The sequence below is a fragment of the Scyliorhinus canicula genome, chromosome 9 (genome assembly GCF_902713615.1).
Source record: "Scyliorhinus canicula chromosome 9, sScyCan1.1, whole genome shotgun sequence".
In the NCBI taxonomy this organism is placed as follows: Eukaryota; Metazoa; Chordata; class Chondrichthyes; order Carcharhiniformes; family Scyliorhinidae; genus Scyliorhinus; species Scyliorhinus canicula.
Window position 1 is genome coordinate 77,680,068 of NC_052154.1, and position 144,179 is coordinate 77,824,246.

The 144,179-nt window shown below is 46.4% G+C and overlaps 2 protein-coding genes and 1 non-coding gene across 8 annotated transcripts in view; 2 read left to right on the top strand and 1 right to left on the bottom strand.

Annotated features, from left to right (window-relative positions):
- The first annotated feature begins 6,198 nt into the window (after positions 1-6,198).
- Positions 6,199-106,376, top strand: wdr59 (WD repeat domain 59). Of its 5 annotated transcripts, none has more exons than XM_038806983.1 (27): positions 6,201-6,317; positions 16,659-16,708; positions 18,008-18,143; positions 21,165-21,250; positions 23,586-23,666; positions 29,053-29,090; positions 31,860-31,948; positions 33,674-33,790; positions 34,100-34,177; positions 34,933-35,092; positions 37,923-38,002; positions 38,875-39,010; positions 41,845-41,972; positions 42,876-43,040; positions 46,592-46,687; positions 56,668-56,833; positions 61,750-61,819; positions 62,199-62,352; positions 65,476-65,532; positions 72,371-72,504; positions 74,687-74,768; positions 81,188-81,300; positions 86,747-86,894; positions 87,676-87,748; positions 93,312-93,435; positions 94,947-95,089; positions 102,458-106,376. In XM_038806983.1, the coding sequence occupies exons 1-27, from the start codon at positions 6,264-6,266 to the stop codon at positions 102,691-102,693; spliced, it is 2,994 nt and encodes a 997-aa protein (XP_038662911.1). In that variant the 5' UTR covers positions 6,201-6,263; the 3' UTR covers positions 102,694-106,376. The 5 variants fall into 5 exon arrangements, 3 of the variants coding, with proteins under 3 accessions (XP_038662911.1, XP_038662912.1, XP_038662913.1); XM_038806985.1 differs by having other exon boundaries at positions 6,210-6,317; positions 18,037-18,143; XR_005461834.1 differs by lacking the exon at positions 102,458-106,376 and having other exon boundaries at positions 6,199-6,317; positions 87,680-87,748; positions 94,947-95,038.
- On the bottom strand, positions 56,263-56,452 carry LOC119972037. The gene has a single exon (XR_005461972.1). It is a non-coding gene; the product is annotated as a U2 spliceosomal RNA (small nuclear RNA).
- A 24,877-nt stretch (positions 106,377-131,253) lies between the features above and the next one.
- Positions 131,254-144,179, top strand: part of slc7a6os (solute carrier family 7 member 6 opposite strand) — a 15,802-nt gene continuing 2,876 nt past the window's right edge. For both annotated transcript variants that reach the window (XM_038806986.1, XM_038806987.1), the window contains exons 1-2: positions 131,254-131,482; positions 141,577-141,855. In XM_038806986.1, coding sequence (XP_038662914.1) covers positions 131,315-131,482; positions 141,577-141,855 — 447 coding nt within the window. In that variant the 5' untranslated portion in view covers positions 131,254-131,314. The remainder of the gene's footprint in view (positions 131,483-141,576; positions 141,856-144,179) is intronic.

Consider the following 144,179-nt stretch of genomic DNA (forward strand, 5'->3'; position numbering starts at 1 on the left):
GGGCATCGTGCGACTATCAACAGGCAGGACTGTTCCCTTCCAGTTGGGGAACACTTCAGCAGTCAAGGACATTCAGCCTCTGATCTCCGGGTCAGCATTCTACAAGGAGGCCTTCAGGAGACGCGACAACGCAAAATTGCTGAGCAAAAACTTATAGCTAAGTTCCGCACGCATGAATGCGGACTCAACCGGGATCTGGGATTCATGTCGCATTACATTCGGCCCCCACCAACAAGCCTGGACTTGCAGAGGCCTACCGACTGAACTGGCTTGGGACAATTCACACCTCTTTAACCTGGAGTTACCTCTCTCTCTGCATCTTTGATGATTTGATTGCCTGCAGGTGCTCGCATTCCGGGGCATCTCTGACTGTGTCTATATAAACATTTCTGGAACAAGCCTTTCCATTCACCTGAAGAAGGAGCCGTGCTCCGAAAGCTCGTGTTTGAAACAAACCTGTTGGACTTTAACCTGGTGTTGTAAGACTTCTTACTATCTCTTTAAGTAACTCTCCCCAATCTATCAAGGCCAACTCACGTCTAATTTCTTCGTAGTTCCTTTTATTAAGATTCAGCACCCTAGTCTCTGAATCAACTACTTCACTCTCCATCTTGATAAAAAATTCTATCATGTTATTATTGCTCATCCCCAAGGGGTCTTGCATAGCTAGATTAGAATGATTCCCTTCTCATTACACAGTACCCAGTCTAAGATGGCCCGTTCTCTAGTTGGTTCCTCCATATATTGGTCAAGAAAACCATCCCGTATACACTCCAGGAATTCCTCCTGTACGGCATTGTGGCTAATTTGATTTGCCCAATCTATGTGAAAATTATAATCACCCATGAACACCGATATTCCCTTATTACATGCATCTCTAAAGAGAGAGCTGAGACGAGCAAGGAGGGGACATGAGAAGTCTTTGGCAGGTAGGATCAAGGAAAACCCAAAAGCTTTCTATAGGTATGTCAGGAATAAAAGAATGACTAGGGTAAGAGTAGGGCCAGTCAAGGACAGTGGTGGGAAGTTGTGTGTGGAGGCTGAGGAGATAAGCGAGATACTAAATGAATACTTTTCGTCAGTATTCACTCAAGAAAAAGATAATATTGTGGAGGAGAATGCTGAGACCCAGACTATTAGAATAGATGGCATTGAGGTGCGTAGGGAAGAAGTGTTGGCAATTCTGGACAAGGTGAAAATAGATAAGTCCCCGGGGCCGGATGGGATTTATCCTAGGATTCTCTGGGAAGCCAGGGAAGAGATTGCTGAGCCTTTGGCTTTGATTTTTAGGTCATCATTGGCTACAGGAATAGTGCCAGAGGACTGGAGGATAGCAAATGTGGTCCCTTTGTTCAAGAAGGGGAGTAGAGATAACCCCGGTAACTATAGGCCGGTGAGCCTAACGTCTGTGGTGGGTAAAGTCTTGGAGAGGATTATAAAAGATACGATTTATAATCATCTAGATAGGAATAATATGATTAGGGACAGTCAGCATGGTTTTGTGAAGGGTAGGTCATGCCTCACAAACCTTATCGAGTTCTTTGAGAAGGTGACTGAACAGGTAGACGAGGGTAGAGCAGTTGATGTGGTGTATATGGATTTCAGTAAAGCGTTTGATAAGGTTCCCCACGGTCGTCTATTGCAGAAAATACGGAGGCTGGGGATTGAGGGTGATTTAGAGATGTGGATCAGAAATTGGCTAGTTGAAAGAAGACAGAGAGTGGTAGTTGATGGGAAATGTTCAGAATGGAGTTCAGTTACGAGTGGCGTACCACAAGGATCTGTTCTGGGGCCGTTGCTGTTTGTCATTTTTATAAATGACCTAGAGGAGGGCGCAGAAGGATGGGTGAGTAAATTTGCAGACGACACTAAAGTCGGTGGAGTTGTAGACAGTGCGGAAGGATGTTGCAGGTTACAGAGGGACATAGATAGGCTGCAGAGCTGGGCTGAGAGGTGGCAAATGGAGTTTAATGTGGAGAAGTGTGAGGTGATTCACTTTGGAAAGAATAACAGAAATGCGGAATATTTGGCTAATGGTAAAATTCTTGGTAGTGTGGATGAGCAGAGGGATCTCGGTGTCCATGTACATAGATCCCTGAAAGTTGCCACCCAGGTTGATAGGGTTGTGAAGAAGGCCTATGGTGTGTTGGCCTTTATTGGTAGAGGGATTGAGTTCCGGAGCCATGAGGTCATGTTGCAGTTGTACAAAACTCTAGTACGGCCGCATTTGGAGTATTGCGTACAGTTCTGGTCGCCTCATTATAGGAAGGACGTGGAAGCTTTGGAACGGGTGCAGAGGAGATTTACCAGGATGTTGCCTGGTATGGAGGGAAAATCTTATGAGGAAAGGCTGATGGACTTGAGGTTGTTTTCGTTAGAGAGAAGAAGGTTAAGAGGTGACTTAATAGAGGCATACAAAATGATCAGAGGGTTAGATAGGGTGGACAGCGAGAGCCTTCTCCCGCGGATGGAGGTGGGTAGCACCAGGGGACATAGCCTTAAATTGAAGGGTAATAGATATAGGACAGAGGTCAGAGGTGGGTTTTTTACGCAAAGAGTGGTGAGGCCGTGGAATGCCCTACCTGCAACAGTAGTGAACATGCCAACATTGAGGGCATTTAAAAATTTATTGGATAAGCATATGGATGATAAGGGCATAGTGTAGGTTAGATGGCCTTTAGATTTTTTCCATGTCGGTGCAACATCGAGGGCCGAAGGGCCTGTACTGCGCTGTATCGTTCTATGTTCTATCTCTAATTTTGTGTTTAATGCCATTCCCAACATCAGAACTACAGTTTGGGGGTCTATATGTAACATCCACTCATGTTTTTTTGCCCCTTGGTATTTCTCAACTCTACCCATACAGACTCCACATTGTCAGAGCTAATATCCTTTCTCACTACTGTGTTAATTTCCTCTTTAACCAGCAGTGCCACGCCACTACCTTTTCTTTCAAGTCTGTCCCTTCCTAAATACTGAAAACCCTGGGACATTCAGTTCTCATCCCTGGTCACCCTGTAGGCACGTCTCTGTAATCCCAATTATATCTTACCCATTTATATCTATATGCGCAATTAAAGAATCCACTTTATTGCAAATGCTCCGTGCATTAATGTGTTTGTCTTTTTCACATTGTTTGTCTTGCTCCCAATATATTATTCTCTTTTGCCCTGTGTGTATTTTGCCCTTGGTTTCTCCACCTATCACTTTTCTTATTCACTTTTCTACTTTTTGTTTTTGTCCTTGCTCTCTCTTTCTCTGACTCCTTGCATAGGTTCCCATCCCCCGGCATAGTTTGAACCCTTCCCAACTGCTCTCACAAATAGCTCCCCGAGGACATCAGTCCCAGTCCTGCCCAGGTGTAACCCATCCAGTTTGTATAGATCCCACCTCTCCCAGAACCAGTCCCAATGCCCCAAGAATCTGAAACCCTCCCCCTGACACCATATCTTCAGCCATGTATTCATCCAATATATCCTGTCATTTCTATTCTGACTAGCACGTGGTACCGGTAGTAATCCTGAGATCACTACCTTTGATGTCCGATTTCTTAACTTCCTTCCTAGCTCCCTGTATTCTGCTTTTAGGACCTCATCCTTTTTTTACCTATGTTGTTTGTACCGTGTGTACCACAGACACTGGCTGTTCACCCTCCCCCTCCAGAATGTCCTGTAGGTGGGGTTACTGGGTTTGTCAATTCTATGTCCTTCTCTCATCTCCTAATGTATCAATTCTGATTAAATCAGAAGTTTACTCTTGAAGAAATTTGTTTTTTTGGAAGTGGCTGTTGGAAATTGAACATTTTGGTTCACAGATTGTCACCACCCTTTGAAAGTATGCACCACAGGATTGCTTTGCAGAACAGTTGGATTGCAAAAACCCTTTGGACGGGTATGTGACTGCTGTCTAACAGCAATGTGGTCGATCCTTCCTTGTTCGAATAGGGACGGATAACATATAGCGGCCTAGCGAGGACTCCCATACTCATGAAAGCGGATGCTGGAATCTGAAACAAAAACAGAAAATACTGGACAATCTTGTGACAATATGGATATTATATGATAAATGGAGGGTTAACAATTTTATGTCAATGCATCTAACCACCAGATGGTGATCAAGAGCAGTCACCTCGATCACATGACATCCTTGATTCGGGGAGCAGGTGATTAGGCGGGATAGACAGTATTTGTGTGTTCAGGAGATCTCTAGATAAAATTATAGTTTAGTTTATTTAGCAACCGTTGTGTCTTAGTAAGACGTTCGAATCTAGTTTTAAGTATTGTTAATAAATTAGCTCTGTTAATCACCACAGCTTGATGTTCTTTGTTGAACACCACACATCAAAGATATCCTTATCCAGAAAGCAAAGAACATCACATGGTACCAGGAGAACTTGCTAAGGTAAAATAGAAAGGTTTAGTGAGAGAAGAAATGTTAAATAAAAATATGTGCGAAAAACTTGTGAAGAAAGAAAAAAAAATTTATATCAGGCTCCAATCTCAATGACCTAGTTGAAGCAAGTAACGTCGAAGAACTGCTTAGTCGAAGCAAGATGGAAGGTTTGCAAACTCCATGGCAATTTCAGACATCGGGTAAAGATGATGTTAACTGGCGAAGTTTCAAACAGCAGTTTGAATTATATATCTCTGCCTTTGACCTCAAAGCCGCCAGTGACAGTGAAAAATAGCGCTGTTTCTAACAGTGACTGGATCGCAAGCCCTAGAAATTTTCAACTCATTCCCGGTTTGAGGATGAAGCTGATAAAAAAAATACAGTAAAGTAATCAAAATGTTCGACAAGCATTGTGAGCTTCAGCTAAATGAAATTTTTGAAAGATACATTTTCAGGCAAAAATCCAGAAACAGGTGACACATGACTTTTTCCAGATCCCAGGCTTAAAGTGCAGACCTGCAATTTTTCCATTCTCTTCGACTTACTTCTGCACGATCAGATAGTCTATGGAGTTAAAAGCAAAAATCTGCATGAGAGATTATTGAGAGAATTGAAGTTAACGTTAGAAGACACCATTAGGGACATAGAGGTGGCGCTGTGGTTGACATTGCTGCCTTGCGCCGCCGAGGTCCTGGGTTCGATCCCGGCTCTGGGTCGCTGTCCGTGTGGAGTTTGCACATTCTCCCCCTGTCTGCGTGTGTTTCGTCCCCACGGTCCAGGAATGTGCAGGGTATGTGGATTGGCCACACTAAATTGCCCCTTAATTAGAAGGAATGAATTGAGTACTCTAAATTTATTTTTAAAAAGACATCTTTAGTACATTTAGAGGAAGTGAACTCAGTATGCTGAAATGTTGGTCCACGAAAATGGGACGAAACCGAACAACGTGGCTGCGCCATTAATGCTATGGCACACTTGAAAAAAAAGTTCTCCAGATCGCCGCCATTTTGCGCATGTCACCAGTGTCATGACTTGCAAACATTGTGGCAATGCTAACCAAGTAAAAAAATGCCCTGCATTCGGTAAAGCCTGTGCGAAGTGTCACAGATTGAATCATTCACAGCTCAGACAGGATCTCAACCAATGGCAAAGTAGTGTTAATAAATTAGCTGATAATCAACATAGCTTGATGTTCTTTGTTGAACACTACACATCAGAACCATCCTTATCTAGAAAGCAAAGAACATCACAAATCTCAGCAGGTCTGACATCAGTGGAGAGAAAAGGGAGCTAACGTTTCGAGTCTGGATGACTCTTTGTCAAAGCTGCTTTGACAATGCCAAAGGTTTCTTTCCACAGATGGTCAGGCCTGCTGAGATTGTTCAGTATTTACTGTTTTTGACACCCATACTTATAACCACCGCTGCAACCTGAACACTTTGACTGAGTGTCTCAAAAATGAAGAGCATCAATTTGCCACATGTCTGTGTCTGATTTGCCACATGCGTTGGGTACACTGCAAAATAGGGACAACCGGGGCGCCATAGTGGAATAATATGACTGTTGATGTAAGTAGCTAAGCACAGGTCAACATTATTCTGTTTACATTGTCACCAGAAATACGTAAACTAAAATATTAATCTTGTTTTTGTTAAAATATTCAAATTGGGCTTCAGACGAAAGTTTAACTGAAGAGCTTGTTTGTACACTATTACTGATTAATTATATGAATCAATGCCTGAAAATGATAGGAAAGCGCTGCGCGCGCACCACAGACCCCACCGGGGCGGGTCACGGTTGACGTCAGAGGTCACGTACAGCGCGATGACGCAGGGTGTTGTTGTTGGTCACTGGCTCCGTCCGTCCGTGACATGGCGGCTCGGTGGAGCAGCGAGAATGTGGTGGTGGAAGTCAGGGACTCGCAGGTAACTTCCACGCCCAGCAGTCGCTGGCGCTGCACAGAGCTCCATGATCGCGCGTCTGGAGAGCGGGCGCTGCTGGTTGAGCGGCCGCCTAAGCTGGAGCATTTCCCTCCGGCTGGGCCCAGGCACTGAGGGCGCCTGCTCGCAGTTTCCTGACAGACGCAACCCTCCGGTTGTGGGGGTCGTTTAGCTTCGAACCACTCACCAACAGCAAGATTTGAGACTTGGCTAATTGAAGCTGTTTTTGTGCGCGGTCTCATGATAATACCGAGGAAAGGTGCTGATGACAGGCTGCACGGTAGCACAGTGGCTAGCACTGTTGCTTCGCAGCTCTAGGGTCCCAGGTTCGATTCCCAACTTGGGTCACTGCCTGTGCAGAGTCTGTATGTTCTCCCCGTGTCTGCGTGGGTTTCCTCCGGGTGCTGCGGTTTCCGCCCTCAAATCCTGTTAGGTGAATTGGTCATTCTGAATTCTCCTTCGATGTACCCGAACAGGCGCTGGAGTGTGGCGACTCGGGGCTTTTCACAGTAATTTCATTGCGGTGTTAATGTAAGCCTACTTGTGACAATAAGGATTATTATTATTAGGTAGGGCTATTTTTTGCTTTTTAAAAAAAACGCAAGCAGTAGCATTGAGCAACCCCACTTGTGCTCCTGTTTCCCACTTTAATCCAGTGCCTGGTAATCAATAAGAACTGAAATAAAAATACACTACTGCGGATGCTGGTGTGCTGAATAAAAAATTCAGCAGGCCTGGTCAGACTTGTGAAGAGAGAAATAGAGTTAACGTTTTGAGTCCAACATGACTCTTTGGGACTGATTGAAGAGTTGACTTTTGTGGCTTCCTAATGTGCGCTCTGGGAAAATGCCATGCAATCCAGAAGCTGTTTAAGTAAGGGTTCAGAATAAGAGGAAATGCAATAAAATCTAAAGTAGAGTTAATGGGCGGGACTCTTCTGCCGCGTTAACCCGGCGACTGGAGAATCCCGCCTGAGGTCAATTGATTTCTCCATTGTTGGCATCTCGCCCACGGTGTTGTTGCGGTGGGTGGGGTGGAAGAATCCAGCCCATAGTGTATGTATGTAAAAATGTAATCCAGTCTCTTCTGCCTTTCGCCTGGATCGCAAAGCCCTCACTCTTACTCGTATTTAATTTGTATCCAGAAAACTGTCCGAATTCCTTTAATATCCCATAATCCCTCCAATTCCCCTCGTCTGATTATATACAGAAGACGATCATTCACGTAGAGCGAGACCCTGTGTTACACCCCCCCACCCCGTACTAGCCCCTGTTAGACCCTCGACGCTCTACATGCGACGCTCTCAATGCCAATGCAACAGCTCTATAGCCAAGGCAAACAACAGTGGGGAAAGTGGACATCCCTGCCTCATCACCTGTTATAACCTGAAGTCGTCCGATCTCACCCGATTCGTCTGCCCACTCGCCACCTGAGCCTGATATAGCAACCAAACCCAAACCACAAATCCCTGCCCAAACCGCCCGGGACCTCCTATAAGTATGCACCTGATTAAAGGCCTTCTCTGCGTCCATGGCCACCACCACCACAACCTTGTGCCTCTCTGGAGGCATCAGAATTACATTTGGCAATCTCCTAACGTTGATCGCCAAATGCTGCCCGTTAATGAACCCCGTCTGGTCCAATTGCCCCGGGGACGCAGTCCTCCATCCTTGTGGCAAGGATCTTCGCCAATAATTTGGCATCCACATTTAACAGGGAGATCGGCCTGTACGGCCCACAATTTTGCAGATCTTTATCCCGTTTTAAAATGAGAGAGATCGACGCCTGTGGCAACGACGGAGGGGAGCACTCCCAAATCCTTTGCTTCATTGAAGGCCCTTTCCAATAGCTGTCCCAACACCCCCGGGAACTTCTTATATAATTCCACCGGGTACTCATCAGTCTCGGGGCCTTGCCCGATTGCGTCGCCTCCAACCCCTCTACCACTTCTACAAGCCCAATTGGTGCCCCAAGCCCTCAACCAGCTGCTCATCAACCTTCGGGAACTCTAACCCTCTCAGAAACCTCCTCATCCCCATCTCCCTGGCTGGGGTTTCTGATTTATACAATTTGCTGTAAAACTCCCTGAACACTCCATTCACCCCCGCCGGGTCCAAGACCGTATTACCTCCTGTCTCCTTCACTTTCCCAATTTCTCTCTGCGCCTCCTGCTTACTCAACTGGTACGCTAACATCCCATTTGCTTTCTGATATACCACCCCTCTCTCCCTTCGCAACTGCCCTACTGCCTTACCTGTGATTAACAACCCAAATTCCATTTGGAGCCTCTGGCATTCCTTTAACAGCGCTTCCTTCGGGGTCTCTGTATATCTCCTGTCCACCTGCAGGATTTCCTCCACTTGCCTTTCTATCTCCACCTGCTCCGCCTTTTGCCCAATTTGGGGCATAGATGCTGACTAACACCACCGGCGTCCCCTCCAATTTCCGGCTTACCATAATGTACCTTCCCCCAGCATATATTTCGGCACTATATTTCCCACCTCGAACGCCGCCTGTTTATTTACCATAATCACCATCCCCCAGCCTCCGACCCGTGCCCTGTACCTCCCCAGGCCGCCCTCGGGCGCCCACCATCATCGATCCTCCTCCCCTTACACTTTAAAAGCCCTACCCCTGTCAGCAGTACTTCCTCCCACCCCAGAGCCCCCAGCTAACAATCCCTGCCCCCATTCTCCCACTGACCTTCCACTCACCTCCCATAGCGCTTCTGTGAATTAGCCTACCTCGCTAGTCTGGCGGCCTCTGCCCATGTCACCTAGCATCCTATCCCCCGCTGATTTCTCCCCACTATACGCTCGAACATTAGTGCAAACAAACCAAAAACAACCCCTTCCCAAACCCAAACAAAGAGACCAACACCCCATTCCTTAACAAAGGACAAAAAAACAAACCTGAAACCGAAAAAGAAAGAAATAGCCCAAACATAAGTTAACAGCAACATCATAGCAACATCGCCACCAAAGTCCACCTTCTCCTGCCAGTCCACCGTCTCTGACAAATTCTAACGCCTTCTCTGCCAATCCAAAGTACAATTCCCGGCCTTCGTAGGTCACCCACAGATGAGCCGGGTGCAGTAGCCCAAACTTCCCCCCCTTCTTGTAGAGGGCTGTCTTGACCTTGTTGAAACTCGCTCTCCTCTTGGTCAACTCTGCACCCAGGTCCTGGTACACTCTGATTTCATTGCCCTCCCAGGTGCAGCGCCTCGTCTGCCTCGCCCACCTCATAATTTGCTCCTTGTCCAGGTACCGGTGCAGCCTCACCACCATCGCCCTTGGCGGCTCGTTCCCCTGGGGCTTCCTCATTAGTGCCCTGTGCGCTCGATCCACCTCCAAAGGCCGTGCAAACACACCCTCTCCGAACAGCTTCCGCAGCATCCTCTCCACATATGCACCAGCATCGGCTCCTTCACTCCCCTCCCCTCCGTCAGGCCAACAATCCATATATTCTCCCTGCGTAACCGGTTCTCTAGGTCCTCGACCTTCTGAAGCCGCTTCTGCTGATCGCGCATCAGCCCTATCTCCACTGCCATTGAGGCAAACTGCTCCTCGTGTTCCCCTACCACCACCTCCATCTTCTGGATCGCCTGACCCTGGGCCGCCAGCTTTGTTTCCACGAGGTCTACCACTGTCCGAATCGAATCCATCGCCCGGGCCAGTTCCTCCAGACTCTCCTTCCGTTGCTGGGTGAACTTCTCGTTCAGGAAGCTCACCAGCTGGCCCGTCGACTACTGAGCCGGCAGGGTCACTCCCTGACCCTCCGCCACCTCCACATGCGTTGCGGGTGCCGCATCATCTCCAGCTGACTGATTCCTTCTTTTTTGACTGTTTCTGGCCCTCGCTCAATACGGCAGAGGGTAAATCTTTTCCCCTCACTCTCCTGCACCCTTTTCCACCTCGCATCCACCTGTTAACCGAGGAAAAGGCCCCAATAAAACGGCACGAGCGGGAGCCACCAAATGTGCGACCACTCACTCCATGGTCGCCACGGAAGTCCGACTGATGCACGTTCTAACAGGATTAGACAGGGTGGATTCAGAAAGAATGTTCCCGATGGTGGGGGAGTCTAGAACTAAGGTCATATTTTGAGAATAAGGGTAATCTTTATGACAGCGGTGAGGAGAATTTGCTTCACCCAGAAAGTGGTGAATCTGTGGAATTCACTGCCACAGAAAGTAGTTGAGGCCAAAATGTGTAATTTCAAGAAGGAATTAGATATAGCTCTTGGGGTTAAAGGGATCAAGGAATATGGGAAGACGGGATCAGGGTATTGAACTCGATGATTAGCCATGATCACAATGAATGGCGGAGCAGGCTCGAAGGGCCGAATGATTTCCTATTTTCTCAATTTCTATGTAAAGGGTGGTAGAGGTTGGAACTCTCTTCCATAAACAGCAATTGATGCTAGATCAGTTGTTAATTTTAAATCTGAGATAGATAAATTTTTGTTAAGCAAAGGTATCAAGGGATATTGGCCAAAGACAGGTATATGGAATTAGGCCATAGATCAGCCATGAATGACTGAGCAGGCTTGAGGGGCTGAATGACCTACACCTTCTCCTATGTTAACCATTTATTAATATTTTCTTTCTCTTTCCACCACCTGTTCCAATCTGTTGTTTGTGTGTATGTCTGTAGAGAGTGGGGTGAGTTAGGAAGGGAACATTGGGAAAGGGATAGTAGAATGTTACATTTTCTGTCTGCTTAATTATAATACTGTTTATAATAAACGGTTACTTGTGTTCTAAAGTTACAAACCTGGTGTCTAGTTTATTGGGCTCAATCAAGGACGTCGGGTATTTTGAATAAAATCTAATTTCATCATTGCGACTCTGGGCCATGTGGGGCTGGAATTGACCACGCACTAGCCCAGGGGGCACCATGTAACTGAAATTCCTCAATCCTGGATACATTCTTGTAAATCTCTTCTGCACTCTTTCAAATGACTTCACATCCTTTCTAAAGTGTGGTCCCAGAATGTTAGAATCTATTTGATTAGAGTTAAGAATCAATAAAGGTGCCGTTACTCGACTGAGTGTAGTTTACAGACTACAAACTAATGGGAAAGATATAGAGGAGCAAATTTGAAGGAAAATTAGGTGGAAAAACTGTAGAGTAGTACAGTATAATGAATCTTTAATTGTCCAAATATAGACTAGGATGCTAATAGTGTAAAGGGCAGAAAGAGAGAAGAGTTTCAAGAGAATTTTCTTGATCCGTGTGTTTTTTCTTTTGTTTTTATAAATTTAGAGTACCCAATTAATTTTTTCCATTAAGGGCCAATTTAGCGTGGCCAATCCACCTACTTTGCACATATTTGGGTTGTGGGGCGAAACCCACGCAAACACGGGGAGAATGTGCAAACTCCACAGTGACCCAAAGAAGACCAGGTTAAGAGGCGGTTTGATAGATGTGCTCAAAATCACGATGGATCCAGACAAAGTGGACAGAGATTAACTGTTCTCATTAACCAAAGGACACTGATTTAAAATAAATATTTGCATTTCTATAGCACTTTTAATGATCACCCAATGTCTAAAAGCACTTCAGAGCCAATGATGTACTTTTTAAGGACAATGGAAAAAGTGCCAATGGCGACATGCGAAAAAACTTTTTCAAGCAACATGTGGTTTGGATCTGGAATGCATTGCCTGAGAATGATGGAGGCAGATTCTACCTTAGCTTTCAAAACAAAATTGACTAAACACCTCGATAGAGCAAATTTGCAATGCTGTGTGGAGTGAGTGGAAGGAGGGCTACCTGAGTTTCTCTTGCAGACAGCTGGTATGGACATGGATGAGCTGAAAGGCTTTCCCCTGTGCTGTAACCATTCTTTGTTTGAATTTTCAGAAATGAAATGTGCCATATTTGTCTGACATACCTCATTAACAAGGGTTTTATGTATATTTATAGAGATAAATGCATGGGAGTGGGTATACGAATCAAAGTACGTGGACCATTTTTCTGTAAGGGGAGAAAAACCTCAATTTCTTTGGCTCCCTCTTAAAAACTTTATAATCTCTTATTGGTGCTTTTTCCAGATGGCCTGTGTGAATCTTGGTGGGTTATTCAGGGATTGGCAACACAGCTGAGTATTATTCTGTCACTAACCAATATCCCATGCAGTGTTCCTGAGTAGAATCCTTTCCTCATTTTCCCTTCCTAGCTCAAGTGATTTCCAAGGCCACTTGTAGCTTTGCACTGCACTGGACTGGTTAGAGCCATCAGACTTTGTACAGAATAAGAATTCCGTTGGGGATATTCCTAATTCTATAACAGATCGGAGGAGTTTCTTACACATCAGTTATTGGACTGAGCTAGACCTTGGCTTCACATCTGGTTCATCCCAAAGTTTGGGGAAAAAATGCTATGCTCAGGGATGAGAAATTCTTGACATTTTGGAATTCCATCCTTTTAAATTTGTCTCGGACCATCACCTCATCTGTAATCCACATGGGGCAGAATGATTGAAAGTGCAAGCGCCAGTCAGTGGGAAAATATTGAAAGTACGGAGTTGTGATTGGAGGAATAATAGCGAGTATGGGAGAGTTGAGAATCTGCTTCTCCAATCGCAGATTCTGTCTCTTCCAATCTTATTGCCCCAGCTTACCCAATCACATGTTCCTTTTCTCCTTCTCTTGCTGCTCTTCAAGGGATAGAATCTGTGATTGGAGGTTGAGGAGCAGTTACTCTGGCCGAACCTGAGCTGCACTGTCACCAATTACTTCAACCAGCTGCTGGGTGTTAAGTCAGACCATTTCACATCATCTGGGAGGCTGAAGAGAAGTGGTAATAGAGGAGCTGGAATGGGAGTAGGTCCTCCAGCAATTCTTCTTCTTCCAATGTGACCAAAGCCAATGTGACCAAAGCCGGGCAGCATGGTAGCATGGTGGTTAGCATAAATGCTTCACAGCTCCAGGGTCCCAGGTTCGATTCCCGGCTGGGTCACTGTCTGTGCGGAGTCTGCACGTCCTCCCCGTGTGTGCGTGGGTTTCCTCCGGGTGCTCCGGTTTCCTCCCGCAGTCCAAAGATGTGCGGGTTAGGTGGATTGGCCATGATAAATTGCCCTTAGTGTTCCGGGCCAGCCGTTGCTCTGGATGTACAAGGCTTTGTATTTGAGAATGGGAACCTGGCTGTGATTGTCATTGCAACACCAGGGCAACTCTTCCTTTGGTTAAGTGGTTCCCAGGCACCATCTTTTGAGAATGGGGCTATAATCGGCCTAGTGGTATTTGAAATTTTAAGTGAGAGATAATATACTGTTGAGGAATGTGTCAGCTCTCACTGGTGTTCCATCAAACAGAATTTTGATTCTTGGCAGCACTGAATATATCAAGATCTGTCAGTTCAGCAGAGATAAGCAATTGAAGTTGGGAACTCGCTGACTTGTGAGATGAATGGATAGGTTGCTAGATCTTTAGGCTCTTGGCTGCTCTTGACCCTTAAGTGAATAAAGCTGTGGTGGTTGTGGGGAGGCAATGACAAATGAGGAGAAATTATCAACATTTGGGTTGGTCATGAGGCAAACCAACTCCATACTCCCAGAATGCTGAGGTCCACTGCAATTTGCATACCGCCACAACCGGTCCACAGCACACGCCATCTCCTTGGCCCAACACTCATCCCTGGAGCAACTTGACAACAAGGACTCCTACATCAGACTCCTATTCATTGACCACAGCTCTGCCTTCAACACCATAACCCCAGCCAAGCTCATATCAAAGCTCCAAAATCTCAGACTTGGCTCCTCACTCTGCAACTGGATCATTGACTTTCTGACCCATATACCACAATCAGTAAGAATAAACAACAACACCTCCTCCACGATAGTCCTCAATACCGGGGGCCTAAAGGCTGCATTCTTAGCCCCCTACTGTACTCCCTATGCACACACAACTGTGTGGCAAAATCTGGCTCCAACTCCATCTACAAGTTTGCTGATGACACAAGCGTGTAGTGTGTCTGATCTTGAACAACGATGAATCCGAGTACAGGAGGGAAGGAGATAGAGAACCAGCTGGAGTGGTGTAACAACACCAATCTCTCCCTCGATGCCAACAAAACTAAAGAGCTGGTCATTGAATTCAGGCAGCAAAGTATCATACACACCCCTGTATTGATCAATGGTGCCGAGGTGGATATGGTTGACAGCTTCGAAATCCTAGGTGTGCACATCAGCAATCTATTCTGGTCCACCCACCTCGACGCTATAACCAAGAAAGCACAACAGTGCCTATACTTTCTCAGGAAACTAAGGAAATTCGGCATGTCCACATTGACTTTTATCAACTTTTACAGATGCACCATAGAAAACATTCTATCTGACTGCATCACAGCCTGGTATGGCAACTGCTTGGCCCAAGACCGTAAGAAACTACAGAGAGTTGTGAACACAGCCCAGTCCATCACGCGAATCCCCCCTCCCATCCACTGACTCTGTCTACACCTCCCGCTGCCTTGGGAAAGCGGGCAGCATAATCAAAGACCCCTCCCATCCGGCTTATTCCCTCTTCCAACTGCTTCCACCGGGTAGGAGATACAAATGTCTGAGAACACGCACTAACAAATTCAAAAACAGCTTCTTCCTCGCTGTTACCAGACTCCTAAATGACCCTCTTATGGACTTGTGGACTGATCTGATCTCTTCACACACCTTCTCTACTGAGTAGTACCACACTCCTGTATGCTTCCCCCGATGCCTGTGTCTATATATTTGCATTGTGCATTTTATGTTTACCCTATTATGTATTTTCTTTTCATGTACGGATTGATCTGTCTGAACTGTACGCAGAACAGTATTTTTCATTGTACCTTGTACATTCGGCCTTTATATAAATGGCTTTGGCTTGTCTGATTTCTGTTTCATTGTATCAAATAGTTGGAATTTGAGATGAATCTGATCTTAATTTTGTGTTTGTAGACTTGGAATTTTATTTAGAATCCAAATATGAGAGAAAATGACAAGGAACTAAGAAAAATCATAGCCTGAACTCCTCATATTCTCTATTTTGAATGACTGGGACTGAATCACCTTGTCTCCATACATGATGAATAGAGACATTTCAGATAGCCATAGCTCACAGGTGGTGACACCTTTTCCTCCTTACTAAAGCTTCCCTTCCTAAGTATACATCATCCAACCAGTTCCAGTTACATCGTTCCTGTTGTTACTGTGGACTTCTACTGTATTTCATGTTCTAACTGCATGAAATGCTGAGATCATCTTGAATTTCGACAAATGCATTGGTCCACAGACTTGATGTTAATAGAAGCTAAGCAAAGGGAAAACTAAACTTTCTATCCACTTGTATTTCCATTTCATTACAGAACAGATAATAAAAATAGCTATAAATTTCCAGCCCTTCAGTGACTTGTCACTTTGCGCTACAATGTCTGTGTGGAAATGAAAGCCATCATAGTCCCTGAGGACTATTGGCTGCTCTCTTGAGAGAAAGAGCTGACTGGTGGTGATTTAACCTGAGAGTCACTACTCCTCTGGCTAGGGGCAAGGTTACATGTCTAGCAGATATATCCTTCAGGGTATTGCAAATTAGAGTCTTAACCATGTTTAAAGAGTTGGAACACGAGAACAATTTTTGGATATGGCCTGGACAAAAGCGTTAACAGGGAACTATCTCCCTCAATTCCATCCTCGAGTGGTTGCTTCTTGGTTATAATACACCATTAATTGTAACCATTGCACAAGTCCTTCTTATAACCAGGGTGATAGCTGCAGACTTAGTACAGAACCATATAGATGGTTTTAAAACTATTCTATGTTGTGTTACGCTTTGTGCTCACTTGCGGTTTGTTATCCAAGTTGCATTTTGCGTAACCAGCTTGAAATAATCTTTATTGTCACAAGTAGGTTTACATTAACACTAATGAAGTTACTGTGAAAAGCCCCTAGTCACCACATTCTGACGCCTGTTCAGGTACACAGAGGGAGAATTCAGAATGTCCAAATTACCTAACAGCACATCTTTCGGGACTTGTGGGAAGAAACCGGAGCACCCGGAGGAAACCCACGTAGTCACGGGGAGAACTTGTACACTCCGCACAGACAGTGACCCAAGCCGGAAATTGAACCTGGGACTCTGGAGCTGTGAAGCAACAGTGCTACCCACTGTTCTACCGTGCTGCCCAGTTGTTGAGGTCGTGTTGGGTCTCTGCAAAGTGACAATCTTCAAGATTAAACAGTTTTAACATTAAAATCGAGCAATTACTTCCATATTTATGTTGTTCAGTGAAGTTTTTCAATGCACTTTTGTTTTAAGCCTTTTGATTTGTGATTTCTTTTTTACACTAGGCAACTGCGATGTCTGTGAACTGCCATGGCCAGCTTGCAGTTCTCTCTGGGTAAGCAGCTGTTTAGGGATGGAAAGTAACTGAATGTATATTAGGTGTAATGTATATTGCCCGTGTACGGTTATAGCATGCAAGAAACAATACTTTTCACTGTAAACTAATACATGTGACAATAATAAATCAAATCAAGGTCTTAGTTTTCACCCATTAATATATCTTCAGTTTTGATGCCTACCAACCTATTTTCTGTGATGTGGCAATGTTCAGAAGTCCAAGACCCTGCTTGCTATTGTTCCTGTTACAATTAATCGTCATAATTGATCCACACCTTCAGTCTTAAATAAATTAGAAAATGGGGAGGGAGGCTTTATTTAGGCTGTACCTACCCTGTGAACTCCAACAAAGTGCAAGTTTCTGCCTTTTGCTTCAAGTAATGTACTTTATATGATTAAGTAGCTTCATGAAACTACAAAGCTATTTCCTACTGAGGGATTGCTTACCATTGAACAGCAAATCAGTGCTGCGAGAAAAGGATATTGATAACTTGGTGTCTCCTTTCAGGAGAAAATCAGGACCATCACTAGTGTTTTGCAGTGCTATAGCTGTTTCATTTTATGCATGAAAATTGCCAGATAGAGATGACCTTGGAGAAGTAGTTTCCCAGCTTGATTCCCGCTAGCATGGTATCCAGCTTACTTTTAAAAAAATTATTACGGAAGTGCTGCTTGATGTAGCCATGAGCAGTCTCATTGTATTGTGTGAGGCAAGTTACTTTGCATTCTCAATCTGTGTGGACATGGGGAATGGTGTAGGATTTATGATTATTACTCTAAGATTGGGAATGGTCCTTGCACAATGAAGGTATCCATTGCATCTATCCACGTTTATTCAAACTTCCCAAGTGCCCCCAATTATATCAGTGTAGTTTTCTGTGCTTCATACCTTGTTCCCCATCTGACTGTGATTAAAAATTGCGGACCAAAGTGCTTTGAAAATTGATGTTAGGGCGATTGTGTGCCCTGCATCTGTGCTGAATAAGAATTCCCCAGACCCCTTTCACCCAGTTGTGGCCAGATGAGCAATCCACAGCAGTTCATGCTGACATTGCCATTCTGAAGCAACCACTTGACGCTGAGTGATCTTCCTCATCCATTTCTGCCTCTATCTGTTGGGAGCTGCTCGACTCTGCTGGGTGCTTCTGCACAGGCCAGTCTGCTTGTATGCAATTATGATCATTAGAATACATTAGTTTTTCATTATAGATTGGGGTGTGTGTAGAGGTGGAGAAAGCTGCCTTTTTGTGGATGTAGGAGTATTGGTTTGTCACTGCCAATGTTTATTTCTTCACAGGCGCCGTTTCTTGTATGTTATAAATTTAGATGCACCTTCAGAAGTACCAAGAAAGATTGCAAGACAGAGCAAATGGGACATTGGAGCAGTGCAATGGAACCCACATGAGACCTCCTCCCACTATTTTGCAGCTTCAGTAAGTATCAAATCAGGTTTAACTCATTGGGGATCTGGGCATGTTAGAATAAATATAAAAGTATCACAAACTTCCTTCATCTTTATTGCTGAGCTGAAAAGGAAGAACTGTAAGCATTGGAAGTCTCAAATATGAAATATTGGAAATGCAAAGCTGGTTGATCAGCTTGGTGTCTTTGGCAACATAGTAGAGAATGATGAAGATAGACTTCATGATGCCCTGCAGGATGGTGAAATGGGCAGAAACATGGTAAATGGTGTCCAATGGGGAGAATTTTGAAATGATGCATTTTGGTAGGGCTAGTATGGAAAAACAGAATGCTATAAATAGCATGATTTTGATAATTGAAGATAAGCAAGCAGACAAATTATTTAAGGCGGCAGGGCAAATTATAAGGTGGTTTAAAAAACCCATGCTGCTGTCCTTGCTTTGCATTACAAACCAGCTGCCTGTGAGCTAAACCAGCTCACTTGTTGGATCATATAAAAAATTAATGAACAACAGGTTAGGTTTCCACTGGAGTGTTGTGGACTATTTTGGGCACCACACTCCGGAAATGTGTAACGGCATTGGAAATGTTTCTGAGGGGTTTTACCAGGGAGAAGGGAATTCCATTATGAGGAAAGTTTAGAAAAGTTAGGGTTGTTAGCCTTGGAGCAGACAAGGTTAAGAATTGACCCCGTAGAGATTTTAAGAAAAAACTGTTGCTTTTAGTGGGTCAATGACTAGAGGTTATTGGCAAAAATCGAGAGGGAGAGGAGGAGAAACCTTTTTACTCTTGTTGGGATCTAGAATGCTCTGTCTGGAATGGTGATTGTTAAAGGGAATTGCATAGGTACTTGAAGCTTGGAACTTGGAGAGGTAAGAGAGGAAAAAGGAGTGAGGTTGCTGGTGATGGAACTAAGCTTTATGGTTCTTTCAAAGAGCAGGTCTAGGGTTACCTTCTGAACTAAATATTTCTATGATTCTCTTTTAGGTTGTGATCCTTCATCATTTCTGGTATTTGAGTGACTTCAGGCAGTTAGTGGGCTTAAAAATAAGGCTACTTTTTCCAGTTATTATTGGCCACATTGGGACAAATATACTTTCAATATACCATGGGCAGCATGACAGCTGTTGCACGTTTTACTTGAGTGTAATATGCGTTTATTGGAGTGTATTAACACGCCTCCGTTTAAAGGCCGTGTGCTTAACACTGCTAGGCTCTGTATGTGTAATTTCAGCTCGGAGTCGCCAGGTGTCGTATATAAACACCTCACAAGTATCTCAAGGTCAGGTTCAAAGTAATAAAACTATACACCGATTAGTAAGTTCCAACGATCAATATTTATTATACAAATATTATAAATACGCATGCACACGCTAAAGACTAATACCTATTTCTACTATTAAACGACTAAATACTTATCTAAGTGGGAACCAGCAAGGTCAGGGGACAAGGCCTTTGTTCCTTTCTGGGCTGCACCTTCTGTTCGTTATTAGTCGAGTACTGTATAAGTTCACGTAGCGAGCGTCGTTTTGGGACTTACTGAACGATGGCTGGTGCTCAACGGCTGGTGATGGAAGACAGGATCTGGAGGCTGGAGTCGGAGTCAGGATACAACAGCAACGGAGTCAACAGCGGAGCCGGAGCAGAGCAGAGCAGAGCAGGCCGGAGCAAGAACAGATCAAGCCGGAGCACGAACAGACAGGACCATGTGCGGGGTCTATCTTTATAGTGGCCCCCAATGTCCGTGCCTTTTCGGGGCGGGCTTTACCTGCCATGCATCGATTGGATCATTTCCCAATCGATGCCTCACAAATCACCCAATCTGAGGGTCTCTTCTTGATGGGTGGGGCGGTCTCTAGGGTCTTTTGTGATGGATACTTCTGGTGCCGTTTTGTCTGGGCGTCCACTCAAAGTATCCATTCAAAACCAAATGTTGCTATTGTGTGTGCCCAGATCTGGATTGCCTCATTAATATGCAAAGCGTTTTGCTATTAACACCTTTGGTTGAGATCTTCCACCTGGCCATAAACTAGTTTTGCTACGTGCAGAATGCTAATCAGCCTTTGCAGACTGCTTGTCTTGGCTAAACTGCTTTCTCCCTGCAGTCTTAGCAGTTCTCCATTTTGTTAGCCCAGTGTCCATCTTAGGTGGCTACACAGCAGTGATTAGCACTTCACAGCTGCAGGGTCCCAGGTTCGATTCCCGGGTTGGGTCACTGTCTGTGCGGAGTTTGCATGTTTTCTGCTTGTCTGCGTGGGTTTCCTCCGGATGCTCCGGTTTCCTCCCACAAGTCCCGAAAGACGGCTGTTAGGTGAATTGGTCATTCTGCATTCTCCCTCAGTGTACCCGAAGAGGTGCCGGAACGTGGCGACTCGGGGTTTTCACAGTAACTTCATTGCAGTGTTAATGTGAGCTTACTTGTGACGATAAAGATTATTATTATTATTACTGTTTCTAAACCTCCGTAACAAAGAGGGAATATAATATATTTTAAAATAAAAGAGAATTGGTATCTAAAGGTTTACAAAATGTGGTCTTGGAGTTGATGGAGGTCTAGGTAAAGACACAATGTTTATAAGTGATGATGCAATATACTCAATCAATCTCATTACTTCAGGATTTTAGTCTGTCTCTTAATGAGTGAGTGGTATTGCTGCAGCATGAGGTGTGGTTGTTCAGATCTGTTATACGATAGTCCAAACACAGCTCTCACGTGCCTCATTAATTTGAGCCATTTGAGAGTAAACCATATCTGTTCTTTCATTATTATCAGTCTGTCAGTTCTCATGCCCCAATCTGATATCAAGATTGCCCCTTTTGGTGTCAGCGTACCTCCTAGAATTTGTAAGTAAGACGTACACACAAGTAGGATTGTTCAACCCTATTTGGGGTTTTCGGATTAAACATCAATATCTCACAAGTATAAATGTCTTGACCCCAATACTTGGAGATGGTGGAGTGGAGATCTAACCCTGACTCAGCTAGCTGAGACAGTGCATTGATGTGTGGTAATATTTCGATGTGTATTTCAGTGTAACCAGCGAGTGGACCTCTATAAATGGCACGATGGAAATGGCGAGATCCACACTTCACTGCAGGGTCATACTCGTGTTATAAGGTATTTTGTTTAGTATTACATCCTCTGCATAAGTAATGTGGAAATATTACACTGACACCGTTTACATTATTACAGATAGTGTTAAATAAGTAACTTTGATTTGAAACAATTGATTTATCTTTAATTCTAATTTGAGTAACAGCCACATTGATATACCTCATCAACAAAGGTTCACCAAACTAATTCCCAGGACAGAGGGATTGTTCTATGAGGAAAGATGAACTAGATGGGGCCTTTATTCTCTGGCGTTTCGAAGTATGATAGGTGATCTCATTCAAACATACAAAATTCTTGGGGCTTGACAGGGTAAATGCAGGAAGGATGTTTCAACTGGCTTGGTGTTCCAGTAGAGTTTGGGCCTAGGCCGGGTGCTCTTTCAGAGGGCCGCTGCAGACTCAATGGGCCGAATGGCCTCCTTCTGCACTGTTGGGATTCTATGATTCTCATCAGAGGGTGACCATCTCAGAATAAGGGGCAAGCCACTTAGGACTGAGATGGTGAGGAATTTCTTCACTCAAAGGATGGTGAATCTTTGGAATTCTCTACCCCAGAGGGCTGTGGAGCTCAATTATTGAGTATGTTCAACACTGAGATTGATAGATTTCTACATATTAAAAACATCAAGGGATATTACCGGAAAATGGTGTTGAAGTAGAAGATAAGGCTTGATCTCGTTGGATGCTGCTTAGGCTCGAAGCACTGAATAGCATACCCATCCTATTTCTTAAGTTCTTATTCCTGGACTGGAAAGAGAGGGATTGTTTTTGTTTTGTTGGCTACAGTGACTCTTCCTGTTGGATATCGTTTTCAATGCTGTAATCTTGAGCAGGGGAAACATCCTTGCTGCATTTACCTCATCGAGCCCTAAGAATTTTGTACATTTGAATGAGATCACCTCTCATACGTCTAAACTCCGGAGAATAATGGCTCCGTCTATTTAATATTTCCTCATAGAACAATTCCTCTGTCCCAGGAATTAGTTTGGTGAACCTTTTATTGATGAGGAATGTAAATGTGACTGCTACTTAAGGAACTGGGACATGCAGGCTGTTCTGGGAGCCAAAAACTGCTGTTCGTTTCAGTATTTGCATTTGTGTCGGAAGGTGAGCAAGACTAGGGATGGGATCAGGATGCTGATTGATTGTTTGTGTGTTTCCATCCTGGAATGCAAAGGCAACCCTCAACTTCTTTTCCACCTTTGCCTCCAATGATGTGGGCATAACTGACAAGGCCATCATTAATTGTCCTTGAACTGAGTGCCTTGGTAAGTTAAAGTTTCCCTTGGTAAGGGAAGTTAAAGTCAACCATATTGCTGTGGGTCTGGCGTCACATGTAGACCAGGCCAGACTTGGTACGGTTGGCCTATCCTAAAGGACTTTCCTAAACTGGATGGGTTTTTAGAATAATCAGCTTTTTATATACAACTAGCTTTATATTTCAGATATATTTATTGAATTTAAACTCCACCACCTCCCATGGTGGGATTTTAACCCACATTTCTGGAGCATTAGCCTGGGTCTCTGGATTACTAGTCCAGTGGCATTACCACTACACACAGCGCCTCCCCAGACTTGACTTTCTCAAGGTGCTCTTTGCCACATACAGCATCAGTTTGAAGCCATCCAAATCTCTGTCCCAGCTCTCACCAAATTCCATTCACCCTTTACCACTGTGCTTGCTGACCTACTCCATAGTGATTTGATTTTAAAATTCTCATCCTTGTTTACAAATTCCTCCATGATCTCACCCCTCCCAATCTCAGTAATTTCCTCCAGCCATACAACTCTTAGGCATAGCTGTTCTACTTGATTTTCAACAACATGCGCATCCCCAATTTTAACCACTTCACCATTAGTGGCCTACCAGTAGCTGCCTACCCCTAAGCTCTGAATTCCCTCCCAGCACTTTTCCACCTCTCGTTCTTGCCTTTCCTCCTTTAAAGCACTCATTTATACCTAATTGACCAAGCTTTTGGTCATCTGCCCTAATATATGTAGCTCGGTGTTATGTTTTGTTTTATAATGTCTCTGGGATGTTCTATTACCTTATAGCTGCTATGTAAATGTGTCTGTGTTCAGATGATCTTGGAGAAAGGGTTATTCTCACAGAATGTGATATACATAATCAAAATATACACAGTGCAGAGAATTTGAAATGTATGATTTTCCTAATGTTAGAAGTGATACTTGGTTGGGATGAATACAATTTCGTTTGAATTCTCTTTTATATGTTGTAAGGTACCTGCTTGCGAGCATGTCGGGTCCTGTTCTTTTACTGACATGTTCTCTGCAAGTCAGTTCTTCAATTTGTTTTCTTTGTCTGCCCTTGTTTGTAGTGATTTGGAGTGGTCTTGGTTTGAACCGGAGCTGCTTGTTACGAGCTCTGTTGACACTTACATCTACATTTGGGATATCAAGTAAGTTTGGGAGGGGAGGTGGGTAAAAATTACAAACCTTTGTTGGTGTCATCAGGAGGAGTTATTTTTCTTTATGTTCTGAATTATGAGCATATAAATTAGAGAAAGATGTTCTGCTGAATTAGGTGCTAGATATAGTGGTGATTGATCCGCATGGTAATAATTACAATGAATTACTTTGAATTGCATTTAAAGAGATTATCTGAACTACTCTGTCGTGGTAAATGCTCGGGATGGTGGAGGCACTAGATGTCCTTCTCAGTGATAGATGCTGGTGTAACCATCACAATCCTGTTTAATGGTGGAGGGAAGAGTTTGAAATCCATTTTAGTGGCGGGACGGGGATCTAATTCTTATATAAACATACAGAAGGAAGCTATTTGCCCTCTGCAGGCTCTTTGAAGAAGTTTTCTAATTAGACCGACACCCCTGCTTTTTCCCAGAAGCCTGCAAATTTGTCATATTTTGGTCATGGATGTTTTTTTTAATCCAGCTTGGGTAGATTTGCAAGATATTACTAGGTTCTTTACTCGGAGAGTAGTAAGGGCGTGGAATGCCCTGCCTGCAACAGTAGTGGACTCGCCATCACTAAGGGCATTCAAATGGTCATTGGATAGGCATATGGACGAATAAGGGAATAGTGTAGAGGGACTTTAGAGGGGTTTCACAGGACGGCGCAACATCGAGGGCCGAAGGGCCTGTACTGCGCTGTAATGTTCTATGTTCTACTAAGCTCGCTCTCGATGAAATTGATTCATTACTTGTCAACACCATCTATAGGTCACATTCCTTTAGAAAGAAGATGGGATCACTTGTTTCTGATGTATCATTGATACATAGCTGTTTATAATGTTGTGTTAAGATAGATAGTGTTCTTGAGATCCCAAATAGCATTTGATAAGATGCCATATCAAAGAACTCCTAATGGTTGGGGGGAGGGTGCTCGCTGGCGAGCCGATCGGCTGCAAACACAGGAGAGAATCGGTCTCTGATTGCACAAGCAGATACTTGCAGATCTTTTGTTGAATTTAACCGTAATTTGGGGCAAGTCTGCGGGCTGGATACTGAGGCTTTGAAGGTCCGGTTCTGATCCCCAAGGGTTGGACAAGCCTGATTTGTGTAAATGTTTTGGATGAAGGAACTGAATGTATGGTTGCTAAGTTTGCCTTTTGACACAAAGATTGGTAGGTGAGCAAGTTGGGAAGAAGACATAAGGTGTCAGCAAAGATGTGATTAAATGAGTGGGCAAAAATTTAGTTGATGTTGGAAAATATGAACTTGTCCACTGCCAGTAAGAGCAGAAAAGCAGTGTATTATTTAACTGGAAAGAGATTGCCGAACTCTTCAGTACAGTGGGATTTGGGTGTCCTGGTACATATATTACAAAAACCTGGGGGCAGGCACAGCAAGTGATTTGGAAGGTAAATAATGTTGTCATTTCTTGGCAGGGGAAGGGAATATAAAAGTAAGGATGTTTGTTGCAGTTGTACAGGACGTTGGTGAGATCCCATTGTGTACAATTCTGGGTCTCCTTACTTCAGAAAGGATATAATTGCTCAGAAGCAATTCAGAGAAGGTTCACTTGAGTGATAAAGGGGTAATTAGGAAAAACTGGACAAGTTGAGCCGATATCCATTGGCGTTTAGAAGAATGAGAGGTAATCTTACTGAAATATACGTGGTCCTGAGGGGACTTGACGGGGTGGATTCTGAGAGGATGATTCCCTTTATGAGAGAGACTAAAACAAGGGGACACAGTTTAAAAATAAAAGACCACTATTTACGACAGATGAGAAATTCTTTCTCTGATAGTTGTTAATCTGCAGAATTATTTTCCCAGGGAGCAAAGAAGGCTGAACCATTGAATGTTAAGGCCTAGTTAGATTATTAATTGACAAAGGAGTCAAAGCATAAAAGGGGAAAGGCAGGACGGTAGAGTTGAGACCACATTCCCATCAACCATGATCTTACCAAATGGTGTAGCAGGCTTCAGGAGGCAAATGGTCTACTCCCAATCCTAATTCCTATGTTTGTGTGTAAGGCACTTGACAAATTCAGGTTCTTGTTGCAAACAGGAAAGTGCTGCAAGCATTATACCATTTATGGAGGTGGCTGATCTTGTTGAGATTTAGCCCACCGCTTTGTGACTGGGATTGGCCTACTTAAGACAACGATTTAAAGCAAAATGTTAAGAGATACTGGAAATCTGAAATAAAAACAGAAAAAGCTGGAAGAACCCAGTAGGTCCGGCAGCATCTGTGGTGGGAGAAACCAAATTTGTGTTTCAATGTCTCAGATGACTCTTCATCAAAACTGGGGAGAGATTGAAATGTGATGGGTCCTATGCTGTTCAGAAAGATGAGGAGGGGCAGGTAGAATAAAATAAGTAATTGCTACTTTTCTGGAAAGAGTGTTTAGGGCCTTGGACGGTGAGAAGTGAGGAATACATCGATAAAAGCAAATTACTGCGGATGCTGGAATCTGAAACGAAAGAGAAAATGCTAGCAAATCTCAGCAGGTCTGGCAGCATCTGTAGGGAGAGAAAAGAGCTAATGTTTCATGTCCAGATGACCCTGACCACTTGGACAAGTAGTAGGAATCATACTGTTGCTTCCCAACTGCAGTATTGGGAAACTGCAGTTTAATCAGGTTAAACTCACTTAACACTGCCCTACAGTTATGACTCCCTGGGAAAGAATGCGGTCAGTTCCAGCCCCACTTGACCCGGATTCGCTACAGTATTGATTTTATTAATATTAGTAACTATAATTAAATATGCAGCAAATACAACAGGCTAACTATTATCTAATTCTTAACCCCTTACTTAAACTCGACCCAGCTTCTAAATATTTTATAGATGCAGAGGCACACATTAGACAGACAAACACCGGGGAGAAGGGGGGGGAGGTGTGACAATAATAATGAAAGTGATAAAATTCTTTGTTTCAGATGAATGTCTATAGCACACCTTCCTTAAATTTATGCCTTCAGTTTGAGGTTTTCTGTTTCCAGTTTAATGATTTTCACTAGTTTCATTTAGGTCTCTGCAGTTTCAGAAATACATGATTGGACCCGATTTCATAAATTGAACTTTGCAAATCAGGTGGACAGGGTTAAGTGCAATCTGCAAAAATGGGACAACCTTCCCCTATCCCTGGTGGGCAGAGTCTAGTCTATTAAAATTAATGTTCTGCCAAGTTTTTTGTTTCAATGTCTCCCTATTTTCCTATCTAAATCATTTTTTGTGAGGGTAAGTAGGTTGATCTCATCTTTTATATGGGCAGGCAAGACCCCAAGGGTCCATAGGGTAGTTCTTCAAAGGGATAGGCGGTCGGGGGGGCCGAGTATTGCTGAATTTGGTTTATTATTATTGGACGACCAATGCTGAGTAGGTGCTGGGAATGTTCAGTGACACAGGTTCCATATGGGGACAGATAAAGACGAGGTCGGATAGGGGATCTAATCTGGGTACACTGGTGACAGCCTCGCTTTTGTTTTCTCTGGCTAGGTACTCCTCAAACCTGGTGGCCGTGTCCACTTTAAGGATATGAAGACAATTTGGGCAGCATTTTAAGCTTAAATTCATATCCAGGATGGCCCCTATCTGTACGAATCACTTACTGAGCCGTCGTGGTTGGACACCACGTTCAGGGTGTGGGAAGGGACTTGAGAGATTCGGGGATTTGTTTGCAGAGGGTTTGCCAGTTTGAAGGAGTTGTTGGCAAAGTTTGGGTTTGTGGAGTCAAACTGGTTCAGGTACCTCCCAGATAAGGAATTTTGCACGGGTGGCCTTCCCAACATTTCCCGTGGCACTGTGGACGTCTCTTGTTGGAAAGGATCCCTTCGCTGGTGGGGTTGGAGGAGGGTAACATGTCTGGTATTTATGGGCGAATTCTGTCTGAGCATTCAGACTCGGCGGATGGGGTGAAGGCGAAGTGGAAGAGAGGAAGTTAGAACCTATATTGAATGAGGTGTGGAGTGAGTCCCTTGTTATAATCCAGCTGAAGGTGGTGCATAGGGCGCACCTGACCAAAGCAAAAATGAGTGTTTATTTTCTGGAGATAGCAGACAGGTGCGAGCGGTGTTCGCGCGGGGGGGGGGGGGGGAACGAATCTCACACACGTTCTGGCCTTGCCCCAAACTGGTAAGCTTTTGGGCCTCCTTCTTCAGCATCATGTCAGCGATTCTGAATAGCAATCTGGAGCCTTGTCCTCGGGCCATCTTTGGGGCATCGGACTCGCATACAGACTGGAGTGAAGGCAGATGTTCTTTGATTGTTTTTTTAAAAAAAAATTTTAATTCAAATTTTAACCGACAAAACAAAGAAAAACAGTAACCCCCCCCCCCCCCCAATACAAAAGCAATAAATTAACGAAAAGAATGAACATAAAACCATGAAACCACACCCCCATAGCAGACAAGCAGATGTTCTTTGATTGACCGGAGGTAAGTTCTGCTGGGACATGGTTGGGTGACCTGATGGAATTCGTCTACCTGAAGTAAGTCATGTACACCTTTATGAGGTCGGGTGAAGAATTCTACTGGAGATGGCAGACATTCATGACCAACTTTAAGGAATTAGTCGCCATTAGTTGCTGGGGCGGGGTAGGGTTTGGGGTTTGTTTTATTTGTTTTTGGTTTCCTTCTCTTGGTGGATACGGTTGGTTGGGGGTTTTGTTATGTTAGTTTTGTGTATCACCTGCTGGGATAATATGTGTTTTGTTGTAAAATGTATAGTAAAATGGAAAATCTCTAAAAATATATTTAAAAAAAAACATACATGGATCAAAATGATAACAGCAAAATTAAAGAAAGGGGAAATAAGGGAATCAGAAGGAAGGACCCTGACACTGTGCAAACCTAGGGGGTGGGATTCTCTGATCCTGAGGCTGTGTTGACGCTGCCGTAAACGCCGTCACATTTCCGGACAGTGTCAACACAGCCTCAGGATCAGCAATTCTGGCCCCGCACAGCACTGGAGCGGTTCACACCTCTCCAGCTGCTGATCCCAGTGTCAAATGGGCGCCGCGGGATCCGTGCATGCGCAATGGCCCCAGCGTCAACACGTGCATGCACGGTGTCACCCTTCTCCATGCTAGCCCCGAAGCAACATGGTGCAGGGCTACAGGGGCCGACATGGAAGAAAGGAGCCCCCCAGCCAGGGAGGTTTTTAACCATAGTGATGGGTTTCTGTACATATTAAAAAATAAGATCATTGTTAGTGTGAAATTGACATTTGGGCTTTCTATTTGCTGGAGTACTGGAGACTTGCACATAAAATTGCCAGTTTGTAAAAGTCAGTTTTGAATTGATGTTCCTGAGTGTCACCTGTTACTATTACAGTCAAGGATCAAGTTCCCTCACCAGATGTTTTTCTGTCTCTTTAGGGACACACGGAAGCCATCAGTGTCCCTATCAGCTGTAGGTGAGTAGACATAGACATAGAACAGTACAGCACAGAACAGGCCCTTCGGCCCTCGATGTTGTGCCGAGCAATGATCACCCTACTTAAACCCACGTAACCCGTATACCCGTAACCCAACAATCCCCCCATTAACCTTACACTACGGGCAATTTAGCATGGCCAATCCACCTAACCCGCACATCTTTGGACTGTGGGAGGAAACCGGAGCACCCGGAGGAAACCCACGCACACACAGGGAGGACGTGCAGACTCCACACAGACAGTGACCCAGCCGGGAATCGAACCTGGGACCCTGGAGCTGTGAAGCATTGATGCTAACCACCATGCTACCGTGAGGCCCCACCTCACGGTATGTATGTAATATATGAGTAGGATGGGAATGGAAGGATACGGACTCCGTAAGTGTATACGGTTTTAGTTAGGCACATGCTTGGAGGGCCGAAGGGCCTGTTCCTGTGGTGTATTCTTCTTTGTTCTTTTAATGTGTAGCTGCACAAAAGTAGCAGTGAACGTTTGGGAGGCTGTGTTTGGTTCTAAAGCAGTGCATGCGTAGTCGTACTGCTTCATTCCATGACAGAACTGCCCATTTCCCCAACCTCAAACTTATACTCTCCATTTAGTTTCTCTTTTTGTTTTAAAAATAAAATTCAACAACTCACAGAAATCTTAATGTGAACGGAAACTACAGAAGAAAATTAATAATCCTGGATAGTGGAGCTTGGAACTAGAAAGAGCTATTTTATTCAGAACAAAACACTACCCATATTTCCCTCGATAATCTTTGAGCTTCTATGGTGCATTTTCAAAGTAATCCTGGCAGCTGACATCAATACCTGCAACATGTTGCTATTCTCTGCACTCTGTTTTTAAAAAATAAAATAAATATAATACACTTTTGTTCCTTTACATAATCTGTAACATGCATAGCTTTGTTAACAATATTCTAACTATTTTTAACTGCATTGCTGCCGGCGCGTGGGCCAATGTGTCATTTGTTTTCTGCGCGTACGTGGACAGTGAACTTACGCAGAAATGGATAAAAGTTGTGGGAAATTGTCAAATGGTGGGACAGTAGCGTTTCTTGGAATGTGAAATTCGATTGAAGCTGATGCATAAAATGTGACTGATCAGCATTTATTCTTTCCTGGATTGAAATGGTGTGCTTGTGTGCAAGAGTGTGTTCTTCCATACAAAAAGAAAGTTTGTAGTCCAGAAAAGAAGTGAGTTTGTGCTGGTTCAGTTCCAAGTGCCCAAGATACCACAGCATAAAACTGTTCTCCCCTCTTTTGCCAGTCACCTTAATATGTGTTCTCTGGTTACTGATCTTCCTGATATTGGAAACAGTGAGCGAGAGGAACTTGTTAAAATGTTTCATGATTTTGAACATGACCATTAAATCTTCCCTTCTCTGCTCGTAAGAACAGCTCCTATAGTATCTCCACATAACTGAAGTCGCTCATCCTTTGTACCATTTCATTAAATCTCTTCTGCATTGCTCTCTGAGGCCTTCTTTAAATGCAGTGCCCAGAATTGGACACACTGTTCCTGCAGGGGCTTAACCAGTGATTGATTTTCTCACATCTGTGCCCGGTGTCTCTATTTATAAAGTCAAGCCTGTATGGTCTTTTAACTACCGTTTCAACCTGTCCTGCAATCTCTGAGGATTTCTGTATGTAAACTCTCATGTCTTTCTGTTTGTGCAGTTGATACAGCTAGTTCTACCAAATTGACTTGTTCAATAGTCTAATCTTTATGTCAAACAAGCCCTTATAGGGCACATAACTTGGTGTTCATTAACTGGTGACTTCTAAAGAGTTAGCCATCAAGCATTTGGATAAACCATGCAAACCAACTAAACATTTGGAAGCCCCTAGTCCCTGCGTGCAGGAGCTAACCTGAATCCTGACTGTTGTATGAAAGTTGAATGATACAACTCAGAGGTTTATAATGTTGCTTGGGTTTCCTCCCACGATTAATATTAGCTGACCTCTGCACCAAATATCTGTAATGACTTGAGGTTTTACCAAAAGGTAAACACATAAGAACATAAGAACTAGGAGCAGGAGTAGGCCATCTGGCCCCTCGAGCCTGCTCCGCCATTCAATTAGATCATGGCTGATCTTTTGTGGACTCAGCTCCACTTTCCAGCCCGAACACCATAACCCTTAATCCCTTTATTCTTCAAAAAACGATCTATCTTTACCTTAAAAACATGTAATGAAGGAGCCTCAACTGCTTCACTGGGCAAGGAATTCCATAGATTCACAACCCTTTGGGTGAAGAAGTTCCTCCTAAACTCAGTCCTAAATCTACTTCCCCTTATTTTGAGGCTATGCCCCCTAGTTCTGCTGTCACCCGCCAGTGGAAACAACCTGCCCGCATCTATCCTATCTATTCCCTTCATAATTTTAAATGTTTCTATAAGATCCCCCCCTCATCCTTCTAAATTCCAACGAGTACAGTCCCAGCCTACTCAACCTCTCCTCATAATCCAACCCCTTCAGCTCTGGGATTAACCTAGTGAATCCCCTCTGCACACCCTCCAGCGCCAGTTCGTCTGTTGCTCTGCTGAAGCTTGTCCAGTGGGAATATTTTTCATGGCTTTGTAAGATTGGTGAACTCACTACTGCATTGTGTCAAGGGGATTAGGGGAAATAGTTCTAGGCGATTTGGATTAAACAGTACAATCGACGAGTAAGGGGTTGTAATTTACCTGCGTTGCACAAGTGGCCTGTTTAGGTTTCTTTATCGGTTTTCCACATTGTGTAGCTGGAGCTTCTCAGGTGAAATGGAACAAAAAGAACTCGTGCTGCTTGGCAACGAGCCATGATGGAGACGTCCGAATCTGGGACAAGCGGGTGAGTGTTGCTTTGGAATGGCTGAACTTTAGACATTGTGCTTGTGTGTACCTGCAGATTTAATGTTAAACATCTGGACCTTTTTGAATTCGTTTTTTGCATAGAGTTCATGAGCAGCGAGTTCTAGTTTGGTCTAGTTCCCAATGCGTAGAATCACTGAATGCCATGCTAATTACACCTGACTAATTTAATTATTTTTTGCTTTGAGAGAACTGTAACGATGGTAAAAGACATTTCTCTCTGAAAGATGCTTCAGGCAGACATCAGATCTAATGTATGGTCATGCTGCCATCTCTAGCATCATCCAACTTCCCATTGCCAGATGTGTGAACTGGAAGAAGGCTAAATAAGTAATGGTTGTCATGAAAAACCAGGGCTGGACTTGTGCAGGACAGTAGGTTTCTGGACAAAGCTCCAGCAACTGAAATTTTAATCGCATCATCTTAGAATACCTGGACGGTTGGGGGAAAATTGTGTTACTTTTTATATATTAAATATATATTATGTGTGTGTGTTTACATAGAAACAAACATAGAAAATAGAAGCAGGAGGATTCAATTTGGCCCTCTGAACCTGTTCTGCCATTCATTATGGTCATGGCTGATCATCAAATTCAACACCCTGATCCAGCCTGTACCCCTCATGTTCTTGATTCCTTCAGCCCCAGGAGGTATAATCAACTCCTCGAAATTGCACAATGTTTTGGCCTCAACTATTTTTTGTGGTAGTGAATTCCACAGATTCACCACTCTCTGGATGAAGAAATTTCTCTTCACCTCAGTTCTAAAATGTTTACCCCATATCCTCAAACTGTGACCCCTTGTTCTGAACTCCCCCACCATCGGCAACATTTTTTCTGAATCGACCCTGTATAATCCTGTCAGTCATTTATAAATATGTATGAGATCCCCCCTCACTCTGTTAAACTCCAATGAATAAAATCCTATCCGACTTAGTCTCTCCTCACATGACAGTCCTCCCATCCCAGGAATCAGCCTGGTAAACCTTCGCTGCACTCCCTCCATAGCAAGAACATCCTTCCTCAGATAAGGAAGTATAGAAAAAGAACGATGAGAAGGCATGGAGCTTTTTTTTCTGCACTCAAGAATGAAGATCAAGGGGGATTCTCTAGTATTTTGGAGGAATACATAACAGCAAACAAAGAGGACCTCTGAGGGAAAAAACTTACCTTTTTTGAGTAAACCATGTGGGTACGGAGTTAGTAGCAAAAAAATGGTTTAAATGGGCAGTTCAGTAACATCAGCCAACCAGCCAGCAACCAAAATGTTGAACAAAGAATAGCAATTTCCCGAGAAGTTTTCAGCATCATGACTCTGTTAACGTGGAATGAAAGCTTTTGAATCTAGGTGATAATGTATAGAATGCTTAAGTGTAATTGATAGCTGTGCATAGGAAAATTGTTGGGGTTGGCATTGTCTTGTTATTTGTAAAGATCGAAGCTAAAAAATGACAACAATGCTGAAGGATTAATGGAATAGACAAGTGTAACATCAATGGGTGGGTATAATCTACATTTAAATTGATGGAAAGTAAGACATGTACGTTAGCTTCTTCGGAGCAGACAAGGTACATTAACTGATCAGGGAAGTTATGAAGCTGGGAGAATGGATAATTAAGGCTGAGTGAAAAGACTTTTGCCTCAAGCACAGAGTTTTTGCACGTATTTTAATATAATACCTTGACAAAATGTATTTTTTTCCCTAGAAACCTAACACAGCTGTGGAATATATAGCTGCTCACTTGTCAAAAATCCATGGACTAGACTGGCACCCAGAGAATGAGCACATCTTTGCTACGTCGAGCCAAGACAACTCTGTCAGAGTAAGTGCTCGTTCCCATGCCCGAGTTCTTAGTTCATACCTGTTAAGAAGAAGATATACAGGCAGCACGGTGGTGCAGTGAGTAGCACTGCTGCCTCACGACACCTAGGTCCCAGGTCACTGTCCGTGTGGAGTTTGCACGTTCTCCCCGTGTTTGCATGGGTTTCGCCCCCGTAACCCAAAGATGTACACGGTAGGTGGATTGGCCACGCTAAATTGCCCCTTAATTGGAAAAAATTAATTGGGTACTCTATAAAAAAAGGTGTACATCTGTTGAACCCAAATCCATTTTTCTCTTCCTGGTCTCTAGTTCTGGGATCACCGACAACCACGGAAATATCTGAACATCCTTTCCTGTCAAGTGCCAGTGTGGAAGGCCCGGTACACAGTAAGTAGTTTTCCCATTTGGTGTCATTGGGTGAAGGATGGTTATGTTTCTCTCTCTCTCTCGCTCTCTCTCTCTCGCTCTCTCTCTCTCTCTCTCTCTCGTGCTCTCTCTCCCCCCGGCTCTTTTAATTTTGGTATTAACTATATGTTTTGTTGAGTATTAAACATATTGATGAACTTGCTCTAGATCTTGAACAGTTAGAAATTAGAAAGGACTACCTGTTTGTGTTGATTCAAGTACAGTTTGAATTAACTGGAAAATGAATAGATTCTTATGATCTATGACTCTTCCTTTCTGCACTTCTTCTCAACTGCACAAAATTAGGGGCGATGTCTGTTGAGATGTAGCTGTTTTGGGCATAGGGTGATGTTAAGACCAGCTGAGGATAACTTTATTTTCTTTTTGCCTTTTTCTCTGGTAATTATCCAGCTTCCACTTAACTCCATCCTTTCAAAGCACAGCAGAAAGCCCAACTTGCATATCCTACCAAATTTAGTGCAGTGCATTGCATTGTCATGTGGTAGATTCCCTGGGGATGTTCTACTCGAGCGCTGACAGGATGCACTGAAATAAATAAATTTGATTAGTTGAATGACTTCATTGGCTTTGTATCTTTGATCCGGTGTTTTTGTTATCCTGAAGTAGGTACAGTAGTGATTTTTGTGTTTGAAAATTAGACATGGCGTTTTCCTTTAAGAATTAACTGCAATTTGCCTGTTGTAATTCACAGTAGAATTTTTTCCTGTCCTTCACAGCCGTTCAGCAATGGCTTGGTGACAGTGATGGTTCCACAGCTACGTCGTGGTGAAAATAGTCTCCTTCTCTGGAATGTTTTAGACCTGAATGTTCCAGTTCATACCTTCGTTGGACACGATGATGTTGTGCTAGAATTTCAGTGGCGAAAACAGAGGGAAGGTAAGGGCCCCAAAACAGATGTAAGCCTTAAGTCCAAGGTGAGGTCAAATCAGATGCAAGACCTGTGAGATGTCTTTCTATTCTAACCTTAATCTGTGAATAAGGTTCTAATTTTTCTCTTCTAATCTGTGGGAGAAGTCTGAGTGCCGTACAAAATGAATAGTCCCTAACTTATGTGCTCCTTAAATACTTGTTAATTTAAAAATCAACATGACATTCAAAGAAGAAAGGGCTACATGAGTAACAGTTATAGTTGCTACTGTGTTTTTATATGTGGGGAAGGTTAACAGACCAATTTGTTAACCTGGCTCAGGCTTTATGACGTTAAATGTTCCCCTTCAACATTGACCTGCCCAGCCTGTTATCTCCAATAGGTTCATCCTTTCAGTTATGAGATTGGGTTTAATTTCTGTTCTTGCAAACAATCAGCGCGCTCCTCTCTGGCATTCAATCTGTTGTCCCTCTGATTTATGCTCGTCTCTTGCAGCTGCTTGTTTGAATTCCTCCAGTCAGGTTCCTGTCTGAGGTAAAATTACAAATAACGTTCTTTATGTGGGCCATTGTGCAAAATTCCTCCCCTGCCACCTTTGATGTGGTCAAACACATTGTCTTCTTCCAATGCCTCTTCTCTCTTGTCCTGTTCGATGGGATTGTTCCAATATGTTTTCTTTCTTGTGTATTTGTTTATAGTCAGAGCATCTCTTGCGTTAACATCCCGTTCCTGTATTGTCAGCCTCATAAGTGCATCTACATATATGCTGATTACATCAATATCTTCTTGTTCATTGTCGCTCTCAGCTCCTGCACAGTGAAGAAATTTCCCTTCATCCAAGTCATAGATGGACGGAGTCTTATCCTGAGATTATGACATCCTAGTTCTAGACTTGTGAACCAGTAGAAACGACCTCTCAGCATCATTCCATCACACCTTCTTATGAATTTTATATGTTTCAGTGAGATCTTTGCTCATTCTTTTAAACTCCTCAGAATAAAGGACCATTCTACACTATTTCTCCTCACGGGGACTGTCCTCTCATCCAGTAATCAATTTAATGAAACTTTGTTGCGCACCTTCCAAAGAAGGTATATATTTTTTGGGGGAAGGCATCCAAAATGTTACACAATACTCTAGGTATGGCCTCACCCAAAGTCCTCTGCAAATACAGCAAGACTTCCTTACCCTTTTACTCCAATCCTCCTACAATAAGAGCTAGCTGCTTGCTGTACCTGTGTTTTAACTTCCTGTGATTTGTGTACAAGGATCATCAAATCATTCTACATGCCAACATCTGCTCTTTCAGCTTTTTAAAAAAAATTCTGTGTTTTCCAATTTTTTGAATATAAGTGCCACTGGCAAAACCATCCCTAAAAGCTTCAGCAGGCAGGGTCGAGCTGCTTTTTTGAATCACTGCACTCATACTGCTGTTAGATTGGGGTAGTTCCATGATTTTGACCCAGTGACAACGAAGGCATGGCAATATTGTTCCAAGTTACTCACCAAGACTTCTCAGACTGCACCTTCCAAACCCACAGCTGCGAGTACTAGAAGGACAAGGGCAGCAGACACATGGGAACACCACCATGTGGAAGTTCCCCTCCAAGCCCCTAATATACTACCTGCATTCTCATGAGCCCTAATCTTTTTTCCCCCAATTAAGGGGCATTTAGCATGGCCAATCCACCTACCCTGCACATTTGTGGTTGTGGGGGTGATACCCAGCAGACACGGACATGAAGTTACCATGTGCAAACTTCACATGGACAGTGACCCAGGGCCGGGTTTCGAATCAAGGTCCTCCATCGATTTGCTAGTCACCTTTGCTGATTTATGAAACCCTCCCTATCCTTAGACCTGCTGCCCTTTTTGGCAACTTGAGCCACTTTTAATCTAGTTCTGTCTATAACCTGTCTAGTCAGTTGTGGCTGTGGCATTTTTCCACTGGAGTCTTTATTGTTCAAGAGAATGTACGTTCGTTGAAAATTATTTTTTGTAGATGTTAGCCATTGCTTCTCTACCTTAATATCTTTTACTCTAATGTCCCAGTTTTCTCAGAAAATGCACTCCTCCTATCATCGCAATTGGCGTTGTTTAAATTTATAATCCTAGTTCTGTTCTTGACCACATCACTCAAACTTAATGTAGAATTCTAACATTTTCATTACTGTTTCCAAGTCGATCCTTTGCCACAGGATTGTCCCATTATGCAGTACCAAGTCTAAAATTGCCACAAAACCGTTGCAAATACTTTCCCTGAGCAGCTCCTTCAAACTACGTTTGCCAATTTGGTTTGCTCGGTCTGCATAAAAATTTAGGATGATTGTTTTATCCTAATTTCCTGAATTGTACTCTATCAAATAATTACTGTTAGGGGACGTATAGACTATTCCATCCAGTGCTTTCTGTCCTTTATTTCATGGGTACACCCATACCGATTCTACACACTGGTTTTCTGGGATTCTGATCCTTTCTCTTCGCAGTCTTTATCTTATCCTTTATTATTAGGGTTGTCCCACCACTTGCAATGGGAGGAGCCCAATATTGTTGTAAGAAAATGTGGTGAGTAGCTCTGTGTTTCAGAAACAGATGGTTCAGACTTGTCCATAGATATGGATATATGGTCTGGTAGAGTAATTGTTGATTATCCAAGCTTCAAACCAAATTACTCCAAACTCAATTGTGCCTGTGTTAATAATTTGTGCCCTTCAAAGTCTGCCGCCAGGTGGTCCTCCTTGTTCACAGTTCATTTCACAGTGATTGCAGATGTAAGGAATGTTTAGACTGAACTGGAGTCTGGCTATATTCTAAATCTGGTTTCCTGCCTTTTTGTAGAATTGAAGGACTATCAGTTGGTTACCTGGTCACGTGACCAGACGTTACGGATGTGGCGGATCGATACGCAATTGCAACGGGTAAGTGGTTTTTCACTTAATGTCTCATCGGGTGGTGTAAACTGTTGTTCCAATAATGACGTTGCCATTTGTGCATCTCATCCCTACCTTACATATTAATGATAAAATATTTGGCAGCTCTCCGTGCAGTAATTTTGTACAGAGTAAGGGCCATGTCAGGTGTTTATATGTAGATTTCCTCCCTCAATTATTACTCATAAATACGCATGACTGAGAGGGGAGGAATAGGGTAATGGTATATTCCATTTTACATTCCATCGTTTGAATGCAATTTTAGGGGGAGATTGACTTGTAAATGGGTGAATGTAACTTCAGCACATCCCCTCAACTAAATATCTGAAACTAGGGACTGGAATTGATATCAGTTATATATGATAAGCTGAGATCTTCCTCAAAACCTTGTTCTGCGATGCATTAGGCTGTATTGCGCATGGAGCTTTCACCTTCGCCTGCCCTGCATTATTTACTGTGTTGATAGCAGTAAGAAGGTCATCAGGAGATGGGAAGGAAAGGGAGGCAGAGCAAATGAGAGGTAGTGAATGTCTAGTAAAGGTACTTTTCTCTTGGGTGAGGTGGGTGGATGATTATTTTCTATTTAGTAACAAATTTGAGCTTGTTGGGGAAAATGGAGAAACTGGAGGCTGGGTAGCATTTCAGTGGAGAAATGTGGCTGTGTGCATGTTAGGGTGCTGAGGGTGTCCTTGTATGACCTGGGGAGGGATATAACTATTGTACTTGGGAAGAGGGTGATTTGCAAGGCTGCAACTGTGCGGCACTTTGGTGTGAAAGGTGTGGTTATTTGACTTTAGTAGTAGTTAACTTCTCAATGTAAGTTCACCAGCAGCATGTTTTGATCAGCTGTTTTGTTCCAGCTCTGTGCAAATGACATGCTGGATGGCGATGACTTAACTGATGGCATTACCCTGCTCCCAGAGACAGATAAAGCCCTTCACCCACAGGATACTGATCCTCACCCAACGCTAAGTCATGTAAATGAGGAGGATGAAGGTAAAGTAGTCACTAACTTCAAAATTGACTTCTCTACACTGTGTTGCTTCAGTGGACTACCGCTCAAGCAGCAGCGAAGTGGAGACTGGGAGACCAAATGTTAGCATTGAAACCGATTAAAGGAGTTTTCTGAGTATGATAGGCATTTGAAGTATCAGAACCTGGGGGTCTAAACTATAAGGTTTCTACAACCAGTCCCAGCTTTTCTTTACTTGCAGGTAATTGTCACTGTTTCTCAATTCTTTATTCAGTGTCCTGACACTGCCATCATGTGGGAATTAGAACATAGAACGATACAGCGCAGTACAGGCCCTTCGGCCCTCGATGTTGCACCGACATGGAAAAAAAACTAAAGGCCATCTAACCTACACTATGCCCTTATCATCCATATGCTTATCCAACAAATTTTTAAATGCCCTCAATGTTGGTGAGTTCACTACTGTTGCAGGTAGGGCATTCCATGGCCTCACCACTCTTTGCGTAAAAAACCCACCTCTGACCTCTGTCCTATATCTATTACCCCTCAATTTAAGGCTATGTCCCCTCGTGCTAGCCACCTCCATCCGCGGGAGAAGGCTCTCGCTGTCCACCCTATCTAACCCTCTGATCATTTTGTATGCCTCTATTAAGTCACCTCTTAACCTTCTTCTCTCTAATGAAAACAACCTCAAGTCCATCAGCCTTTCCTCATAAGATTTTCCCTCCATACCAGGCAACATCCTGGTAAATCTCCTCTGCACCCGTTCCAAAGCTTCCACGTCCTTCCTATAATGAGGCGACCAGAACTGTACGCAATACTCCAAATGCGGCCGTACTAGAGTTTTGTACAACTGCAACATGACCTCATGGCTCCGGAACTCAATCCCTCTACCAATAAAGGCCAACACACCATAGGCCTTCTTCACAGCCCTATCAACCTGGGTGGCAACTTTCAGGGATCTATGTACATGGACACCGAGATCCCTCTGCTCATCCACACTACCAAGAATTTTACCATTAGCCAAATATTCCGCATTCCTGTTATTCTTTCCAAAGTGAATCACCTCACACTTCTCCACATTAAACTCCATTTGCCACCTCTCAGCCCAGCTCTGCAGCTTATCTATGTCCCTCTGTAACCTGCAACATCCTTCCGCACTGTCTACAACTCCACCGACTTTAGTGTCGTCTGCAAATTTACTCACCCATCCTTCTGCGCCCTCCTCTAGGTCATTTATAAAAATGACAAACAGCAACGGCCCCAGAACAGATCCTTGTGGTACGCAACTCGTAACTGAACTCCATTCTGAACATTTCCCATCAACTACCACTCTCTGTCTTCTTTCAACTAGCCAATTTCTGATCCACATCTCTAAATCACCCTCAATCCCCAGCCTCCGTATTTTCTGCAATAGCCGACCGTGGGGAACCTTATCAAACGCTATTAAAAAATATTTTTTTCTATTGGGAGGTGGGGAAGGATATTTGCCTTTCTTTACCTAAATCTAGTCTATTAACAAGCATTGGCCATCTCGAGATCTGTCTCTGGTTGCTGCTGAGGGATTGGGGGAAATTGGGGCAGAAATGCCAATCGTCTTACTATTATTTGAATACTTTGTCGATTCGGTAAAGTACACAGGACTGTACAATCACCCTGTAGCATTAACATTTCAGCGCAGAGATGAACAATTTTCTGTCCATATAGCACCATAGGCCGCGTTATTACAATTTAAAAAGTAACCTGTCCTTGCCCCAGTTATTCAAGAAGACTTGTGCAGTGATTCTGTATTGACTCTTGGAAGTGGAGCTGATGAGACCAGTGCTAGTGACGTTGGGCTATAGTTAGACTTTGTATCAAAAACCTGAGAGTGTGAGCTAAAAGTAGAGTGGATGCACAAGAACCCATCAAGGCACAAGTTTTCCTCTTGACATTGCCCTGATTTGAAGTTGAATGCAATTTTGCATTTTTTTATCTTCACTGCGGATTTAAAACAGTACTTTGAAAAATAGATTGGCCGTTAAAAGCCATAGCCTGTTTTAGAGAAAAAACTGCAGGCTATTTTCATGCTTTTTTGTTATAATTCAAAAGAAAGATATTTGGAGGCATATATCCATATTGGATGCTTGTTTCTGTTTAGTTCAGTTAGGTTGATAGTCTTATACACAACAGTTCCACATTGCCTGCCATTTTGAGAATGCATGCATGACCTACCAGGGAACACAGGAGGGAGGAGTGTTTTTATAATAGAATCTTGGTGCTGTATGTCTATGTAAAATATATGCAGGCTAAGGAGCTCTTAATGGATGTTCTCTGTTTTCTCTGGGCAGCACAATGGTTAGCATTGTTGCTTCACAGCGCCAGAGACCCGGGTTCAATTCCCAGTTTAGGTCACTGTCTGTGCGGAATCTGCACGTTCTCCCCGTGTCTGCGTGGGTTTCCTCCTGGTGCTCCAGTTTCATCCCACAAGCCCTGAAAGATGCGCTTGTTAGGTGAATTGGACATTCTGAATTTTCCCTCAGTGTACCCGAACAGGCGCCGTAGTGTGGCGGCAAGGGGATTTTCACAATAGCTTCATTGCAGTGTTAATGTAAGCCTACTTGTGACAATAAAGATTTATTATTATTAAAGATTATTATTATTTTCTAGATTAAACTTGTTTAACTACGAGCCGGGAGCCTGACTGAGTCTTTATACAGTCAGTCCTTCTCCCACTGTATTTTACATGACAAATGTCTGTTTTCCCATGCTTGTTGATAACCACCCTTTGCCCTGCCCAAATATGTTTCCTTTGGAAAGGTATTTTGCATTGCATGAACTGCAATTACACTCTGCATGTCCTTTTTTTTTATACCAGTATTAAGGGAAGATTTTCATAACCATGTCATAATCGGCTCCAAACCTGATTACCCAGGACTACCGCAGACCTTGCAACAAGAATTCTCATTGGTTAATCTGCAAATCCGCAATGTGACGGTTGATGAGGTAAATGTGAATACAACAAATTACTGCTCCAATGGTTGGGCTCTCTTTGTTTGGCACTTCCTGCTCTCCTATTCTTGAACACTGTTTTTGGTGATCATGTCCTGTAACATTGACTGATAAGAATGAAATTATTTGACAGAAATCACAAATTAAAATGTTCTGTCTTTCCCTTGTATTCTGGTTAATTGCTCACATTAATAGTACCACGGAAATAATCCACTAATGAAAATGAAAGAAAACGGAAAATGCTGGACAAGCACAGCATGTCTGGCAGCATCCGTGGAGAGAAACAGAGTTAATCTTTTGGATCTAAATGACCCTGCTACAGAACCCTGAATGAAAATGAAAGTATCAGTAATATTGATTTGAAGTTATTTGCATATTACTATGTAATGTTGACACGCTTTACTGTTGAATTGTAGCCTACTAGGATGCCTTAAATTAAAAAAAAGGTACTGGGCTTAGCTCTGCGGCTATGAATTAAACTTCTGGTTTAGAATATCAGATAATAGGAATTTCAGTCTGGGTTTAGAGTAATGTATGTTTTTCACACTGCTGTGTTTTTGTCTCTCTTCCCTCTCCTCCCTCTATTGCTTCTCAGAGCAGTGAAAAAAGGGTAGCCATTTTTAAAAACCCAACAGCTATACTTGGTAGCTATAAGAGAGAATTAGGTGTAATAAGCTCTCAGTATACCCACACCCAGGCTTGTGTTTTAAGTTTTTTATTTTTCTTTGCAACTCTAAAGATATTTTAGCTGCACACCTGGTGCAAGATGAGTTCCATTTTAGTCTTGAGTTTAATGAAAATTTTGTTTTCCCTGAAAACCTTTTGAATCATGGTGACTTTCATCATTGTTGTAACTGTCCGAATGGTATCAATACTCTTGTGTTCTGTATGGTACAGATGGATGCTGTAAATCGCAACTGCACAGTCTCAGTGAATTGTGGAAATCTACGGGTGAAGATGGTTGTGAGGTTTCCAGTGCAATATCCAAACAACGCTTCTCCCTCGTTCCAGTTCATTAATCCCACCACCATCAGTTCAAGCATGAGCACAAAACTCCTTAAGGTAAACTGATTATGTGTGTGAAAAATAATTCATATAAGAACTGGCCACTGTAGAGTTTTAAAATTACATTCTTGATTATAGAATGTTTTGTCATGGTGGAAAGAAATGTGTTAACTTGTGTATTGTTTGAATGAAATATTAAATTGGGATTCCATCTGCCTGTTAATGAAGAAGAGCATGAGTTCTCTTGGTGACTTGACCAACTGCATTTCCGCAGCTACCAACACCAATTGGTCAAATTTATATCTGTGCTTCAGGTGGAATTTTGCTGTGCACTAAATGGTTGCTTTCACAGGTCACAGCAGCCAGTTCAAAATAGTTTGTCCTGTGAAATGCGGGGAGAGGTTTTGAAACAGATGAAAAGCCGTTGTGTAAATTTATGCCTGGTTTACTTGTGCATGTGCCTGGTTTTATTGCCCTGTTTGAATCTTGAGATGTCTAGTTATGATTGTATTTATCTCGCTGATTTTTGTGTCCCATGTATGACTAGTTTTGTTGTTCTATATGGTATGTATTATATTTGCCTGTTCAGCTGGTTTCCTCTGTTTATTTTTACCTATGTTTGTATATAATGTGTACGATTGTGTGTGCATGTGATTCTACTTAGTGGATTGTATGTTGCTGTGTCGGGAAGTGGATTGTGTGTTTGGCAGTGTCCGGGAAGTGGATTGTGTTTGGCAGTGTCCGGGAAGTGGATTGTGTGTCTGGCTCTGTCTGGGAAGTGGATTGTGTGTCTGGCTCTGTCTGGGAAGTGGATTGTGTGCTTGGCAGTATCTGGGAAGTGGATTGTGTGCTTGGCAGTGTCCGGGAAGTGGATTGTGTGCTTGGCAGTGTCCGGGAAGTGGATTGTGTGCCTGGCTGTGTCCGGGAAGTGGATTGTGTTTGGCAGTGTCCGGGAAGTGGATTGTGTGTCTGGCTCTGTCTGGGAAGTGGATTGTGTTTGGCAGTGTCCGGGAAGTGGATTGTGTGTCTGGCTCTGTCTGGGAAGTGGATTGTGTGCTTGGCAGTGTTTGGGAAGTGGATTGTGTGCCTGGCTGTGTCTGGGAAGTGGATTGTGTGTCTGGCTCTGTCTGGGAAGTGGATTGTGTGTCTGGCTGTGTCTGGGAAGTGGATTGTGTTTGGCAGTGTCCGGGAAGTGGATTGTGTGTTTGGCTGTGTCCGGGAAGTGGATTGTGTGTCTGGCTCTGTCTGGGAAGTGGATTGTGTGCCTGGCTGGGTCTGGGAAGTGGATTATGTGCCTGGCTGTGTCCGGAAAGTGGATTGTGTGCCTCGCTGCGTCCGGGAAGTGGATTGTGCTTGGCTGTGTCCGGGAAGTCGATTGTGTGCTTGGCTGTGTCCGGGAAGTGGATTGTGTTTGGCTGTGTCCGGGAAGTCGATTGTGTGCTTGGCTGTGTCCAGGAAATGGATTGTGTGTCTGGCTGTGTCTGGGACGTGGATTGTGTGTCTGGCTGTGTCTGGGACGTGGATTGTGTGCTTGGCTGTGTCCGGGAAGTGGATTGTGTTTGGCTGTGTCCGGGAAGTCGATTGTGTGTCTGGCTGAGTCCGGGAAGTGGATTGCGTGTCTGGCTGTGTCCGGAAAGTGGATTGTGTTTGGTTGAGTCTGAGAAGCGGATTGTATTTTGCTGAGTCTGGGGAGTGGATTGTGTCTGGCTGTGTCTGGGAAGTGAAGTGTGTCTGGCTGTGTCTGGGAAGTGGAGTGTGTCTGGCTGTGTCTGGGAAGTGGAGTGTGTCTGGCTGTGTTCGGGAAGTGGATTGTGTGTCTGGCTGTGTCTGGGAAGTGGAGTGTGTCTGGCTGTGTCTGGGAAGTGGAGTGTTTCTGGCTGAGTCTGGGGAGTGGATTGTGTCTGGCTGTGTCTGGGAAGTGGAGTGTGTCTGGCTGTGTCTGGGAAGTGGATTGTGTGTCTGGCTGTGTCTGGGAAGTGGAGTGTGTGTCTGGCTGTGTTTGGGAAGTGGATTGTGAGTCTGGCTGTGTCCGGGAAGTGGATTGTGTGCTTGGCTGTTTCTGGGAAGTGGAGTGTGTGTCTGGCTGTGTCTGGGAAGTGGATTGTGTGTCTGGGAAGTGGAGTGTGTCTGGCTGTGTTTGGGAAGTGGATTGTGAGTCTGGCTGTGTCCGGGAAGTGGATTGTGTGCTTGGCTGTGTCCGGGAAGTGGATTGTGTGCTTGGCAGTGTCCAGGAAGTGGATTGTGTGTCTGGCTGTGGATTGTGTGTCTGGCTGTGTCCAGAAAGTAGATTGTGTTTGGTTGAGTCTGAGAAGTGGATTGTATTTTGCTGAGTCTGGGGAGTGGATTGTGTCTGGCTGTGTCCGGGAAGTGAAGTGTGTCTGGCTGTGTCTGGGAACCGGATTGTGTGTCTGGCTGTGGCTGGGAAGTGGATTGTGTGTCTGGCTGTGGCTGGGAAGTGGATTGTGTGTCTGGCTGTGTCTGGGATGTGGATGTTGTGTCTGGCCTTGTCTGGGATGTGGATGTTGTGTTTGGCAGTGTCTGGGAAGTGGATTGTGTGCCTGGCTGTGTCTGGGAAGTGGAGTGTGTCTGGCTGTGTCTGGGAAGTGGAGTGTGTCTGGCTGTGTCTGGGAAGTGGAGTGTGTCTGGGAAGTGGATTGTGTGTCTGCCTGTGTCTGGGAAGTGGAATGTGTCTGCCTGTGTCTGGCTGTGTCTGGGAAGTGGAGTGTGTGTCTGGCTGTGTCCGGGAAGTGGATTGTGTTTGGCTGTGTCCGGGAAGTCGATTGTGTGCTTGGCTGTGTCCGGGAAGTCGATTGTGTGTCTGGCTGTGTCCGGGAAGTGGATTGTGTGTCTGGCTGTGTCCGGAAAGTAGATTGTGTTTGGTTGAGTCTGAGAAGCGGATTGTATTTTGCCGAGTCTGGGGAGTGGATTGTGTCTAGCTGTGTCCGGGAAGTGAAGTGTGTCTGGCTGTGTCTGGGAAGTGGAGTGTGTCTGGCTGTGTCCGGGAAGTGGATTGTGTTTGGCTGTGTCCGGGAAGTCGATTGTGTGCTTGGCTGTGTCCGGGAAGTCGATTGTGTGTCTGGCTGTGTCCGGAAAGTAGATTGTGTTTGGTTGAGTCTGAGAAGCGGATTGTATTTTGCCGAGTCTGGGGAGTGGATTGTGTCTAGCTGTGTCCGGGAAGTGAAGTGTGTCTGGCTGTGCCTGGGAAGTGGATTGTGTCTGGCTGTGTCTGGGAAGTGGATTGTGTCTGGCTGTGTCTGGGAAGTGGATTGTGTGTTTGGCTGTGTCTGGGAAGTGGATTGTGTGTCTGGCTGTGTCTGGGAAGTGGAGTGTGTCTGGCTGTGTCTGGGAAGTGGATTGTGTCTGGCTGTGTCTGGGAAGTGGAGTGTGTCTGGCTGTGTCTGGGAAGCGGATTGTGTGTCTGGCTGTGTCTGGGAAGTGGAGTGTGTCTGGCTGTGTCTGGGAAGTGGAGTGTGTCTCTGGCTGTGTCTGGGAAGTGGATTGTGTGTCTGGCTGTGTCTGGGATGTGGATGTTGTGTTTGGCTGTGTATTGCAGGCTTGTGTGTTATGCTTTTGGTTTAATGGAACTTTTGTAAACTGCTTCCTAACAGCTCCTAAAAGACACATCTCTCCAGAAGGTGAAACGAAACCAGAGTTGTCTGGAACCTTGTTTGCGCCAGCTGGTGTCCAGCCTGGAGGCTATTGTGGTAAGAGACCTTTGCACCTTGTTACTGTAAGGCCGATATATAATTCTAAGATATTGTCGCATTGAAAAGGAGCCACGTGTGCGCGATGGAAAGCCATGTGTGTGGTGATATGCATCACAGTAAATACACAAGGGGTTAATGTAAATACACATAGACTAGATAGACACTAGAGGGAGCACCGGAGACATGTAGGTCAACCAATAGGTCAGTAAGATAGGACACGACCAATGGGCATTCATGACACACACAGGTGACACTACCACAGGGGGGCATTACACCAACCTATATATAAGGACACAGCACACATGATCTTCCTATTTCCAGTGGAGACACTTAGTGAGAACACAGGGTTGATTTGGAACACATCACACCCACCACATGGATTGCAGCAGACTGGTTCGTCAGTCTGAGTAGCTATAGCAGGATTAACAGGAGAGTCGAATCCAAGTAGGAGAATTGTTAACAGTCTAATAAATGTGTTAAAGCGATCTCCAAGTCTGAACCTTCCTTTGTCAGAGTGCACATCAAGGAGCAGCTATGCTATGTCAAGAGCATAATAAAACATGGTACCTTGGAGTGACCTGTTTAAATCCATACAGTTAAAACTCAGCAAACAGTGACTACCAGCAACAGCATCCAGGAAAGGTGATGTTCAAGATTCCGGTTCCACAGCGGCTCAGGTACACGGCAATCTCAGTGAAAACTGGCGTGATTTCAAGCAGAGATTCGAGATCCACCTGATAGCGTCCGACCTAGATTCGTGGCGGATGCAGAAAAAATAAAGCTACTTGCCATCGCGGGTCCAGAAGCAGCTGAAATCTTCCAGACCTTCAAATACTCAAAAAGGGCAAAACAAGAGCGACTTTCAGGCAGTCCTGGACAAATTCCAAGAATTCTGCGAGGAACATACAAGACGAAAAGGTAAAAGAGGCGCCAAAACCGACCACGAGGCGAAGGTAGGCTTTCTATTGAAGAAGTCTGCAGTTTTGATTGGTGGCCATCTTGGAAAATGTGCTGCACATGCACAGTTGCACGAAGAGCACACAGAACGGGAAGGTCCGTTTGCGCATGCGCGAGAAGCCGCGCATGCATAATTGCGAAAAAGGCCCCCAGTAAAGGAACAGCGATATGCGCATTCGCTTCCTACGACCTACGTCACACGCTTTGTGACGTCAGAGGCCCCGGACCACGCCCACTTAAAGGGGAAATGTCCCATATAAGGGAAAAAAGTTTTAAAGCCGTAAAACCCGATTCTTTCACCTTGAACGACAGCACAATGCCTGAAATTCGACCAGTAGCTGAAAGTAACCTCCGCAGAACCCTGCAACAAGCAGTTATCGCCGCCCAAAGAGATGATACAGTCCTTGAAGACTATGACTCAGACCTTGAATTCTTTTTCAGACATTGCGAGCCCAATGCCAGCTCCGACACAAAACGTGATGATATGGTCTTGCAAGACAACGATTCAGACAAAGATTTCACCTTGGGAAGTGGCTACCCAAGTACCAAATCTGAACCGCAACTTGACGTGTTGTACATTGAAGACCCCGACGACGTGTTCTTCGGATTGGGGAATCTTCAGCCCAGCATATATGACATCCCGACTCGTGAGTGCAGGATTATGCTGCGGCCTGACGCCAAGAGACAGAGAGTGGTACAAGCCCACAGAGAGCGGCCTGCTGCCACAGAGTGGTCTACGCACCACGAAGGGTCCCAGCCTCCACACAGAAAGCAATGAAAGACTCCACAGCGAGGTCGTGGACAGACTCCACGTTGGAAGCAGCGCAAGACTCTAGAGCGCAGTCCTTGCATGAACAAGACCATGAGCGTCTGGCAACCTCCTCTGAGCAACCAGCAGCAGACGATGCAAGTTTGCCACGCTCAAGTGAACAACAGAAAGGCTATGACAGTCTGCCATGCTCAAGTGAACATCAAGAAGACTATGACAGTCTAGCAAACTCCAGTGAACAACAAAGCATCTATGGCAGTCCACCCAGATTGTTTGAGCCACCAGAAGAAGACTCTGACAGTCTACCCAGCTCAAGTGAAAGGCAAGAAGACACTGAGGCTCTACTCACTGTATGTGCGACAAGTGACGACGGAATTCCACTTCTCATACAAGATGTGCAACGTGACAGACCTCAGCTAGTGTGTACAGAGGCACTCGACAATCACAGTGAGACTACTGGTGACTCCGGTGACAGCACGTTACTTCAAACCTCATTCGCTCGAGCCTCTCCACAAGCAAATGCATTCCTGAATGTTTTGACTCCGGACGTGGAGCATCATGAAACTTCAGAAGATTCAAGTGAACCTGCAATGACTCCAGACGGGGAGCATCGACAAGCCAAAACGGACTCGGGTGAAACAGACCAGATTCCAGACAGGGAGCATCGACAAGCCAAAGCTGATTCAAGTAAGCCGGACATGACTCCTGTCGGGGAGCGCCGCAAACTCAGTGACGGCACGCTCAAGGAAACAGCAGATGCCACAAAGCACGCTGACCCAAGTAACTGAGTGAAGGACTCGTATTATCCACAGAGTGTGGTCCTTGAGCGCAACAAACACTCCAACAAAACCAACCAACCAACGCAACCAACCAACACAACAACGACATCAAAGACAACATTCCGAAGCGTACCAGAGGCATCAGCGTTGACAACAAGCTCGACAAACACGTCACTGGAACTACGACTGGTATAACATGGTATGACTCTGCAAATGCGGGACACTGTTACTGTTAGTTACACTGCTCAGTACAATGACATACCATGGCAGGACGGTGCATCTTACCAATTCACGTTTGCTGCACTACCAACAGGCATCCTGGCTTTCAGGACAGAGGCCATCAAGAATTGCTACGATAAGCATTGAAAAAAAAGAAACAGACTCCAAACCAGTCAATGAAGTGATTTGAACACGTCCTGATGACCAAACACCAGGACACTGACGGCGTTCACAGTAAAATGACAACGTCACCATTGACACTTCCATACCAGACCACTTAAATTCATGAACTATTGGACTCATAGCTTTTATTTTGTATTGTCTTATCCTCAAAGTCATTGCAACTATTATTTGGTCTTGTATACTATTGTATAGTCATCACCGTCATCATAACTTGTACATAGCATCACTTATCTACCTATTTTGTTCAATTTTCTTTAACACTGTACAGAAAATATGTAACATGAAACAAGGGGGGATGTGGTGATATGCGTCACTGTAAATACACGTAGACTAGATGGACACTAGAGGGAGCACCAGAGACATGACACAACACATTCAACCAATAGGTCAGTAAGATAGAACACGACGAATGGGCATTCACGACACACACAGAGGTGACACTACCACAGGGGGGCATTACACCAACCCATATATAAGGACTTAGCACACATGCTCTTTCTCTTTCCAGTGGAGACACTTGGTAAGAACACCGGGTTGATTTGGAACACATAACACCCACCACGTGGATTGTAGCAGACTGGTTCGTCAGTCTGAGTAGCTATAGCAGGATTAACAGGAGAGTCGAATCCAAGTAGGAGAATTGTTAACAGTTTAATAAATGTGTTAAAGCGATCTCCAAGTCTGAACCTTCCTTTGTCAGAGTGCACATCAAGGAAGCAGCTTATGCTACATCAAGAGCATAACAAAACATGGTACCCAGGAGTGACCTGTTTAAATCCATATAGTTACAACTCAGCGAACAGTGACAACCAGCAACAGCAGCAAGGCAAGATGACGTTCAAGATTCCGGTTCCACAGCAGCTCAGGTACCAAGGCAATCTCAGTGAAAACTGGCTCAGGTGAAACAGACCAAACTCCAGACAGGGAGCATCGACAAGCCAAAGCTGATTCAAGTAAGCCGGACATGACTCCTGATGGGGAGCGCCGCAAACTCAGTGACGGCACGCTCAAGGAAACAGCAGATGCCACAAAGCACGCTGACCCAAGTAACTGAGTGAAGGACTCGTATTATCCACAGAGTGTGGTCCTTGAGCGCAACAAACACTCCAACAAAACCAACCAACCAACGCAACCAACCAACACAACAACGACATCAAAGACAACATTCCGAAGCGTACCAGAGGCATCAGCGTTGACAACAAGCTCGACAAACACAACGTCACTGGAACTACGACTGGTATAACATGGTATGACTCTGCAAATGCGGGACACTGTTACTGTTAGTTACACTGCTCAGTACAATGACATACCATGGCAGGACGGTGCATCTTACCAATTCACGTTTGCTGCACTACCAACAGGCATCCTGGCTTTCAGGACAGAGGCCATCAAGAATTGCTACGATAAGCATTGAAAAAAAAGAAACAGACTCCAAACCAGTCAATGAAGTGATTTGAACACGTCCTGATGACCAAACACCAGGACACTGACGGCGTTCACAGTAAAATGACAACGTCACCATTGACACTTCCATACCAGACCACATAAATTCATGAACTATTGGACTCATAGCTTTTATTTTGTATTGTCTTATCCTCAAAGTCATTGCAACTATTATTTGGTCTTGTATACTATTGTATAGTCATCACCGTCATCATAACTTGTACATAGCATCACTTATCTACCTATTTTGTTCAATTTTCTTTAACACTGTACAGAAAATATGTAACATGAAACAAGGGGGGATGTGGTGATATGCGTCACTGTAAATACACGTAGACTAGATGGACACTAGAGGGAGCACCAGAGACATGACACAACACATTCAACCAATAGGTCAGTAAGATAGAACACGACGAATGGGCATTCACGACACACACAGAGGTGACACTACCACAGGGGGGCATTACACCAACCCATATATAAGGACTTAGCACACATGCTCTTTCTCTTTCCAGTGGAGACACTTGGTAAGAACACCGGGTTGATTTGGAACACATAACACCCACCACGTGGATTGTAGCAGACTGGTTCGTCAGTCTGAGTAGCTATAGCAGGATTAACAGGAGAGTCGAATCCGAGTAGGAGAATTGTTAACAGTTTAATAAATGTGTTAAAGCGATCTCCAAGTCTGAACCTTCCTTTGTCAGAGTGCACATCAAGGAAGCAGCTTATTCTACGTCAAGGGCGTAGCAAAACAATGTGATTGAGTATTCTTATTTACACGTGAAACGTGACTGCTACTTAAAAATTATGCCAAAATAAAGTTATTTGAACGTGAGTGAATTTGGTTTTGCATTGAGAAGTGGAAGAAGTGCAATTGGTGAAAATTCTGTCATACAACCTTTTCAGAAGGTCAGGCTGTGAAGTTAATGTTTCAGATTAATGACCTTTCATCAGAACTGGAAATAATTAGTGCCGTAACAGGTTTTAAGCAAGCTCAAGGCAGAAAAAACACTGGGTGACAGGGAGGAAAATGAGAAGTTTGAGTACAGGGTGGAGGCAGAAGACGTTAAATGACAGGAGAGATAATAGTGCAAGGCAAAGGAGGGGTCGAAATTTGTCAAGTAAAAACAAATAGAATTGTCAACAAATGAGAAGTTATTTTGCTTATAGCCTGTGCTACCATTACACCACATTTAAAGTCAAATTTTGTAGAATTGTATGTAATTCATACTGTCATTTTTATTTGCAGGATATATAGATTAGGTTAAAGTTTTTGGGATGTGTAAGTTCTCAATCGATTTATCAACTTTCCAATACTTACTTCGAAAAAGAACTTCAGGATTCAATCATAATAGGTAGATCATGAGACTTGTGAAATTAAAAGATTTATTTCCAGATCGAATAACAAAGTAATACAGAAGACGCATGATACGGAAGTTATAGACTGAATAGATTCTAACTAAGAAATATAGCATTGAAGATGAAGTTTAAACACTGAACTAATTTACTTATTTCCAATTCTCCAGATGACACGATCTGCAGACTTGGGCGAACCTTAGGGTGATCAGTTCTTCGAATGTGCCACCCTTCCCTGGGGGGATGCCAGACAGAGCCTACTTCTATCCTTTCTGATATGACACTAGTTAGTTAGCAAAGATGTTGCTCGAAACCTCCACTTGTAACCCCTGAATTACCATTACCTCATCTCTAATAAGCTCTGATGTATTGATACAATTGGACAATGTTAAATTTATTGGATTTAGCTATTTATGCACATTGTTGAGCAGAACAGTAGGACAGTTCATGTTCTTTTATTGGAGTTTGGAAAGTCTCTATTTATATTCTTGCATTTCCCTTGACAGTCAAGTACAGCAGCTGAGTGCTCTCTGTTCCCAAAGACAATATAAGTACATTTAGAAAAAGTGGTTTGCAGCAAATTATTGCTTTAAACTTCAAACATTATTATATTATCTAGCCTTAATAATTACTTTAATTTCTTTTTAAAAAAATAATTTTTATTGAGATTTTTGAAAAATGTATAACAACAAAAAAATAATAATAATAATAACAATAAGGGCAGCACGGTAGCATTGTGGATAGCACAATCGCTTCAGAGCTCCAGGGTCCCAGGTACGATTCCGGCTTGGGTCACTGTCTGTGCGGAGTGTGCACATTCTCCCCGTGTGTGCGTGGGTTTCCTCCGGGTGCTCCGGTTTCCTCCCACAGTCCAAAGATGTGCGGGTTAGGTGGATTGGCCATGATAAATTGCCCTTAGTGTCCAAAATTGCCCTTCGTGTTGGGTGGGGTTACTGAGTTATGGGGATAGGATGGAGGTGTTGACTTTAGGTAGGGGGTAGGGTGCTCTTTCCAAGAGCCGGTGCAGACTCGATAGGCCGAATGGCCTCCTTCTGCACTGTAAATTCTATGTATCTATGTAATAATAAACACCCCCTGGCACCCATAACAACGCATATAACGAGCCCCCCCAAACCCAACAAACAACAAAATAAATTAACAAATTAAATTAACATAAACAATGCCCCCCTGATACCCCCCCCCCCCCCCCCCCCCCACCTTTTCCTCCCCGGGTTGCTGCTGCCGCTGGCCTAGTTCCCTATCTTCGAGCCAGAAAGTCGAGGAAAGGCTGCCACCGCCTAAAGAACCCTTGTACCGACCCCCTCAGGGCGAATTTGACCTTCTCCAGCTTAATGAATCCCGCCATGTCATTGATCCAGGTCTCCACGTTTGTGGTCTCTCATCTTTCCATTGCAACAAGATCCTCCGCCGGGCTACTAGGGACGCAAAGGCTAAAACACCGGCCTCTTTCGCCTCCTGCACTCCCGGCTCCACCCCAACCCCAAATATCGCGAGTCCCCAGCCTGGTTTGACCCTGGATCCTACCACCCTCTTAACCGTCCTTGCTACCCCCTCCCAGAATTCCTGGGCTCCCGGAACACCTAATGCACCTGTCCTCACCCCCAAAAAACCTGCTCATCCTCGTCCCGGACATATGAGCCCTGTGCAGTACCTTAATCTGGATGAGGCTAAGCCTCGCACATGAAGAGGAGAAGTTCACCCTCTCCAGGGCGTCCGCCCATGTCCCCTCCTCAATCTGCTCCCCCAGCTCCACTTCCCACTTATCCTTCAGCTCCTCTACCGACGCCTCCTCCACCTCCTGCATCACCTGGTAGATGTCAGACACCTTCCCATCCCCGACCCACACCCCCGTGAGCACCCTATCCCCTACCCCCCGCGGGGGTAGCGAAGGGAACCCCTCCACCTGCCGCCTAGCAAACGCCTTGACCTGAAGGTACCTGAACATATTCCCCGGGGGGAGCTCAAACCTCTCCTCCAGCTCACCCAGGCTCGCAAACCTCCCGTCAATAAACAGGCCTCCCAACTTCCTTATGCCCACCCTGTGCCACCCCAGGAACCCGCCATCAATGTTACCTGGGACAAACCGGTGGTTCCCCCGCAGCGGGGCCTCCACCGAGCCCCCCACTTCCCCCCTGTGTCGCCTCCACTGCCCCCAAATCTTGAGGGTAGCCACCACCACCGGGCTCGTAGTGTACCTCGTTGGAGGGAGCGGCAACGGCGCCGTTACCAGTGCCTTCAGGCTCGTGCCTCCGCAGGATGCCATCTCCATCCGTTTCCATGCTGCCCCCTCCCCATCCATTACCCACTTGCGTACCATCGAGACATTAGCCGCCCAATAGTACCCAGAGAGGTTGGGTAGCGCCTGCCCCACTCCAAAAAAACCCTCCTATTACTTTAATTTCTTAATCAAGGTGCAACACTTGGTCAATCAACTGTTTCTGGCTGGTTGCCAATTGTGCAGTAGTTTAGAAGTACAGAGCACAAAATGATTTATTTGGTTCAGTTAGTACAAATTACATCTTGTTGGCTTACTTTTGTGAATGTAATATGAAAATAGTTAAGAAATGGTTAAGTTGCACTAAAAATCTACTATCAGGCTTACTTACATTGGGGTTGGGGCACATTTCTGTTTCTCTTTGAAAAGGATTGTCTCATTTGTCATAGAAACCAGAAATCAAAACTTCACCTAAAGGGGAGGCTAATCTGTGGCTGAGTATTGTCAGAGGGGAAAGAAAACTGATGATACTCAGCTCGGATTTAGCACAAATATTTGGCTGCATAGAACTGATGTTCGCTAAAACTGTAAATTCATTCAAAAAGCTAAGAGTAATAAAATTTATCATTCAAAGCAAGACATGTTGGAGAAAGTACCTGTCAGTGAATACGGTTGCAGTTGCTTCCTGTTTGCAGTTTAAAGTGTAGAAATATTCAGGTGGCTTTCAGCTAAATTGATCTGCTTGGATTGGATTGTTGAATTTGGGAATGGGATATTTTTCCTCTTCTGAGTTGGTGTGGAGATGGGAAGCGGAAGCAGTCTCAAAAGTAATTGACCACACCACGAAGGCAGTCCATCTTCTTGCACGTGCTCCACTGCACAAGGCAAAGTGCTCATTAGGAAATACATGTTAATGAAAATATTTACTTGGTAAAATACCAGTATTTAGGATTCGGAAGTATGGAAGTATAGTTTCGTTAAAACTGCTAATGATATTTGGTGGATTGAACAATTGAAAAATCATATTTTGCTGTGTAATATAATGGCTTGCATGATAACATGGGGCATTACTTAAAATGGAGCTTGTGTTCTTGTCGCATTTCTGTTTTGCTGAAGTGTTGGTTTTGGCTAAGTGAAATGAAATGAATACCGCTTATTGTCACGAGTAGGCTTCAATGAAGTTACTGTGGAAAGCCCCTAGTCGCCACATTCCGGCGCCTGTCCGGGGAGGCTGGTACGGGAATCGAACAGTGCTGCTGGTCTGCTTTAAAAGCCAGCGATTTAGCCGAGTGAGCTAAACCAGCCCCAGTGGTAGCACTCTTCCGAGATGAGTCCTATTCCAAAGACTAGAGCCCATCATTAGGCTGACAATCCACTGCACTACTGAGGGATTGCTGAATTTTGAAGAGACCGTCTTCTCGATGAGACCTTAAGTAGAGGCCCATATGCTGTCCCGAGTAAATGTACATGGCTATGTGTAGGAGAACAGGGTCTTAGTGTCCTGGTAATATTCCTTTCTCAATCAATATTAACAATGGGGCCATTTTGTCAATGGAGCTTTGCATAATAGCTGCCATATAACATCAGTGACTGCACAATCACAGTTCTCTTTTTTTAATTACTTTTTCTGAGTTACAAAGCCAGGGCTCCGAGTGTGGTCAGGGGTGAACCCCTAATCCAGCTCCCCGCCCGCTCCAAAACCTAACCCAAATTCAAACTGAATCCAATTCATTGTCCCCACAAGAGACGCATCAGTTCTGAGCCAAATGGTAAAGCAGATACTACACTTGATCTTAGCCAAAAGGCCGAGAAGGGATCACAATCACATTTCTGAGAAGATGAAAAGGTGTCACAACATGCCACGATAAGTTGTCTTATTTTCAAATTGGGTCCTTGTAGAATTCAGGTCTTCATTTATTTGTGGTAAAAAGAAACTGTAGCAGTGCATTACACGGCTGACAGCCGGGGTACTTGTTCAAATGAAAGCTGTCACTTTTGAGATGTCATATTTTTCATGTTCTTTGATTTCTAGAATCAAGACAACAGTGGATCTGCTAATTCCCAGAATCCATTTGTCCTCGGAAACTCTGTGACACCACCACTACCGACTTTTCCACGGGTCACTAATACGTATGGTTCCTACCAGGATGCCAACATTCCCTTTCCTCGCACCTCTGGGGCACGCTTCTGTGGAGCTGGTGAGTAAACGTTTATGGAAAACTGTTAATCCAAAGTCACTGCCTAGGTCTCGGTGTTTCAGTATGCACTATTTGTGCTGCAGCTGGTATTGATTACCTGAATTTGAGAGGACTACGATTCTGATTGCCGCTGAGTATGAGTGGAGTAGGCTGTAAAATACTAACCCCTAATTCTGCGAGGGATAGCTGCCTGAGAGAGGTGTATGGGTGCAGTGACCTCTAGTCCAGTGCACTTGTACTGAATATAATTAGGATGCACATGTAAATTATTCTGCAGTAATAAAGCATGAATTCTGTTTTGCCCGAGATTTAATTTGTATTAATCTGAAATATGGACTTTCACTCGAGCCTTGGTAGCCACTTAACTTCGCTGGTATTGGAGGCACAAAATTAAATACCATGGGCTGGATTTTCTGATCCTGCGGCTCTGTCTGTCTGGTCTTACGACCGGAAAGCCAGCGCCACCCACGCACCAATTCTCCCCAGTGGGGTGGGGGCTAGCAGCCACACAGCAGAAAGCCCCCGGCTTTACCTGCGGATACATCTGTAGAATGGCCGGTCCGTGACCGCGCATGCGCACGGCGGTGGCCTGTGGCGGATGCGTCATGCAACATGGCCCCAGCTGCCCGCGGACCCAGCATGCCAAAAACTGCCCCCCTGTAACCAGTCTCACCACCCCCCACCCTGAGTCGAAGCACCCCCTGCCAATGCCCCCCCCACCCCGACTGTGGCGGCGCTGGACACAGTCTGCAGCCGCCACACGAGGTCCCCAAACGGCGTGAGCACATGCGAGCGATGCCGTTGGGGACTCAGCCCATCGAACAACCCAGGTACGGCGTATTTGAAGGGGTGGAGAATCGCAAACACAGACCGCCCCTGATTCCAGCGTGACCGTAGATTCTCCAGCCAATCGCTGAACGTGATTTCGGCGTTGCCGATCGGAAAATCCAGCCCCATGTCTTACCTTGCAACTCTGACAATTGCACGGTGCGCGGGAAAGGCTATAAACCAGGAAGGAGAACCTATTTATAATAATAATGTTGGTGACAAAACATTCCTTGGAACACATGATTTGTGTTTTCAGAGGGTGGATGGACTAGAATAGTATCACAATCACAAAAGTTAGAAGCTGGAGTAGGCCACAAGGCCCTTCAAGCCTGCCCCGCCATTCAATATGATCATGGCTGATCTATGCCGACCTCAACTCCTTTTCTGTGCCATTTCCCCATAGCCCTCTATTCCTCCTATCAAATATTTATCTACCTCCACTTCAAATACTTCTATTGATCCAGCCTCCACCACCCTCCAAGGCAGAGTGTTCCAGAGATTCGTCACCCTCTAAAAATACATTTCTACACACCTCAGTTTTAAATAACCCGCCCTTCATCTTGTACCTATGTCCCCTTGTTCGAGACTCTCCCACTAGTGAAAACATCACACCATCTATCCTGTCAAGCCCCCTTAACATCTTGTATGTTTGAATAAGGTCACCCCCACTCTTCTAAACTCCAAGGAATACAGTCCCAGACTATTTAGTTTCTCTTTATAAGACAACCCTCTCATCCTAGGAATTAGCTTGGTGAATCTCCTTTGGATTGCCTCCAATATTACTATATCCTTTTTTAGGTAAGGGGACCAAACCTACACAGTATTCCAGATGAGGCCTCACCAACACCCTGTACCATTGCAACAGAACCTCCCAATTTTTAAACTCCAGCCCCTTTGCAATAAAGGCTAAAATGCTGTTTGCTTTCTTGACTACTTGTTGCAGCTGCCAGTTAGCATTTTGTGATTCATGTGCAAGAACACCTAGATCCCTCTGTACTTCACTCACCTACAGTCTCTCTCCATTTAGATAATCTGCCTTTTGGTTCCTCCTACCAAAGAGCATGACCTCACACTTCCCTACATTAAACTCCATTTTTCAGGTTTTTGACCAGCCATCCAATCTATTTTATGTCTCATGGCAAAATCACAATATTCTCATCACAACATGCTCTTCCACCTATTTTCATATCATTGGCAAATTTGAAACCCTTACTTGCTGTTCCTTCCTCCAGGTCATTAATGTATATAGTGAACAATTGCCAAACAAGTACTGATCCCTGCATATACATTACTAAATGGCCATAGGTGTGGCTATGACCATACTGTTTTATCCACATGCGCTTCCAGCAGAAAAAAGCCTTGCATGCACTCGCCAACTGAGAGATATTCATTTGTGTGAATGTTTCCTAACAAAAAACCCTACCATTCAATGAAGTAAAAGTAAAGTAAAGTCACCATAGTCCCAGATGACTGTAGGCTGCTTTCTCCTTTGAGGGGGGAGAGCTGACTGATGGTGATTTAACCTGAGGAAGGTTGAGAAGGCGGGCCTTCATGAAAAACCTCAGTCGGTATGGGAATTGAATCCGCACTGCTGGCTTCGCTCTGCATCACGAGCAGTTTGGGAGCCGGTTTAGCTCACATGGCTGGACAGCTGGTTCTGGGGACATGGGATCAAATCCACCACAACAACTGATGGAATTTAAATTTAATTAATAAATCTGAAATAAATCATTGTTCATCTGGTTCACTGATGTCCTTTAGAGAAGAAAATCTGCTGTCCCTGCCAGGTCTAGCCGACATGTGACTCCAGACCCACAGCAATGTGGTTGATTCTTAACTGCCCTCTGAAATGGCCTAGCAAGTCACTCACTCGGTTCAAGGGCAACTGGGCAACAAATACAACCCTTATCAGCAACACCAAGTCCCATGAAGGAATTAGTGTAATGTTAACTGGTAGCATAATTGAACAACACAGGATATGTGTGCGGGATTTCAATGAAAACTCACAACTCACTAATTTTATTCATATCGAATTCTAGTCGTTCCTAGACTGCTAATGTATCCACCATTATGCCCGATAGTTAGGAATGTACTCTTCCAGGGTGCCATGTGGTGCAGTGGTTAGCACTGGGATTGCGCTGCTAAGGACCCGGGTTCGAATTCTGACCCTGGGTCACTGTCTGTGTGGAGTTTGCACATTCTCCCCTTGCCTGTGTGGGTTTCACCCCCACTACCCAAAGATGTACAGGGTAGGTGAATTGGCCATGCTAAATTGCCCCTTAATTGGAAAAAAATAATTGGGTACTCTAAATTTAAGGTATGTACTCTTCCTGTGGAACTTTTGAACAAATTCAGTAATCTCTGCAAATTCGGAATTGATAAATTTCAATGATCGTGCGCCTGTTGAACTGATGTCATGACCTATAAACTAACCAGAACAAAGTGTATTTTCCACATGGTGCTTGGCTCTTATTACACCTGGGTTCAGGAATACACAGCTGAGGACTGGATGAGATGAGCTCCTATTCTCGGTGTCACCAACAGATGTGCAGGATCTCAGTACTTCCCCTTGACAGAATTATCTTCTCACTGGGCATTTGGTGAACCTCGCAGATCAGGAGAGGAACAAAGCTTGATCAGAATAAACTTGAACAAACTGCATTCATTTCTGCAAAGTGATTACCTAGCAGATGTTAATAATGAGTGAGCCCTGATTATTTCAGTTGCGACAACTGATAAGGAAGGAAAAACGGCAGGCACGGATTGAACGCACACATGTTCAGAAGGGGGTAAAAGTCGATAAAACTGGACTGTAATACCAAGCTTGGGGAGGGGCTAGGCTTGATTTCATTCATTCACCGAGAGCACAGCATGTTGTTTGGGGTGGCACGGTAGCACAGTGGTTAGCACTGTAGCTTCACAGTTCCAGGATCCCAGGTTCGATTCCCAGCTTGGGTCAACTGTCTGCGTGGAGTCTGCACGTTCTCCCCATGTCTGCGCGTGGGTTTCCTCCGGGTGCTCCGGTTTCCTCCCACATGTCCTGAAAGATGTGCTGTTAGGTGATTTGGACATTCTGAATTCTCCCTCCATATACCTGATCAAGCGCCATAATTTGGCGACTAGGGGATTTTCACAGTAATTTCATTGCAGTGATAATGTAAGCCCACTTGTGACAATAAAGATTATTATTATCCTGTTCAAAAATCATTCAATATATTTTTTTAAAATTTAGAATATCCAACTCATTTTTTTCCAATTAAGGGGCAATTTAGTGTGGCCAATCCACCTATCCTGCACATCTTTGGGTTGTGGGGGCGAAACCCACGCAGACACGGGGAGAATGTGCAAACTCCTCACAGACAGTGACCCAGGGCCGAGATTCGAACCCGGGTCCTCAGCGCCGTAGGCAGCAATGCTAACCACTGTGCCACCGTGCCGCCCCAAAATCATTCAATATTGATGAATTTCATAGAATCTTTTTTAGATTCACAGGGCCGTGTGAATTGATACCTTTCATTCCCTCCTAATGTAAGTGGCATCTTTCTTGGGATTCTTCGTGTGGAATTTGCATTCCTGTTTCAATATCCACACGAACAGAGTTGCGATCACTTGTGTTTTGGCTTCTCACCCAAGAAATTAAACTTGAGATAATTCAATTTCCTGATGGCTTCGCCACTTAAGACGGCGAGTAACTGACCGACATATCTAGGCCGATCTAGTCTTGTTGAATTAGCTGATCTTGATTAGTTGGTATCATTGTTCCTTATGTTGGCGGGGGTAAATCAGCCATCAGTTCTGCTCCGCATTTGGACACGATTTAATAGAGCTCAGCAGTGATGACTCCCACAGTTGAGTGTTCTGCTGACTGTTCTACTGCTGAGATTCTTGCACGAAGGATGGTCACTTGACGTAGTCCCTGAAGATGCCCAACATTTGTGGGCTATTGCAACAGGGCAAGTCAGGAAAGGAGATAGTTGTCGGAATAAGGATAAACAATGTGAATTCAATCCAGTGTCTAAATTTAAATTTACCTTGCATGGTGCCCAATATCATGTGATGACTAACTTGAATGTGTTCATTTTGTTTAGGTTACCTTGTGTACTTCATGAGACCAATGACTCTTCACCGGACAGTATCTCCAACAGAGCCCACACCCAGGTAAAGAAAGTTGCATGCATCATCAGAGAGTTTAAATTGGGATTGTTTTCTTCAAGGTACTTTGCAGATCCAATGTGCGTGTCAGTTTTGGGTGGCAAAAAAGAATCTCACGGCATTTTAAGATTGTTTTACTGCTGTAACCAAATATTGGGGTTATTTGGATGTTCTGCTTTCTCCACATTACTGAATGTGAGTGAAAGATTACACTGTTTCCCGGGGTGGGGCAAGGTTCTCACTGTGTTGTCAGCTAATCCAATTACTTTATCTCCAGTCTCTCCCAAATTTGTGTTGTTGCCACAGTCTGCTGAGACTTGAATGGTGTAATTTATTAATATTCATACAGGCCATGGCTGATCACAACCTTGTATTGTGTATTTAGATCTCTATCGGCACTCTCTGCCTATCACAGTGGAGGAATCACTCCAATGAAGATCCGTACAGAATCACAGAGTAACTTGCGGCTATACAGTGGAAGCCCAACCCGCAGTGAAAAGGAGCCGGTCTCCATTAGCTCCTTTTATTACAAGGAGCGAGTGAGTATAGTGCACTGTACCTGTGACCAGCTGCACAATCCATTACCTACCGCCTCTATCCCAGGCACCAGTTTGTCCAATGTCACTTGAACGCAAATAATTAATTGCATTTTTGTCAGAATTTCCCACATTTCTGCAAAGAGTGGAAAGTATCGGGCATTTACTGATTTAAAACTTTCCATGTCCTGTGGCTGAATTCTGTGCTGCAGTGCGTGGTCACTTTGCCTCACCGGGTCATTTTGCACATTCTCCAAAGAATTGGTAGAGTAATGGCCTTATGTTTTCTTCCTGTCGTCCATTTCTGAAGTCCCAGCTAGCCAGTTGCCAGACAAGGGCATCAGTGAGGTCATTAAACCAGATTGGAGAAAGAAAGAAAGATGTGATGGGACGTGTAAAAACACAAACAATTGATTTAACAAAATATAGAGTACTGAATTTAATGCGACACAATCAGAAAGAAAGGCTTAATTTTCTTTGTATTTTAAAGTTCTGACTTTCTGTTGATAGCCAGCCATTGATCTGTCCCCTGTGTGTATGTGTTCAGTTTATTTTTAACAGGTTAAATAATGAACAGCTACTTTGGTCAGGGAGACATCAGCTCCAAAGAACAAGCATCCTATCGCAGATGGGGACTCTTTATTTATGAGGCTTGTCTTTTTGATTGAAATCTGATGCGCACCTGGCAACACTACCCCCACCTACTGGAAACTCTATTATGTTTGACATCTCTTGTCTGTTAAAATGACACTGGGATCAGCTTTAGATCTTTTCACCTTTCTTGCAGAATTTGTATTTTTGCTGCAGTTTGGCTCGTATCACCAATGCTTGCATTAACTTAGTCTCATGTATTTGATAGGTCCTGACCCAATGCTGTATCTTTGCTGTGACAACAGATAGAACATAGAACAGTACAGCACAGAACAGGCCTTTCGGCCCTCGATGTTGTGCCGAGCAATGATCACCCTACTCAAACCCACGTATCCACCCTATACCCGTAACCCAACAACCCCCCCCCCCTTAACCTTACTATTAGGACACTATGGGCAATTTAGCATGGCCAATCCACCTAACCCGCACATCTTTGGACTGTGGGAGGAAACCGGAGCACCCGGAGGAAACCCACGCACACACGGGGAGGACGTGCAGACTCCGCACAGACAGTGACCCAGCCGGGAATCAAACCTGGGACCCTGGAGCTGTGAAGCATTTATGCTAACCACCATGCTACCGTGCTGCCCACTAGACCTGTTTGGGAGGATGGATAGGGGTGGGGATATATGGCATGGCGATTATAGCCCCTTTTCCTCTCTCCATTAACAGTGCCATTATGAAGCGCCACCCCCAATGGTACTCACTTTACTGCTGCTGGGTTGACATCTGCTTCATATGGGATGCTTTTGTTTTGGAGTCCTTTACACTCTTCCCTGCACTCCCAACTTGTGCATCTGCAGATGATACAGCGCAAGCAGGCAGTAGTGATCTGCCGAAGGATTCTGTGCTCAGTTCTCCATGCCTTGCAATCTTGTGCTTTGCTCTCCAGTTGCTCAAAGTAGATCATTGCTTATTGGAAACGAAAATGAGCCAGTAAGACTCGGGAAAAGAACACATGATTTCCCATTGTCTTCCTCGTGCATACTTAAAGGAAATGCAAGTCCTTTTCCTGAGAGATCCTCCGCCTGTAAGCAGTCATTTTCCTTCGAGGTTCTAGCTCTCCTGCCGTCATCAAAAATTAGTTGGTTCTGCTATCAGCCAAAGCTCGTAACCCTGAGCATATCACCCCATGTGCTATTTTCAGAATAGTTGTTTGGATTCTGGTGATAATCTGCAGATCTGACTTTAGTGAGCAGTTCAGAAAATTAATTTTAGAATGCGATAGTGTATGATTACTGGCTGTGAATGCGGCACTAGAGGTGGCTACCTGAGGAACTGCAGAGGTTTCCACGACTGAGGACGTGCTGAGTTTATAAGTAGAGAAGTAATCAATGTGCTAATTTTCATATTGAGAGTCTTTAGTTACCTTCTCTGTTCTCCATTCTCTTTCTTACCAAATTTTGATATCTGACTGTGGGTGATTAGTTTTAATTGTCCCAAACAGTTCTGATGTTTTAGGATCTTACTGTGCGATGAGAGAACCAGCAGAATATTCAGGACACGACTGCCTTACAGGGTTTATAAAGAACCATAAGCATCCTGTGCTAAAAGATAGTGCCAATTAAATTATCCCCCTTTCATGCTTTTCCCCCCTGATCTTCCGAGACATTTTCCCTATGTAGGCACCTTATTCCATTAAACAAAAATGGCCACAGAAACTGGGTGAAAAGGGCTGAAAGAACAGTACCCTAGCAGGAACCACCTCGTGAACGTCATCCCCCTACATAACACCACTGGAAGTCTGCACCAATTAAATTTGAGAAGTGTGTGACAGGCAAGGAGCGAGTGAGGGCGATGCAGTACATGGGGTCACTGAGGAAGGTTGGGTGTGTGGAACTAAAATACTAAATACTTGGCACGTATGCTGTTGGTTCATGTTTTTCACACAACAATGCAGACGTTCACCTTTCCTGTGTTTATCTGTCTCTTGGAATATTTTAGTGGTGGATGAGAATGATCTGCCTCAGCCTTGTGATAGGACAGGGGCTTGAAAAGTAATACAATTACTTGGCATAGTTGCTGAAGCTGTTTGTCTTGCACTCATCAGGGCAAACACAAGAATGGCAGGTTTCAAATAACTACAACAATTTGTACCACAGGAGAAAAGGGTGGTATAAATTGTCATTATTTGAAATTTATCCTGATGAGTGCAAGATGAAAAGCTTCCAGCAACATGTCTCCCTTTTTAGCCATTAAAAGTAATAATTGACTGACAAGCCTGTCCCCAGGTTTGTTACAGGTTTCTGTCCGCAGTTACATACAGCTTGGGTCCTGACTGTCTATAGAATAGATATGGAAATGTAGAGCTCTTTTCAACAAGCTTCTCACTTGAGTGTCTGCGAATGAAGTTTATCTTTTCTGTGCATGTTATTTTATTTTGGATCTTTGTGTGCTTTTTGTTTTCTGTTGTGATTTGATCTATTTTTGTTTTCTTGGTGTTTCTTCTTTTTTTGGTGTTGTTCATACTTGCAGATGTCTCCTCTCTCCGCCCGGCGGCGCTGGTCCATTCAAGCCGTTAATGAGTTCCCGGTACTGTGCACATTACCCATCCTGCATTGGTGCCCTTGTGTCTCTGGGATGGCCAGATACCCTGCATCAGTAACAAGCCCTTCAACACCATTCAGCCCCATTAACAAATGGACCTCCATTCACCGTTTTAATTTGGTTCAACTTCTAAAGTCACTGGCCCATGCTTGGGACGGGGCAGCAAGTTTCATGAGCATAAGCAACTCTCGACCTCATAGAGACCCCTTCCTCATAAATGAGCACAAACAATGAATATTCTGTAAGAAGGGGGCTCGCATCTGACATCCAGGCTTGAGTTACTGCCATCGGAGTCATTCATAGGCTTTGGGCAGGAACCCAGGCTGAAATGTAATTTCAAGGTTTGCTGAGCACAATTGTAACAGCTCAGCTTCTACCCAGGTTAAGATCACCAAATTCAGTACAATCAGAAATTCCTAGTCTATATGAATTATTATTATTTTGATCGATCTAAGATAGGGTGCAGCTGGCCATCTCACACCCTTTGGGCAGTTCAAAGCAGTCCCTGCTGTCCACATGAATGTTACTTTATGCAATTTTAATTTCACTAGATGGTTACTAATGGCTATGCAACTCCGCACAATGTGCATGCTACTGACCGGGAGCTGGGCTTGAATATATGTGCAACTTTTTAATGTTGTTTCATTCACAAATTACAGGAGCATTTCTGTGCCGTGTTAATCCAGATGACTAGGTTACTCCATGCGCCTCAGTAAGCAATTAAGTTTGGCTTGCAAGACAACCTTTCATTCTCTTTGCTTCTGTGTGTGACAGCTCCCATGAGCCTTGCACATGTGTTCCAATAGAATTTATTAGTGGCTAAAATGACAGTCAATAGTTTACATGCAGTAGTTGGCATGACCAGTGTTTCATTCACTGCACTGTGAAAAATGGGCTGCCTTTGCACTTATCAGATCACTGTAGAAAATGGGTAGATATCATAGAATCCCTACAGTGCAGGAGGAGGTCATTCGGCCCATCAAGTCTGAACCGACCCTCCAAAAGAACACCCTACCCTTACCCCTTACCTCCATCTAACCTGTAGACACTAAGGGCAGTTTAGCATGGCTAATCCACCTTACCTGCACCTTTGGATTGTGGGAGAAAACCAGAGCAGCCGGAGGAAACCCACGCAGACATGGGGAGAACGTGCAAACTCCACAGTCACCCAAGGGCAGAATTGAATCTGGGTCCCTGATGCTGTGAACAGCAGTGCTAATAACTGCCATTGTGCCACCCATTGTTGTGTGCATTGTTCTGCTAATGTTGCTAATGCTTTACTTAAGAAAGCACAGAGCTTTGCTCCATGAAACTTTTTAATACAGTTAGAAGAAACTGGTGCATTTTCTACTCCAGTCCAGCCTGTTAGTTTCTGTGCTTCTGAGGATATCTGCTAGACAGACTGAGATGACTGGGTACCTCTGTTGAAGGGACAGTCTCGATGCCAATTAGTGTTCTTGGTAGACACTGATAGGGTTTTTCGTAAGTTGGGTAGTATACTTGTGCTGGGATGGTGAAATATCTTCTCTGCAGCATGTAGTACCAGTGTGGTAGGTTGGGAGATCAGCACAATTTCTGGAGTTTCAGACCTGTTTGGTAATTTTGCCAAATCTGTGTTAACACTTGCAGAAATCCTGTTAATCTACACATCTCTGTAAATAGTAACTTTTTTTCTCCACTTTGGCAGTCTCTACAGTTCTCAAATTAGTTTGTAAAGATCATCACACCCTTGCAGGTACTATCCATTTGGCCAGGCCACATGAAATAAAGCTGCCATGAGCCAACCTGGACTGACAGTAATGACTTCATAAATGTTTCATATATTGTAGCAACGAACCTGTTGTGATGTACATTTTGTTGTCTTCCTTACATAGAACCTATGCATGGAAGTGAGCTAACTCCCCGATCATTGCTATTTTCTCATAAACTGTGAGCCGAGCAGTCAGTCCTACTTCAGCAAGTGGTTGCTGAAACAGTGATGATTCCCTCATGAACTGCATTGTAGAGCACCATTGGTAAAAAAACAAACTTGGTGACAGTGAATAATTGATCAAATATGAACTTGTGTTTATATAGTGTTTTTCATGACCACTGGGCTTCTCAAAGTGTTTTACAACCAAGTAAGTAGTTTTGAAGTGTAGCCACTGTTCTAATGTCAGAAATGCGGCATCCAGTTTGCACACCGCAAGCTTCACAAACAGCAATGTGATAATGAACACACAATCTAATTTTGTGATGTTGATTGAGGGATAAATAATTACTTTGGAGGGTCTGAATGGGCCTTAATTTCGGCTTCTCTCACTTCTGATGGGGAAGTTTTGTTTTCAAGTCGCACTCCAATGACTTAAGCACGTAATTAAATCTGCTTTATTCTATTACTGAGGGGAGTGCAGCATTGTGAGAGATGCAGAAGAGATGTTAACTAAAGTTTTGTCTACAGCTCATGTTGGATTAAAAACATCTATGGCACTAAGAACAGAGGAACTCTTCCTGGTATCCTGGCCAGTATTTATCCTTCAACCAGTGTCACTAAAACACATTACCTGGTCATTATCTTGACAGTACTGTAACACTTGAGAAGTACTTTGACATTGTGTTTTTGGACGTCTTGAGATTGTGGAGGACACTATATAAATCCAATTTTTCCCCATTATATTTCTTGTTCAGAAACCTTTACATTAATCCACACCACATTTGCATAACCATGGCCGTAGAATTCCTACAGAGCAGAACAAAGAAAAGTACAGCCCAGGAATAGGCAATCGGCCCTCCAAGCCTGCGCAGACCATGCTGCCCGTCTAAACTAAAATCTTCTACACTTCTGTGGTCCATATCCCTCTATTCCCATCCTATTCATGTATTTGTCAAGATGCCCTTTAAACGTTACTAGAGTACCAGCTTCCACCACCACCTCCGGCAGCGAGTTCCAGGCACCCACTACCCTCTGTGTAAAAAAGTTACCTCGTACATCTCTAAACCTTGCCCCTCGCACCTTAAACCTATGCCCCTTAGTAATTGACCCCTCTACCCTGGGAAAATGCCGCTGCCTATCCACTCTTCCTATGCCCCTCATAATTTTGTAGATCTCTTACCAGGTCGTCCCTCAACCTCCTTTGTTCCAGTGAGAACAAACCAAGTTTATGCAACCTCCTCATAGCTATTGCCCTTCATACCAGGCAACATCCTGGTAAATCTCTTCTGCACCCTCTCTAAAGCCTCCACATCCTTCTGGTAGTATGGCGACCAGAATTGAACACAATACTCCAAGTGTGGCCAACTAAGGTTGTATACAGCTGCATCATGACTTGTCAATTTTTATACTCAAATGCACTGGCCAATGAAGGCAAGCATGCCGTTTGCCTTCTTGACTACCTTCTCCACCTGTGTTGCCCCTTTCAGTGACCTGTGGATCTGTAAACCTAGATCATTCTGACTGTCAATACTCTTGAGGGTTCTAACATTCGCTGTATATTCCCTACCTGTATTAGACCCTCCAAAATGCATTACCTCCCATTTGTCCGGATTAAACTCCATCTGCCATCTCTCCGTCCAAATCTCCAAAAGATCTAAATCCTGCTGTATCCTCTGACGGTCCTCATCGCTATCCGCAATTCCACCAACTTTTGTGTCTTCCGCAAACTTACTAATCAGACTAGTTACATTTTCCTCCAAATCATTTATATATACTACGAACAGTAAAGGTCCCAGCACTGAACCCTGCAGAACACCACTAGTCACAGCCCTCCAATCAGAAAAGCATCCTTCCATTGCTACTCTCTGCCTGCTATGCCCTCGCCAGAAGGAAGCCATTTGGCCCATCGAGTCTGCACCGACCCTTTGAAAGACCACCCTACCTAGGCCAACTTCCCGCCCATAACCCCACCTAATCTACACATCCTTGGACTCTAAGGGGCAATTTAGCATAGTCAATCCACCTAACCTGCACATATTTTGGACTGTGGGAGGAAACTGGAGCACCCGGAGGATGCACACGCAGACACCAGGAGGAAGTGCAAACTCGACACAGATAATCACCCAAGTCACCCAAGGTCGAAATTGAACCGGAGTTTCTGGTGCTGTGAGACAGCAGTGCTAACCATTGTGCCACCACATCCCTGCATTCCTCATTCCATATGTACTCATCAATGTAAGGTCTTGTAACAACCAGTGCACTTGCACAGATGCGCACCATTCCTGAATCTTCTCAATATCAACTTGTTTCTGTGTACACAATCGCTGTATCTTATTCCTTAAAAAACAGACTTCTCTCTCTATCATTTTGCTAGTAACCAGGATATATATTCCATCCCTGTGTCCTTTTAATCATAAGGACACACATTCCAACCCTTCATCCTCTTTCTAATAACTATTGTACACACCATTCCTACCTCCACCTCAATCAACATACACACCCCATCCCTACATCATCATCCTTAAAAACAATGCTGGTGCACACAATACATTCTCTTCCTAGCAGCGGAGCAATGTAGTTATTTTAATATAAAGACTGTCCCAAGAAGTTTCACAGAAAGCTGCGAGTAAAATGACAACCAAACCAAGGAAAGAGAGACCAGGAGGTAACTCAAAGGCTTGGTGAAGAGATGGGTTCTTTCATAGTTTTATCAGGAGCAATGTAAGTGTACGGTGGGAAGGCAGGGAGTTTTAAGGAGGGTAGTACAGAGAGTAGAACCGAGGTTAATGAAGACCCTGCTACCTATTGTTGAGCGAGAAGTAGGGGATGCTCAAGAGGCCAGTGTTAAAGGAACAAAAGAGTCATAATATAGGATTGAAGAACATTGTTGACATGGGATCATATGAGGCCCTGAGACATATCATGACTTGGATGATTTTAAATTTAAGATGCTGGCTTGGGAGAGTCCTATTGGTCATGACAGACAGAGAGAGACATCAGGTAAAGGATGATTGGGAATCAACATGGGACATGTACTAATAATCTTTATAATTTTAATTATTGTCACACGTAGACATACATTAACACTGAAAATCCCCTGATCGCCACACTCCGGCGCCTGTTTGGGTACACAGAGGGAGAATTCAGAATGTCCAATTCACCTAACAAGCACGTGTTTCAGGACTTGTGGGAGGAAACTGGAGCACACGGCGAAAACCAACGCAGACATGGGAAGAATGTGCAGACTCCGCACAGATAGTGACGGAAGCGGGAATTGAACCCGGGACCCGGAGCTGTGAAGCAACAGTACTAACCACTATGCCACCGTGCAACCCATGTGTGTTGTGTGTATGTTTTGAAATTTGTAGAGGAAAGGAGGTCAGCACAGAGATTGTTAGAATGATTGAGTCTGCAGGCATATATTCAGCGGAAAGAGAAGTAGAAGAAAGCAATGTTAGAGTTGACAGTAAGTAGTCTTTGTGAGAAGGAGGATATGGACTCTGAAACAAAGCTCAGGATTATGAGGAGATCAAGATTGCAAATTTCCAGGTTGAATCTGACGCCGCAGCTGGGCAAGGGAAGGGGAATTAAATGTTTTGTGTTGGAGTTAAAGACAATGGCTTCTTCCTGATTCTGCTCTGAAGGAAATAATGATTGGAATTTGAAGATCGAACAAGTGCAAAGACAGTTAAAGAAAGTGGTGAAAAATCAGTGACCCAGGCACAGTGTGCAAGTTTCTCTCATTATTGGATATTATGTCTCTCTTGGGTCTCATGCAGGTGAGGAGAGAAAGGGATAGATCCTTCAGCAACAAGATAACTAAGGAGCGGTGTTGGCAGGGAGTTGAGATTAGTAAAATGTCAGATGCTGAAGAAGAGGGCTGAAGTGTCACAGTCAGTCATGTACAGTGTCCTTTGTACACAGGCACACACTTCATCCTGCATCCTATTTCTGATAACCAGCATGCACAAAACCAACACTTCGCCCACCAGTATACACCAGTGCTTCCAATTCCTGATGAAGACAATGATCAAAACGCAACTGATGATACAAAACTCATGGTCAATATGCTGCTTTACATTGTATAACTGGCAGAGTATACAAAACACTACATGTAACCTGCAAGTTCATGTCTTTTAATGATAACAACTTATAAACTATACATGCCTATTCCACATCTTGAGATTAGGATTTCATTTCTTTAATAAGCTTTGTGCTTGATTTGTTTCCTTTTCAATGTCTTCCAGTGCTGTTACTTCAGTTTGATTGTGATTAGTTTGGATCACCGAGTGAGAGGTTGATTGCTGTATATGTGGTTTAAATAACTACAAACACTGTGCCAATATTAAGCTGTTAACTAGATTTTTGGTTTGCCATTGACCAGTTTGGACTGTTGTATACTTCAGGTAAACACTGTCAACAGCGAAATCTTTCTATTTGGCAGGTAGTTTGTGAGCTGTGTGTGTATAGACACTTCTGCATATGTCCTAATAATTCTGCAGGATGCATGGGATAATGGACCATTTAGTTTGTAGACTCTCCAGTGCTTAGTCTTCAGCTATGAGCCCTGGAACGGACACCGAAAATTCAAAGCAAGCCTTATGAGAGCACAGCAATGATTTCATTTGGGTCAGATGTGGAATTGTCTCCATAATTGTAAACCTTGTTAAATATGTCAGTGCAGCTAACTAAAGAACCCACAAAATCAAATCCCTAATATATGCGTGTTTAACTAAACTAGAGTAAAATAACTTGGTTCTCTCCCCTCAAAACTCGGCATTCTCTAATTTATGATAATTTTGCTTACATTGATAATTTTGCTTAAATTAGATCCGCTAGAATACCCCCCCCCCCCCCCCCCAAACAGAACTGACAGAGCAATAAAAACTAGGAAACTTTTCCTGTTCACAGAAATCGCGTCGATGGAAAGGAAAGCGAGAAGGCACGGACTCAAACAACCGCCCAATCAAAGCTGCAGGAAAAGTCATCATCCAAGACATCTCCTGCCTCCTTCCTGTGCACAAAGCACTGGGTGAATTGTACATGTGAGTGTTTGAGGCACATTCACCATTACATTGAATAGTAAATGGTGATGTGCAACTCAATTGTTCTTTAAACCTCCCCTCCCCGAAGCTTAGAGTATAAGAACAGAGAGGTTATGCTCGTACTGTATAAAACACTAGTTAGACTTCAAATAGAGTACTACGTACAGTTCTAAGGATGTGATTGAACAAGAGTAGCACGGTGGCGCAGTGGATAGCACTGCTGCCTCACGGCGCCGAGGTCCCAGGTTCAATCCCAGCTCTGGGTCACTGTCCGCGTCGAGTTTGCACATTTTCCCCGTACTTGCATGGGTTTCGCCCCCACAATCCAAAAGATGCACAGGATAGGTGGATTAGCCACGCTAAATTGCCCCTTAATTGGAAAAAAAAATGAATTGGGTACTCTAAATTTATTTTAAAATATATAAATTGAAGAAAAAAGGATGTGATTGAACTAGTTAGGGTACAAAGGAAATTTACAAAGACATTGCCTGGAATTGAGAATTTTATTTATGAGGAAACTTGACCATCTGTGGGGCAGCACTGTAGCACAAGTGGATAGCACTGTGGCTTCAAAGCGCAAGTGTCCCAGGTTTGATTCCCGGCTTGGGTCACTGTCTGTGCGGAGTCTGCACGTTCTCCCCGTGTCTGCGTGGGTTTTCTCCGGGTGCTTTGGTTTCCTCCCACAGACCAAAGACGTACAGGTTAGGTGGATTGGCCATGATAAATTGCCCTAAGTGACCAAATGGTTTAGGATGGGTTATTGGGTTATGGGAATAGGGTGGAAATGAGGGCTTAAGTGGGTCGGTGCAGACTCGATGGGCTGAATGGTCTCCTTCTGCACTGTATGTTCTATGTTGAAAGACCGGATGGTCTGGGGTTGTTTTCTTTGGATCAGAGGCTACTGACAGGAAGTTTTATTGAGGTAGAATTATGAAGAACCTAGACAATGGATAAGAAGGAACTGTTTCCTTAGCATTGTGATCAATAACCAGGGCTATCAGATGTAAAGTAATAGTTGGAAGGATTGGAGTGGAGTTGAGGAGATTCTTTTGCCCAGAGAGTGGGGCAGGCGGTTTTCTGGAACTCTGCCTGAAAGGATGGGCAAGGCAGAATCCGCCAATGCATTTAGAAAACACTTGGATACGTACCTAAAATGCTGTTACCTACAGGACTGTGGACCAAGAGCTGGAAGGTTGGATTAGACTGCCAATTTTTATAACCAGCTCGGTCACAAATGGCCTCCTTAAGTTTTTCTATGTCAACACAGAGAAAACTGATGTGAAGTTTTTGCCACCACTTTCCCAAGGGCAACTAGGGATGAGCAATAAATGCTGACCTTGTTAGCAACACCTTCGCCCTGAGAATGAACGAAGAAATGCAATTGAACAATCTTCGATGGGCCGAATGGCCTCCACCTGATCTGTAGGAATTATAATTCTAAAGTTATGATTTTATGGCAGCCCTCAATAACAGTGAAGTTCTTGGTGTTCACCGCTATTGGGACTGCAAAATCCAACCCATTATATTTGTGTTTTCAGGAGACATTTAATAAGTTGTCCCAAGCATGCGGTTGTAACAAGGCAAGAGCTCGTGTAATTTGAGTGGTAACATATTAGCATGGATTGAGGATTGGTTCACAGACAGAAAACAGTAGGAATAAATGGGTGATTTTTGGGATGGCATCGTGTAATTAGTGGAGTGCTGCAAAGGTTAGGCCTCAGCTAAAATCGGATTGCCTGAGGGTATTTCCAGGAAGGATTTCTTTGTGACATTCTCTGTAATGAATGGCCTTGATAACCACCACCATCTTACCCATGTCAGGAATGACAGCAGCCATTGAAGAATTCTCCTTTTGACCCCACTGACGATAATGAGAAGATTCCAAAATGGAAATTAAGTTTTTTAGGATCCCAACAGTTTGGGCTGAGGCATATCTGATGAAAACCCCCCCGAGGACTGTGCTTTTTGTATCTCAGACATCATAGAATCATAGACGTTTACAGCATCAAAACAGGCCCAGCTGGTCCATGCCACCCAGTTTCTATCATTAAACCAGTCCCACTTGCCCGCATTTGGCCCTTATCCCTCTATACCGACCCTGCCCATGTAACTGTCTAACTGCTTTTTTTAAAGGACAAAATTGTACTTTTAGTTTATTTTATTTCCCTCTTTTACCTTTCAGACTGAATGTGAATGATATCCAGGATACGTGCCAGAAGAATGCTGCTGCAGCTCTGTCAGTTGGACGGCGAGACCTTGTACAGGTACTGATCCTATTCCGTTATTCTACCTACAAAGATGTTAAGGAAGTCAGAGAGGAGAAGAGGATGTGTGATTGAAGATGAGTAGTTGGTTATGAGATTGGGGAAAGCTGTTGGGATGTATTCGACTTTTGGGTCAGTTTCAGTCCCCTCACAGATTCACATAGAATATACAGCACTGAAACAGACCATTTGTTGGCATGCTCCGTTCAAGTCTCCTGCCATCTAACACTACCAGCTTGATCCTCTACTCCCTATTCTCTCAGCTACTTGTCTAGCTTCCTCTTCACTGCATCCACACTATTTGCCTCAACCACTCCCTGTGGTAGCAGGTTCCCACATTCTCACTACTCTCCTAAATTCCCCATTTTATTTGTGACTATCTTATATTGATGGCTTTCAGTTTTTCTCTTCCCCAAATGTAGAAATGTGCTCTGTCTATTTTATCAAAACCGTTAATAATTTTAAAGGCTTAAATTAGGTAACCCCTCAGGATTCTCTTGAAAAATTGACATCCAGACACGATGGGCCAAATGTCATCCTCCTGCGCTGTAACAACTGTGTTTATCCTTTCCTCATTTGTTTAACCTCACATTTCTGACATCATCCTTGTGAAATCATTTTGCAACCTCTCTGGTGTCCCTAGTCTTTTTATAATATGGTAACCAAAATAGTATCAGGTACTCCAAATGTCTTCATTGTATGCTGTGACCTTGTGATGGGGAGGCTTGCGAGCCCCTGGGTACCTAGGAGCTATACCAGTGGGGTATAGGCCCCTGGCAGGTTTAACCATGCCAGGCAGGTTTCAGGTGAGGGGCCAGACTAACACAACAACTGATCCATCAGGTTGGTCGTTGAGCCAACAACTCAAATTACAGAAACTGCGCTAAATGCCACAACAACATCTCAGGACTCAATAGGGAACTTCGACTAACACACCGACAATATGACTTCGGGTGAAATCCCAGCCAGGGAAGTCAGGAGCTCAGTGAGGAGTTTTCTGGGGCACAAAATAACAGTAAGTTTTGAAATATGAAATATCAAAGACGGCACAAGTTACCAGAGAGATGCAACGGTTAAAGGGGCAGGAGAAAACAACATGGCAGAGGACTGTAGTAACTGAACTAGAAGTGATGGAGGCACAAACCACAGCAGAAGTCGGGGCCCGATGGAGGAACACTGTTGCGTCCCAACTGAGACAAGGCGGATAACAAACTAACTCCAAATATGCCCCAGGTTCAATACAAGTTGAGCATAACTTCTCCACTTTTCAATTCTATTTCTCTAGAAATAAACTTTAGAACAAAAAACAAAGAAAAGTGCAGCACAGGAACAGGCCCTTCGGCCCTCCAAGCCTGCGCCGACCATGCTGCCCGTCTGAACTAAAATCTTCCACACTTCCGGGGTCCGTATCCCTCTATTCCCATCCTATTCATGTATTTTTCAAGATGCCCCTTAAATGTCACTATCTTTCCTGCTTCCACCACCACCTCCGGCAGCGAGTTCCAGGCACCCACTACCCTCTGTGTAAAAAAAACTTGCCTCGTACATCTCCTCTAAACCTTGCCCCTCGCGCCTTAAACCCATGCCCCCTAGTAATTGACCCCTCTACTCTGGGGAAAAAGCCTGACGATCCACTCTGTCTATGCCCCTCATAATTTTGTAGACCTCTATCAGGTCAACCTCTGTCGTTCCAGTGAGAACAAACCAAGTTTATTCAACCTCTCCTCATAACTGATGCCCTCCATACCAGGCATTGCTTTTTAAAAAATAACCGTATTATTAACCTGCCTTGCTACTTCTGTTGGCTTGTGTATTTATAATCAAGATCCTCTTGCTCCTCTCTCCCGTTTAGATTCTTATTTTCCCAAAAATATGAGGGACAGAGTCCCCCCCCCCCCCCCCCCCCCCCCCCCCCCCCGCCTCCTTTACTCCGCGCTACGTCCTGTAGCCCTGCGCCATTTGCCGTTGGGGCCGCTGCTGTGAAGAAGGCCACTGTGCATGCGCTAATTGAGCGCAGAGGCCGCTCCAATTCCATCCTAGCGCCTGTGGGCCGCAGAATGGAGTCCCGGTACAGGTGCCGATGCTGGAGTAAAACACTCCCATTTTTACTCCGCCTTGGCACTTAGCTGCCCGTTGGGAGAATCCCGCCCGAGAGTTCTTTCTTTTTCTTACCAAAATGTTACACTCAGTTATCAGCGCCATGATTCAGCAGTGCAAACCACTGCGCCACCATGCCACCCAACACTTGATCAACTTAACTGGATTATTGGAAGAGTAGGCTAGGTTAGTACAGTAGTTACCATATATCTAGGCTTCCAAGTGGCCTTTGATAAGGTACCACATAATAGACAAATGGACACATTTAGAGCATTTAGAATCACAGGACTAAATGGAAAGCTATCAGGCTATCACAGAGCAGGGACAATAGGTGGCTATTTGGATTGGCAGAAGCTGGAAGTGGAGACCCACAAAGCTCAGAGTTGGACGGTTGTTCACAATTTATATTAACGATGCCAATTTTGGAATCAGAAACACAATTTCTCATTTGGGAATGACACCAGATTCCCTTTTTTGAGGGGGTTGGGGTTCATTGCCACCGAGGAGGATCACAGTAAATCGCATGAAGATATTAGCAAATATGAAAATGGGCACATAATTAGCACATGGATTTCAATAAAGATAACTGAGTGTAACATTTGGTAAGAAAAATAAAGACGTCTCATACTTTTTGGAAAATAAGAATCTAAAAGGGAAAGAGGAGCAAGAGAATCTGGGAGTGTAAATACACAAGCCAATAGAAGTAGTGATGCAGGTTAATAAGGCCATTTAAAAAAAAAAAGCAAATGAGGATTTTAGTTTAGACGGGCAGCATGGTCGGCGCAGGCTTGGAGGGCCGACGGGCCTGTTCCTGTGCTGCACTTTTCTTTGTTTTTTGTTCTAAAGTTTATTTCTAGAGAAATAGAATTGAAAAGTGGAGAAGTTATGCTCAACTTGTATTGAACCTTGGATAGTTACTGACACTGTTATCCACCTGCTGTTTGATACTACTCACTGACCCAGCACATTTATGTGTGTCAAGCCTGAAGTGTGGACCCCCACACACACACACACCTCTCGCCATTCTTTACAGTTTCAATTATCCATTGTGTTTTATAAAAGTTGTTGGTTTACATATAGGACGTTTGCATTTCTTTAGTGGTTTCCTTTTAATCTGGGAAAGTGAAACTGTTCGGATCACACAATTCAAAATTGGTCTATAACGATTGGGTGATTATTTGACAAGCTCATTGAGGCAATTAAAGCATTCCCCATATATCTCTGTCTCACACCCAAAGGTGGAGCACTTGCCGGACAAGTGCTGGACATCACCATCTGAGGAAAAAGGCTCTCGATGTCCACCCTATCTAATCCTCTGATCATCCTGTATGTCTCAATTAAGTCACCTCTTAACCTTCTTCTCTCTAATGAAAACAGCCTCAAGTCCTTCAGCCTTTCCTCATAAGATCTTCCCTCCATACCAGGCAACATCCTTGTAAATCTCCTCTATACCCTTTCCAATGCTTCCACGTCCTTCCTATAATGTGGCGACCAGAACTGCACGCAATATTCCAAATGCGGCCGCACCAGAGTTTTGTACAACTGCAACACGACCTCATGGCTCCGAAACTCAATTCCTCTACCAATAAAAGCTAACATACCGTACGCCTTCTTAACAACCTGGGTGTCAACTTTCAGGGATCTATGGACATGGACACTGAGATCTCTCTGCTCATCCACACTACCAAGAATCTTACCATTAGCCCAGTATTCTGTCTTCCTGTTATTCCTTCCAAAATTAATCACCTCACACTTTTCTGCATTAAACTCCATTTGCCACCTGTCGGCCCAGCTCTGCTGCTTATCTATGTCCCTCTGTAACTTGTAACATCCTTCTGCACTGTCCACAACTCCACCGACTTTAGTGTCATCTGCAAATTTACTCACCCATCCTTCTACGTCCTCCTGCAGGTCATTTATAAAAATGACAAACAGCAGCGGCCCAAAACAGATCATTGTGGTACATCACTAGTAACTGGACACCAGTCAGAATATTTACCATCAACCACCACCCTTTGTCTTCTATCAGCTAGCCAATTTCTGATCCAAGTTGCTAAATCACCCTGAATCCCATGCCTCTGTATTTTCTGCAATAGCCTACCGTGGGGAACCTTATCAAACGCTTTACTGAAATCCATATACACCACATCAACTGCTTTACTCTCGTCCACCTGTTTGGTCACCTTCTCAAAGAACTCTGAGGTTTGTGAGGCACGACCTACCCTTCACAAAACCATGTTGACTATCTCTGATCAAATTATTCCTTTCCAGATGATTATACACCCTATCTCTTATAAACCTTTCCAAGACTTTTCCCACAACAGAAGTAAGGCTCACTGGTCTATAGTTACCGGGGTTGTCTCTACTCCCCTTCTTGAACAAGGGAACAACATTTGCTATCCTCCAGTCTTCTGGCACTATTCCTGTAGACAAAGATGACTTAAAGATCAAAGCCAAAGGCTCAGCAATCTCCTCCCTAGCTTCCCAGAGAATCCTAGGATAAATCCCATCCAGCCCAGGGGACTTATCTATTTTCACACTTTCCAGAATCGCTGACACCTCCTCCTTATGAACCTCAAGCCCTTCTAGTCTAGTAGCCCGCATCTCAGTCTTCTCCTTGACAACATTGTCTTTTTCCTGTGTGAATACAGATGAAAAATACTCATTCAGAACCTCTCCTATCTCCTCGGACTCCATGCACAACTTCCCACTACTGTCCTTGACTGGCCCTACTCTTACCTTAGTCATTCTTTTATTCCTGACATATCTATAGAAAGCTTTAGGGTTATCCTTGATCCTACCTGCCAAAGACTTCTCATGGGCCCTCCTGGCTCTTATCTCTCTCCTTAGATCCTTCCTAGCTAACTTGTAACTCTCAAGCGCCCTAACTGAACCCTCACGTCTCATCTTTACATAAGCCTCCTTCTTCCTCTTGACAAGTGTTTCAACTGCTTTAGTAAACCATGGTTCCCTCGCTTGACCTCTTCCTCCCTGCCTGAGAGGTACATACTTATCAAGGACACGCAGTAGCCGTTCCTTGAACATGCTCCACATTTCCATTGTGCCCACCCCTGCAGTTTTCCTCTCCAGCCGATGCATCCTAAGTCTTGCCTCATCGCATCATAATTGCCTTTCCCCCAGACATGACTCATGCCTTGCGGTATATACGTATCCCTTTCCATCGCTAAAGTAAACGTAATCGAATTGTGGTCACTATCACCAAAGTGCTCACCTACCTCCAAATTTGACACCTGGCCTGGTTCATTACCCAGTACCAAATCCAATACGGCCTCACCTCTCGTTGGCCTATCTACATACTGCATCAGGAAACCCTCCTGCACACATTGGACAAAAACAGACCCATCCAAAGTACTCGAACTATAGTGTTTCCAGTCAATATTTGGAAAGTTGAAGTCCCCCATAACAACTACTCTGTTTCTTTTGCTCCTATCCAGAATCATCTTTGCAGTCCTTTCTTCTACATCTCTGGAACTTTTCGGAGGCCTATAGAAAACAACTAACAGGCTGACCTCTCCATTCCTGTTTCTTAACCCAGCCCACACTACCTCAGTATTCGAGTCCTCATCAAATGTCCTCTCAGCCACCGTAATACTGTCCTTGACTAACAATGCCACCCCTCCCCCTCTCTTACCACCTTCCCTGAGTTTACTGAAATATCTAAACCCTGGCTAACACGCTAACAGCTAATCCCCCAATTTAAGTAATTTAATCTCTAATAGTTGTGGAACTGTGCTGCCTTGTCCTTTTGCTCCATCGATACATTAATAGAACCATCCTTGAGAAAGAACAAAATTGCATTCATATAGTCCATTTTATGTCCTCGGATCCTCCCAGATCACTTCACAGCCAGTTTGTTACTTTCTGGGATTATTGTCATTCTTGTCATGTGGGAAAACACAGCAGCCAGATTAATCACAGTAGGATTCCTCAAGCAGCAATGAGATAAATGAGCAGCTAAACTGAATTGGTGGTGATGTTAAAGGGTTAAATGCTGGCAGGACACTCGTGCTCTTCGAAAGATAATCTTACCGTGGATTTTCACCTTGATTCCTTCATTTATTTTTTAACCTGCAGACACAACAGGCAACATTATGGGGTTCAAAATGTGGAAGTCGTTAGCTTAGAATTTCTGATTATATATAATAAGGTGGAAAAATGGTTTGACTTTTTCATTCAGTTCCACCAGTTAACTGGTAGCCAGTCTAAATAATCCTGTTCTCACTGGTGCATTCCAGAGCATGGCTCTACATTTCCTGTTCCTCGGCACATACTAATTTCATATATATTTCCCTGTGTTTTAGGTTTGGTCTCTGGCTGCTGTTGCTACAGACTCCTTCCTCAGTCCCCATCCGGACCCCGACATAGAAACACCGTGGGCACGACATCCATTTGGCCGACAGCTCCTGGAGTCGCTGTAAGATTGATTTGGCTAGCAGCAGCAATTAAGTGTTGTGACAAACTGAACAAACCAGGCCATGGTTTGTCTGAAATGACCTCAAGCCTGTCTCTGTAAGAATCTCCATTCCTTTAACTAATGGGGAGGCAGTAGTGTAGTGACTGTCATTGGACTAGTAATGCAGAGACGAAGAGTCATGCTCTGGGGACCCGGGTTCAAATCCCGCAATGGCAGATGGTGAAATTTAATATCTCTGGAACTAAAAATCTAAAGATAACCACGAAACCATTGTCTTTTTAAAAAATATTTTTTTATTTAGGTATTTGAAAGTTTTTATAATAATAACAATGACATAAACATGGTATAATAAACATTTCCGCCACCATCCCAATCTTCTCACACCCCAACCATAAAACAACAATCTGGCATCCCCCCCCCCCCCCCCCCCCCCCCCCTGGAATTCTGCTTCTGCTGACATTTAAATTTTCCCCGAGAAAACCGACGAACGGCTGCCACCTCCGGGTGAACCCAACCATTGATCCTCTTAAAGCGAATTTTATCTTCTCGAGACTGAGAAACCCAGCCATGTCACTAACCCAGGTCTGTACACTCGGGGGCTTCGAGTCCCTCCACATTAACAAGATCCGTCTCCGGACTACCAGAGCGGCAAAGGCCAAAATGTCAGCCTCTTTTGCGCCCTGAACTCCCAGCTCTTCCGACACTCCAAAGATCGCTACCTCTGGACTCGACACCACCCGTGTTTTTAGTACCGTGGACATTGCCTGAGCGAAACCCTGCCAAAACCCTCTAAGCTTCGGGCACGCCCAAAACACGTGGACATGATTTGCTGGGCTTCCCACGCATCTTGCACACCTATCCTCTACCCCGGAAAACCTGCTCATCCGGGCCACTGTCATGTGTGCCCGGTGGACTACCTTAAAAAGTATCAGGCTAAGCCTGGCACATGATGAGGATGTATTAACCCTGCTTAGGGTGTCTGCCCATAGACCCGCCTCTATCTCTTCTCCTAGCTCGTCCTCCATCTTGCCCTTAAGCTCCTCCACCGGAGTTTCCTCCGCCTCCGAAAGCTCCTGGTAAATATCCGATACCTTCCCCTCTCCCGCCCAGGTACTGGAGACTACTCTATCCTGTATCCTCCGTGGCGGCAGCAGCGGAAAGGCCGGAATCTGCTTTCTCAGGAAGTCTTGCACCTGCAAATACCTAAACCCATTCCCCGCTGGCAATTCAAATTTATCCTCCAAGGCTTTCAAGCTGGGGAAGCTCCCACCTATAAATAGATCCCCCACCCTTCTAATTCCTGCCCTTTTCCATCTCCGGAACCCACCATCCAGCCTATCTGCTACAAACCGATGAGTATTATAAATTGTGGTCCAAACCGACGCTCCCTTCACTCTCTTATATCTCCTACATTGCCCCCAGATTCTCAGAGCTGCCACCACCACCGGATTTGTGGAGTATCGAGCCGGTGAGAACGGAAGTGGTGTTGTTATCAGTGCTCCCAAACTTGTATCTTTGCATGACGCCGCCTCCATCCGCTCCCACAGCGACCCCTCCCCCACTACCAACTTACTAATCATGGCTATATTAGCCACCCAGTAGTAATTGCAGAAGTTCGGCAGCGCCAACCCACCCTCCCCCTGTCTGCGCTCCGCAACACTTTCTTGACTCGCGGGGTTTTACCCACCCACACAAAGCCCAAAATAACCTTATTCTCGTTATTCACCTCCTGGATCTCTCTTCCGTGGATCTCTTGATTCTGCACAACTTGATCAATCGAAACCTTAATCGGGTCCAGCGTGTCCTCCTTCAGCTTGGCGAAACAATCTTCGAAAAACTTCACCAGCTGCTCCACAGTGCTGTCTCCCTGCGGCCCTTGCGGTCCGCCATGCTTTCCCACGTTACCAGCTCTGCTCGCGTCTTCCTAATGAAATGAAAATCACTTATTGTCACGAGTAGGCTTCAAATGAAGTTACTGTGAAAAGCCCCTTGTCGCCACATTCCGGTGCCTGTTCAGGGAGGCTGGTATGGGAATCGAACCGTGCTGCTGGCCTGCCTGGTCTGCTTTCAAAGCCAGCGATTTAGTCCTGTGCTAAACAGCCCCTTATAGGACTTTGTCTTCTCACATGGCTACTTCTGTTCCAATTCTCCATACACCGGAGGGGGATTTCTCCTCACTGTCTCACTCTTCACCGATTTATCCCATAAAATCTGGAAAAAAGCGGGGGGAAAAGGTCCAAAAGTCCGTCACAGGCAGGGCTATCAAATATGCGACTTACTCCCCCATGGCCGCCACCGGAAGTCATCCACGAAACCATTGTCGATTGTCAGAAAAACCCATCTGGTTCACTAATGTCCTTTAGGGAAGGAAATCTGTCGTCGTTATCTGGTCTGGACTACAGGTGACTCCAGATCCACAGCGATGTGGTTGACTGTTAAATACTCTCATGGATGTGCAATAAATGCTGGCCCAGCCATGAGCGAATAATTAAAGAATATGAAATGTAGGGAAAACCAAAAATTTATTTCGGACATTTTATGAATGAATTGTGCTATCATCCTGCAATTTCTCATTGTATTGAAGAGTCAATACTGCGAACCTCTGCAAACCCTTTTGCTGTTTAACTTGCTGCATAGAAAGATTAGTGTCCATGTAGCACCTTTCATGACCTCAGGACATATTTGCATTTTGCAGACACTGCTGCACTCGTGAAATATCGTCGCCACTGTAATATCAGAAATATGGCCAGCAATTTGTGAAGGTATTAGAAAGGCTGCAGAAAAAAAATCATGAGAATGGTTCCAGGGATGAGTTAGCTCCAGTTAGATTGTAGAAACATAGGCTGTTTTCTTTGAAGACGAGAGATTAAAAGGAGATTTGATAAAGGTGTTTAAAACCATAAGGGATCAGGACAGGGTAAATAGGGAGAAACTGTTCCCATTGGCAGAAGGATCAAGACCTAGAGTGCACAGATTTAAGGTAATTGGCAAAAGATGCTGGCAACATAGGTAAAAGTTTTTTCCCCCAGCAAGTGGTTAGGATTTGGAATGTACTGCCTGAGAGTGTGGTGGAGGCAGATTCATTTGTGGTTTTCAAAAGAAAATTAAATCATTATCTGAGGGGACAAAAACTTACAGGGCACCATGAAAAGGCTGTGCAGAGGGATGAGATGAAATGTTCTTGCAGAGAGCCAGCGTGGACACAACCAGTCAAATGGCCTCTTCCTGTACTCTAACCTTTCTATTATTCTATAGTTTGTACACAGTAAGCTTCCAAAAATAGCAATGTCGTAATGATCAGATCATCTATTTTTAGTAGTATTGGCTGAGGAATAATTATTGACCAGGACACCAGGGATAACTCATTAATTTCTTCAAAGTACTGCCACGATAAAGTTTATGTCCCTTTGAGGGAGACCTTGTTTAATGTCATGTCTGAAATACGACACCTTGGAGAGTGCAGCAGTTCCACTGTAGTCTCTGGAGTCGGGCTTGAAACTATGACCTTACTCAGAAGCTGGGAGTGCTGCCTCTGAACCAAGACTGACACCATCATGTGAGTTTTGTTAGTACTAATGTTGAAACTAGGTTCATCATTGGGAGTTTAGATATTGATGGATCTGCTAAACTTTTGAAATTTCCTCAGGATCTAAATTGCTATTCTAATCTTGGTTTACAATAAAAACTCTCGCCTTTGATTTGTATGTAATCTGCTTTTGGGGGAAAGTCCTCTCTGGTTGACTTAAAGGTATCTTGCTGTTCTTAGTTGAATATATCATTGTTTCTGCACCCCAGAGTGGGATTCTGTGCTGTTGCAAAGACCTCCTGCAGAGGCAGTTGTTTCTAAGGGTGGCCACATTCACTGACCCCAGATTTTAAACAAGGTCCTGTGAATATGGGCAGCATGGTAGTACAGTGGTTGGCACAGCTGCTTCACAGCTCCAGGGTCCCAGGTTCGATTCCCGGCTGGGTCACTGTCCGTGTGGAGTCTGCAAGTTCTCCCTGTGTATGCGTGGATTTCGTCCGGGTGTTCTGGTTTCCTCCCACAGTTCAAAGATGTGCAGATTAGGTGGATTGGCTGTGATAAATTGCCCTTAGTGCCCAAAAAAGTGAGGTGGGGTTACTGGGTTACGGGTTAGGGTGGAGGCGTTGGCTTAAATAGGGTGCTCTTTCCAAGAGCCAGTGCAGGCTCGATGGGCCGAATGGCCTGCACTGAAAATTCTATGAAATCCTGTGAATATGTGTGTCTGATCTACTACCCAAAATCATCTTTTTGCTCTGCCATTTCAAGGATGGTCATTTAGGACTGAGATGAGGACAATTTTTTTCACTCAAAAGTTGTAAAATTTAGGAATATATATCTATCTACACTGGGCAGGCTGTGGAAGGTCACTCAATGAAACGTAGAAACCTCGAAAACCTATGGCATGGAAAGAGATCATTCAGACAATTGTATCTTTGCCAGCCACAAGAGAGCTCTCGAGTCTAATCCCACTTTCCAGCTGTTGGACCATAGTCCTGTAGATTCTAGCACGATCCACTGTTCCTATACCTCTGCTACTAAAGAAAAGTATCCTGTATTCCATTTAATACTATTTGTTCTGCTACCTCAAGCAATCTGTAACCATGCACTTCCAAGATTCCCCTGTTCTCCTACAGTTCCCAGTATCCTACCATTTATTTGAGTATTCCATTTGCTTGTTTGCCCCATCCCCCTCTCTCTCTCTCTCTCTCTCTGTCTCTCTCTCTCTCGCTGGCTCACACTCACTCACACTCACTCACTCTCACTCACTCACCTCACTCACTCACTCACTCTCACTCACTCTCACTCAACTCACCTCACTCACCTCACTCACTCATTCAATCACTCACTCTTTTAGTATTGAGTATTTTAAGAATTTTGTGCCTTTTTTTAATATACTGATTTTTATTCCAGTTAATTTTAGAGTAGTTGAAATCCCTACTGTTACTGCTCTGTTTTGTGAGTGTATTCAAAATTCAGATTGATAGATTTTGGATGCAAAGAGAATTGAAAAATATGGAGATAGAGCAGAAAAGTGGAGATGATGTAGAGTCTGCGGCATAATCTTTTTAGATGGCAGAGTGGGTTTTTTAGATGGCAGAGTGGGTTTGAGGGACTATATAGCCTCCTTGTGCTTTGATTTCTAATACACCAAGCTCTGTTTACACATCACAATTTAACAATTAAATGAGTTCCTACATATTTTGTAGGTTTCAAAGGAAGGATGATTGAGATGGACAAATGCTCATCTTAATCTATGTCTTTGTGATTTTGTTTAGCTGATCTTGGAAGCGTGCAACCTAGATTGTTTATCATGGTTACATTTAAAATTACTTAAAGCTGTTAATGGTCAAGAGAGGCCTAGCTCCATCTCCTGCACTGCTTCATTGATCTGTCTTTAACTGCTTCTGTGTTTCTTCACAGCCTGACTCATTACAGCATAATACATGATGTCCAGACTCTAGCCATGCTATGCAGTGTGTTTGAAGCCCAGTCCAGGCCTCAGGACTATGGCAGCATAGGGCAGCAGGTCTACCAGCGCACTTCTACCTCCACTCCTCTTTTTCACTATGTAAGTGTGTATTTACTACAGCACGGTCTGGGATATGTACCACATTCTGCTCCTACATTTAATTGCACTGTATATATGTAATTTAAGTGCTTTCCAAGCCACTGCAATAGCTGTTTGCTACTAGCCATGGTAGATTGAGTTTAATTAGTTTTAATCAAAATCCTATGACAACCAAATGGATTGATCGAGCAACCAAGAAGCTGATGGGAAGTCCTCCAATTGATCCTAGCCTTGCAGTGTTACTGGTACTCTGTGTCTGTTGTGCCTGCCTTGGGTTTGACCATGTGAGCATAATCTTAGGTGTTGAGAAAAAATAGCCAAGCAAATACTTCCAGCCCATCAAACACATCCAGACTGAACAGTTCCCCTGAGACAACTTGATCCAGGGCCCCATGATTCCTGAAATAGCAATGCTTAAACTTTCCCATTCAGCAATTGCATGTTCACCAACCATTGTTTCTTGGATGTGTTGCTACCTGTGTTTTCAAGTGGATAAGTCTGATTAATTTAGGGCGCGGATGGGTTTAATTCTGTTATTAGGGTAAGTATTAAATCTGTTTGGAATAGTGAAGGGTTAAAATTGTTTTTGGGTGGAAGAAGGGTTAAATCACAAAATGTCTTTGTGGCAGGGAAGGAGGTAATTTTCTGTTTTGGAGCAGATGGATTGAACGTGGTTTTGTACCTTGCCGGAGTTCAATTTCTGAACATTTGTAATCTGTTAGCAGCAGTGTTTCCAGAGGCCCGCACTGCATAGTACTAAACAATTTCCTTGTTCTTTCAGTCAGGTTATGCCTCTTCAGGATCCTACTCGAGCACATCTGAGAGTATTCCCTGGTCTGCCGGATGGAACATAGGTAAAGCAGCACTGGAAGTAGGGGGCAATATGAACCAGATGCCATGGGTGTAAATATGTTCTGACCTTTGGTTTGGGGGGGGGGGGGGGGGGGGGGGGGGGGGGGGACGGGACGGACAATTGCTCTCATTCCTACTATCTGTAATGGTGGAAAATAGTAAACTAAATTAAAATACCTCTCTCTACCCTACAGTACGTCAGAATAATCTCCACAACTCTCTGGTCTGTCCATCAGAGTAAACTGCAACATACTGCTCTGTCCTATAATACATCACAATGTAATCCCTGTACAACCCGTTCTATTCTTTTGTGCAGTTACCACCATTATTTTTTTAATATTATCTGAACATTGAGAAGTGTAAGAAGCCACCTTCAGTGCACAGCACAGGGTGATATAATTTCACAATGTTACTGTAGCAGGGTTTCCCAAACATTTCGAGCTGCGGGACCGCTAAGAACCTCCCAGGTGCATTGGAGAACCCCAAGCATTCTCATGTCGACCCGCCATTTTTTGCTGTGAAGTAGATCCAACCACAGAAATCAAATGCAAGCAAGTCTTTACTTGCCATATCTATGCATGTGTTAGGAATTAGGATGAAGCACACAGTCACAAATCAGCCAGTTATATGGCCCCCTCACATTATTCCTGGCGAAGACATCCGCTCATAACCCCATAACATTGACTGCTGGAGGTAATTCCTACTTTAGGTGTGGGTATTCAAAAACATTTTCTTTTGTCATTTTTATGGAAGAAGAGGGTCTGGAAAGCTGATACTCCTATTGGAAACACATACCAATCTCTTATATATACACACACACACACACACACACAGCTCACTCTCTCTCACCCTTCCTCTCACTCACACACCCACTCACACACACACACACATCTGTTTCCCCATATATCTCACACTCACTCAAACCCATGTCTCCCTCCCTGTCACACACATGCTCATTCCCCCTCTCACACACGCTCATTCCCCCTCTTACACACGCTTATTCCCCCTCTCACACACGGCTCATTTCCCCCCCCCTCTCTCTCACACACGCTCATCCCCTCTCTCACACACGCTCATTCCCCCTCTCACACACGCTCATTCCCCCTCTCACACACGCTCATTCCCCCTCTCACACACGCTCATTCCCCCTCTCACACACGCTCATTCCCCCTCTCACACACGCTCATTCCCCCTCTCACACACGCTCATTCCCCCTCTCACACACGCTCATTCCCCCTCTCACACACGCTCATTCCCCCTCTCACACACGCTCATTCCCCCTCTCACACACGCTCATTCCCCCTCTCACACACGCTCATTCCCCCTCTCACACACGCTCATTCCCCCTCTCACACACGCTCATTCCCCCTCTCACACACGGCTCATTTCCTCTCTCACACACGGCTCATTTCCCCCCCCCTCTCTCTCACACACGGCTCATTTCCCCCCCCTCTCTCTCACACACGCTCATCCCCCCTCTCACACACGCTCATTCCCCTCTCACACACGCTCATTCCCCCCTCTCACACACGCTCATTCCCCCTCTCTCTCACACGCTCATTCCCCCTCTCACACACGCTCATTCCCCCTCTCACACACGCTCATTCCCCCTCTCACACACGCTCATTCCCCCTCTCACACACGCTCATTCCCCCTCTCACACACGCTCATTCCCCCTCTCACACACGCTCATTTCCCCTCTCGCACACGCTCATTCCCCCTCTCGCACACGCTCATCCCCTCTCTCACACGCTCATCCCCTCTCTCACACGCTCATTCCCCCTCTCACACACGCTCATTCCCCCTCTCACACACGCTTATTCCCCCTCTCACACACGCTCATTCCCCCTCTCACACACGCTCATTCCCCCTCTCACACACGCTCATTCCCCCTCTCACACACGCTCATTCCCCCTCTCTCACACGCTCATTCCCCCTCTCACACACGCTCATTCCCCCTCTCACACACGCTCATTCCCCCTCTCACACACGCTCATTCCCCCTCTCACACACGCTCATCCTCCCTCTCACACATGCTCATTCCCCCTCTCACACACGCTCATTCCCCCTCTCACACACGCTCATTCCCCCTCTCACACACGCTCATTCCCCCTCTCTCACACGCTAATTCCCCCTCTCACACACGCTCATTCCCCCTCTCACACACGCTCATTCCCCCTCTCACACACGCTCATTCCCCCTCTCTCACATGCTCATTCCCCCTCTCACACACGCTCATTCCCCCTCTCACACACGCTCATTCCCCCTCTCACACATGCTCATTCCCCCTCTCACACACGCTCATTCCCCCTCTCACACACGCTCATTCCCCCTCTCACACACGCTCATTCCCCCTCTCTCACACGCTAATTCCCCCTCTCACACACTGCTCATTCCCCCTCTCACACACTGCTCATTCCCCCTCTCACACACTGCTCATTCCCCCTCTCACACACTGCTCATTCCCCCTCTCACACACTGCTCATTCCCCCCCTCATACAAGCTCATTCCCCCTCTCACGCATGCTCATTCCCCTTCTCAGGCATGCTCATTCCCCCTTTCACAACGCTCATTTCCCCCTCTCACACACGCTCATTCTCCCTCTCTCTCTCTCTCACACATGCTCATTTCTCCCTCTCTTTCTCTCTCTCAAACGCTCATTTCCCCCTCTCTCTCTCTCACACATGCTCAATCCTTCTTCTCTCACACACACACTCATTCCCTCTCTCTCACACACGCTCATTCTCCCCCCCTCTCTCTCACACAGGCTCATTCCCCCTCTCTCTCACACAGGCTCATTCCCCCCCTGTCTCTCACACACGCTCATTCCCCCCCTGTCTCTCACACACGCTCATTCCCCCTCTCTCTCTCTCACATGCTCATTCCCCCTCTCTCTCACACGCTCATTCCCCCTCTCTCTCTCACACGCTCATTCCCCCTCTCTCTCACATGCTCATTCCCCCTCTCTCACACGCTCATTCCCCCTCTCTCTCACACGCTCATTCCCCCCCTCTCTCTCTCTCACACACACGCTCATTCTCCCTCTCTCTCACACACTCGCTCATTCCCCCCCTCTCTCTCACACGCTCATTCCCCCTCTCTCTCACACGCTCATTCCCCCTCTCTCTCACACGCTCATTCCCCCTCTCTCTCACACGCTCATTCCCCCCCTCTCTCTCTCTCACACACCCGCTCATTCTCCCTCTCTCTCTCACACACTCGCTCATTCTCCCTCTCTCTCACACACTCGCTCATTCCCCCTCTCTCTCTCACACGCTCATTCCCCCTCTCTCTCTCACACGCTCATTCCCCCTCTCTCTCACATGCTCATTCCCCCCCTCTCTCTCACACACTCATTCCCCCTCTCTCTCACACACGCTCATTCCCCCTCTCTCTCTCTCACACACGCTCATTCTCCCTCTCTCTCTCACACGCGCTCATACCCCCGCTCTCACCCTCGCTCATTCCCCTCTCACACATGCTCATTCCCCCTCTCTCTCACACACGCTCATTCACCCTCTCTCACACGCTTATTCCCCCTCTCTCTCGCACACACGCTCAATCCCCTCTCTCTCTCACACGCTCATTTCCCCTCTCTTACACGCTCACTCCCCCTCTCTCGCACACACGCTCATTCGCCCCCTCTCTCTCATGCTCATTCCCTCTCTCTCACATGCTCATTCCCCTCTCTTTCACACACGCTCATTCCTCCTCTCTCTCTCTCACACACGCTCATACCCTCTCTCACATACGCTTATTCCCCCTCTCTCTCACACTTATTCCCCCTCTCTCTCCCTCGCACGCTCATTCCTCCTCTCTCTCTCACACATGCTCATTTCCCCCCCCCCTCTCTCTCTCTCTCTCTCTCTCTCTCACACACTCATTTCCCCTCTCTTACACGCTCACTCCCCCTCTCTCGCACACACGCTCATTCCCCCATCTCTCTCTCACACGCGCTCATTCCCCCATCTCTCTTTCTCACACACGCTTATTCGCCCCCTCTCTCTCATGCTCATTCCCTCTCTCTCACATGCTCATTCCCCCTCTCTTTCACACACGCTCATTCCTCCTCTCTCTCTCTCTCTCACACGCTCATACCCTCTTTCTCTCTCACACACATGCTCATACCCTCTCTCACATACGCTTATTCCCCCTCTCTTACACGCTCATTCCCCCTCTCTCTCACTCGCACGCTCATTCCTCCTCTCTCTCTCACACATGCTCATTCCCCCCCCCCCCTCTCTCTCTCTCTCTCTCTCAAATGCTCATTTCCCCCTCTCTTTCTCTCTCTCAAACGCTCATTTCCCCCTCTCTCTTTCTCACACACGCTCATTCCCCCTCTCTCTCACACGCTCATTCTCCCTTTCTCACACGCTCATTCCCTCTCTCTCACACTCACACACTCATTCCCCCTCTCTCTCACACGCTCATTCCCCCTCTCTCTCACACGCTCATTCCCCCTCTCTCTCACACGCTCATTCCCCCTCTCTCACACACGCTCATTCTCCCCCCCCCTCTCTCTCTCACATTCCCCTCTTTCTCTCTCTCACACATGCTCATTCCCCTCTTTCCCTCTCACACACGCTCATTCCCCCTTTCTCTCACACACGCTCATTCCCCCTCTCTCTCACACACGCTCATTCCCCCTCTCTCTCAGGCACGCTCATTCCCCCTTTCTTTCACACTCATTCCCCCTCTCTCTCACACACGCTCATTCACCCTCTCTCTCAGGCACGCTCATTCCCCCTCTCTCTCACACTCATTCCCCCCTCTCTCACACACGCTCTTCCCTCTCTCTCTCTCACACACACACGCTCATTCCCCCTCCCTCTCCCACGCACGCTCATTTCCCCCCTCTCTCACATACGCTCATTCCCTCCGAAGTGCACCCACTCGCTGGACCCCAGTTTGGGAACCCCTGTACTATAATAATGATACTTAGTGACTGTTTGTGTATTTCAGAGGACTTTATATGAATCAGATAGTATTTAACAGTTACACTTTAGCTCATTGCGGCGCCTCATTCCAGACTGGCAATAGCTGTCATTCATAATTACCAAAAGCAGTTTAGCAGCTCATTGCTGCATACAAAGCAATTTTCCAAATGTTTGGGGATACTGGGAACTGAATTCTGGAGTATGTTACAAGGCTGTGAAGCATTTTATGTATTCAGATTATGTTAATCGCATGGTTTGTGATCATAATGTGAACCTGATGATTTTGTGTTGCAGCCTATAACCCTGTCCAGCCCAGTTTGCAGTATTTATACTGAGCCTGGTATCCTCAGCCAGGGTAATGTTAATAAGTTGCTGCCTTATCCTATTCTGCTGGTGTCTGTTTTACTTGCTGTACAAACTGGCCCTTGAGTGTTTTAATGGGATGAAGCATCACCATGAATGTTTGCATTATTATCCTGAGCTCTGAATGTTTGTCTGTATCCCATTGGCTTGTACAAGGCTTTTAGGCTCAGTAATTGTGCTGAGGGTTTTCAGGCCTCATCTAGTGGGTTATTGCTGTGCTGACTGAGTTAATGTATAACACACACACACTAAAACTCTGTTTCAGCGGGCCGGGAATCAGAACACCTTAACTCCTGGTGCTACGAGTCTCCAGATGACTATCGTCATGGAAATCAGATCTACACTGATCCAAAAGAACGAGAGAAGGAGCAACATGAAAAGAACAAAAAGTGAGTAAACTCACTTTACCTGCCTTCTAAGGTATAAAACAAATACAGGAAACATCTGGTAACTAACTATTCAAGCTTTGTTTTGGGTTTTTTGTCTTCTGTTTGTCTGCCGTGAGTCCTTATTGGGATCCAGGAACATGCTCTTAACCATTCAGTAACTTATCCGGAATCAAAGATTGGCCATAGTTCACTGTGAAAACTATTTTACTGTGAAAGGCATCGTAAGAAATCCAGTCTTACCATCGTGCTGACCAGACAAGTGCCAGGAGGAGTTGCTAGTTATTAAACAGATGCAGGGGCCTTGGCTAAATATTCCTTTCCCACTTAAACTAGGCTGCTGAGGCCAATCATCGCACTTCTGTTGGTCGAACCCTGTTAGTACAGTCTAGATTTCAGATTCCATGTTGCTCTTATGGTTCAACTACTTGCTTGGTAAACTAGCTGAATCATCAAGGGAGTTCTTAGTGTTGTGCCCTTTTTTTGCGTGGGGGGAGCGGGGGGGCAGAAAGAAAGATTAGAGACCTGATGGATGCATTGTGATCATTCTTGTCAAATTACACTGGACTGGGAGTGCTTGGGTAGGAGATGCATTGAAAGAGTAAAAATTGGCCATGGATGATGGAAAGAGGTTTGAACCATAATAGTGTCATTCTGCTTCAGTGTGTCTGCTTTTACTGGACTTAGTTCTCAGCTTAGAATAATAGAATCACTCACATGCAGAAGGAGACCATTCAACCCATTGAGTCTGCACCGACCCTCTGAAAGAGCACCCCACTCAGGTCCACTCCCACCCCATCCTGGGAACCCCATCCCCGGAACCACCTAACCGTTGGACACTAAGGAGCAATTTTTGTGTGGCCAATCCACCTAACCTGCAGATCTTTGGACTGTGGGATGAATCCGGAGCAGCCGGAGGAAACTCACACAGACACTGGGAGAAAGTGCAAACTCCACACAGAATGTCAACCAAGGTCAACATCAAATCCGGCTCCCTTGTGCTATGAGGTAGCAATGCCACTGTGCTGCTTCTTACTAGATATTACATCATTCAAAGAATAAAAATTAGCACTGACTATATCATTGTCCCAGTTCAATGACCTTGATGGTAGATGGGCCTCTGAACAAGTTCCACTTGTGTGTTAGGTTGTGAGTAGCAGTAATGCACAACAACATGGAGCGAGGTGGAGCATGGTTGTATTATGATTTCCACACTTACCTCAGCTTCACCATTGTGATCAGGGACTGAAACCAAGAGTGTCTGCACAGAGAAGGAGGGACGTCTTGTTCCTGGGTTGTGCTTCTGCAGTATCCACTGACTATTGTCATTTGCAGAGACCCTTTCAAATTTGTGATACATAACATGGGAAGACCCGGGGGTGGAAAGAGGGGAAACTGGGAGAGTGTAACCAAAGCACCGAATGGAAGACGTAGCAGCGTAATTCTCTTGCTAAGATAATATTGTTTGCATAGTTTTGAATTTGTAATTTCACCTCCCTTCTCTCAATCACCAGGCTACTTGATCCAGCCAATATGCTGCAGTATGATGACTTTAAGAAGTGCTATGGGGAGATCCTGTATCGCTGGGGTCTGCGAGAGAAGCGAGCAGAGGTGTTGAAGTTTGTTTCCTGCCCTCCAGACCCTCACAAGGGGATTGGTAAGTATAGATTGTGAGAAATAGCTCATTTGGGTATGGGTTTATGATTGTTGGTGAAATAGAGGAACCATAAGCTCAAAATACTTCAGTACTCTATGATTTCACTGTTTCTGGTGAATGCTAATGTGGTATTGCCTGTTAACATTGGTTCAAGTGTGTTCAGGTTGCATGGGCAGTTCTACAAAAGGTCAGTCCTGTAATTCATAATGGAGATGTTACAGATTCTTAATTTGACTACCCAGCAAGTCTAGGAACTGTGGAGGAGCAAAGGATTTGGGTTTCCAAGTGTACACAAAAATCATTAAAAAATTGGTATACAAAATATCAACTAGGCTAATGGACTCTTGGCCTTTATCTCAAGGGTGCTGGACCTTCGTATGCAAATTTGCTGCAAATGTGCTTGCTCAGACTTTGTCTTAAAATCAACACCGGATTTTCAGGCACAGCAGGCAAAGCCATTTTCCTAAATTTCTATTCCAATTTTTGAGTCTGAAATAAAAAATTATCCTTTGATTTGCTTGTATTTTCTGTTTCTTCTAATGGTATAGGATGTTGGTCACATTTAAAACAAAAAAAGCTTCTCTTAGTGCAGGTTTTTTAATGTATCGAGGTAGAAATGTATTTCAGGCTGCGGGGCAATACCGCCAGTACTGGATCTGTTGCCCATTGTACGCACAGAGCTTGATTTTCAGTTCCATTGACTACATTGGAGTTGAATATCAGACACTATTTAGCGGACAACCATTCCAATATCGCCCATGTTGTGCCACTGCCAAAGATGTGTCTGAATGATAACATAGTCACTTGAGGCTTTCATCTTCCTACCTAAAGAAGGTATATGCTGTGTGAATTAAGCATCTTCCTTGGTCCACAATTGTTAACTCTGATTTATGCTCACTTGTATGTTCTGGCATATTATAATAGAACTTGGAGCGTAACTTGACATTGGTGGATTGGATGTGTTTTCAGCTCTCTTGAGTTGTGGCCACAAGGGAAATCCTACGTTGATCAAATTGATTTGATAAGATAGATATAGAAAGGCTTTTCTCTTGAGGGGAAATCCGGAATAAGGGAGGGCAACATGAAAATTTGAGGTAGGCCACTCGGCTGAAATCAGGAAGCACTTTTCCACATAAAAGGCAATGGGAATATGGGATTATGGGAAATGTAGAACAATCTTGATGAACTGAATGGCCCACCCCTGTTCCTGTGTAAAATTTGCAAACAAGTATTTGGGTTATTGAAAGCAACACGGAACACAGCCCTGTGATTTGGGAAGCTGAATTAAGACCATAAGACATAGGAGCTGAATTAGGCCATTCGGCCCATTGAGTCTGCTCTGCCATTCAACCCATTGAGTCTGCTCCACCATTCAGTCATGGCTGATATGTCTTAAAGACACCATGATTGGACCTCCACAGCCTTCTATAAGACCGTAAGACATAGAAGCATAATTAGGCAACTCGGCCCATCGAATCTGCTCCGCCATTCAATCATGGCTGATGGTTTCTCATCCCCATTCTCCTGCCTTCTCCCCATAACCCCTGATCCCCTTATTAATCAAGAATGTATCTATCTCTGTCTTAAAGACACTCAGTAATTTGGCCTCCACAGCCTTTGGCGGCAAAGAGTTCCACAGATTCACCATCCTCTGGCTAAAGACATTCTTCCTCATCGCTGTTTTTAAAGGATCGTCCCTTTAGTCTGAGATGGTGTCCTCTGGTTCTAATTTTTCCTACAAGTGGAAATATCCTCTCCACGTCCACTCTATCCAGGCCTCGCAGTATCCTGTAAGTTTCAGTAAGATCCCCCCATATCCTTCTAAACTCCAACGAGTACAGACCCAGAGTTCTCAACCGTTCCTCATACGACAAGGTCTTCATTCCAGGGATCATTCTTGTGAGAACCTCCACTGGACCCTTTCCAAGGCCAGCACATCCTTCCTTAGATACGGGGCCCACAGCTGCTCACAATGCTCCAAATGGGGTCTGACCAGAGCCTTATACAGCCTCAGAAGTACATCACTGGTCTTGTACTCTAGCCCTCTTGACATGAATGCTAACATTGCATTGCCTTCTTAACTGCCGACTGAACCTGCACGTTAAACCTAAGAGAATCGTGAACAAGGACACCCAAGTCCCTTTGTGTTTCTGATTTCTGAAGTATTTCTCCATTTAGAAAATAGTCTATGCCTAAATTCCTCTTTCCAAAGTGCATAACTTCACACTTTTCGACATGGTATTTCATTTGCCACTTCATTGCCCACTCTCCTAGCTTGTCCAAATCCTTCTGCAGTCCCCTTGCTTCCTCAAAAGTACCTGTCCATCTTCAAATCTTTGTATCATCTGCAAACTTAGCAACAGTGCCTTCAGTTCCTTCTTCCAGATCATTAATGTATATTGTGAAAAGTTGTGGTCCAGCACAGACCCCGAGGCACACCACTAGTCACCGGCTGCCATCCTGAAAAAGACCCCTTTATTCCCACTCTCTGCCTTCTGCCAGTCAGCCAATCCTCTATCCATGCCAGGATCTTGCCCTGAACACCATGGCCTCGTAACGTATTGAACAGTCTCCTAATGCAGCACCTTGTCAAAGGCCTTCTGGAAATCTTTTTTTTATATAAATGTTTTTTTATTACGTCTTTGAACAAAGTATACTTACCGTTATGTACACAGAATAAGAAATATATATGTATATATAAAAGAGAAGGGCAGACCCAAACATACCAAAAACATACCTTCCCTCCCCCCTGTGGTTCGCCTTTCTTTCCTCTTAGGTTTAACTGTCGCCCCCCCCCTCTCCCAGTCTATCTCTCCCTCTCATGCTTTGGCTACTTTCCCCTCATTCTTGACTACCTGGCTATTCTTCTGCTTGTTCGTTGACCATAAACAGGTCCCGGAACAATTGGGTGAATGGCTCCCACGTTCTGTGGAAGCCGTCGTCTGACCCTCGGATGATGAATTTGATTTTCTCCATTTGGAGAGATTCCGAGAGGTCGGACAGCCAGTCTGCAGCTTTGGGTGGTGCTGCTGACTGCCAGCCGAACAGGATTCTATGGCGAGCGATCAGGGAGGCAAAGGTAAGGGCGTCCGTCCTCCACCCCAGGAATAGATCCAGCTGGTCTGAAACCCTGAAGACCGCCACTTTCGGGCATGGCTCCACCCTCACCCCCATCACTTTGGACATTGCCTCGAAGAAGGCTGTCCAGTACCCCTCAAGTCTGGGGCAAGACCAGAACATGTGGGCGTGGTTGGCCGGGCCTCCGTGGCACCGTTCACATCTATCCTCCACCTCCGGGAAGAACCTACTCATACGGTTTCTTGTTAAGTGGGCTCTATGTACCACTTTTAGCTGCGTCAGGCTGAGCCTTGGGCACGTGGAAGTGGTGTTGACCGTGTGCAGTGCTTCGCTCCAGAGTCCCCACCCTATTTCAATCCCCAGGTGGTCCTCCCATTTCTTTCCTGTTGCATCCAGTACGGTGTCGGCCCTTTCTATCAGTCGGTCACACATGTCGCTACAGTTTCCTTTATCTAGTATGCTTGCGTCCAGTAACTCTTCCAATAATGTCTGTCGTGGTGATTGTGGATACGTCCTTGTCTCCTTTCGTAGGAAGTTTTTGAGTTGCAGATACCTCAGCTCATTCCCCCCCGGCTAGTTGGGATTTCTGACAGTTTGTCCAGTTGCGATCCTGCCGTCCGTGTATAGGCCCCTGGCTGTCAGTGTCCCTCCGTCCTGTCCCCACCTTTTTGAAGGTGGCGTCAGTCAGCACTGGTGTGAACTTATGGTTGTTGCAGATGGGAGCTTTGTCTGACATTTTGGTCAGGCCAAATTGTTGCCGTAGTTGGTTCCAGGATTGGAGGGTGGCTGTCACCACTGGGCTGCTGGAGTGTTTTTTGGGTGGGGATGGGAGTGCTGCCGTGGCGAGGGCCCGGCTGGAGGTCCCTGTGCAGGAGGCCTCTTCCTCGCGCACCCATTCGGCTTCTGGCTCCTTGATCCATCCCCTAACTCGCTTGGCTGTCGCCGCCCAGTGGTAGAATTGTAGGTTTGGGAGGGCATTTTGTTTTTTGTAGGACCTTCTTTGGGGATCCGAGCATTTCCCCCTAAGGATAGTGGGAGTGTGTTCCATCTTTGCAGGTCCTTTTTTACTTCCTCCGTCCGACGGGTGAGGTTCCAGTTGTGGATCCCTTTCCGGTCATGGACTATTTGGATCCCCAGGTAGCGGAATTTGTGTCGGGCTTGTTTAAACGGCAGTCCCGTTAGTGTCCCCCCCCTTCCGATCCCCCTCCAGCTTTTTGCTGCTCTGAGCGCGATTGCTAGTGGTTCGATCGCTAGAACGAACAGCAGCGGGGACAGTGGGCATCCTTGTCTGGTGCCCCGCGCAGCTGGAAGTATTGGGAGTTGGTGTTGTTGGTCCGTACGCTCGCCATGGGAGCGTTGTATAGGAGTTGTACCCAGGAGGTGAACCCTGTTCCAAGCCCGAACCGCTCCAGTACCTCTGAGGTATTTCCATTCGTCCCCGTCGAAGGCCTTTTCTGCGTCTAGGGAGATGATCACCTCTGGTATTCTCTTCCCAGAGGGGGACGTTATCACGTTCAGCAGGCGCCTGATGTTCGAGCTAATCTGTCTACCTTGGACAAAGCCCGTCTGGTCCTCTGCAGCCACCTCTGGTACGCAGTCTTCTCGCCTTTTAGCTAGGATTTTGGCCAATATTTTGGCATCTGCGTTCAGCAGTGAGATGGGTCTGTATGACCCACATTCCGTTGGGTCTTTGTCTTTCTTAGGTATCAGTGAGATTGAGGCCTGTGCTAGCGTGGGTGGCAGTGTGCCCCTAGCTAGCAAGTCTGTGAACATCTCCCGCAGGTGCAGGGCCAGCGCTGTCGCAAATGTTTTGTATATGTTTTTCCAAATGTTTTTTGGAAATCTAAATACAAATGTTTTGTATATGTTTTTCCAAATGTTTTTTGGAAATCTAAATACACTAAATCTACAGGTTCCCCTCTATCTACTCTCCCTGTTACATCCTCAAATAATTCGAGCAAATTTGTCAAACATTTCATAAAACCATGTTGACTAGGTTTGATTATGGAGATGCTGCCGTTGGATTGAGGTGGGCACAGTAAGAAGTCTTACAGCTCCAGGTTAAAGTCCAACAGGTTTGTTTGGGATCACAAGCTTTCAGACCATAGCTCTTATAATGATATATATATAGTGTCAGCATAGTAAAGGGTTAACATCTGAAACTATGCGTAAATCAAATACTAGATGGCGTTACTAATTCACTGCAGAGAAGACAGCATCTCTAGGAATTCTGGGAGAAGCTGGAGAACATGATGAGAGCAGAGTTAGGTGGATTGGCCATGCTAAATTGCCCATAGTGTCCTAAAAAGTAAGGTTAAGGGGGGGGGGGTTGTTGGGTTACGGGTATAGGGTGGATACGTGGGTTTGAGTAGGGTGATCATTGCTCGGCACAACATCGAGGGCCGAAGGGCCTGTTCTGTGCTGTACTCTTCTATGGTCTATAAGTCCGCCGGGAACCTGTCTGGTCCTGGTGCCTTCCCTGCCTGCATTGGTAATTACTTCAGTAATTACTGAACGAATTCAGTAATTCTCTTGAAAAGAATTTTTAAAAGTGGTAAAGGAGAGAAGGGACGGGAAAAGAAAAAGGGGGGGAAAGGGGGAAAAGAAAAAAAAGGGAGGGGGAAAAAAGTGGGGGGAAAATGCCAGAAGGGAACCAAAGCAGAGGGCGAAGGGGCACCAAAAGCAGACGGAGCAATGTGCGAGTCCGTTCAGACGAGCTAATCAGCGCACGAAGCTCAACACAATGGAGGGTATCCTCGTTGTGAAGACGGGACTTTGTCTCCACAAGGACTGTGGGGTGATCATTTCTATCGATACGGTCATGGACAGATGCATCTGTCACCTGCTGCAGACCCAATCTAGCAGCTATGTCCTTTAGAACTCGGCCAGCTTGGTCTGTGGTGGTACTACTGAACCATTCTTGATGATGGGCATTGAAGCCCCCCACCCAGAGCATATTCTGAGCCCTTTCCACCCTCCGTGCTTCCTCCAAGTAGTGTTCAGTTTGGAGGAGTACTGATTCATCAACTGATGGTGGCCGGTATGTGGTAATCAGCAGGAGGTTTCCTTGCCCATGTTTAAGCTGAAGCCATGACACTTGATCGGGTCCAGAGTTGATGTTGAGGACTCCCAGTGCAACTGCCTCCCGAGTGTATACCACTGTGCCTCCGCCTCTGCTTAGTCTGGCCTGCTGTTGAGACAGGGCAAACCCAGGAATGCTGATAGTGGTGTCTGGGACATTGTCTGATTCTGTGAGTGATTCGATGACTATGTCAGGCTGATGCCTAACTAGTCTGTGTGACAGCTCTCCCAACTTTAGCAAAAGCCCCCAGATGTTAGAAAGGAAGACTTTGCAGAGTTGACAGGGCTGGGTTTGCTGTTGTCATTTCCAGTGCCTGGTTTGATGCAGAGTGTTCCATCCAGTTTTGATTCTTTCTTGTGTCTTTGTAGCGGTTGGATACAACTGAGTGGATTGCTAGATATTGATTACGTAGAAAAATGGTTACGTGGATTGATTGTGAATGGGCGCTATCTAACTAAAAACAAAAGTCAGTTCTGAGCGGGAATCGAGGGGTCGTTCCCGGCGCCACAGCGTGGAGCACCCTGCCCAAGCCTCGCTCAGTCGCATTTCCTGCACGAGCGGAGCTACTCAGTGCAGGAAGAGATCGAGGCGCCATATTTAAATATGCCCCAACCTGACTGTGAGGACCCTCGAGTCTTCTGCACCCCACCTCACATAGGCTGGGCATCCTGGGCCCTGATCCCCGACAAGGGCAAAATGCCACCTTGGCACTGTCACCTCTGCCAGTCTGGCAGTGCCCAGGTGGCATCACCAGGATGCAACCTGTCCAGATACCATGCAGCCAGGTGCCTCTGATTGCCTGGGGAGACCCCCCCAGTGCCGTTCCACCTGGTCCCTGTTTGTGGGGACCAATGCTGAATGGCGCCCAACTAGGTTCTCCTTTGCAGGGCCGTAGATCCCAGGAGCCTGTTCAATCTGGCGTCGGCAGAATTAAGCGAGTTTATAAACTTGCTTAACTCTGCAAGTCTGTGTCCTTCCACTTGTGGGACCTCGCAAGCCATAACGGCCATCAGCAATCCCGGCAGAGGTGTCTCCCAGGATCTAGCGGTCACGTCCTGATTCCGGTGAGGCGCAGCCGGTAAATCGCGCCTTATATTTGCTCTATTATCTGGAAGATGAAGTAGCTTTAGACTGAGCTTGGGGCAGAAATATTGAATAATAATGGCTACTTTGCATAACTTTAAATTTTTCTCTGCTTTCTCCTTCAGAGTTTGGGGTGTATTGCTGCCATTGCCGCAGTGAAGTACGAGGGACACAGTGTGCTATTTGCAAAGGCTTTACCTTCCAGTGTGCCATCTGCCATGTTGCTGTCCGGGGATCTGCCAACTTCTGTCTCACCTGTGGGCATGGTGGCCATACAAGTCACATGATGGAGTGGTTTCGGACCCAGGAAGTATGCCCCACGGGCTGTGGCTGCCATTGCCTGCTCGAGAGCACATTCTGAAAGAAGCCTACCAACCACTGCTCGTAATAAGAGGCCTTGATGCTGATCCCAGGATATTCCGTCTTTTGTTCCAAACTGAAATTGTGAACAGAGATGTGGAAACTTTAACCAGTGAGACTGAAGTTTTATTCCAGGAGGCACTAGGACAAATTTACACACTTTCAAATTGTCTGGACTCTACTTTCAAGAGTGGAGAAACATGGTTTACACATATTCTCCAGCACAATGGATGGTCAAATTCAAAAGCAAGACTTATTTATGAAAACATATTTTTAAAATGAACTTTGTTTCATTGTAATCACTGTCCAGCTGTTGATGATGATTGCTGTCCAGCTGTTGGCAGAGACCCTGCAAACTTGCCATGTACAAATGAAAATGTTTCGCAACTAACACAGACTTGAAACGACCGCGATCGTTAAAGCCGTGATTGGTAAAATAGGTCTTTGTTTAGAGGAAGTGTTACTTGCTCAGTGGTTTGGTGCACTTCTTTTCTAGTTTTCACAGTTTGCTGCTGCTCTGTTTCCACACTGCTTGTGCAGTGTTTGACTTGACTTCCATAAGTTGAAAAGCAATGATAGTTAAATTCAATAGAGGCACTGGCCATCCATGGATTGGATGCTGGCTTCGCTCCTGGAAGCCGAATAAATATCCAGCTCAGACTGACACCTCTATCCACTTGCTCTAATCATCCAATTTGAAATACGTTTGGGCACAAAATTGGAAATGTTGCCCAGCCCATTGCAGAATGGGTATTGTGGATAAATTGAAAAGTTTTGCATTCGTGCAGCCAGGGTTTTTGGACCACGGGTTAAGGCACATTACTGGATAGAATCGAGAGAGCCTTACTCGGTTTCTAATTATGCAGCACTTAACCTAAGACTGCTTGATAGTGACGCTGCATGCCCATAATGTGATCCATAAAGTGATCCATTTCTTAGCAGAACGTCTTTCAACTTGACTACTAAGTTCACAAGATAATGATTTTTAGTCGGGCAGTTCTTGAATGGATTGACCACATCACATACTATGCCATCTTTCATTGTCTTTATTGTAATTTGAGTGAGCTTCCAGCTAAATTGGCAGGTTCTGTCGGTAACTAAAGAATTGTTTGGCAACCGATTGGATGGTGGGATTGTAACCATAGTACTGAAATGTAATTTACGCAAACCCTTTGCCAGCATTACTGGGGACAGAACTTGCTTGATTTTACAAGCCATGCACAGCTCTGATTGTAATTCCATGTGTTTTTCAACAGTAGCTAGGGGTATGTTAGCCAGTTCTAAGGATACAGGATTCCAATTTCAGACATTCCATCTGTAGCAGCAATCTTCGTCTTTTCTGGGAGGAGTAATGTGTTCATTCTCGATTGCAGTTTAATGGAAGTCTCTGCACAAATAGTCTGAAGATCTTGTACCCTTAGGAAACATGGAGCGTATTTCCAAGGAGAGCAGCAGGTTTCCGGCCAGCTCTGTATATTGGGGCAGTATCTATGTGACTGACGTCTTCAGCAAAACTCCAATCATTAATGTTGACTGTAAAATGAATAGCAAATTCTTTATTTATCCTAATTCAAGAAACTACTTCACTAGTCCTGGCTGTGTGCACGGTGGCCAAGTTAAAGATTCACTCATGGATCATGTAATCCACCATCCCATGAAAGAACTGATTAACTGAAAGTATTACATGTGGCAGTCATAGTATTACAGGCATTCAGCTATTTGCACATGTTAGTTTTTGGTTTACAGGATCAATTGCTTTCCCAGCACTTCCCCACCTGCTTCCTGTTTTGGTGCTTTGTAATTAGGTCAACTAAGGTCTTGAATTGTTAATACTGCACGATTACAACGCAGTATTGTACTTGTATGCAATGAGCAGTTGGTTGCACTGCTTTATGTAAGCACCCCATTTCCACAGTGTGGTATGCCAAGTGACAAAACAAGTATGTTCTCTGAATTCCGCTACCACTGTCCCTGAACCAACCACCCTGACCCCTGATCTCCCATTGTTCCGGACCCCCAACCCTTTGGGTTCATCCTCATCGCTAAGGTGACCTCTTCTCTCCCATTGTCCATGCTAACCCCTCCCTTTCCACAGAAACCATCATCTCCCACTATCCTTTAACCCACACCCCAACTCTGTACAGTGTCCTCTAATTCCCTCACTGTCCCTGCCTCATGGACAGTTGAGTTCTGAGCCCTTTGTGTTCCTGAACCCTAGCGCCCCGGAGCAGTGATCTCTGACCTCCACTGCCCTGTAGTGATCTCTGAAACCTCTCTATTGTTCCAGACCCTCCGGTTTCCATAGAGCTTGATTTTTCTCCTGATGCTTGCTGGAGAACAACGCCTAAACTAAACATTAATTGCATGTGTTTATTTTTCTGTGCATTGCTTCTGGAGGAAAGACCGTAGATCATGTAAGTCATATAAAATAAGTGGCATAGAGTGAAAAGATCAGCTTAGATACTGACAGTTATGTCTCTGGGTTGATGGTTGCCCATAGTCCATGGGTGCTTAATTAGCCAAAATTAAAATAAAGGCTAACGTGGGTTTGTGCTCACTCCACTATTTAATAATTGAATCCGCTCTATCCATTAATGATAGAGAATGAATGAGTAAAGGTGCTTTGTGCGGAGTCATGAAATGGAGGTGGGGGATTATTTGTTTGTCTTGACAAAGCTTAAGTTTTACTTGCTTGCCATTCCCCCTCTTTGTATAGTAGTCCATGGGGATACTACAAACTGGTGAGGGAGATGCAGAGAAGAGCCCTCTGAGTTCACCGTGTGGACAATTTCTTCAGTAACCAGCCAAGTGTCCATGCTCATTATCAGTTTTAATAACCTTACGAAACCAATTCAATATGTTTTTTAATCCTTTCGACAGATGAATAAGCAGCAGGCCTGCTAGTCAAGGTCCGGGAGTCTAATTCCACCTTGTGAGCCATTTCAAAGCTATTAAGGTTGCCAATTCTGGCTAAACTTATTCCTGGAGGTTTCATTATGCCTCCAAATCCCACACTCACCATGTTCGTGTTAATGATCACCCAACACACACACACACACTCATGGTGCACTGCAGGTCCTCACCGATTAGAACATGAACAGATTCCTCCTATCTTGATTGGTTGATTCTTGACTGTCAACTGGCCTTTTCTCCCCCCATCGGCAATATTATCGTAAGCTGACTAAACAGAAGTGTTCAGGAAAAACAACAAAAAAATACTTAATGCTCCTTTGATTTTCTATTTGGTTGCTCATAACAATATCCTGAAGATGAATTATTAATTCCTTGTGACTCCAGGACAATCCTGGAGCATTGCCAACCCTAAAAGCTATGTGTGTTGATCATTTATCCTTGTGTTGCTTTTATTTTTAGCCCTATGCCCTCTTGAGGTGCCCTTTCACACTTGTGTTCAGCTCAATGGAATGCACCCCATTTCAATAAGACTTCACTTAATGGATTACATCATTATCATTTTTGTCACTGTTTAAATGTTGACATTGCTGCTCTATTTCTGGTGCAGAAACTGTACTGCTAAGCTGCTGAGATCAGGAGTCGCAACTACCTTTTGTAACTAAGTTGTAAATTGTGTACAAAGACAACACTGTACATACCATACAAAGTAAACCTTTCTGCTATTGTCTTTCTTTTGATGACCTGACAGTAGTATTGATCATTATGAGTTCACCTCTATCGATTTTACTTTTCTTTGATTCAAATCCATTGATGCCCTATCTAACAAATATTTATTGGATATCTAATGTTTATACAATACCACAAAATATACCTTTTGGAGGCAGAAGGCATGGCTGAGGTATTAAATGAGGAATGTATCGGCCTTCATTAAACAAGAGTATGCTCCTAATGTCACAGTAAATGAGTAATTCATGAAGACATTGAATAAAAATAGATGAATATGCTTGAAAGGTTAGCCCGCACCAGCCTCCCCGAACAGGCGCCGGAATGTGGCGACTAGGGGCTTTTCACAGTAACTTCATTTGAAGCCTACTCGTGACAATAAGCGATTTTCATTTTCATTTCAACTCCTCTACGAACATAATGATTAGGAGTAGGACACTGGTCCTCAAACCTGCTCCACCATTCAATTAGATTATGGCTGATATGATTGTAACCTCAACTCCACGTTCCTGCCTACACCTGATAAACTTTCACCCCCTTGTTGAACAAGAATCTACCCAGCTCTGTCTTACAAATATTCAAAGATACTGTTAAGAAAGAGAGTTCCAAAGTCTCAGGACCCTCAGAGAGAATTTCTCCTCATCTGTCTGAAATGAGCAACACCTTATTTTTAAATAGTTGCCCCTTGCTTTCCCTCTCTTCCCCTGTCTAAGGGTTCAAGTTTTTAAAAAAGGTTATCGAATGTATCGAGTTGAGCCCCTAATGAGCATTGGAAATGGAAATAGTAAGACTTTCCTATCTTGACAATAAATAAAGTTGAACATAACAGGAACTTTTTTCATATTAGTTAGAGAAATCCAAATGCCTTAGATTATTTATTTTATTAGGAAAACACTGCTCTGTTTTTATACTTTGAGCCTTGTTTTCCTTTTAATTTTCTGCCTTCCCAGATTCTTCTGCAGTGTTTATTGCTGGTAGGCAAAGGCTCCTCTGTGCCAAGTATTCATGTTTATCATAGGATCATAGAATTTACAGTGCAGAAGGAGGCTATTTGGCCCATCGAGTCTGCACCGGTCCTTACAAAGAGCACACTACTGAAGCCCACGTATCCACCCTATCCCAGTAACCCCCACTTAACATTTTTTAAACACTTAAGGGCAATTTAGCATGGCCAATCCACCCAACCTGCACATCTTTGGACTGTGGGAGGGAACCGGAGCACCCAGAGGAAATCCACGCAGACACGGGGTGGGTGGGTGGGTGGGGGGGGACGGGGGGACGTGCAGACTTCGCACAAACAGTGACCCAGCCGGGAATCAAACCTAGGACCCTGGAGCTGTGAAGCAACTGTGCTAACCACCATTGTGTTGGAATATTGAAGCCTGAGGGTTATCGTGGCCAAGCCCCAACCTGTCCTCTCGCATGCTTCAAATGGTGATTATAGCATAGGCAAAATGAGTGGAAAACCTGAATAATTTCCCCAGTTGTTATCCTTGTTTATTTGGGAATTGCTAACTTTTATTTTTTTTATAAGAGTAAGCCGTTATATTGGATCATAGCCGACCTGTATCCAAGTCCTATTTATCCATCTTTGATGCGCAATCCCGTGATTCCTTTACCTAACAAATCTGTCGGTCTGTGTCTTAAAGATTTCCCTTGACTCAGGTGATTTTGGGAACCAGAATTCTAAAGTTGCCTTTTCTCTCCCAAAAATGTTGCATTTTACCACATGGATATTTTAAATTTATCATATCTTCTATCCCTGTGTGTCAGTTTCTCAAATCTCATTGCAAGATCCTCATCTCAACTTGAAGTTATCAAAATTATTCCGGAAACCACAGGCCTGCCATGAGGGAGATCGGGATCAGAAACCGAAGACTGAGATAACTACTTTGTATGAGTGCGTAACTTGGGAGACTGTGTGAGAGACATGGTGGTGATTCACGATAAATGTGAGATTAATTTTTTTTTAAAAAAACAATCTTGCTATTACATTATTTTATTACGATACACACTCCCAAGGGTGTGAAAAGATACAAATCATAATGATCATGGGCAGTAAAAGAATACAACTTCTGTCTATGACACAATAAACATTTGTAGGTCTGACACTGCACGTCCTCATGCCCTGCACAATTGTTCCCCTTCTGTTTCGTGATCTGTAACCTCCCTTTTTAGCTACTGAGATATGGCTCTTTATTAAAATTACTTTTTGTTTCTTCACTATAATTATGCCTTTTCAAAGGAGCTGAACTCCAGAAGTAGGGAGAGAGTGGATTCCCTTGACATATGGCAGCATTCAACCAAGTGTGGCAGCAAGGAACCCAACAAAAGTGAAGTCAATAGGAATCAGGTGGAAAACTGGCTAGTTGGAGTCCTACCTTTCCTAAAGAATGATAGTTGTTATTGTGGAGGTTAATTGCTGCAGCGGTTCCTCAGGGTAATATCCTAGTCCAACCAGAGTTATAGTCTAGACCCAATCATCTTCAGCTGCTTGATTAATGACCACCTCTCCAATGTTAGGTCAGAAGTGGAGATGTTCACTTGTGCAATGTTTGGTACCATTTGCAACTCCTCAGATCAGATATTGGAGCAGTTAGTGTCCATAGTCAGCAAGACCTGGTCAACATTCAGGCGCTGATGAATGGGATGTTATATCCCACAGGGAGGGAGTTCAAATAATGAGGAAATAGCTGTTAGCGGGAGAGAATCTCGAAAATCACTCAACGTTGGGGCTGGTCCTCGCATCAAACGGTTTATTATGCCGGCGGGGAGAAACTGGTCGTCTGTTAAAGCCCAGTTCCTCTCCACCGAACAAAGGAAAATATCCATTTTAATGCATTTTTCAAACCATCTACACAGCCCATTATGGCTGGACCTTGTCCAATAATATTGATTATAGGTCACATACATTAGTCACATCCAATGAAATTTGGTATTACGTAAGGTGTCCTTGTACCTGCTCAGCCCATGACCTCATGGACACAACTCATGGTACCTTGTAAATTATCTTCTCTGTCTCTTTCTGGAGTCCTTGAATCTATAATACTCCTTGTTCTGTGGGCCTCCTTATCACTTTCTTATGAATGCCTCCCTTAATCCCACATGCCTGTTTTCCATTTAAGACCCTAGATCATCTGCTGACATCAGCCACCATTATCTCCCTGAACATTCCTTCTGTCTGTAGTTGTCTGTTGCTTATACCAGCTTGCGACTCACCCAGCTAAATGTGTTCAGGAATGTGGATAACTCAGCTAACAGCCATTTTGTGTTTTTAATATTCTGAACTTCTGTTAACATGGTGGAACTGCATATCTGTCCTATCTGATCGTACAGTGATTCTTAGAATATAAAATTACACACTCAGGTTTATACAATATCTATTGCTACAAATATGCCTCTGTACAGGCACCTAAGTCAGGGTACCTTTTGTCTAAAACAGGGGTGGGCAAACTACGGCCCGCGGGCCGCATGCGGCCCGCCAAAGGTATTTCTGCGGCCCGCCAAGTCATTAAAAAAAAAAAAATTTAAAAAATTGTTTTTTTTTTTTTTAAATTTTTTTTAAGGTTAATGGAGGCGGGCTGTTGGGTTACTTACTGGTATAGGGTGGATACATTGACTTGAGTAGGGTGATCATTGCTCGGCACAACGTCGAGGGCCGAAGGGCCTGTTCTGTGCTGTACTGTTCTATGTTCTATATGAGGCGCCCAGAATCATAACCGGGTGAAGTAATTATTTTACTTAATATACTATGCGGCCCTTTGTGAATTGTGAATTTTTGAATGTGGCCCTTGCACGGAAAAGTTTGCCCACCCCTGGTCTAAAACCTTCTCTCTAAATCTACCTTGGCAATAAAGTTCCAAGTCAGGATGGTGTGCAGCTTGGAGGGGAATTTGCAGATGGTGGCGTTACTATGAGTCTGCTACCTTTGTCCTTCTGGTTGGTAGCAGCTATACTCATTTTGAGCAGTAAATACAGTATACTAATTTGAGGTAATGATAGGACACCCTGGGGGGGGGGGGGGGGGGGTCAATTCCAGCCTCACAGACTCCAGAGTGACAACATAAGTAAATTAACCAAGAATTTGTGTTTCCCTTTAATGCTCAACTGCTCCAATGAGTTACAGACACCAGTTTTCTAAGTAAAATATTAATATGCTGTTTATTAATAACAAAAGAAAAATGTGACTATATAAATAAATAACAGAACAACGGTCTACCAATCTACCTATACTCAACCCCGTCCTACCCTCTACCCAGATACGCACAAGACAGAGACAAGGTGAGGGTTACCGAGGCTCAGAAAAAAAAACGGGATTAGAGAGAGAGGTTTGAGATGAACATTCACTGCTGTTGGTTGCAGCCCCTGGGAATCGGTTTCCTCAAGAAATTCAGGTCAGCACAGTTCTTTATTTTCCACCACTGGATGGAGCTAGGTACAGGATGTTCAGGACATGCAATTCCAATCGCCAGCCACTAGATGGTGCCAAACACGATGCTCAGATCAGTCCATTTCTACTCTTCGACCAACAGATGGAGCTTTCCTCTCCCTGTGAAATAACTAGGAATTTTAATTGTTTTTTGAAAGTTTTCGGTCTGTAAACAAAGAAGTCACCAGAGGATCAGAAGCTGCCCTCTCCCCTTTGAGAACTGATTGGTGGTGATTTAATCTGAGGGTCACCATGCCTTCCTGAGTAAACAGTTTTTACCCCCTTTGTCTGGAAGTACAGGAACTCTAGCCATACTTTCAGGAATATGCTAATTTTAAGCTTCAATTTGAGCTCTTTCAAGCCCCAGAGACACAGTGTTAGAATGTTACCGACCTGTGGAAAAGGGCTGGCACTTTCTCATCCCTAATATCTTTTACATAGGTCTGTTTTCTCTCTCTGCCTTTTAATCAAGAAAGTCTTCACAGATTGTGGTGAATGTGATTCACACCGGATTGTAATCTGTATATACATGTCTATTGTAAGTGCAGTTGCACTACCTGTCCTCCAGGAGGAGTAGCTCTGGGAATGTTCGAGTTGTATGGGGCTTCTCCCTTAGCTCTGCCCAGGACCATGGTCAGCCGGCCAGTTCACCGAAAGTTCAATGGCTAACCGGCTGGCTCTGTTGTGAGTATATTAAAACCGCTATTCTAATCTTACAAGCACGTGTCCATAGAATTGTTGGTTCCAACAATTTAATATACTCAGGAAACAGTCGAAGAAATCATGGAAGCAGCCCTCAAGCCCGGACGCCTAGAACTCGACCCAGAGGATGCAGAGGCTAAGGAAATTTTTTCCCACTGGCTGAGATGTTTTAAAGCCTACCTGGCAGAAGCCAGCACCGCCGGAACAACAGAGGAACAAAAACTCAGCCTACTGCACGCGAGGGTAAGCCACAGAATATCCACACAGCTAAATCCGGCCGGTTCTTACACCGCAGCGCTGGCAATATTGGACAAAATGTACGTTAGGCCCATTAACGAGGTTTATGCACGCCACGTGTTTACGACCCGCAGTCAGCGGCCTACAGAAACGCTAACCGAGTTTGTAAGGGAATTGAACAATCTTTCCAATGACTGTAATTATCAGGCCGTTACCACGGCTGAACATAGGGAGCTTGCTGTGCGGGACGTTTTCGTAGCGGGCCTTAGGTCTAACTATGTGCGCCAAAGACTGCTAGAAAAGGGGGCCCAGGACTTAGACACTACTGTGGAGGCTGCTACCACTATGGAAGTTTCCTTCCGCAGCCTCACCTCGTTTCCCGCTGACCCCGCAACCTCATTGTGGACCCCCGACCAACAGTCCCCCCAAGCCTGTGCCGCACAGCCCCCCAGCTACCGCGCTGCCAAAGCCAGTTACTCTGCTGCCCCAGCCAGCTACTCAGCTGCTCCAGCCTGCCATTTCTGTGGCCAAAGCCAGCACCCACGGCAGCACTGCCCGGCCCGTAACGCGACCTGCAGCAGCTGCGGGCAAAAAGGACACTATGCCAGAGTGTCTGGCGAAGAAAGCCCCAGCCTCTAACGCTCCCACGGCTCAAAGCACCCGTTCCCTGAATTCACAGGCCTGCAGGCCCCAAAATGCTGCAGACTGTATGCCGACTCCGCCCCCACCCGACATGTGCGACTCATGGGGGCGGCCATCTTGGCAATCCTCCTCCATGCGGCCGGCCATGTGCGACTCATGGGGGCAGCCATTTTGGCAATCCTCCTCCATGCGGCCGGCCATGTGCGACTCATGGGGGCGGCCATCTTGGGATCCATCCCCTTCAAACTCTGAAACTCACCTCGACGACTACGAACTCAGAGGGCAGTCATCACGGGGCCACTCCAGCTCAGCTGATCGAGCCGCCGATTACCCGCAACTCAGCGCAGTCACCCTGGATCAATCCCGCCCCAAGCACCTACGAAGTTCGATGGCGGAGGTCCAGATCAACGGGTACAGCACACCATGCCTCTTTGACTCCGGAAGCACCGAGAGCTTTATACATCCAGAGCTGGTAAGACGCTGTTCACTTTCTATTTTTCCGGTGAGCCAAACTATCGCCTTCGCTTCGGGCTCCCACTCAGTCCAAATCCAAGGACGCACCGTTGCTACGCTCACAATTCGAGGCGCTAGTTATTCTAAATTTAAACTTTATGTCCTGCCCGACCTCTGCGCGCCACTCTTATTAGGCCTGGATTTCCAGTGCAACCTCAAGAGCCTCACCCTCAGCTTCGGCGGGCCCCTGCCCCCACTCACTATCTGCAGCCTAACCACGCTGCGCATCTCCCCCCCTCCGCTCTTCGCCAATCTCACTCCAGATTGCAAGCCAGTAGCTACTCGCAGCAGGTGATACAGCCTACAGGATAGGGTCTTCATCCGATCGGAGGTTCGACAGCTGCTCAGTGAGGGGATCATAGAGGCCAGTAATAGTCCCTGGAGAGCTCAGGTGGTGGTCGTCAAGACCGGGGAAAAATTTTGCATGGTCGTCGACTATAGCCAGACCATAAATCGCTTTACGCTCCTTGACGTGTATCCCCTCCCCAGAATTGCAGACATGGTTAATCAGATCGCCCAGTACCGGCTCTTTTCCACGGTGGATCTGAAGTCTGCATACCACCAGCTCCCAATCCGCCCGGAGGACCGCCACTACACGGCATTCGAGGCCGATGGCCGCCTCTTCCATTTCCTCCAGGTCCCTTTTGGCGTCACTAACGGGGTTTCGGTGTTCCAACGAGCAATGGACCGAATGGTAGACCAGTACGGGCTGCGGGCCACGTTTCCGTACTTGGACAATTTTACCATCTGCGGCTATGACCAGCAGGACCACGACGCCAACCTCCACCGTTTTCTCCAAACGGCACAGAAATTAAATCTCACTTATAACAAGGAGAAATGCGTTTTCCGCACAAACAGACTGGCCATCCTCGGCTACATTGTGGAGAACGGAGTCCTGGGCCCAGACCCGGACCGCATGCGCCCCCCCCTTAGAACTCCCCCTCCCTCATTGCCCCAAGGCCCTCAAACGGTGCTTGGGGTTCTTCTCTATGCCCAGTGGGTCCCTCAATATGTGGACAAAGCCCGCCCACTCTTTAAGGCCACACGATTTCCCCTGTCAGCTGAGGCACGCCAGGCCTTCAGCTGCATCAAGGAGGACATCGCCAAAGCAGCCATGCGGGCGGTGGATGAATCCACTCCCTTTCAGGTTGAGAGCGACGCCTCAGAGGTAGCTCTAGCAGCCACTTTAAATCAGGCAGGGAGGCCAGTTGCATTTTTCTCCCGTACCCTATCCGCTTCAGAACTCCGACACTCCTCAGTCGAGAAGGAAGCACAAGCCATCGTGGAGGCTGTTTGTCACTGGAGGCACTACCTCGCAGGTAGGAGGTTCACCCTCATCACCGACCAACGATCGGTTGCCTTTATGTTTGACAACTCGCAAAGGGGCAAAATAAAAAATGATAAAATCCTTCGGTGGAGGATCGAACTCTCCACCTATAGTTACGATATTAAATATCGACCGGGGAAGCTCAACGAGCCCTCGGATGCCCTATCCCGCGGGACATGCGCCAGCGCGCAGATCAGCCGTCTGAAAGCCATCCACATTGATCTCTGCCATCCAGGGGTCACCCGGCTCGCCCACTACATCAGAGCCCGAAACCTGCCTTTCTCCAACGAGGAGGTAAAAGCGGTCACCAGGGACTGCCCGATCTGTGCAGAGTGCAAACCGCACTTCTATAGACCAGATTGGGCCCACCTGGTCAAGGCTTCTAGGCCCTTTGAACGCCTTGCGATCGATTTCAAAGGGCCACTCCCCTCCACTAACAAGAACATTTATTTCCTCAACATCATCGACGAGTTCTCCCGATTCCCTTTTGCCATTCCATGCCCTGATATGACCTCCCACACAGTCATTAGGGCCCTGCATAGTGTCTTCACCCTGTTCGGTTTCCCCAGCTACGTGCACAGCGACCGGGGTTCGTCCTTTATGAGTGACGAGCTGCGTCAGTACCTGCTCGACAAGGGCATCGCCTCGAGCAGGACTACCAGTTACAACCCCAGGGGGAACGGGCAGGTGGAGAGGGAGAACGCGACGGTCTGGAAGACCGTCCTACTGACCCTCCGGTCTAGAAAACTCCAAGTCTCCCAATGGCAAGAAGTCCTCCCAGACGCGCTCCACGCAATCAGATCCCTCCTCTGTACAGTTACAAATCAAACCCCTCACGAGCGACTCTTCATTTTTTCTAGGGCCACTACCACGGGAGTCTCACTTCCGGCGTGGCTGAGGACACCAGGCCCGGTCCTCCTGAGGAAGCACGTCGGGGGCACAAAACTGACCCCCTTGTTGAAAAGGTGCACCTCCTCCATTCCAACCCCCAGTACGCATTCGTGCAGTTCCCGGACGGTCGCCAGGACACAGTATCCCTTCGGGACCTGGCACCCGCTGGATCCAGCCCCCCCTACCCCCGCTGAGGAACCCCTTACCCCGTTCCCTATGCTGCTGCCCCCTCGCGCCCCCGATTCCGCAAGCTCACCCCAACGGTTCCACGCGCCAGAACCAGCCCACCCCCAGCGCCCCCAGTCTCCGGTCGAGCCAGAGGTGTATAATGTTCGGACGGGATCCGCCCTGGAGTCTGCCATCGTACCCCAGCTCTCAACACCCACCCAGCCACCGCAAGAGGCTGCAACCCTGGTGCTCCGCAGATCGAAAAGAACAATTCATCCACCGGACAGACTAAATCTGTGAGCCACCACCCCCGCTGGACTCGATTTTTCACAGGGGGTGAATGTGGTGAATGTGATTCACACCGGATTGTAATCTGTATATACATGTGTCTGTATTGTAAGTACAGTTGCACTACCTGTCCTCCAGGGGGAGTAGCTCTGGGAATGCTCGAGTTGTATGGGGCTTCTCCCTTGGCTCTGACCAGGACTCCTCCCCCTGGAGCTGCTGTATAAAGATCCGTGCCACATGGTCAGCCGGCCAGTTCACCGAAAGTTCAATGGCTAACCGGCTGTCTCTGTTGTGAGTATATTAAAACCGCTATTCTAATCCTACAAGCACGTGTCCGTAGAATTGTTGGTTCCAACACAGATTTAGCTAGAATGCCTCTTGAAATCATCTGGCAGAGAGAATCTCCAAACTCCTTACTAGCTGACTTCCTTCACAACTGAAACAAAAGATGGAACTCTGCAGAAGACCCACCTTCTTTTTGGAAGTCTCCAACTGGCTCCACCAATTACAGGCAACAATAGAAGAAGAACGAGAACTCCACATTCACCGATTGCCTGCTTGCCAAGTTTATCAAATCAACATTACAGGTTCTGCCGCAGAACCCAAAGGGATGTTTTGTGTCAGTCATCAGAGCAGAGGTGTTCCAGCTCTGCATAAAATCTGTAGTTTAACAAAAATCCCAAATGTGCAGTAATATTGTAGCAGCCAATCATAAGACTGCAGATCCAAACAGGCAGCAGGGCAGGGATGAAAGGGAACACAGAATGAACAAAAGGTTTTGCAACAATGTCCCAACAGAAAGTACACACAGACTACTGCTTCACCTGGAAGAAACTGGCCAAACGGCCACCTAAAATGGCATCCTGCATAAGATGCTGGGAGAATTGGCCAAATACAGAACAAGCAGGCTGCAGTTTAAATATGATGTGGATTGGGGTGAGCACAGTAAGAAGTCTAACAACACCAGGTTAAAGTCCAACAGGTTTGTTTCGAATCACTAGCTTTCGGAGCACTGCTCCTTCTTCACCTGAAACAAACCGGTTAGACTTTAACCTAGTGTTGTAAGGACAGCCTTCTTCGAGGCTATGTCCAAAGTGGTGGGGGTGAGGGTGGAGCCATGCCCGATAGTGGCGGTCTTCGGGTTTTCAGACCAGCCAGATCTATCCCTGGGGAGGAGGGCGGACGCCCTTGCCTTTGCCTCCCTGATCGCTCGCCGTAGAATCCTGTTTGGCTGGCGGTCAGCAGCACCACCCAGAGCTGCAGACTGGCTGTCCGACCTCTCGGAATCTCTCCAAATGGAGAAAATCAAATTCGCCATCCGAGGGTCAGACGACGGCTTCCACAGAACGTGGGAGCCATTCATGCAATTGTTCCGGGACCTGTTTGTGGCCAACGTACAAGAGGAAGAATAGTCGGGTGGCCAAGAATCAGGGGAAAATGGACGGTAATCGGGGGAAAGTAGCCGGGGGGGGGGGGGGGTTTACGGGTTCGTTATGGGGGTTTGATGGCAAGCTAAGGCCCAAAACCAAACTATAAATAAATGCCTATAAACATGTGCCTCGGCCATATTGGGGAATGTAAAATATGTATGCCGGCGCTAAAGGGGGCGGCCACAGTTGTTATGAAGATGCTTACCTGTAAATATACAGGTTAAATTTTTGTGTTTTCTTTTTTTCTCTCTAATAATTTGTAATTTGTCATATATAAAATATGAAAACTCAATAAAAAACATTTATAAAAAAAAACCTGGTGTTGTAAGACTTCTTGCAGTTTAAATAAGCATTGATGAGCAAGCTGCCACCTGAACGTCACAATACACAAGGAAAATGTCATCTGCAGGCTATTCCAGGCACAATAGAAATGCACTATCAATCATACTTGTTTACCAGACACAGCGGCACCTAAACTCCTTATTTGGAAAGCCTACAGACTGGGCTGATGAGTGCACCCCAAAATCGATGTGGCAGCCCCTATTAGACCTAATCGATCAGGGTGATCGAACCCTGATCAGTTGATTGGCAATGACCCAGGGACCACCCAAAAGGGTGAAAAATCCCTGAAGGTAAAAGGTGCTGCACCACCTTAGAATCTCTGCAGCAGCCAGCAACAGGAACATAATAATGGGTGATCGTCACCGGCCATCACAAGAAGGACCATCATATCACCAGGAGAAGGAAGACCAGAGCCAGAGTATCAGACCAGACCAAGGAACAAACATTGAGGATGACAGAAACCAGATCAGGATAAAGCCCAATATCTGCTTGGCTACTTGTCAGTCACTCAAAGTTACGTCAAGGTTGAGTTGAGTCACACAACATTCTGTGCATGTGTGAATAAAGACTATTGAATTAAAACAAAGGCGACACACAGTTATTTGTCCACTGCATACGGGTTAAAGACGCACTATGCGCAACAAAATGTTTAGGGCTCTGGGTGGTGAGGAGAGAAGAGGTAAAATGGCAGACATTACATCTCCTACATTTACATGGGAAGGTGTGTGGAAGGGGGCGGGTGAGGTGTTGGGGGTGATTGAGGAGTGGATCAGTGTGTCACAGAGGGAACCGTCCTTTATGAATGCTGACAGGAGGGAAGAGGCAGGTGTGTTCGTTGGTGGCATCATGTGGTTGGATTGGCAGAGGATAATCTGTTGACAGAGCCGGCCCTAGGGTTGCTGGCGCCCCGGGCAATCTGAACTTCAGCGCCCTTCGGGGGGGCGGGTCCGGGGGGGGGGGGCGGAGGGGGGGGCCTGGGGGGGGGGCGGGGCCGGGGGGTGGCGGGCGGAGGGGGCCGCCCTGGGGGAGGGCGGCCACCGCGCATGCGCTGGTTGGCACCGGCCAAACTGCGCATGCGCGGGACCCGAGTCTCTGACGCCCCCCAGCACATGGCGCCCCGGGCGGCTGCCCGAGTTGCCGGTACCTTGGGCCGGCCCTGTCTGTTGATGGAATGTAAAGACAAGGCAAATCCTATCACGGGTACGAGCTCTGTCAACCATGGTAACGAGGAATCCTTGTTTGTATAAAAAGGAAAACATATCAGAAGCACTGGTGGGGAAGGTGGCATCATCTGAACACGTGACAAAAACTGAGAAACTAGGAGCCAAAGAGAAAATGCTGGAAAATCTCAGCAGGTCTGGCAGCATCTGTAGGGAGACAAAAGAGCTAACGTTTTGAGTCCAGATGACCCTTTGTCAAAGCTAACAGACAGAGAAAGTGGGAAATATTTATACTGTGGAGTGAGAATGAAAAATGAGTCATGGCCACAGAAACCCAGGGAAACGGGGCGCTAATAGACACAGAAACCAAGGGGAAAGAGTGCTAATGGCAGTCCCCAGAGGGAACAAAAGGTGCGAAAGACCAAACTGCAGAGAAACTAACACCAGAGGGTAAACTATGACAGATGTAGATGCGCATGGCACTGAGTATGGCTTTCAGGATGTGACGTCTGTCACAGTTCACCCTCTGATGTTAGTTTCTCTGCAGTTTTGCCTTTCACAGCTTTTGTTCCCTCTGGGGACTGTCATTAGCACTCTTTCCCCTTGGTTTCTGTGGCTATTAGCACCCGGCTTCCCTGGGTTTCTGTGGCCATGATTCATTTTTCATTCTCAATCCACAGTATAAATATTTCCTACTTTCAGTAGAGCACCAGCATCGGTACTGGGGAAAGTAGAGAGTGTACCATTGGGCCGGCTACACTAAACCATGCTGTGACCAGTGTTCTTGCAAACAGCATAGTTAAGGAAACAGAGAAGATTTTAAAGTTACTTGTGAAGGCAAGGGATCAAATGTGGGCAGATGTGATCTATCGAAGAGTATAGACAAGGGAAGAGAGGAAGATATTAATATGGGACATGACAAACAGACTAGTAAAAATCAGAAAGTAAGTGGGTTAGCCCTGCTACCTCACGGCGCCGAGGTCCCAGGTTCGATCCCAGGTCTGGGTCACTGTCCGTGTGGAGTTTGCACATTCTCCCCGTGTTTATGAGGGTTTCGCCCCACAACCCAAAGATGTGCAGGGTATATGGATTGGCCACGCTGAATTGCCCCTTAATTGGAAAAAATGAACTGGGTACTCTAAATTTATATTTTTAAAAAATCAGAAAGTATAAATCTAAGAGTAAATCAACAAATAAGGCTGGAGGTTACAAACGGACAAAACCTAAGGCCGGGATCCTCCAAAATCGTGGCTGTGTTTCACGCCGGCATCAATGGGCCTCTTGGCCCTGCAATTTAGTGGACGACAGGGGACCAGCATGGCGCCAGAGTGCTGCACGCAGCTCCGGCGCCGATATGTGACCCTGCACTGCTGGCACAGTCCGCACATACACGTGGTGGCTGTTTCCGTGCCGACGCCGTGCAACATGGCATAGCGACACAGCGGCCCGGTGCGGAAGCAGGTAGGCCCCCCCCGGATCGCGTGCGCCCGCCGATCGGGAGCCCCCGATCATGGGCCTGCCCATCGTGGAGCCCCCCCCCGGGTGTCTGAACCCCCCCACTCCCCCACCTGGATGGACACGCAGCCGCGGGTCCGAGCTCCCGCCGGGTGGAACCAGGTTGGAATCACGCCGGCGGACCTCAGCGGGAACTTGGCCGGTCAATCATGGAAAATCGTCACGGGGGTCATTTTCAATGGCCCCTGACCTGAGCCGCTTTGTGTGCGTGCGACTGCCGTCGATTTTCCGGTCGCTGAAGAATCGTGTCCCGGTGTTAGAGCGGCGTGGCGGAGAATCCTGGCCTAAGGCTCTGTACCTGAGTGTACATTGGAATCAAAGCAAAACAGATGAGCCGATAATGCCAATAGAGATTAATAAGTATGATCAAATAACGATTACATGGTTGCAGGATGCCATACATTAAGACCTAAATATTGACGGTTATGTGACTTTCAGGAAGGAGAGGACGTTTGGAAACCTGCCTAACCTGCTCGGGCAGCACGGTAGCATGGTGGTTAGCATAAATGCTTCACAGCTCCAGGGTCCCAGGTTCGATTCCCGGCTGGGTCACTGTCTGTGCGGAGTCTGCACGTCCTCCCCGTGTGTGCGTCGGTTTCCTCCGGGTGCTCCGGTTTCCTCCCACAGTCCAAAGATGTGCGGGTTAGGTGGATTGGCCATGCTAAATTGCCCATAGTGTCCTAAAAGTAAGGTTAAGGGGGGGTTGTTGGGTTACGGGTATAGGGTGGATACGTGGGTTTGAGTAGGGTGATCATTGCTCGGCACAACATCGAGGGCCGAAGGGCCTGTTCTGTGCTGTACTGTTCTATGTTCTATGTTCTAAAAGGCAGAAGGATGGTTCTGCTAATTAAAGATGCCATTGACGTAATAAAGAGGGATGATCTTAGTTCATGAGACCAGGATTTATAACTGGTTTGGGGAGAGATGAGGAATGTTAAAGGTAAAAAGTCACTTGTGGGAGTGCGATACAGGCCCCATAATAATAATCACATAGTCGGAAGGGATAACAAAGAAAAAATAGTAGAAGTTTGTTAGAAACGTAAGGCAATTACCATGGGGATATTAGCCTACATATAGACTGGAACAATCAGATGGGCAAAGGTAGCATAGATGAAGAATTAACAGAATGTTTCCAGCATTATTTCATAGATCAGCACTTTCTGGAGTTAACCAGGAAGCAGGCTCTACGAGACTTGATATTGTGCAATGAGATAGGATTAATTAATGACCTGGTGGTGAAGGTACCTCTAGGCAGCAGTGATCATAATCTGATTGAATTTTACGGGAGAGAGAAGAATGGGTCTAAGACTAGTCTCCAAGAACAGTGCTCTTTTTGGATTTTGGGAAGGAGGTAGAAGCTGGCTGCTGGGGTTGTGGGACTATAATGTCGTCGAATCATCACTGACATCAAGTTATTGTTCCCAGGACTGTCGCTGATCTCATCTCCAGAGAATTTCACCTTATAGTCCCTTCCTAACAGCACTGTGGTGTACTGAAGAATGCAGCTCACTATCACCTCTTCATGGGTACCATTGAATCCCTACAGTGCAGAAGGAGGCTATTTGGTCCATCTGCAATGATCCTCTAAAAGGGCACTCTACCAAGGCCTATACTCCTACACTAACCTCATACCCCCGCCTAACTGGCACATCTTTTTAAATAAATCTTTTTATTGGCATTTTCAAAGTTATGTACATTGCCGTTTGCTTTCATTTATTATACAGTGCAAAAAGGCTTCTTCTTACGTTTCTCTGTTTACATATTGTTGCCGTCTGATGCGGTAAATCATCTCCCCGCACCCCCCCCCCCCCCCCCCCCCCCCCAGCCTCTACCTAACGCCCCGTCCCTTCCGCCCACTCCCATGATGCCCTCCCGGGTCTATCTGGGTTGTGTTCCCCCTTCTCCTTGTTCCACCCTCCCCCCTTCTTTTTCTCCCTCCGTCAGCTTCAGCCGTGTCCTTTCTGTGGATGGGGGTGGGGGTTGCCCCCTTCCCCCCTCCCTCTGTGTTATTTCTTTTGTCCCTCTCAGGCTCTCTGTCTTCTCTCGCTCCCCCCCCCCCCCCCCCGGTTGTGCATCCCTGACATTCCTCCTTGTCTTTCTTTTCCCCTTCCAATTCTTCCGGTTTCCCTCTCTACTGACTGTTGTTGGCCTCGAACGGTTTTTGACAGGCCGACAAATTGCCCCCATGCAGTAAGGAAGCCTTCCTCCGACTCTCGGATGGCGTATTTTATCTTCTCCAGGTGGAGAAATTCCGAGTGGTCAGCGAGCCAGTCCGCAGCTGTGGGTGGTGCTGCCGATCGTGAGCCGAGCAGAATTCTCCAGTGTGCGATTAGGAAAGCGAAAGCTAGGGCTTCGGCCTACTTCACCATGTGTAGCTCTGGCTGCTCTGATACCCCGAAGATTGCCACATTTGGGCATGGTTTCACCCTCACCCCCACAACCTTGTCCAAGGTTGATTATCGTGAACCTGTAACCTGAGAAGGTTCAAACTTTTTCATGATATCTTTCAGTCCTTCCTGTGGCTTCGAGACGTACAGGAGCAGGACATCGACATAGACTGAAACTCTGTGCTCTCTGTCTCATCTTTGGATGCCCTTCCAGCTTTTGCGTCCCACAAGCCTATCACCAGGGGTTCGATTGCTCGTGCAAACAGGAGCAGGGACAATGGGCATTCGTGCCTTGTGCCTCTTTGTGGCTGGAAGTATTCAGAGCTGGTGGTGTTGGTTCGAACTCTCGCTTTGGGAGCGTTGTACAGGAGTCTCACTCAGGCTGCTCCTAGCCCAAACTGTTCCAGTACCTCGAGGAGGTAGTCCCATTCTAATCTGTCAAAGGCCTTTTCTGCGTCCAGGGAGACAATCACCTCTGGTATTCTCTCCCCAGGAGGGGTCATTATTACGTTCAACAGCCGCCTGATGTTCGCTGTGAGCTACCTACCCTTCACAAAGCCAGTTTGGTCCTCTGCGACCACCTCTCGTACACAGTTGTCCAGCCTTTTCGCCAGGACCTTTGCGAGTATATTTGCATCCACATTCAGCAGAGAAATGGGTCTACGTGATCCTCATAACGTCGGGTATTTGTCTTTTTTGGGTATCAATGAAATTGTAGCCTGCGGCTAGTATAGGACGCAAAGTGCCCCTTGCCAGCAAGTCTGCGAACATGTCCCTTAAGTGTGGGGCCAGGGCCAGTGCAAATTCTTTGTAGAGGTCTGCCAGGAAGCTGTCCGGTCCTGTCCTGGCGCCTTCCCTGCCTGCATGGAGCTGATGCTCTCCATGATTTCTCTCAGCACTATTGTGCTTCCAGTTCCCCTCGTCTGTCCTCCCCCACAACTGGTATTTCCAGTCCGTCGAGGAACTGTTTCATCCCCGTGTCCCTGCCAGGGGGCTCAGAGGTGTACAGCCGTCGGTAGAAGGTCTCAAATGCTCGGTTGACCTCTTTTGGTTCCTCTGCCAGTCTGCCTCTGCTGTCCTTTACCTGCGCTATTTCCCTTGTGGCTGCCTGCTTTCTCAGCTGGGGAGCCAATAGGCGGCCAGCCTTGTCTCCGTGTTTGTAGAAGGTCCCCATGTCTGGTGGAGTTAGTGCACTGCTTTCCTAGTGGATAGCAGGTTAAAGTCTATTTGCAGCTTTTTCCTCTCCACCAGCAGCTCTACGATCAGGGCCTCGGAGTTTTTTGCCTGGCCACCCCCTCTTCCCTATCTCTATACTCCTTGTAGGCAATACTTTTTCCTCTGATCACAGCCTTCAGTGCCTCCCAGAACGTGGAAGGTGAGACTTCCCGTTCCGGTTGTTACTCACATCGTCGCCAAAGGCCTGTGATGGTTCCTGGCAGAAGGCCTTGTCGGCCAGGAGGTCCGTGTCTAGCCTCCTAGTGGGGCGCTGGGCACGGCCTGTCTCCAACCTCACATCCACGTAGTGTGGAGAGTGGTCGGAGATGACTATGATCCCCCCCCCCCGGAACTTGTAAAAAAAAAAATGAATAAGATAAATGAAAAAAATGAATAAAACCCCCCAAACTTGTAAAAACAAAATGAATAAAATAATTGAAAAAAAAAATTAAATGAATAAAATAAATGAATAAATGAATAAAAACCACTACAGAACTTGTAAAACAAAAAGCTGCAATCGTTTAAAAAAATAGTGGCCATACTGCGCATGCGCGCCCGATTTGCGCATGCACACAGATCATCGTGCGCGCATGCGCAATGCGGGCAAAATTTTTTTGCCATGTTCGCGGCCGCTTGCAGCCAGCGTTATGAAGCTGGCTGCTGCGCGGGGATTTGCGCGATATGGAGTGCCGTGGACAACGGCTCCGCGACCCTCCCCGCACCCGCCCGTGACCCACCCTGCGGGTCGCGCCCCCGACTTTGAAGAACACCCCTCTAGCCAGTTTGAGGGGTCAGCTGACTTTAACATTCACTGATATACTAGTGAGACTCCTAGTGGTCAGTGGGTGAATTACATCACAACCATGCTATCGCTACAGTCATAGAATTTACAGTGCAGAAGAAGGCCATTCGGCCCATCACGTCTGCACCGGCTCTTAGAAAGAGCACCCTACCCATGGTCCACACCGCCACCCTATCCCCATTACCCAGAAACCCCACCCAACATTCAGGGCAATTTTGGACACTATGGGCAATTTAGCATGGCCACTCCACCTAACCGGCACATCTTTGGACTGTGGGAGGAAACCGGAGCACCCGGACGAAACCCACACACACACGGGGAGGGTGTGCAGACTCCGCACAGACAGTGACCCAAGCCGGGAATCGAACCTGGCATTCTGGAGCTGTGAAGCAATTGTGCTATCCACAATGCTACCGTGCTGCCCAAGTCATGGCACTAATAACATGGGGCTGGATTCTCTGCACCACGATGCCGAAATCACGTCCGGCGCCGGCGCGGAGAATCCACTTTCGCGCATGGAATCGGGACCGGCGTCTCCGGCCCCTGAAATACCTGGGAAGTACGCCACGCCGCGTATCACCCACCTGCACCCATTGCCAGAGGCCTGCCCCACTATTCTCTGCCCCCGACCGGCCGACGTCCCGGATCTAATATGGTCCTGCTGTTCCGGATACTCGCGTGGCGGCTGCGGACTCAGTCCGCGGCCGCCATGGTCAGGGGTAGGCCGATCGGAGGGCGGGGGGAGCCTCATTCGGGACCGCGTTATTTTTGGGCAGTCAGTCCGGTCGGGCACATGGCCGATTGGTGGCACTATTTAGGAGTTCCAGCTCCGCGGTCTGAGTTCGCCATGGAGCACGGCGCTGCTGCTGGAGGCTGGACCAGACGTGTGGGGGCCCGTATCTGCAACTAAAGCTGCTAGATTCATGACGGGTCCCAGCTAGCCTCCTGCAGGGCTGTGAATTTGTGGCCTTTTCACACGAGTATTTCTGGTGTGAAAGGCCACAGTTTTCACGACGGCGTAGGGACATAGTCGCTGAAACGGAGAATCCAGCCCAACGTTCTAGTCATGGATTTCTTTTTCCATAATTTATTCTTTTGTTTAATTTCACACTGATCAAAACTGTGACACGAAAGAAAAGGTACCAATTTTGCATCTTGTAGTTTGGATTGGTTAGTTTGGATTGGTTATTATGGGCAGCACAGTGGTTAGCACTGTTGCTTCACAGCTCCAGGATCCCAAGTTCGATTCCCAGCTTGGGTCACTGTCTGTGCGGAGTCTGCACATTCTCACCGTGTCTGTGTGGGTTTCCTCCGGGTGCTCCAGTTTCCTCCCACAGTCCAAAGATGTCCAGGTTAGGTGGATTGGCCACGCTAAATTGCACTTAGTGACCAAAAAGGTTGGGTTGTGTGGGGTTACTGTGTTACGGGGATAGACTACAGGTGTGGGCTTAGGTAGGGTGCTCTTTCCAAGTGCCAGTGCAGACTTGATGGGCTGAATGGCCTCCTTCTGCACTGTAAATTGTATGATTCTATGATACAAAACTGGAATTTGTGCAATCCTTCGCACAATCTTTCTTTTCAATACAATAATAATAATCTTTATTTGTGTCAAAAGTAGGCTTACATTAACACTGCAATGAAGTTACTGTGAAAAGCCCCCAGTTGCCACACTCTGACACCTGATCGGGTACACGGAGGGAGAGTTCCAAATGTCAAATTCACCGAACAGGCATGTCTTTCGGGAGTTGTGGGAGGAAACCGGAGCGTCCGGAGGAAAACCACGCAGACACAGTGAGAACGTATGTTTCAGTGTGTCTTCTGGGAGTGGAATCAAAGTAGATGGACCAGCAATTTTCAATGTGTAGGGCACTCAATGAGCGAGAACACAAAGAGATTCATATTATCCGCTGCCGGTCAAGGCAGTGGGTGAGGTGGGGTCAGAGTCAGCACGGTGTGAGCACAGTGGGTCAGGGTCAGCACGGTGTGAGCACAGTGGGTCAGGGTCAGCACGGTGTGAGCACAGTGGGTCAGGGTCAGCACGGTGTGAGCACAGTGGGTCAGGGTCAGCACGGTGTGAGCACAGTGGGTCAGGGTCAGCACGGTGTGAGCACAGTGGGTCAGGGTCAGCACGGTGTGAGCACAGTGGATGAGGTGGGGTCAGAGTCAGCACCGTGTGAACACAGTGAGTCAGGGTCAGCACGGTGTGAGCACAGTGGGTGAGGGTAGAGTCAGCACGGTGTGAGCACAGTGGGTGGGGTCAGCACGGTGTGAGCACAGTGGGTGGGGTCAGCACGGTGTGAGCACAGTGGATGGAGTCAGCACGGTGGGAGCACAGTGGGTGAGGGTCAGCACGGTGTGAGCACAGTGGGTGAGGGTCAGCACGGTGGGAGCACAGTGGGTGAGGGTCAGCACGGTGTGAGCACAGTGGGTGAGGGTCAGCACTGTGTGAGCACAGTGGGTGAGGGTCAGCACGGTGGGAGCACAGTGGGTGAGGGTCAGCACGGTGTGAGCACAGTGGGTGAGGGTCAGCATGGTGTGAGCACAGTGGGTGAGGGTCAGCACGGTGTGAGCACAGTGGGTGAGGGTCAGCACGGTGTGAGCACAGTGGGTGAGGGTCAGCATGGTGTGAGCACAGTGGATGAGGGTCAGCACAGTGTGAGCACAGTGGGTGAGGGTCAGCACGGTGTGAGCACAGTGGGTGAGGGTCAGCACGGTGTGAGCACAGTGGGTGAGGGTCAGCACTGTGTGAGCACAGTGGGTGAGGGTCAGCACGGTGTGAGCACAGTGGGTGGGGTCAGCACGGTGGGAGCACAGTGGGTGAGGGTCAGCACGGTGTGAGCACAGTGGGTGAGGGTCAGCACGGTGTGAGCACAGTGGGTGAGGGTCAGCACTGTGTGAGCACAGTGGGTGAGGGTCAGCACTGTGTGAGCACAGTGGGTGAGGGTCAGCACGGTGTGAGCACAGTGGGTGGGGTCAGCACGGTGGGAGCACAGTGGGTGAGGGTCAGCACGGTGGGAGCACAGTGGGTGAGGGTCAGCACGGTGTGAGCACAGTGGGTGAGGGTCAGCACTGTGTGAGCACAGTGGGTGAGGGTCAGCACGGTGTGAGCACAGTGGGTGGGGTCAGCACGGTGGGAGCACAGTGGGTGAGGGTCAGCACGGTGGGAGCACAGTGGGTGAGGGTCAGCACGGTGTGAGCACAGTGGGTGGGGTCAGCACGGTGTGAGCACAGTGGGTTAGGGTCAGCACGGTGGGAGCACAGTGGGTGGGGTCAGCACGGTGTGAGCACAGTGGGTGGGGTCAGCACTGTGTGAGCACAGTGGGTGGGGTCAGCACGGTGTGAGCACAGTGGGTGAGGGTCAGCACGGTGTGAGCACAGTGGGTGAGGGTCAGCACGGTGTGAGCACAGTGGGTGAGGGTCAGCACGGTGTGAGCACAGTGGGTGGGGTCAGCACGGTGTGAGCACAGTGGATGGGGTCAGCACGGTGAGCACAGTGGGTGGGGTCAGCACGGTGTGAGCACAGTGGATGGGGTCAGCACGGTGTGAGCACAGTGGGTGGGGTCAGCACGGTGTGAGCACAGTGGGTGAGGGTCAGCACGGTGTGGGATCACAGTGGGTGGGGTCAGCACGGTGGGAGCACAGTGGGTAAGGGTCAGCACGGTGTGAGCACAGTGGATGGAGTCAGCACGGTGTGAGCACAGTGGGTGGGGTCAGCACGGTGTGAGCACAGTGGGTGAGGGTCAGCACGGTGTGAGCACAGTGGGTGAGGGTCAGCACGGTGTGAGCACAGTGGATGGGGTCAGCACGGTGTCAGCACAGTGGGTGAGGGTCAGCACGGTGTGAGCACAGTGGGTGGGGTCAGCACGGTGTGAGCACAGTGGGTGGGGTCAGCACGGTGGGAGCACAGTGGATGGAGTCAGCACGGTGCGAGCACAGTGGGTGGGGTCAGCACGGTGTGAGCACAGTGGGTGAGGGTCAGCATGGTGTGAGCACAGTGGATGGGGTCAGCACGGTGTGAGCACAGTGGGTGAGGGTCAGCACAGTGTGAGCACAGTGGGTGAGGGTCAGCACGGTGTGAGCACAGTGGGTGAGGGTCAGCACGGTGTGAGCACAGTGGGTGAGGGTCAGCACGGTGTGAGCACAGTGGGTGAGGGTCAGCACGGTGTGAGCACAGTGGGTGAGGGTCAGCACGGTGTGAGCACAGTGGGTGGGGTCAGCACGGTGTGAGCACAGTGGATGGGGTCAGCACGGTGTGAGCACAGTGGGTGAGGGTCAGCACGGTGTGAGCACAGTGGATGGGGTCAGCACGGTGTGAGCACAGTGGGTGGGGTCAGCACGGTGTGAGCACAGTGGGTGGGGTCAGCACTGTGTGAGCACAGTGGGTGGGGTCAGCACGGTGTGAGCACAGTGGGTGAGGGTCAGCACGGTGCGAGCACAGTGGGTGAGGGTCAGCACGGTGTGAGCACAGTGGGTGGGGTCAGCACGGTGTGAGCACAGTGGATGGGGTCAGCACGGTGTGAGCACAGTGGGTGGGGTCAGCACGGTGTGAGCACAGTGGGTGGGGTCAGCATGGTGTGAGCACAGTGGGTGGGGTCAGCACGGTGTGAGCACAGTGGGTGAGGGTCAGCACGGTGAGCACAGTGGGTGAGGGTCAGCACGGTGTGAGCACAGTGGGTGGGGTCAGCACGGTGTGAGCACAGTGGGTGAGGGTCAGCACGGTGAGCACAGTGGGTGAGGGTCAGCACGGTGTGAGCACAGTGGGTGAGGGTCAGCACGGTGTGAGCACAGTGGATGGGGTCAGCACGGTGTGAGCACAGTGGGTGGGGTCAGCACGGTGTGAGCACAGTGGGTGGGGTCAGCACGGTGTGAGCACAGTGGGTGGGGTCAGCACGGTGTGAGCACAGTGGGTGGGGTCAGCACGGTGTGAGCACAGTGGGTGGGGTCAGCACGGTGTGAGCACAGTGGGTGGGGTCAGCACGGTGTGAGCACAGTGGGTGGGGTCAGCACGGTGTGAGCACAGTGGGTTAGGGTCAGCACGGTGGGAGCACAGTGGGTGGGGTCAGCACGGTGTGAGCACAGTGGGTGGGGTCAGCACGGTGTGAGCACAGTGGATGGGGTCAGCACGGTGTGAGCACAGTGGGTGAGGGTCAGCATGGTGTGAGCACAGTGGGTGGGGTCAGCACGGTGTGAGCACAGTGGGTGAGGGTCAGCACGGTGTGAGCACAGTGGGTGGGGTCAGCACGGTGTGAGCACAGTGGATGGGGTCAGCACGGTGTGAGCACAGTGGGTGAGGGTCAGCACGGTGTGAGCACAGTGGGTGAGGGTCAGCACGGTGTGAGCACAGTGGGTGAGGGTCAGCACGGTGTGAGCACAGTGGATGGGGTCAGCACGGTGTGAGCACAGTGGGTGAGGGTCAGCACGGTGTGAGCACAGTGGGTGAGGGTCAGCACGGTGTGAGCACAGTGGATGGGGTCAGCACGGTGTGAGCACAGTGGATGGGGTCAGCACGGTGTGAGCACAGTGGGTGAGGGTCAGCACGGTGTGAGCACAGTGGATGGGGTCAGCACGGTGTGAGCACAGTGGGTGAGGGTCAGCACGGTGTGAGCACAGTGGGTGAGGGTCAGCACGGTGTGAGCACAGTGGATGGGGTCAGCACGGTGTGAGCACAGTGGATGGGGTCAGCACGGTGTGAGCACAGTGGGTGAGGGTCAGCACGGTGTGAGCACAGTGGGTGAGGGTCAGCACGGTGTGAGCACAGTGGGTGAGGGTCAGCACGGTGTGAGCACAGTGGATGAGGGTCAGCACGGTGTGAGCACAGTGGATGGGGTCAGCACGGTGTGAGCACAGTGGGTGAGGGTCAGCACGGTGTGAGCACAGTGGGTGAGGGTCAGCACGGTGTGAGCACAGTGGGTGAGGGTCAGCACGGTGTGAGCACAGTGGGTGAGGGTCAGCACGGTGTGAGCACAGTGGATGGGGTCAGCACGGTGTGAGCACAGTGGATGGGGTCAGCACGGTGTGAGCACAGTGGATGAGAGCTGGTATCTGGAGTGCAGAGTCAGTCAATTGGGACGGAGTCAATAAATGAGGAAGAGTCAATTTGGGATGGAGTGAGTGAAAAAGTGTCACATCTATTTTTTTATTAACAATTATTATTATTGGTTAAATGTGTCAGTCTGGACAAGAGGCAGTGAGTAGAAGGCAAGTCAGTTCATGGTCATTATATATGGGGGGCGGGGTTAGTGGGCGGAGTCGGAGCGGGGTAAGTGGGCGGAGTCAGAGTGGGGGCGGGGTCAGTGAGCGGAGTCGGAGAGTGGGGGCGGGGTCAGTGAGCGGAGTCGGAGAGTGGGGGCGGGGTCAGTGAGCGGAGTCGGAGAGTGGGGGCGGGGTCAGTGAGCGGAGTCGGAGAGTGGGGGCGGGGTCAGTGAGCGGAGTCGGTGAGTGGGGGCGGGGTCAGTGAGCGGAGTCGGAGAGTGGGGGCGGGGTCAGATCGGAGTCGGTGAGTGGGGGCGGGGTCAGTGAGCGGAGTCGGAGAGTGGGGGCGGGGTCAGTGAGCGGAGTCGGAGAGTGGGGGCGGGGTCAGTGAGCGGAGTCGGCGAGTGGGGGCGGGGTCAGTGAGCGGAGTCGGAGAGTGGGGGCGGGGTCAGAGCGGAGTCGGTGAGTGGGGGCGGGGTAAGTGGGCGGAGTCAGAGTGGGGGCGGGGTCAGTGAGCGGAGTCGGAGAGTGGGGGCGGGGTCAGTGAGCGGAGTCGGAGAGTGGGGGCGGGGTCAGTGAGCGGAGTCGGAGAGTGGGGGCGGGGTCAGAGCGGAGTCGGTGAGTGGGGGCGGGGTAAGTGGGCGGAGTCAGAGTGGGGGCGGGGTCAGTGTCGGAGTCAGTGAGCGGAGTCGGCGAGTGGGGGCGGAGCCGGAGACTTGGGGCGTGGACAGTGGGCAGTGGATGCAATGGCGGCCGCGGTGCTGCGGGTGAAGCGGAAACGAGGCGCCGAGCCAGCTGAGGCCTTTCTTCTCGCCTGTAAGCGGCTGCGGACTGGCGGCGAGGCCGGGGAGCCGGACCCTGGGCAACATGTTGTGCGGACACTCTTCAGACTTGCGGCCACCGTCGGGGCTCGGGTAAGGCCTGGTCGGGAGCCTCGGGTCTGCGATATGGGGACTGGGAGTCTCACCTGAATCAGGATCTTTCCAGCGATGCGTCCATCACATCATGTCACCCATACCTGTTTCTGTTGCAGTCTTCCATTGCTGTGTTATTCTATGGAATTTCCAACCCAGAGAGGAAGCAGCCTCTGATTTTTTCAGGAGTTGTTGGTTGACTGTCAGCCACTTTAGCAGCGGAAAGCAAGCAGTCGGGGAAGGCGCCGGGGCCGGATGGGTTTTCGGCCGAATTCTATAAAAAGTATTTGGACCTGTTGGGGCCCCCTGTTGGTCCGGACCTTCAACGAGGCAAGGGAGGGGGAGAGGGAGGGGGCTCTGCCCCCAACTATGTCACGGGCGCTCTGCCCCCAACTATGTCACGGGTGCTCTGCCCCCAACTATGTCACGGGCGCTCTGCCCCCAACTATGTCACGGGCGCTGATTTCCTTGATCCTGAAGCGGGACAAGGACCCTCTGCAGTGTGGATCATATAGGCCGATTTCGCTGTTGAACGCCGATGCTAAGCTGCTGGCAAAGATCCTGGCCACTAGAATAGAGGATTGTGTGCCGGTGGTCATACATGAGGACCAGACGGGGTTTGTGAAGGGAAGGCAGCTGAACACAAATGTGCGAAGACTCCTCAATGTCATTATGATGCCGGCGGTGGAAGGGGAGGCGGAGATAGTGGTGGTGTTGGATCGGAGAAGGCCTTTGATAGGGTTGAGTGGGAGTACTTGTGGGAGGTGTTGGAGAGGTTTGGGTTTGGGGAGGGGTTTATCCGGTGGGTGAGGCTGCTCTACGAGGCCTCGATGGCAAGTGTAGCCACGAATAGGAGGTGGTCGGAGAACTTTCGGCTGCATCGGGGGACGAGACAGGGGTGCCCCCTGTCCCCCTTGCTCTTTGCGTTGGCGATTGAGCCCCTGGCCATGGCACTGAGGGAGTCAGGGAACTGGAGGGGCCTGGTGCGGGGTGGGGAGGAGCATCGAGTGTCGCTGTATGCGGACGACCTGTTGCTATATGTGGCGGACCCGGTGGGGGGGATGCCTAGGTGATGAGGATTCTCGGGGAATTCGGGGGTTTCTCGGGGTATAAGCTGAACCTGGGCAAGAGTGAGGTGTTTGTGGTGCATCTGGGGGATCAAGAGGAGGGGATTGGTAGGCTCCCATTGAAGCACGCAGGGAAGAGTTTTAGGTACCTAGGGGTCCAGGTGGTGGGGAGCTAGGGGGCCCTGCACAAGCTCAACCTCACAAGGTTGGTGGAGCAGATGGAGGAGGAGTTTAAGAGATGGGATATGTTACCGCTGTCACTGGCGGGGAGGGTGCAGTCCGTCAAGATGACGGTGCTCCCGAGGTTTTTGTTCTTGTTCCAGTGCCTCCCCATCCTTATCCCGAAGGCCCTATGCAGCACCTTGAACTGTATGAGGCTAAGCCTCGCACAGGAAGAGGAGGAATTCACTCTCTCCAGGGCATCCGCCCACGTCCCCCCCTCAATTTCCTCCTCGGGGGCGAGGACAGGTGTGCTAGGTGCTCGGGGAGCCCAGCGAACCACGCCCATATGTTTTGGGCGTGCCCAGCGTTGGGGGAGTTTTGGAAGAGGGTGGCAAAGACGGTGTCGAGGGTGGTGGGATCCAGGGTCGAGCCAGGCTGGGGACTCGCAATTTTTGGGGTTGCAGTGGAGCCGGGGTCCTGGCCTTTGCGTCCCGAGTAGCCCGGCGGAGGATCTTGCTCCCGTGGAAGGATGCGATGCCCCCAAGCGTGGAGGCCTGGATCTCGGATATGGCGGGGTTCATTAAATTGGAGCGGGTGAAATTTGGCCTGAGGGAATCAGTACAAGGGTTTTTCAGGCGGTGGCAGCCTTTTCTGTACTTCCTGGCGGAATGGTAGGAAAAGAGGCCGACAGCAGCAGCAACCCGGAGGGGAGGGTAAGGGGGGGGGGGGGGGGGGTAAGGATGGGGAGGGGAGTAAGGATGAGGGGGGGGGGTAAGGATGGGGAGGGGGGTAAGGATGGGGGTGGGGGGGTAAGGATGGGGGGGCTAAGGATAGGGGGGAGGGGGAACTGTGCCCATGGGTTTGTGGAGGGTGCTATCTCTCTCTTGTTTGGTTTTTCTCTTTGTTCTTTTTCTTTGTTTTTTCTCCTGTTTGAAGTTGCTCTTGAAGCTGGGGGGGGTGGATTGTTCATGGGGTGTTACCGCGGTTGTATGTTAATAGAGCTAAGATGTTTATATTTTGTATTTTGTAAAAATTTCAATAAAAATTATGTTTAAAAAAAAACTTTAGCAGCGGAATAATACACAAGTGTGAGCAACGCCGCGGGAGCAGGGCAAGCGGCATATGGGCAGAATGTTCCCCCCCCCCCCAATGGTACCAAATCATTTACTCCCTGCTCCGCTTTAAATTGTACCCAAAACGAAACTTTTTCATGGATCATACTCAGGCCGGGGACAGCTGCTGTCACCAGGTGCCTCCTGTATTGGTACCAAGTAGCCTGACCAATTTTGCACTTCAATATCCTAACAGCCGTAAACACTTGCACATCAATAGTTTAAGTGAATAAAGCTCAAAATGATGGGGCACTCGAGACATTAACTGGAGACTTCCAGTAAAACCTAAGGCTGTTTATTAACAGTACATGAAGGCAACTATATACAGGCACAAAGCAATGCTGGATAGGTCTTGACTTTCCATCTTTGGGTTCACACTGCCTGGGCCTCTGCTCCCAGGGCCCCACACTCTCTCTTTAATGGCTGGGGTTTGCGTGCTCCCGTGTGATTCGTCATGTGGACTGCAAAACCCAGTCCTTTATGGCAGTGTTTTTCAAACTTTTTTTCCAGGGACTGATTTTTACCAACCGGCCGAGCAGCGCAACCCATGCCGGATGACCAGTGCGACCCACCATTTTCTCTTACCTTGTTTGTTGTTGACAGAAATGGAGGAAATGGTTTTGGGACCTTTGGCCCCCTGAACTTGAAAAAAAAAGGTTGCGCCCATATAAAAAAATGCGGCCGCACTGCGCATGTGTGCCCAATCATCGGTGCGCATGTGCAGTGTGGCCCAATTTTTAAAATCTGTTCCTGGTCATTTTGAAAGCCGCTTGCAGCTGGCATTATTAAAAGCCGGCTGCTTTGACTGTTGCGCGTGGATTTGTGCGATCGGGAGCGCCGCGACGAACGGCTCCGTGACCCTCCCGATACCTGCCCATGACCCACCTGCGGGTCGCGTCCCTGAGTTTGACAATGCCTGCTTTATGATCTGCGCTACCACATCGCTCCCTCACTATGCTTCCGCACAGTCCTGCCATTGACATTTACCACATACGATATGGGTCCAGACTGGGATACGATCTGACCAGCCAAGCAGAGTGGGCCCGAGGCTAAATTCCAAACTAGAACCAGTCACCCAAATGGAATTATCTGTTACCCTTTTGTGAAGTATGTTGTTGATCTTTCTGGCAGGCCTGACGTGCCTCTACCCTTTTTACCAAATTTGTAAATATTAATTCCAAATGAGTTCTAAGGCCTTTGCCCTTAAGCAATTCAGCAGGCACAATCCCAGTGGCAGCATGGGTTGCCGTGTTGGAAGACAATAGGAAATTGACCAGCCAATGGCTTAAGAGCTGCACTGACTGCTTCCTCATAGCATTTTTGAAAGTCTGTATGGCCTTTTTTGCCAACCCCTTGGATGCAGGGTGATATGAGGGCATCCTGGTGTGCCGAATTCCATTTGGCTGATCGTCCCCAGTAAAAGAGGTGCCATTATCGGACACAGTGGCTTTTGTCAGGCTGTGTATGGCGAATACCAGTGAACGGCATCCACAGTCGTCGTGGAGGTTGTAGCTCCTGTCTCTTGTACAGATAGCCATTTAGAATGAGCATCTACCAAGATGAGAAACATCTTGCCAATGAAAGGGCCTACATGGTCAACATTCACTCTGGTCCGTGGGTGAACAGGCTACTCCCAATGGTGGAGATTGGCCGAAGGAGGTAACGATTGTTGAGTCTGGCGGGGATGCATTGCTTTACCCCTTCCTAAATAACTTTATCGATTCCCGGCCACCAGATGTAACTGTGAGCCAGCATCTTCATCTTTGTTTGGCATACATGGGTGCTGTGTTAATCTTCTAAGAGGGGTTCCCTCGCTGGGGGTGGAACGTCGACTTGAAAGCCCCAAATGTATTACTTCACCTTTGCAGGTTTGTTCTTTCTCGTTGATTAAGTAGGGCATTAACTGTTGGAACTTTTTGTGGCGCCAACCTGTTTGTATCATCCCTTTCATCTTGGATATTACTGGATCTCGCTGGGTCAAATTTCATATATGTCTGGATGACACCAGTAAGGTTTCCAAGGTGATTTCTTGGGGTACTGGCAGTGCCACCAAGTTCTTTGGCAAGTGGAGTCAACTCAACGAGTCCGCATTGGAGATTTGGGTGCCAGGCCCGTGTTGGAAAGTATAGTTGTAGGCCATTAGCAGCAAGGCCCAACGTTGCGCCCCGGCAGAGGCAATTGGGTGCATTGGCTTGTCCCCGCTCAAAAACCCAATTGTGACTTACGGCCAGTTATTATTGCAAATCGTCGTTTGTGTAACTTTCTAATACCTAGATTACTGTTAGTCCCCCTTTTCCATTTGGGTGTAATTCTGTTCGCTTCTGAGAGAGTCGTTGATGCAAAGGCAGTTGGCTGTTTGGATCCGTCCTCCATCTTGTGGGATAGAACTGCCCCTATCCCCTATGGCGACGCATCACATATGAGAAGAATTGGCTTCTCCCGGGTTGAAATGAACTAAAAGGTTCAAAGATGCAGAGCTTGTTTTGCCAAGTGGAAAGCTTCCTCTTGCTGCTCGTTCCATTACCAATGTTGGTGTTACCATAGCAACTAGTGTAGTGCTGCCCGCTTTGACTTTTTCTTAGTGGATGTAAACTGATAGCATCCACACACAACCCCAAGTATGTGACTTCTGTAGTTTGGAAGGCAGATTTCTCAGATTTAAGTGTACTCCCGCATCTCTGAATCTGTTTAATACCTCTTCCGAACTTTACATGTGCTCTTTGTGTGTAATTCCAGTGACTAAAACATCGTTTAGATGAGCCATCACTTTTGGGATACCCTGAAGGAGGTTTTATATAGTGCAGGCCGTGGAAATACCGAACAGTAACTTTGTGTACTGAAATAAGTCCTTGTGCATTGATCGTGGCAAACCTCTGGGACTCTTGTCTAATTCAAACTGCAGTTACATGTGGCTGAGATCCAGCTTGGAGTAGGTGAAGCCTCCAGCCCGCTTGGCGTAGAGGTACAGAATTCGGGGAATCGGGTATTTATCCACCTGGGCAGCCTGGTTGATTGTGAGCTATAGTCTCCACATATTCTTGTTGATCTGTCTGGCTTCAGCATGGGTACTATGTGGGCCGCCCACTCAGCAATTGCACCGGTTTAATTATTCCTAGTTCCTCTAATCGCCTCAGCTCAGCTTTAACCTTTTGTTGCATGGCGTAAGGGACTGGTCTGGCCCTAGAAAACTTTGGTGTCACGTTTGGATTGACATAAATTTTGGCTTTCATGGCCTTGAATCAGCCTAACGTATTGTGGAACATGTCCTCGGATCTTTGCGCAGGATGTCTTGAAAAATGCTGTGTGATTTGAAAGATTTTCAGCCAATTTAGCTTAATTCACTTTAACCAGTCCCTTCCCATCGGACATAGTCTGTGCCCCTCTACATCAATCAAAGGCAGCTAGACCTCTTGTCCTTTGTAAACTGCTGGTGGTCCCATTCATTTTAGGGTTTCCTCGGTAACATCGGTAGTGGGGAAAATGCTTGAATCCATTATCAAGGACTTTATAGCGGAACATTTAGAAAGCAGTGGCAGGATCAGCATGGATTTATGAAGGAAAAATTATGCTTGACAAATCTGTTGGAATTCTTTGAAGAGGTAACTAGTACAGTCAACAAGGGGGATCCAGTCGATGTGGTATACTGGGACTTTCAGAAGGTTTTTGACAAAGTCCCGCATAAGAGATTATTGTGCAAAATTAAAGCACAAGGGATTGGGGGAAATGTATTTGAGGTGGATAGAAAACTGGTTGGCAGAGAGGAAACAAAGAGTAGGGATTAATGGGTCCTTTTCAAATTGGCAGGCAGTAACCAGTGGGGTACCACAGGAGTCGGTGCTGGGACCCCAGCTACTTACAATATATATTAATGATTTGGATGAGGGAACAAAATGTAACAAATCAAAGTTTGCAGATGATACTAAATTAAATGGGAGTGTGAATTGTGACGAGGATGCAAGATCTGTACAGGTTGGGCAGTGGGCAAACCAATGGCAGATGCAGTATAATTTGGACAAGTGTGAGGTTATTCACTTTGGAAGCAAAAACAGGAAGGAAGATTACTACCTGAATGGTTGTAAATTGGGAGAGGGGAGTGTGCAGCGGGACTTGGGTGCCCTTGTGCACCATTCGCTGAAGGTAAGTATGTAGGTGCAGCAGGCGGTAAAGAAGGCTAATGGGATGTTGGCCTTCATTGCGAGAGGTTTCGAGTATAGAAGCAGGGATGTGTTGCTGCAATTGTACAGGGCCTTGGTGAGGCCACACTTGGAGTATTGTGTGCAGTTTTGGTCTCCTTATCTGAGGAAGGATATTTTTGCTCTCGAGGGAGTCCAGCGAAGGTTTACCAGACTGATTCGAGGGATGGCGGGGCTGTCATATGAGGAGAGATTGACTAGGTTGGGCTTGTTCTCGCTGGAGTTCAGAAGAATGAGGGGGTATCTCATAGAGACTTATAAAATTCTAACAGTACTAGACAGGGTAGATGCAGGGAAGATGTTACCAATGATAGGTGTGTCCAGAACCAGGGGTCACAGCCTGAGGATTCAGGGTAAACCATTTCGGACAGAGATAAGGAGACACTTCTTCACACAGAGTGGTGAGCCTGTGGAATTCATTACCACAGGAAGTAGTTGATGCTAAAACTTTGAATGTATTCAAGAGGTGGCTGGATATAGCACTTGGGGAGAATGGGATCAAAGGCTATGTGGAGAAAGCAGGATTAGGCTATTGAGTTGGATGATCAGCCATGATTGTGATGAATGGCGGAGCAGGCTTGAAGGGCCAAAAGGCCTCCTCCTGCTCCTATCTTCTATGTATCTTTATCGGTTGATAACTTGGCCATCGTGCTACTCGTATTCAGAGTCTGAGTCCCTTCTCGAATGTAATCAAACGTCTGCTACCTGTCACCAATAACCAATGCCCCGATACCGACCTCCATCTTCAAAGGTTTCCCATTCATTTGCAAAGTTATCTGGATGGGGGCTGTCCTATTTACTTTGAGTACACTCAGACAGTACATTTTGTGCTCCTCCTCAGAGCTCTTCTCCACTTGGTTCAGTGGTCTCGTGGATTGCTGCTGTAGCATGGTGGTTAGCATAAATGCTTCACAGCTCCAGGGTCCCAGGTTCGGTTCCCGGCTGGGTCACTGTCTGTGCGGAGTCTGCACGTCCTCCCCGTGTGTGCGTGGGTTTCCTCCGGGTGCTCCGGTTTCCTCCCACAGTCCAAAGATGTGCGGGTTAGGTGGATTGGCCATGCTAAATTGCCCGTAGTGTCCAAAATTGCCCTGAATGTTGGGTGGGGTTTGTTAGGGGGGGGTTGTTTGGTTACGGGTATTGGGTGGATACGTGGGTTTGAGTAGGGTGATCATTGCTCGGCACAACATCGAGGGCCGAAGGGCCTGTTCTGTGCTGTACTGTTCTATGTTCTATGTTCTATGCTCTTTTTTTCGCACTGGCGCACTAGGCCTTGTGTGGCAATGTGTCCGGATATGGCCTCTGAGTTAAACTAAAACAGGCAATGTCACGCTTACTGGGGATGGAAACTCCCACATCAATAGCAATTCACCTCTTTCTTGGACTGACGATCTATTATTTTCTCTTGATTTTGATTCGGGCTTGAGGACCATGTCTGGTTCTCTATTGTGCCTGTTGATCTCGCCGTCTGCCTCATGGCCATATCGCACAACTGATTCACTTACCCTTCTGGCACACTTTGGAGATCAGATATGCCTTTTTTGGCCTGTGCTACCTCAATTGCTTTGTCTAACATGATTTTAGTTTCAGCCAGGAGTTTTCTTTGGATGCTGGGGTTGTTAATTCAACGGCCATGCGGCATATCTCTGAGCACTGCACCAAACTCTCAATGCTTGGCCATTTGGTGCCTGGCTATGAAGGCAGAGATGGGTACTTCTGGGAACCTGACAGCAGAGTAGAATTTGTACCACTGCAGGATGATTGAGGGTCTGGGGTTAAAATGTTCATTGACCAAGGTGACTAACTGGTCAAAGGTTTTTGTGTTGGGAGCCTCCAGAAATGTAAGATTTCTTATCAAGTTGTTGGTTAGAGGCCCACAAGCCATCAAAAATATCACTTGCTTGTCTTTCCCTGCTATTTCATTAGCTGTGAAGAATGTACTGGCTCCAGTCGAACGGTTCTAACTTTCCAATCATCAGATTTTCACTCACTGTTGAATTCTACCATTGACAGTTCCCCATTTCTGTTGTCTGCCAGCTTCTTTCTTCTCACCTATCCCCAAATCCTGAACTGCTGAAGAATAACGATTGAACTGTTTACCTCGACCCCAATGTGGTGGCTCAAGAGAGCACACGAGACTTCCAGTAACACCAAAGAGGGTTTATTAACAGTGGACAATGGTGACTGTATACAGGCACAGAGCAACGCTGGTTAGGTCTTAGTTCTCCAGCTCCAAGATCCACACTGCCGAAGCCCCTGCTCTGCGCTTTCTCTCTATTGGTTGGGGTTTGCATGCTCCTGTGCAATTGGTCCCTTGCTGGTCACGTGAACTGCAACGCCCACGCCCTTAGGGGCCATACTACCACAAAACCTTTTATTGAAAAGGTGTTTTTAAGATGGGGTGTTATTTCTGATCTTGATGGGATGTTTTATTGTATGGTTTGACCTGGCCACTGTGTACCAATATCGACCTACCGGATTCCATGAAATCAAACTATTGGCAATTGCATTCACCAAGACTTGTGGTTTAATGGTTGGGCATCTACTTGACATGAAAGAAGTTTAGCACATTTATTTACTTGTAATCTCCTTAGAAGACAAGCAGAATAAGCACATTGTGTGTAGCTGGCAAAGGACAGTTCCTGAAGGGGAGAGAAAGTCAGATATGATCTTGAGAACTATTGATTAAAATTGCTGACATATAGGAAGTGAAAGAAAGATTTGAAGAAATATTTTTTGTTTCGTATTTCCCTCTTTCGTATAAGAAATAATTGGCCACTCCTGCAGTATCACTGGGGGAAATAGATATCCAATGTGTCCTGATTTGGTTTCATTTAAAAAAGCAGCAAAACCTGGAGCTTAGTTCCTCAGTTTACCTGTCTTCTGGAACCAATACTGGCTGGGAATATACATTTCCAGGACATGACATTTTGTAATTAGTAATGTCAGTGGAGTGGCCTTGCATAAAATGTTTTCTAATGTAAAATCAAGATGTTTCTCAGCTATCAAACGAAAGAGCATTTTGAACAAAAAGCATTAACCTGGACTTTCCCTCCCCTTTAGTGAGTGATTGATTTGCGTCACCATCATTTAACAATGGCTTAGTGGGTGAATGCACTGTATGGTGTAATTTGTGCTCTGATCTCAGCCAGATGGGTGATGAGGGTGCAGTGTTCCTTCGGCTAGGGAATTTGTGGTGGTGGGGGCAGCGAATAATGGTCAGCTTTCTCCTTCTGCTTTCTATCCGTTGATTCTCAAGCTAAAGAGAGCAGGTTTTGTTCAAAATGCTCTTTCGTTTGATAGCTGAGAAACATCTTGATTTTACATTAGAAAACATTTTATGCAAGGCCACTCCACTGACATTACTAATTACAAAATGTCATGTTCTGGAAATGCATATTCCCAGCCAGTATTGGTTCCAGGAGACAGGTAAACTGAGGAACTAAGCTCCAGGTTTTGCTGCTTTTTTAAATGAAACCAAATAAGGACACATTGGATATCTAATCAGAAGTCATTTGAAAAGTTGTAAACTATAGCGATTTATTGTGGCACTCTCTCTGTAGGATGATCCTGTTCAGAGGCACGTGAGAGAAGCTATCTCAAGAGAAAAGGCCTTGTTGGCCCTTAAACCCACTGAGAAGAGTGTCCAACGTGTCCAAATCTATGCACGAGAGTCTCGCCAGGCCACCAGTCAGGAGAATCGGTACAAAGTCATTGCCAGCCACAGAAGAAATCTTTCCACAGAAACTTCTGAAAGTCAATCGGGTGACGTGAAACATGCACACCAGTCGGCAACAAATACTTTTGGAGCGCAGTGTGAGCAAGACCAAGATAGCTGGAAGGTGATGTAACTACTGCCTGTACTGTATTTAAAATTGCCTATCTGCAATGAGCAATAGTTGATCTTAAGACTCAGTTGTAAATGGAAATGACTGTTAACCAATGATCTGGCAATTCCCATCTTGTGACATTCTGAGGTTGTGATTTACCAGCTCTATTCTGTTTATCATTCTTCTGTTCCCAGGTTTCTCTTTTAAAGATGTTGTGTCATGCTGCAATACATGTTTATCTATGGGTGGCAACAGCTTTTCAGCTCCTTCTATAAGCAGACATTCTTTATTGTCAATGTGGCAGCTTGTAACGATAAGGTGTTTGGCTGAGGATCCCAGCTGAGCCTGACTGCTTTTCATTCATCCATAAACCTGCTCTCTTTAGCTTGAGAATCAATGGATAGAAAGCAGAAGGAGAAAGCTGACCATTATTCGCTGCCCCCACCACCACCAATTCCCTAGCCGAAGGAACACTGCACCCTCATCACCCATCTGGCTGAGATCAGAGCACAAATTACACCATACAGTGCATTCACCCACTAAGCCATTGTAAAATGATGGTGACGCAATAATATTATCAACTGCAGTATAATTTTAAATGTTTTTTTCTTTTTGCTTGGGAGTTCGTAGAAAAGGCAGATAAAATGTGGTTGTTTAGTATTCAATTTGGGCTGTTGGCAGATTAGTGGAAACATGGGCAGCACGCTGGTGCAGTGGTTAGCACAGCTGCCTCATGGCGCCGAGCACCCAGGTTCAATCCAGGCCCCAGGTCACTGTCCATGTGAAATTTGAACATTCTCCCCGTGTCCGCGTGGGTCTCACCCTCAGAACGCAAAGATGTGCAGGTTAGAATTGGCCACGCTAAATGCTCCTTAATTGGAAAAAAATTGGGTACTTAAAATTTATATTCAAACAAAAGTGGTTTCACTTGAACCAAATTGATGGTTAGGCTCAGTCTCTCATATCGTCAGTCAAATTAATATTTCCTGAGCAAAGAAGCAACAGGTAGTCTTGATACAGTGACACTGTGGTGGAGTTGCATGCAACAAATACAAGGATACTCATTAGTTTTTGCCCTCATAATTCAATCCTTTAACACTTTGGATCATCAGCTTTGGAAAGACACCACTGAAAGAGAACTTTATAAATATGTTAATGGCATGGAGAACATTAAACTGGCAGGTTATTTTAAAATATGCGAGGATACTGGACTAAGGTTCAAGTTATTGAAAGGAAAAAGTAAGGTTAGGGGGGGGTTGTTGGGTTACGGGTACAGGGTGGATATGTGGGTTTGAGTAGGGTGATCATTGCTCGGCACAACATCGAGGGCCGAAGGGCCTGTTCTGTGCTGTAATGTTCTATGAAAGTTTAGTACAAATGGGAAATTTATGCAAGGAATGACCAGCATGGTGCCACAGTTGTTAGCACTGCTGCCTCAGAGCAACAGGGTCCCAGCTTCAATCCACAGCCTTGGGTAACTGTCTGCGTATAGTTTACACGTTCTCCCTGTGTCTGCGTGGGTTTCCTCTGGGTTCTTTGGTTTCCTCCCACAGTCCAACGGTTTTTTTTTCTTTTTCTTATTTAAATTTAGAGTACCCAATTCATTTTTTCCAATTAAGGGGCAATTTGGCATGTTCAATCCACCTACTTTGCACATCTTCGGGTTGTGGGGGCGAAACCCACGCAAACACTGGGGAATGTGCAAACTCCACATGGACAGTGACCCAGAGCCAGGATCGAACTTGGGACTTCGGCGCCGTGAGACTGCAGTGCTACCACTATGTCACCGTGCTGCCCTCCCACAGTCCAAAGATGTGCAGGTAAGGTGGATAGGCCATGATCACCATGTGGGGTTTCAGAGATAGAGCGGGATAGTGAGTCTCTTTCTGAGGGCCAACGGAGACTCGATGGGCCAAATGGCCTCCTTCGGCACTGTAGGGATTCTACGGATACTTAGTAGGATAGAGTGAAAAAGTTTGCTACAATTCAAGTCAGTTTGTTGATGCCATACATCCGAAAGAATCAAGTAAATTGGGATGAATAGCTTTCCTCATTTGCATTGATCTTGTGTGAAGGGTAATGGGAGTGCCACAGCAAAGGGAGAATAATCCCCTGTGGGAGGAGAATGATGACTGCTGATCAGATACAATAGATGGAATGGAAAATGTAGCACTGAGTCATCTCCAGGGGCTGGTTTAGCTCACTCGACTAAATTGCTGGCTTTTAAAGCAGACCAAGCAGGCCAGCAGCACGGTTTGATTCCCGTACCAGCCTCCCCGGACAGGCGCCGGAATGTGGCGACTAGGGGCTTTTCACAGTAACTTCATTGAAGCCTA

Coding starts and splice junctions, on each gene's coding strand:
- wdr59 (XM_038806983.1), top strand. CDS start 6,264: ATGGCGGCTCGGTGGAGCAGCGAGAATGTGGTGGTGGAAGTCAGGGAC. Junction 21,251..23,585: donor GGTCATACTCGTGTTATAAG/GTATTTTGTTTA, acceptor CCTTGTTTGTAG/TGATTTGGAGTGGTCTTGGT. Junction 81,301..86,746: donor CGACAGCTCCTGGAGTCGCT/GTAAGATTGATT, acceptor GTTTCTTCACAG/CCTGACTCATTACAGCATAA.